This window comes from Somniosus microcephalus, chromosome 26 (genome assembly GCF_052327205.1).
Source record: "Somniosus microcephalus isolate GS21.2 chromosome 26, FLI_Smic_1.0, whole genome shotgun sequence".
Lineage (NCBI taxonomy): Eukaryota > Metazoa > Chordata > Chondrichthyes > Squaliformes > Somniosidae > Somniosus > Somniosus microcephalus.
The window spans coordinates 41,914,706-42,016,835 of NC_141012.1; the positions used below are offsets into that span (position 1 = coordinate 41,914,706).

Genomic DNA, 102,130 nt, shown 5'->3' on the forward strand with positions numbered 1-102,130 from the left:
AGGAGTGAGTGTAGAGAATCCATAGCATAGATGCTTAGAAGGAGACAAAGATGGAGTGAGGTGGCAAGACCAAGGGCCCTCCTTGGTTGTTTTCATAGCATCACAGTGATAGGGAGTGCAAGGGCTGCATAGTCGAATAGTTAGGTGAATGTGACCATAGAGAGAGAGGGAATGGGTAAGGGTGCATGGATGTCAGTGTCAAGTGGGATGTGGAGGAAGAGGTTGCTAAAGCTGAGTGCTGGTGAGGAGAGGCAATGGGGATCAGATTGAGGGTGATGGGAAAGTCATACTCACTTTTCCAGTGCGCAGAAGGTCATGAAACCTCTTCCTGCACTGAAGCCAGGTTCTGCAGGTTATCAACAAAGAGTTGACCTCCTGGGCCACCTGGATCCACACAGCCTTGGTCTGCTGGGGAGGCTTCTTCCTCCCTGAAGAAGGGAAGAGCACCTCTTTATTGGCGCTTGCTCCCTCCACTAAAGCTTGCAGGGCAACGTCATCAAACCTGGGAGCAGACCTCGGTCTCTCGCTGGTCGTTCTGCCTCCAGGTCCCTCTAACATGAAAGGCCATAAGGTTGGCAGTCTGCAGAAAAAGCAAAGCTTGTTGCAAACCTTAAATGCAGCAGCAATGATGACATCATCGGAGGCGAGTTTCAGACTGAAAAAACTAATTGGGCCATGGGTTCCCACACGCTGGAACTCAATTGCCCACTTAAGTTAAAATTGCATCATTCTCCCACTTTGATTTAGAATCGGGTGGCTAACACGAAAAGCGGATTACACGACCCCAGCCCGCCTCAGTAACAAAATCCAGCCCAAAGTATTTGTTTAATTTCTCTGCCATTTCCTTGTTCCCCATTATAAATTCTCCTGTCTCCGCCTGTAAGGGGCTCACATTTACTTTCACTAGTCTTTTCCTTTTTACATACCTATAGAAGATTTTATAGTCTGTTTTTATGTCTCTCGCTAATTTACTCTCATATTCTATTTTCCCTTTCTTTATCAATTTCTTGACCCTCTTTTGCTGAATTCTAAAATTCTCCCAATCCTCAGGCTTACTGCTCTTCCACCTCTGTAACATCGCCCGCCTCCATCCAATGTTTCCGTTAAGCTCTCGGTCGCAAAGCTCTCTGAAGGTCCCGCGCAGCCGGCTTTTAAATAGAAAACTGCCCATGCGTGGTATTCTGAATGGGCCCCACAGCCCCTTAAAGGGACCGTGAAGCCCCCCAAAAAAATTACAGGGAAAATTGCCTCCATCCCTGCATCAGTTCATCTGCTGTGAAACCTTCATCCATGCCTTTGTTACCTCTAGACTTGACTATTCCAACGCACCCCTGGCTGACCTCCTACCTTGCACCCTCCGTAAACTTGAACTCAATCAAAACTCTGCTGCCCATTCCACGTCCCCTTCACCCATCACCCCTGTGCTCGCTGACCTACACTGGCTCCAGGTCCGGCAACACCTCGATTTTAAAATTCTCATCCTTGTTTTAAAATCGCTCCATGGCCTCGCCCCTCCCTATCTCTGTAACCTCCTCCAGCCCCACAACCCCCCAGAGATATCTGCGCTCCTCCAATTCTGGCCTCTTGAGCATCGCTGATATTCACTGCTCCACCACTGGTGGTCGTGCGTTCAGCTGTGTAGACCCTAAGCTCTGGAATTCCCTCCCTAAATCTCCCCACTTCTCTACCTCTCTCCTCCTTTAAGGCACTCCTTAAAACCTACCTGTTCTATGTCCTAATATATCTCCCTATGTGGCTCGGTGTCAAATCTTGTTTTGATAACGCTGCTGTGAGGTGTCTTGGTATGGTTTACTAAGTTAAAGGCACTATATAAATGCAAGTTGTTGTTGTGCTAAGTCAGCTGATTTCAACCAGGTCAATAATTGGGGCACTGCAAGGACCTTAGAACCTCTGGGGTAGGGAAGGGCTGGCTGGTCAGGATTGCAGTCTTGACCACTATCCAGTGACCTCTGTGGGATATTGGGAGGCGAGAGGGATGGGATTGGTCTTGAAGCCCCTCCCTCCTCCCAATATCTTGCTGATGCCGTCAGGGTCACAGATGGACGGAAGGTCACTTGGGTGAGGTGGTGAAGGGTTGCCCAACGCCCCTCAAACTGTAGCCCATCATGGAGCAGCACCCTCGGGAGAGGAGGAGGAGGAGGAGGTGAGAGTGAGTAATTGTTGAGAAAGGGGTACGGTTTGGTGGGGGAGCTCTCCCTCCTGCTCTTAGCTGGAGAGGAGATGATCTCACCTTGTTGAGTGCGCAGTCTCTCCGCAGCCCTGTCCTCGGAGCGATCGCCTCTCACATCCCCGGCGCGATGGCAGCTCCGCTGGTCACCCTGGACGAGGAATGGCAGGATTTTTACGAGTTGAAGCCTGACCGAGCCGGGGGACGGGGGCAGCTGGAGCAGGAGGAGGAGGAGGAGGAAGAGGAGAACCTGAACGAGCTGGGGTCGGTGAGGACCCTGGGGCTCTCCCACCTGGAAGACATGACCGAACTGGACAATTTCGGCACCGAGATGATGAGCTTCAAGTCCATGGAGGACCTGGTGAACGATTTCGACGAGAAACTCAACGTTTGTTTCCGAAATTACAACGAGAAGACGGAGAATTTGGCTCCGGTGAGAAAACAGGCGGCGGAAGAGGAGGAAGAATTGATTCGAGATGACGAGTAAGTGCTTTGTAATAATCTGACAGAAATACTCATTTCAAAATGACCGATTGAGGCTTTACTTCGAACCATTCCAAGAGGCGTGTCCTGAATTAATATTTATGCTGCTTTGAAGAATTTATTTATAAACATTCCACACAAAAAACCGTATTTATTCGATTCTTAATTCACCCTGGGAGTTGAATTAAGTCAACGGGCTTTTTGGTGCATGTTAGAATGTAACTGGCAGCTTCCCATTGCAAGGCTGGACACTCCGCGCTCCGCATTCCTTATTCCCCCTTTTGTCATTTAGAAGGTGTGTTTCAGCAGCGATCCGGTGCATCACCGGCAGGATACCGAAGGAAGAAGCAAATTCATAAAAAGGGCTTTCCATCATGCACAAACTGGCATTGCAAAGCCCTTGTGTCACGCAGTCCTGCCCCTGACGGGGCTTTCAACACAGAATGAGATTTCAGATATTTTTCATTAAAATGTTGGGCTGTATACATGCGATGTGTTTTAAAAAAAAATATTCTGCAGATTCCAAAATGTATTTTATCTATGTTTATAAATAAATAATTTGATCAAAACTGGAGGAATGTGGTGCTGCATCTAACCCTGCAGTGAGGCACAAAGCTGTATGTATATGTGTAGATATATGTAGAGAGAGAGAGAGATTTTACAGATAATTACTGCACCAGAGTGTTATAAAGGCAGACCACAGGCCCCAGGGTATTCACATGTGATGCATTACATCCTACCATTTCCAAAGGCTGATGCCAGTACTGCCCACTTGAGGCCACTTTGTTACCCTGAGGTACATCAGTCCACACTATTGCCCAAAGACTCTGCTTGGGTTTTCTTTATTTAGCCCCAGTGTTTCTCTAATAAGGGCAGAAGATAAGGACAGCGACTTAAAGGAGAGACCGATTCTGAACATCTAGACTCAGCAGTGGGGAAGCATTCCTCAATAAAAGCGCTATGATGATATCACACAGCTAACCCTCAATGGCTGTGCCCCACATTCACCTACTCTGGGAAATCCGAGCCGCCAGTTTGAAGCCTGTCCTTTGTCATTGTCGTGTCCCCAATTACTGTGAACTAGTCAGAACTGTAGCTCCCTTGATGGCTCTGTGGGTATGGGCTTTAGCCGGTGTGGTACTGAGCCCTAACCCCCAGGAGGGTGCCAGACTCCATCCCCAGTGTATGTTGAGTTGGCTGGTTTCACCTGCCACTGCACGAAAAAAAAGACTTGCATTTATATAGCGCCTTTCACAACCTCAGGATGCCCCAAAGCAGTTTACAGCCAATGAAGTACTTTTTGGAGTTTAGTCACTGTAGTAATGTAGGAAACACGGCAGCCAATTTGCGCACAGCAAGCTCCCACAAACTGTAACGTCATAATGACCAGATAATCTGTTTTAGTGATGTTGATTGAGGGATAAATATTGGCCAGGACACCGGGGATAACTCCCCATCTCTTCTTCGAAATGGTGCCATGGGATCTTTTACATCCACCTGAGAGAGCAGACAGGGCCTTGGTTTAATGTCTCATCCAAAAGACGGCACCTCCGACAGTGCAGCACTCCCTCAGCACTGCACTGGAGGGTCAGCCTAGATTTATTGTGCTCAAGGGTGCTACAGTTGGCCTCCGTAATTTGGGTAAAGAAGGCTCAAAATAAACTCTTCCTCTGATCACTATCTAGCAACCTGGAAGGTATGTGCATGCGTGCATGTGACTGTGTGTGTGCGGGAGTGTGAGTGTGTCTGCCATGCGCTCATACAGTAAATAAGGATAAGGTGTGATGTTGCCCACAGTCAAAGTGCCTGCTAGTACTCATTGCCCAGTTACATGTGAAATATGGTCACTTGGGAGGGCTGCAAGTGGACCATAGATTTGTAACAGAGTGCACACTCTGAGGAGAGGAAAAAATTGTGAAATGATAAATGGTCCGAGGATCAAACTAGTTCCATTTGTGCATTGGTGATGGTGCCGCAGTTCAAAGCAGTCTCGTAGTCAGTAACATTAAGGCATGATTACTTTAGGATATTTTGGAATGTGATCTGGAACCTTCATCAGCTACAATCAAATTCAAAATGGCAGATCAGTGAAGAACCTTTACACGAGATCAATACCATGGTTATATGGAAGTTCCTGCCAGCGCTATAAGTGGTCTGAAGCTTCCTGAACTAATCAAGCATTAATATCACTTCAGACAAAAATCTATCCAATGATCTACCTACTATCTAGCTGTGAACCAGCTTGGCCCAGTTGGGAGCACTCTTCTTTAAGTCAGAAGGGTATGGGCTTGATCTCCACATCAGGTTTTAACACATTGGCCCAGAAATTCGGGTCGGGGGCTTCCCGCGGGTGCAAGCCCCCGACCTGCACTTACCTTGCGCGCCAGCCGTTGAGCTGTGGGCCCCCGTGGAATTGCGATCCGGGGCCTGGTCCAGCTGCCGGCGCGCAGTGCTTGCGTATCCCAGGGGCGCAGTTAGTTCGATGCATCCCCTGGGATCACGTGGGCCATGGGAAGCCAATCGGAGCAGGGAATGCTCCATTCATAAGTCTGACAGGAAGTGCTGTCCAGACTTATAAATACTATGGTCCCAAAATAGCACTAAATCTTCAAATACATTTTTAAAATCTCATTTTTTAAATAAACTATAAATTACATGAAATAACTATTTTAAACAATAATTAAAATTTTTGAAAAAAGTAATTTTATTTTCTAACGGGGTTAAAAATAAACTTACCTTGCTTTAAAGTATTTAAAAATAATAAACCTGTGGAAAAAATGTTTTAATTTTAATTAATTCACCACTTACCTTGTAAAAAGCAGGTCTTACGCCTGCTTTTTGCATTTCTAAATTCTGCAGGTTTACGTTCCCGGGAAAACCTGTACTTTAAAAAAACAAAAAAAAACGGAAGTTCGATGTGCACGTGCAGCCTCTCCTGCGCACGCGTTTGACCTCTGAACCCCTTTCAGGGGAACGGAAGTGCCGGTTTCCCACGCATGCGCAAGTGCATGCAGGAAACCGGCACTTCCATTGGGCCTACGGGTGAGTACCCAGCGCGTACTCACCCGTGGAGACCCGAATTTCTGGGCCATTGTCTAGGCTGACCTTCCAACACTGACCAGCACTATTGAGGGAGTGCTGCATGGTCAGAGATGCTGCCCTCCAGATGAGGCATAAAACAGACACCACCTGCCTCTTCCAGTAGTTCAGTAAAGATCCTGTAACTATTTAAAGAAGAGCAGTGCATTAGCTGGTGTCCTGGCCAACAGTGCTCTCCCAATGCAGAAAGCCTGCTGCATTTGACTGCATAACAACAGTCGCTACACTCTAAAAGTAACTCATGATGGTAAAAGTGTTTTGAGACACCTCAGTGTGAAAAGTAATATGTCAATGGAGGTAATATTGCCCGGGCTTTTCTGCTTCTGTGTTCGTCAGTCCTTGTTTTCTTGCCCATTTACTTTATATAGCGGGCCGGTGATAGCATACGTGGAAAACCTTGGCCAGTGTCTATTATCATTCAGCCATCCACCTATACATGGGGGTTCTTCTCTCAATGGGGCCAATTTTAGTCTAACCCGCCCATCAGGAGACTGACGGGATGGGGTGCAATGCTGGTTTTGCACAGCACTCAATTTTACCCTCCATTGAAGTCACTGTTGCGTGGGTGTAAGCTGCAGCCGATCCATGGGTTTCCCACATGGCAGGTTAGGTTAAAATGACCCCCAATGGTTCAGTTGGTAACTGAGTGATGTGGAGCGACCAAGATTAGGGATGTCTCGGATTTGTTCGATATTCTGTGCTGTTAGATGACCTCAGCCAATGAAGCAGCATTCGTGATCCCACAGCAAGGTGGCAGAATCAACTGACGTTAAACCCAGGTCCCGTCTGCTCTCTCAGGTGGATGAAAAAGATCCCATGACACTATTTCGAAGAAGAGCATGGGGAGTTCTCCCTGGTGTCCAACACCTAAAAACAGATGATCTGGTCATTATCACATTGCTGGTTGTGGGAGCTTGCTGTGCGCAAATTGGCTGCTGCGTCTCCTACATTGCAACAGTGATTACACTCCAAAAGTACTTCATTGGCTGCAAAGTGCTTTGGGACAACATGAGGTTGTGAAAGGCGCTATATAAATGCAAGTCTTTCTTTCGTTTTCTTGCTCTGAAGAACAGATGGAACTGTCTCCATGAAAGCTGCCTGCATATATTATTTGGAATAACACAGGTTGGAGTGTGTTCAACGGAGGTTACACATCTTGGTATTTGCATGACGTTGACTAAACAGTTAAGCTTTGCCCCTTATGGTCTGTGATGTTATTTCAACTCTCTGTGCCCACATTCTGTCTGTGCCTTATCTTGTGTCTAACACATTGCAGTGTGTGTTTAATTCTCTATAGTGGTGATATAAGGATTTATTCAGTGATCCTGAGCCTCACTCGAAGGGAATGAAGGTTGGTTAATGGCACGATGGAGTGGTCCTCCTATCTCCCCCGTGCTGCCTGACTTAAGAAAACTACTAGGCACTTGGTCTAAGCATTAAACAAAGCTTTAATCAACTGTTTTACAACATGGAGGTCTAGTTGTGTCCTTCACTAGTTCCTGTTAAGAATGTCCTGTGCAAGCTGGGCCCCTGCCCAAGTATTTATACTCTCCCTGGACAGCACCACCCGCAAGCTGCTCAGTATTATTTCATAAGTCTTTCTTTTATGAATATATGAATAACTGATTCATGTCACTGCCGTCTATCAACGTTCCATGCTGGGAGTGCGGAATCGCTGAATTTACCCAGTAAACAAAACAATAACTGGAGGCAGAAATGTTGAAGTGCAGCACAGCCCACCCTCCCTTCAGGAATCACTTTGAACCCCAATGGAACAAAGTTTTGCCGAAAGTGACGCAGACTTTGATAATAAGCTGAGTCTTTGCCTACTCATTTGTGTCTGTAGCACCAGCAAATTTTGAGCCTGTCACGGCCACAACAACAAGTGCCTTTAACATAGTAAAATGTCCCAAGGTGTTATCAGACAAAATTTGACACTGAGCCACATAAGGAGAGGTGACCAAAAGCTTGGTGAAAGAGGTAGGTTTTAAGGAGTATCTTAAAGGAAGAGAGAGAGGAGAGGTTTAAGGGAGGGCATGGCAGAGCTTAGAGCCCAGGCAGCTGAAGGCACGGCCACCAATGGTGGGGTGAAGGAAATCGGGGATGGACAAGAGACCAGAGTTAGAGGAACACAGAGTTCTCCAAGGGTTGTAGGCTGGAGGAGGTTACAGAGATAGGGAGGGGCGAGGCCATGGAGGGATTTGAATCTATTCCATTTGCAGGTAAAGTGATTTCAGTATCGGGCACAAGAATAATGGGAGAACCCAAATCAAAAGCAATGTTATGTTTTTCAAGTACACTCAAAGGATGTATTCCATATTTATAGTCAGAAATGATCAATGACTGGGTAAATTGGAGTGTGAATAGGGTGGCAGAATGCCAGTAAATGAGTCCTTTTCACTGGTGCCAGGATGAGGGATTACAGACAAGGGGTAGCTATCCTGAGATTTTTATAAGTCATGCTTTTTAGTCCTGGCCAATATTTATCCCTCAACCAACATCACTAAAACAGATGAACTAGTCTTTATCACAAATTACTTTTTGTGGGAGCTTGCTGTGCATAAATTGGCTGCCGTGTTTCCTGCATTATAACAGTGACTACACTTCAAAAGTACTTCATTGACTGTAAAGCGCTTTTGGACATCCTGAGGTCATTAAAGGCGCTATATAAATGCAAGTATTTAGTATTTTTGCGACTCAACAAAGCAAGATGTGAGTGCTGGCGAATTGACTACTTTCTTTCTGCTAGCAGAGCCCGACCCTTCCTCACCCAACAGTCACACAGGGAAAGAAACAGGAGCTGGAACCTTGGCCGATGTTCCCTCCCCTACCCTGAGGACACTGAAATGATTTGTAACGCTTCTTCTGCCACCCTAGCTGAGATTAGCTCATTCTGCTTTATGATTTGGGCCTTTTGCCAGTGCTATTTTCAGAGCAAAAAAGTTTCTGTCAGAAGAATTAATTTGCCCTTGTATGTGTGCTATGAGTGGGATAGTGTGCTGTAGACTAATAATTAGCCTTTCATTCTGGGGTGGTGCTCTAGAGACTACGTGGGATACTCACTTTTCTACTCCATTGTCTAGCTCAGTGAGATTGCCCTTATTTGGTTCAGCTATTGCCTATCCAACCGGAGCCAGAGCTTCTCTTCCTGCCCCCACACCGTTATCTCTGGAGTCCTCTCCTCTCCCTCATCTACATGCTACCAATTGGTGACATCATCTGAAGATGTTGATTCAGCGCGCTGACGATACCCAGCGCACAGTAAATACCACACTGTCGGACAGTTAGGCGTAGGCTAAAACAATCGATTTATTTACAAGAAAGTTAATTACATAGAAGCAGAAAACTGTAGCAAGAAGCGCGCCATACAAGACTTGACTTACACAATACATAAACTGTTTCAAAACAGTGAAAGAGTCCAGGGTGTTAGTGGTTCTTAGCTTTTGCCTGAGGTGCTGATGAAGCATTAAATGGGCAATGACACCATGGAGTAGACCTTAGCCACCTTGCATGGAATAGACAGAGAGAAGTAGGGGGCTGAGGACCCCACAGCTGCTATTCCGTTGCTGTTTCACTTTGACGTTGAAGCAGTCCCCTTTAACTATTGAATGATTCTTCGCAATGATCAGGCAATTAAGATGTTGACCATTTCGAACATTTAAGTAGATAAAGCGGGAACACCAGTCTCCACAATGATGGTTTGTTTGCTTTTGTCGCCTGAAGGAACAGACTCTCTTCTTGGAGGGGGGGAGGGAGGATATTCCTCCTCAATCCCATCTGAAATTGAGAGAACGGGGTAGTGAAGCTTTCTGCTGCCTCTCTTCTCCAACTGGGATTACCTTCCTCCTTTCCCACACTGGAACCGCCGCAACCCACTTTTTCCCTGTCCATTGCATGCAAAGGTCAGCGGGGATGTAGGGTCTGATTCCCCGGCAGATTTTCCTACTTTCCGTCCCGCTTACCGCCGCTTCTTGGAGCTGCCATGGGCAAGGTTACGGCAGGTCCCAGGCAGTGGTGGTAACAGCCCTGAGGTGCCACCGCGGAGGGAGAGACCCAAGTAGCAGCCTCGTCTCTCTCTCTCTCTCTCTCTCTCTCTCTCTCTCTCTCTCTCCTTAGGTAGTCCCTCGGAACCGAGGATGACTTGCTTCCACATTAAAAATGAGTTCGCAGGTGACTGATGAGTCTCTGTCACAGGCGGGGCAGACGGTGGTTGAAGGGACAGGTGGGTGGGGTGCTTGAGTTGACGTGTGCTCCTTGCGCTGCCTGCGCTTGGCTTCCGCTTGCTCCTGGCGAAGAGACTCGAGGTGTTCGCCTTCCCGGATGCTTCTCCTCCACTTTGTGCGGTCTTGGGCCTGGTGTCGGTGGGGATGTTGCACTTTTTCAAGGAGGCTTTGAGGGTGTCCTTGAAGCATTTCCTCTGCCCACCTGGGGCTCGCTTGCTGTGTCGGAGTTCCGAGTAGAGCGCTTGTTTTGGGAGTCACGTATCGGGCATGCGGACAATGTGACCCGTCCATCGGAGCTGATCGAGCGTGGTCAAAGCTTCGATGCTGGGGATGTTGGCCTGAGCGAGAACACTGACGTCGGTGCGCCTATCCTGCCAATGGATTTGCAGGATCTTGCGGAGGCAGCGTTGGTGGTACCACTCCAGTGCTTTGAGGTGCCTGCTGTACATGGTCCATGTCTCTAAGGCATACAGCAGGCTCCAGCATACAGCATTTCTCCAGTCAGCACCAGACACTCACCCGTTGAATGCCCCAGTCTCAACCGCGGCCTGCACTGGCACAACAAGCCTGGTCTTCTGGGCACTTCTGCCCCTTAAAGGTACCTCACTAGATCTCACGGTATTGCAGCAACATTCTCGGGCGTTAATCGGATCAGCCGCTCATTGTACAGCTCTCCCCATTTTAATTTCCATTGAAGTCAGTGGGAAGAGATGTGTAACTGAACCGATATTGCCCATTTTACACTATCGCCCAAAGTCATAGTTACCTCCATTGTCCTCCCAGGGACCACCGTCATCCCCTAGAATGAAGCTACTTTATCCTGACTGATGGACGTACGAAGGAGCCAGCCTGCCCTCTCATAGACAGCTTGACTCTCTTAGAAAGATATTCTCTGGACAGTTTCTACCCAGTCACAACGAATCTGTTAAAGATGCAGCTCCCCTGAAGACAATTTTGAAAAGACAATTAGAAAGAAAGAACTTGCATTTCTGTAGCGATGAACTCAGGGCTCAGAACTCAAAGCGAACCAGCCAATTAAGTACTTTTGAAGTATAGTCACTGGTGTACAGTAATGTAGGGAAACGCAATTTGCGCTCAGCAAGGTCTCAGAGACAACAATGAGATAAATGACCCAATTATCGCCAGGAATTACCCTGGAGATTCTCCCAATCAGCCACATAACTTCAGCAGATGATCAGCATAATCCCTGTTTACACTGTCTTTAACTAAAGTCATATACAAACAAAATGAAATTTCCCTACTTGAGGCATGGTAACACTCGACTTCTGTTCAGCTTGATCAGACTTGATTCAGCACAGATCAGGAACTCAATCTGGGACTTCTCCTGTTCTATGTGAATTAGGTGCAAAACAAATCATTTTCTACTTGTTCGGATCCCTGTTCTGTGCTGAGTTAGTTGATCTGATCCAGGGCAGGTGGAGTGCACGGTTGACCTTAGTGCACCTGAACTCGTACAAGGAAATTATATTTAGCCAGGGTTCTCCCACTCCTGATTGCTATGCAGTGACCCCTGCTGCTGACACTGTGGTCACAGATGAAGAGATCTCCTGGCTCTGCGAGCAGTAGCAAATGTAAAATCAGGTCATGAGTGCCGAGGACAGCAGAAACAGCTTTCTTCATTTGTCCCTCCTCTGGAGAGATGGCTGAAGGTCAAAGGGTATGACTGTGTGGTCCAATTGTTAAGTGCGGTATCCACAGCGATCTAGGAATATGGGAATATGCACAACTGGGAGAGAAGACTGGGGTTCACTTGGCTGGTTTCAATGTTGGAAAATACAGTTATGTTAAATTATTGAGTTCAGTGTCGCTGATCACGCCCGTAAACAGGCTAAGTTTCCTCCCAGGTCCCTTTTGAATTTCCTGACACCATTTCTCCAGGCAGCCTGTTCTTCATATTCACTACCCAATGGCTGAAGTAGTTAGCCTGGATTTTCCGATGCCGGCTGCTCGTTGTCGCCGTGTGAATTGGGTGGCTGCTATTGGAGAATGGGCAGAGGTCACGCCTCACCCGCCAAACTCCGCCCTCTTTTCACACTGACACATTTTACAGTAGGCGGGACAAACTGCAGTGAAAATTCCTGCACAGATCAGACAGGTTCTTCATTTCAGTGTGAATCTGGGGCATGTCTTGCCTGTACGCCATTTCCCACCATTCGGGCATCCAACACAAACCATACCCATTTGAATTGAGCATCCAGGGTTGCTAAAATCAAGATCCATTTAACCCATCGTTTAATCATTTTTCCTTTTTATTTTTGTCTGCCAGTATTTATGCTCTTTGTTAGCCTTTGTGCCAGTTGTTCTAAATCATTTACTTTGTGTTCCCAGCACCATTATGCACCAATGGGTTTCCTAATGGGGGTCCCCTATCTGACATATTTGGAAGAGAAAGAGAAAGAATTGCATTTATATAGCGCCTTTCACGACCATAGATGACCCAAAGCGCTTTACTGACAATGAAGTAAGTACCTTTGAAGTGTAGTCACTGTTGTACTGTATAAAAGGCGGTGGCCAATTGGCACCCAGCAAGCTCCCACAAACCGCAATGAAATAAATGACCAGATAATCTGTTTTAGTGATGCTAGTGATGATAAATATTGGCCAGGACACTGGGGATAACTTCCCTGCTCTTCTTCGAACAGTGTCATGGGATCTTTTACATCCACCTGGGAGAGCAGACGGGGCTTCAGTTTAATGTCCCATCCGAAAGACGGCACCTCCGACAGTGTCAGCCTAGATTATGTGCTCATGTCCCTAGAGTGGGACTTTAACCCATGACCTTCTGACTCCGAGGTGAAAGTGCCACCCACTGAATCAAGGTTGACATGAGGAGGCACAGGAGATGTACTGGGCTCACCTGCCAGTACTGACACAACTGTGTATGCAGACAGCGGTGAACGTCCCTTACTTTAGTAAACAATCAGGTGGAGACTCTGATTCATAACGGAAGCTGCAACAGCAGAACCTAGTACATGAATGTCTGACTGGCTGCACTTCTGAATACTTCCTTAGAAGTACCCTGATCATAGTATGCCGTGCTTTCAATGGAACTGCAGGAAAGAAGGCATTCGTGATCAACACCCAGTTTATCCTAATTAGCCACGCCCGCCAAAATGCCACCAACCATTTCTGCCGATGCTGGGGCATTGACCGGGCAGTGGGAAACTGTTTTCTCTGGGTGGGAGTGGCAGGTGCCAATTTGTACCATCAGCTGCAGTGACCATGCGTCACAGAGCTGGTACATCCAGTGACCGCGGCGGTCAGCTGCAGCCTCGTCCCTGCCCCCAGCCGGCACAGGGCAACACCCGAGAACGGGGATTGGGCTGTGGAGTGGAACCATCGTTGCAACCACCTCGTGCTGCACCACCTGCTCTTCAAGGCAGCCTTCCAACAGCGGGATCGGCTGTGGGACTGCATCAGCATCTACCTGCAGACCCATACTTGCAACTTGAGTTTCCTTTCCCTTCACGTTTGCCCGTCATGTTTCAGTGCCCTGCCCCTTCAGCCTTGGCAAAGGATGCTGATGGGTTGAGATGAGCTATTGAGGCTTTCCAAAGTCTTTCAGAATTTTTGTCACCCCATCATAACACTCCCCTTTAGTTGTCCCCGTCCCTTTCATTTTCATTTTTACGCAATTTTCCGCTCCCACCAATTGGGGGTAATTTTGGGTAGAAATTATCCAGATAATACCCGCACTTTCTATGAGAGACAACCTGCCTGAGAGAGCAGGCTGGTTCCTTCGTATATCCATCAGTCAGGATGTAGTAGCTTCATTCTAGGGGGTGATTTAATTGGTGGTCCCAGGGAGGACAGTGGAGGTAATTATGACTTTTGAGCGATAGTGTAAAGTGGGCAATTTCGGATCAACCCCCCGGTGGTAGAGGCAGAGACCCTCATCACATTTAAAAAGTACAGGAAACTCTCATTTAAACGGCAAAATTCATACTCCAAAAACACCTCAATAACTGGAATTGTTGCCAAGTCCGAGTCCGAGTCCGAGTCCGAGTCTCCCACGGTGGCCGAGTTAGTCAGTGGGGGTAGTTCTCTAAACTGCCACTACTCGGCTTCTTGGTGCTGTCAGAAGTCAGAACACCTCAATAACAGGAGTCTGACTCTTTGTTTGTTAAAAATAGCCCCGGTAGATAACCCTCTCCGTCATCCGGAATTTTTAATCAACCGGCACCATCCCGGTCCCATCAGTGCCGGATACCAGAGAGTTTCCTGTACTTGGATATGTACTTGAAGTGCAGTAACCTACAAGGCTACGGACCAAGTGCTGGAAAGTGGGATTAGGGTGGATAGCTTTCTCGGCTGGCACGGGCAAGATGGGCCAAATGACTTCCTTCTGTACATTTCTATGATTCTATACGCCTCTCCCGACTTTCAACCATCACAAGAGATGTATAACGAGCAGCTGATTTGCTAATGCCTGTTTTACACTAGCGCCCAAAGTCAAAATGACCCCCTATTCCAATTCTGCACCTGAAGCCATGCTAATGAATGGAGAATGACAGTAGCTCTACCTGATTGAGACTGCTGTACCTCATCAACCCAGGAGCACCACTTCCACAATGGGCCCCATGCGTTGTAAATGACTGGTTCGGTGATGCCCAGTTACAGAGCAGAGAGAAAGCACATGTCCTGCCTATTTTATTTCTTACCTTATATCACAGATATTAACAGCAAACTCTGAGCACATCCCCAATACATTCCTCTGATGCTTCAACACAGGCCTCAAGCCATTGATTTTAAATGGGTTGAAATCGTGGGCAGAGAAAACGTTAAAACCTTTGCCCGTTAATACCTCCAACAATAATATCTAGACTCATGTAATGCCCCAAGTTAAAATAACTACAACATGTTACTGGGATAGTAATGAGGCTGGCAAGGCACACTGGGGCTGATATCCCCGCTGTCGTGTGCGGGCGTATCGGACCACTGGGGTGGAGCACATAGAGGAAAGTCCAGCCTGTGGGTCACGTCCATCACGGAGCCCCTTCAATTTTCCTCCATCTGCTGTGCCCAGGCAATCCAATAAAAGGGAAATCTCATCCACCCTTCTCTCGGTCATATTCCTGTAGGAATCAACTTATTTTCCTTGCATTTGTACCTCCCCCTGTAAATTAAGGAATCCCTGTTGATAAGGGAGTACTTTGTCACGGCTAGGAGTACAATCATTTTTTAACGGATCTAATGGATGTAAGGCCTTGAAATTGTGCTGTGCAAAGATTAGTGACAAACACTTAATGCATGAAGTTTCTTTGGCCATTATTTTAATGGATTGGTTAAATGAGTCAACATCTCCATTAAAATAGCAGACCGAGGAACTGCATATAAATGCAATAAGTGCTAACCTTCGCAAAGCATCAGTTCAAAGCCTTAACATCTGCTGACGCGCTGTTTCCACAGCCTCCCGATAACTGTTCCAAATTACCATCTTTCATCATCCAAGTATCGGCAAGCTATTCAACATTGGCAGACGGGTCGAGAACCAAAGGGCATAGATTTAAGATGATTGGCAAAAGAACCAAAAGCGACATGGGGAAAATCTTTTTTACGCAGCGAGTGGTTAGGATCTGGAATTCACTGCCTGAAAGGGCGGTGGAGGCAGACTCAATCGTGGCTTTCAAAAGGGAATTGGATAAGTACCTGAAGGAAAAATTTTTGCAGGGCTACGGGGAAAGGGCGGGGGAGTAGGACTAGCTGAGGTGCTCTCGCAGAGAGCCGGCACGGGCTCGATGGGCCGAATGGTTACAGCACAGTAGGAGACCATTCTATGATTCTTGTATTTCCTAGAGTATAGACAATGGAGGGGTGATCTGACCAGGTGTTTAAAATATTTAAAAGATTCTATAGGGTAGATACAAATAAACTATTTCCTCTGGTGGTGGAAAATCAAGAATGAGGAGACATAACCTTAAAATTAGAGCCAGGCCGTTTAGGAAGAAAATCAGGAAGCACTTTTTCACACAAATTTCCCACATTACAACAGTGACTACACTTCAAAAAGTACTTCATTGGCTGTAAAGTGCTTTGGGACGTCCGGTGGTGGTGAAAAAAAAACAGACTTGCATTTATATAGCGCCTTTCACGACCACCGGACATCTCAAAGCACTTTGCAGCCAATGAAGTACTTTTGAAGTGCAGTCACTGTTGTAATGTGGGAAACGCGGCAACCAATTTGCGCACAGCAAGGTCCCACAAACAGCCATGTGATAATGACCAGATGATCTGGCTTTTTTTGATATGTTGGTTGAGGGATAAATATTGGCCAGGACACCGGGGCTCCCCTGCTCTTCTTCAAAATAGTGCCGTGGGATCTTTTACGTCCACCTGAGAGAGCAGACGGGGCCTCAGTTTAACGTCTCATCCGAAAGACGACACCTCCGACAGTGCAGCACTCCCTCGCACTGCACTGGAGTGTCAGCCTAGATTTATGTGCTTTAGTCCCTGGCGTGGGACTTGAACCACACAACCATTCTGACTCACAGGCGAGTGTGATACCCACTGAGCCACAGCTGACACTAGGTGACTATATAAATGCAAGTCTGTCTTTCTTTCTTTCAAAGGGTTGTAGAAATCTGGAATTCTCTGCCCCCCAAAAGGCTGTGGATGTGGGGACAATTGAAGCTTTCTATACTGAGATAGATTTTTGTCAGGTGAGGGAAAGAAGGGTACGGAGCTAAGGCAGATAAATGGAGTTGAGGTACAGATGGGCCATGATCTAATTGAACGGTGGAGCAAGCTCGAGGGGCTGAATGGCCTTCTCCTGTTCCTATATTTCTATCTTCCTAACTGTGCCCAAGACCCAGCCTGTCCTGACTCAACAACCATATGAGGGCACTTTCTAGCGGGGGTTTTGTGACAGAAATCCTGGCAGATTTCTCCCTGTCACACAGAGGCACCAAGGCCAGTTATCGCACCCGAACTGCTGCCCCAGCTCAGATCATTCAGGTCACACCAGGATCAAACGTAGGACCTTCTGTACGGATCAGTTCACTTTGCTTTTACTATCTGAACAACTGGGGGAGCTGATGTGTCAGCCAAATACCTAAATGCACTTCTGAGTAAGAGCAAATGGTGGCCCAGTTTTTAGATGATTCAACCTTGACTCCAGCTTTAAATGCAGTGAAATTAAGCAGGGGAAAGACCTTGCTGAGCCTGACTTCCGAGTGCTCTTCTCTACTGCAGTGGATTGTAACAAACCTCAGCTGGAACAAACCTACTTCCTGGCCCAGCTGAGTGTCCGGTCGGATGGTATAGTGATGGAAACAGCAGGAAAATTGCTGGGTTCCTTTCATGACCTTTATCTTTCTCCACCGTCCCCACCCTTGCCGGGAAGACCCCCGGCTACCCCTTCACCGCATATACCCTGGCCACTCATCCGATTTCCCTCCCTTGCGCTGTTGTTCCCCCTGACTCCAGGGACCGTCAAGAGAGGGGTGGCGCTAGTCCTAGGGGCAGTTGTGGAAGGCTAGTGTATGATCTACTTACCATTTTTAGGCTGGCTCCCAAGCTTATGCCTAACAACAAGTTAATGGTCTGCACTTGAGGGTTGGTCCACCACTGTAAATGGCCTCCTCCTCTTCTGTGGCAGCAGCAACACCGCCACATTTTCCGTCCCAGGCACCCCTCTGCAGCACTGGGGACCCTGCAACAAGCCCACCCTGCATCGGTAACAGGAAGGAAGGTGGGTGGAGATCCCACCTCACCCCTCCCCTGCCAGGAGCAGAGAAATCCAGCCTGTGGTCTGTAGAAGTTGAAGTCCTGGTGAGGTGGACCCTCCACTGCCCTCCACCGCCCCACCCGCCACTTTCCCTGCCTCGGCACTTGCTTAAAATCTGTTACATCTCTTAACTTTTTTCAGTTCTGACAAAAGGTCATTGGTCTGAAACAACGGGGGCAATTTTAACCCCCAAAAATGGGTGGGTTTGATGGGGAGTTAAAAATCTGAAACAGGAACCCAACCCGCCCACTTCCGGTTTCGGCGGAGGCGGGACACCAAACCACTCTCAGGAGGCGGGTCGATCGGTGAAACCTTTTAAGGAGGCTGCGTGCCTTCATTTTAATAGGGTTTCTATTTTTAACCCATGTTGACCAGGTTACCCGGGCCTCGGGAAACCCGTCGGGTAAAATCCACCAGGTAAGTGCATTTACAGCACTGTTTGTGGCCCAGGAGGAGCAGGAGTGTTTCCCTTAGCCCAACAAGCTAACCTGTAAATACCCCCACCTCCAAGATCTCCCCCCAACAACACCCCCGTCACCAACCTTGTAAATTCCACGCCTCAATAATACACGGACTTCGGGAGAACAGTTTAACAGGTACTTTACTGAACAAGAGGCAGCTTGAAACTGAAACTACAGAAGCCTGCTAGGGCCTTTTATACAGGGGTGGTCACTGCCGGTACTGCAGTCTAAGACCAGTTATTCCCTTCAAGGTACATACACAACAAACCTCCCCTACAATCACTGATGCACCCCCATGATCACCGACCCCCCTATCACCTATCGCCGTCGATCTCCGACTCGCCCCCTGCCACCCCATCTCTCCCCTCCCCCTCCGATCTCTCCCTGACCGACCACCCCGGGATCACCCCAACCCTCCCAACCATGCACTAATCCCCACACTCGCCTCCCCCGACAAGATCTCAACCCCTAACATCCACGAAACCTACCTGCTCCTGGGCTGCGGCACGATTTCCCTGCCCCAGGCAGCCAAGCCAGTCAATCAGGCTGGCTTCCGGGTGGGGAACCTGTTGAAATAAAAACATGCACGCCACGAATACTCCACGGCGATCGGGGAATCCACCATCACCCCCCATTCTGAAACCCCGCCCCAGTAAATAGCGGGGCCGCTAACTCTCTTTCTCTCTCTCTACAGATGCTGTCTTAGCTGCTGAGTATTTGCAGAATTTTCTCTTTTTATTTCTTTTGAGGTATTTTGTTGGTTGCCATGAGCTTGACTACAATTGGAAATGCACCATGAATTTTATCTCTACAAGCAACACAGGGGAACGAGTGGGCCTGCTGATGCACACAAGCAGTTGAACTATGCTGACGAATGCTGATAAGGAATAGTAGTTACCTGTGGGACTCGGAGAGCTCAAACAAGACACCCCAGGGCCTGAATCAGCATACTTATTGGATGAATCTCTAATCAGCACTCGGGGATCTATTACTGTGCTTTCCAGCAAGATAATTAATGTAGAAACCAGGTCAACGAGTTGGAAGACTGCAACACTCACGGATGATTTAGTTTGTAATCTACAAGTAAAGGTTGAGCCAGTCGATGATATAAAAAGAAGCAGAAATAAAAACTTAGAGAAGCAAGGAGGAGGAGAAGCCATTGTTAATATTAATGTGACCTCTTTGCAGGACTTGCCAACAGAGGGTTGTTCCCTACATTAAATTCAAATAGTTGCACCAGCTAGACCCTAAATGAGTCAATCATTGTGCTTCATCTCACAAAGTAATGATTTGTTTTCAAAGGGACAGACTTGTGACGTTGCCTACCTTGATGAGGAGCCACGCAGAGAAACATAATGATTGTTCTTGTTGCTGAGTTGGAGATGCCCAAGGACTTTTTCAAGAGGCTTTGCATCTTGTAGCTGGAGTCTGTGCATCGCACCGAGGTCAGGCCCTCAGATGTAATAAACAAGGACTTGGCTAGCAATTTGATGATATAAAATTCCCAGTAGCAAGAGATTTTTTTCTAAACTTTGGTCAATGCTGAAGACACAAACGGGGCCTGAGGCAGATGGTTAATTGGTAATGTGTCCATGTTTAATTTACCAATTTTCTAAGTATTCTTAGTGGATTGGAAAGAGAACCAAGGGATGTCAGCTGTAACAAAACAGAAAATGCTGGAAATACTCAGCAGGTCAGGCAGCATCTGTGGAGAGAGAAACAGAGTTCACATTTCAGATCGTCTGGCAAAAGGTCATCGACCTGAAACTCTGTTTCTCTCTCCACAGATACTGGCTGACCTGCTGAGCATTTCCAGCATTTTCTGTTTTTATTTTAGATGTCCAGCATCTGCAGTATTTTGCTTTTGTATAGAAACATAGAAGATAGGAGCAGGAGTCGGCCATTCGGCCCTTCGAGCCTGTTCCACCATTCAACGAGATCATGGCTGATCATCCAAATTCAGTACCCGGTCCCTGCTTTCTCCCCATATCCCTTGATCCCTTTAGCCTTAAGAAATATATCCAACTCCTTCTTGAACATATTTAATGAATTGGCCTCCACTGCCTTCTGTGGTAGAGAATTCCACAGGTTCACCACTCTCTGGGTGAAGAAATTCCTCCTCATCTCTGTCCTAAATGGCTTACCCCTTATCCTTAGACTTTGACCCCTGGTTCTGGACTCCCCGACCGTCGGGAACATCCTTCCTGCATCTAGTCTGTCTAGTCCTGTTAGAATTTTATAAGTTTCAATGAGATCCCCTCTCATTCTTCTAAACTCAGCGAGTATAAGCCCAATCGACCCAATCTCTGCTCATACATCATTCCTGCCATCCCAGGTATCAGTCTGGTGAATCTTCGCTGAACATCCTTCCTCAGATAAGGCGACCAAAACTGCACACAATACTTAAGGTGTGGTCTCACCAAGGCCCTGTACAACTGCAGGATTGTCTACAGCAGTCTTTGTAGAATACCCTGCAAGGTTTGACTAGAAATGGGCAGGAGTCCACTAGCCATGTCTGTGCAGTTGTCAAGAGGTTTGCGAATATGTGACAACTACAGCAGCATCTTCAGTCTTTCTAGGCACTGGTGTCTCTGCAGCTACATCCTCTTGGCCATTGTGTCAGCTGTGGGTCTGTTATATTGAGGGTCAACAGACCAGGGACATAGTTGTGATAAAACATCACCAGCAAGGTGCCAGCTAAAAATCACTAGCTATACACACCTTAGAAACATTAGATATTGAGCTTGAGGAGGTAACATTGGGTGAATCACCATGTACAAAGGGTGGTGGCAGAGGAGAAGCAGGTAATTGCATCCTGGGGATAGCATGGTCCCTTCCACGGTTGTGCTATCTATTGATTCGGACCTCACAGAGCCTACGTATAAAATGGGATTGCTGCCTCAGCAGGATTGTCTACAGCAGTCTTTGTAGAATACCCTGCAAGGTCTGACTAGGAATGGGCAGGAGTCCACTAGCCATGCCTGTGCAGTTGTCAAGAGGTTTGCGAATACGTGACAACTACAGCAGCATCTTCAGTCTTTCTAGGCACTGGTGTCTCTGCAGCTACATCCTCTTGGCCATTGTGTCTGGCTTCTGACCTTGATTATAGGTTGTTCTCCTCCATCTCCATGGTTTGTACTCTATCTACAGCAAAACAGTGGAGTGTGCAGCAGATGACAATGATATTGGAGTCACTGGGAAAGGGAGCAGGCTTTACTGTAAGGTGGCCCCAATCTGACAGGATAAGTAGGCACTGCTTGATGTAAGAAAACTACTGAGCACTTGGTTTGAGTATAAAACAAGGCTTTAATCAACTGTTTCACAACCATGAGATTCTAGTTACATCACTAGTTCCTGGTTACAGAAACATCCTGAGCAAGCTGGGCCCACGCCTGAGTATTTATACTTTCCTTGGACGGCGCCACCAGCTGGCCGCCCAGTGTTATCTCATGAGTCATTTCTACGTGAATGGTAAGATTCATGACACTGCTTCCGATGCCAATATTGATCCTGGTAGCTGTGGTGGCCTTGTTGTATCTGCACTCTGCACCTGTCTGTGGCTGCAATAAAAGTTCCATGTATCAGGGTTGAAGAGGGTAGCCTTGTTCTCTGAGGAACCATTCTCTGCACCTTCCAAAAAGCTAGATACAGATGATTGTTTTAAAATGAAAACTTCATGGCTTCTGGCTGGGAAGTGGGCATTGACCTGCATGATACAGTGTTGGTGGTCTTTGATCAATGGCATATTGATGAAGGAGCGCTCCTTTTTGTACATGTAGACCATTATATTGTACCTACAAGTCTGCATAGCCACATGGGTGCCATCAATAACCCCGGTTACTTTGACAAATCCAGAATTGTAGTGAAATTATAATGAGTTGGAGAGGTATAGAGCATAGCTGACAGAGTTGGAGAGGTAGAGTGGAGTTGGGAGAGTTGGAGAGGTATAGAGGGTAGTTGGGAGAGTTGGAGAGGTATAGAGCATAGCTGACAGAGTTGGAGAGGTAGAGTGGAGTTGGAGAGGTATAGAGGGGAGTTGGGAGAGTTGGAGAGGTATAGAGGGTAGTTGGGAGAGTTGGAGAGGTATAGAGCAGACTTGGGAGAGATGGAGAGGAAGAGCGGGTAGTTGGGAGAGTTGGAGAGGAAGAGCGGGTAGTTGGGAGAGTTATAGAGTGGAGTTGAGAGAGATGGAGAGGTAAAGCTGGATAAATGGCTATGTTGTCTGTGAGCTGTTTACACCTAATCTTTCCTCATGTTTGTACCCAAGACCCTTGTGTCCCATAACACCTTTGGATTGACACTGGACAGGCACGGACATGTTTCTGTCAGTCAAGGGATTCATCAGATAAAGGTGCTGATTGTTGGCTGTGGAAACTTGTTCCCCCAGATGCTGCTCCAGTGTGCAGTCACAAAGGGCACTTGTACTCCAAGCATGAGGCTGGGCCGTAGGGAGGGGCTGCGTGCAGCTGACAGCTAACAATGACTTTTCTCATTCCAGAATCTGGGATGCTCTGACTGACAACTACATAACGAGCGCGGCTGAGGACTGGAGGACAGCGCGGCTGCAGGAGCTCAACATGAATCTCTCCAACATAGAGGTAACGTTGAAGCCATGGCTGAGGCAACACTTACACTATCGTCAACGCTTGGGGCGGGAAGCATTTTCAGAACAAAAAGGAATTCAATACATGCTAATTAAATCTTTCTGGCTAGCCTAGAACTGGGCTTATTTTATGTTCCATATCCTTTCCTAGCTGCTCTTCCATCAAAGAGATCCTTTGATGAAGGATAGACAATACATGCACAATGATAGCCCCTGGATCGGTTTGTTCGTGCAGTGATCAGGAGCTGTCATCATTTAAAGGAGTAATCTTAGCTCAGTGGTAGACTCTCGCTTCTGAGTCAGAAAGTCATGGGTTCAAGCCCCAATTCAGAGACCTTCAGTGCACTCTCGGAGGCACCGTCCTTCAGATGAGATGATAAGCTGAGGCCCCGTCTGCCCTCTCGGGTGGATGTGAAAGATCCCACAATACTATTTGAAGAAGAGCAGTGGTGTTTCCCCCCCCTCCAGTGTCCTGGCCAATGTTTAACTCCCAACCAACACCAAAGAAAAAACAGATGACCTGGCCATTTATTTCATTGCTGTTTGTGGGAGCTTGCTGTGCACAAATTGGCTGCCGTGTTTCCTACATTACAACAGTGGCTACATTTCAAAAGTACTTCATTGGCTGGAAAGTGCTTTGTGGCGACCTGCGCTCGTGAAGAGCTCGATATAAATGCAGGTTCTTCCTTTATGTTCTTTATAATCAACAATGGATCCTCAAAGTTCTAATTAGAGAAAGCTCTATGCTCACTGGTGCCTCTCAGACTTGTATTTTAAGCTTTGACCTGTTGCTCAAGTTCCCCTGATAGCCTGTTGGGAAAAGGCATTATGTAATGAGGCACTAAGCCCTACAGTTCAGAAGGTCCCAGGTTTAGTTTCAGGTCTGTAGTTAATTAGCTGGTCTCAGCCCAGTGTGAATGAAAGGGCGCTACAACAGGTTTTAACGCCTCCAGGACGGGGCTCGTTAGCTTTGCAGGGCAGGATCCTCGCCTCCGAGTGAATCCGCTGCCGCTGGACCAAGAAGGCGAGGCTGTCCTGCAGTGCAGCACCTACTACAGCACCAGAAGAGATGGGGCGAGCCTTCAAGGGGGCAGAATGCCCTCCCCCCCCCCCCCCCCCCCCCCCCAGTGACTACAGCAACTTCAGCACTGAAGGTCTCAGTCTGAACCGAGGCCTTCAGCAGCTACGCATTTGGGGCCATTATGGAGGGAGAGGAGGCTGCTCTTAGGCCATTCTCCCTCCACCCAGCAGCCTCGAGGGACTACCTCCAATAGCCAAGGGCCTAGCACCACTCTTCCCCTGGCGGCTCCTGGGTTCAGTGGAAACAGCAGTGCCAACAAGGGAAAATGGGGTGGGGGAGGGGGGTAAAGCGACCACCAGCGGCCTTCCCAGCAGGCAAAGGATGAGGAAAGTTAAAGTGCGGGTGGGGAAGTGACAGTAGGCCTCACTGTCCCATTTTCCCACTGTTTCCATCACTATCCCGGCTGATCTGGGGAGAGAACAAAAGAGAAGTGAAGAGACATTAAGAGGTATTCAAAACGAGATGAGATGGTGATAGGACAAGTGGAGTTTTTTTCTCTCCCACATGGCAGCTGTCTCCCATTCTGCCAGTGCATTTCACACCTAATCTAGAGCTGTCTTTTGTCTCCACTTGTCCCATCACCACCTCGTCTCGTTTTGAATACCACTTAATGTCTCTTCACTTCTCTTTTGTTCTCTCCCAGCCTGGCCTCTTAATCTATTTCATTTCCTGTGCTTTTTCAGCCTTGACAAAGGGTTTGACCCGAAACGTTGACTCTATTTTCTCTCCACGGATGTTGCCTGGCCTGCTGAGTTTTTCCAGCATTTTCTGTTATCTTGCATTTATGTAGCGCCTTCCACGACCTCGGGACATCCCAAAGTGCTTTACAGCCAATTAAGTACTTTTGAAGGGCAATCACTGTTGTAATGTAGGAAAACGCGGCAGCCAATTTGCACACAGCGAGCTCCCACAAATAGCTGATAATCTGTTTGTACAGCCCCTGTTGCTTCCTCAGCTCAGATCAAGTAAAAAACAGCCCAGACTGGCAATCAAACCTGGCACCTTGCTAGACTCACCTGAGGGCTGCTTCAGACTCACCTGAGGGCTGCTTCAGACTCACCTGAGGGCTGCTTCAGACTCACCTGAGGGTCGCTTCAGACTCACCTGAGGGTCGCTTCAGACTCACCGAGGGTCGCTTCAGACTCACCGAGGGTCGCTTCAGACTCACCGAGGGTCGCTTCAGGCTCACCGAGGGTCGCTTCAGGCTCACCGAGGGCCGCTTCAGACTCACCGAGGGCCGCTTCAGACTCACCGAGGGCCGCTTCAGACTCACCGAGGGCCGCTTCAGACTCACCGAGGGCCGCTTCAGACTCACCGAGGGCCGCTTCAGACTCACCGAGGGTCGCTTCAGGCTCACCGAGGGTCGCTTCAGTTTTCAGTGCTGAGGTAAAACGGGCAATATCAGATCAGCCGCCATTATACACCCCGCCTGATTTACCCTTCCGTTGCCGATTCCGCTGGCATTCACCGGCAGAAGTTAAACTTCCCCCCCAGTAGTTGCGGGCAGTGAAGTTCCAACTTAGCCAGTGGGGAAGTGGTGTTGCTCTGTGTTGTAGTAACTGGCCGTTCAACCATTATCTGCCCCACCTATGACAGAGACTGTAGGTCCCGCATTGGACTCATCAGTCACCTGAGAACTCATTTTTAATGCGGAAGCAAGTCATCCTCGGTTGCGAGGGACTGCCTAAGAAGAAGAAGAGTAACTGGCCATGGAACTTGATTTAATTTCGAACTCCCCCAACCAAATCATTGCAGGATTATAAATGAACATTTATCTGTACCAATCTGCTGCTTCCTGCTAAGCCCCAGCATCGGTGAGAGACCTCGCACTTCAGCTGATCCAAGTGGCTGGTCTATATTTAAAGTGTCAAGAAATCAAGAAGGTAGAGATTCCGGCTAGAGCTGAGAAATGTTAAAATCGACTGTTCCTCAGCACCTGAATAAATTATGCGAATGAGACCAAATAACAAAAATGTATTAAATGGTCTGTACCAGCCGACAGGAGGGGTATAATTATGGTCCATATTCCACACGTGAGAGGTATAACCATAGTCCGTAATCCCTATATGAGTGTTGTAACCATGGCTTATAACCTCCACACAATGGATATAAACAGTTTGTAAATCCCACACAAGGTGTATAAATACATTCGGTAACTCTCACTTATAAAATTCTAACAGGACTAGACAGACTAGATGTAGGAAGGATGTTCCCGATGGCCGGGGAGTCCAGAACCAGGGGTCACAGTCTAAGGATAAGGGGTAAGCCATTTAGGACAGAGATGAGGAGGAATTTCTTCACCCAGAGAGTGGTGAACCTGTGGAATTCTCTACCACAGAAGGCAGTTGAGGCCAATTCATTAAATATATTCAAGAAGGAGTTAGATATATTTCTTAAGGCTAAGGGGATCAAGGGATATGGGGAGAAGGCAGGGACCGGGTACTGAATTTGGATGATCAGCCTTGATCGCATTGAATGGCGGAGCAGGCTCGAGGGGCCGAATGGCCGACTCCTGCTCATATCGTCTATGTTTCTATGAGCAATTTGCACAGTCTGTAACCTCCGCACTATATTTACAGGCCGATGAGCAATGTTCCTGCTAAGCCGCGCGGGCACGCAGCTGGTCTGGAGGTCCCGCGCAGGCCACTCACCGGCTTTTACATTGAAGAAACCGCGCATGCCCGAAAATTTGAATGGGCTGCGCAGCCAATTAATGGGACCACGCACGAAAAGGAAATAGAGCGATTTTGCTTTTGTAGCTGGGAGAGGGCACTTCGTTTGCCCCCCGACGGTTTTGCGAGCGCGATCTCTCAGATCCAGGGGATTGTACACCTCCGAGATGTTGCTGGGATTGACTGGGTCTTGCACACCCTGCGGTGAGACTCTCAGTTTCCACAACCCAGAGGTTCTCTCCTCTCGTGCTAGTTAGCACTCTGCTCAGTGCTGAAGAGGAAGCACCGGACATTGAATCGAAACACTCTCCACAGCACCAGAGAGATGACTCCACAATGAAGTGATATACGATCTGAGGTTGATGCCTTTTCTCACTGGTGCACGTTACTGTATTGCCCGCCCGCCCGCAGTAACTGATCCTAAAAACAGCAGACTGCTTCACATTCTTACACTTCCAGTTTCCATGTGTCTTTCAGATCCCCAAAACAGCAATCTCTGCCTCACATTAGCTGATCGGCAATGTATTCTCTGATAGATTTACCAGAGAAGCCTCCTCTTTATATTGAGTGTCGAACAAACACCAACATTTTACATACTTTTGTAGCAAAATATTTAAATAAGGCAATGTTTTATATTATAATAATCTCTGCTGGCATTACTCAGTATAACGTTTATATCAAGTAAGTAACTGAGTGCTATATTCAGTGATATGCAGTGCCTTATATCTGTAAAATAATTATAATCCACGGTGTATTGTGGGTATAGCCCTCCTATAGATATATAATAATTCGCTATATGTTACTAGAAATGATCCTCCCACATGCATTGTGTGTTATTGGATGTAAACTATCATACAGTAAGGCACTGTTGGGGTGAAATTACACGGCGCGCAACATTCACTGTTAACGTGTAATGTGTTTGAACTTCGGTTGCCTGCCTAAATCTGGAATATAAAGCTAGTATTATTAATGGTGAGCATGAAACTACCGGATTGTCGTAAAAACCCATCTGGTTCACTAATGTCCTTTAGGGAAGGAAATCTGCCATCCTTACCCGGTCTGGCCTATATGTGACTGCAGACCCACAGCAATGTGGTTGACTCTTAACTGCCCTCTGAAATGGCCTAGCAAGCCACTCAGTTGTAACCTAACCGCTACAAGAAACAATAATAAGAATAAAACCGGACGGACCACCCGGCATCGACTTCGGCACCGGCTTCGGACACGACAACGACACACCCAGCCCAGTCAACCCTGCAACGTCCTCCTCACCAACATCTGGGGACTTGTGCCAAAATTGGGAGAGCTGTCCCACAGACTAGTCAAGCAACAGCCTGACATAGTCATACTCACAGAATCATACCTTTCAGCCAATGTCCGAGACTCCTCCAACCGGCAGGACAGACCCACCAGAGGTGGCGGCACAGTTGGAGGGAGTGACCCTGGGAGTCCTCAACATTGACTCTGGACCACATGAAGTCTCATGGCATTAGGTCAAGCATGGACAAGGAAACCTCCTGCTGATTACCACCTACTGCCCTCCCTCAGCTGATGAATCAATACTCTTCCATGTTGAACACCACTTGCAAGAAGCACTGGGAGTAGCAAGGGCACAGAATGTACTCTGGGTGGGGGAATTCAATGTCCATCACCAAGAGTGGCTCGGTAGCACCACTACTGACCGAGCTGGCCAAGTCCTGAAGGACATAGCTGCCAGACTGGAGTAACGTGGAGTGTGTATCTCAGTACAGCGCTGCTGATGAGGCCCAAGGGAACACATCAGGCTGTTGTGGGGAGGGGTGAATTTGTTATGTGATTGTAAAATGAGATGGATACGTTTCTGGATAAGCTTATGATTTATTTTTCTTAAAGGTTCATATTTTTTATGCGTTATCGGTTTATTCTCGGGAATATGTCGTGGGACGGACGAGTAAGTGTCACGGCAGTTATACGCCAACAAAATGTTTTTTGCTGTGAAGTGATAGGAGGATAACAAATACAGAAAAGAACCAATTAAAAAGCAGTAAAACAGACTAGACACAATTAACCAACGAGGAAGCACGTTTATAATAGATATAAGAAATGTTTTATATGTTAGAGGTAAATATGAATAGAATTATAAATGTAGCTGGATATATTGTGTGTAATGTGCACACAATATTACTCATGGTACAGTTCTGCCTGAGTTCCTATAGTAGAGCCTTTACAACAGTGAAATATCAATATAAATTATGAATCTAAATTTTGCATCGGAAAGTGACAAAGTCTATCCCTGGAAATGAATCGGTGTCACTCGCTCATAAGCAAGTCAATATTTCTCTGTAAAAGGAGATGCATTTTATATTGAATTACGCTTGATGGGAGCTGACCCTAAGGACACTCGTACTTTAACATTTTCAAGTAATTGAAAATTTCGAACTGTCCTTCTCGACAATATATTGGCAGAACCATCCTGAAACCAATCAACACAGCCCCTCCGATCGCAGGTCAATGCGATGCAGATTTAAGAATGGGACAAGCCACAGCAATGTTGCGTTCAAACCTCGCGCATTGTTTTATCAGCAGCATTTTTGTTTTAATGCGGCAAAATTAAAGTCCATCTGTTCCTGGTCTTAAAAAAACAGAAATTGTAATTCAGGAGAATTTACCCCAAAACAGGTTAGAAGGCGGAACTCGCTACCACAAGGAGTGTTTGAGGCAAATATCGTAGATGCATTTAAGGGGAGGCTAGATAAACACGTGAGGGAGAAAGGAATAGAAGGTTATGCTGTTAGGGTGAGATGAAGAGGGGTGGGAGGAGGCTCGTGTGGAGCATAAACACCGGCACAGGCCAGTTGGGTCGAATGGCCTGTTTCTGTGCTGTAAATTCTTTGTAATATGTCATTTAAAAATGTATGCAGTATTCATCTGACACATTGTAAATCTACTCTCATTCATGGGCACCCAATCACCAACCCCAAGGTAAAGAACTTCTTGAATTCCTCGCAGAGATTTAACAGAGGGTCCTATGTTCTGGTGTTTATCTGGTGTCAGCTGTGGCTCAGTTGATAGCACGCTCGCCTCTGAGTCAGAAGGTTGTGGGTTCACAGTCCCACTCCAGGGACTCGAGCACATAAAGCTAGGCTGACACTCCAGTGCTGCACTGTCAGAGGTGCCATCTTTCGGATGAGATGTTAAACCGAGGCCTCGTCTGCTTTCTCATGTGGATGTAAAAGATCCCATGGCACTATTTCGAAGAAGAGCAGGGGAGTTATCCCTGGTATCCTGGTCAATATTTATCTCTCAACCAAAAAAAACAGATTATCTGGTTATTATCACATTGCTATTTGAGGAATCTTGCTGTGTGCAAATTGGCTGCCGCGTTTCCCACATTACAACAGTGACTACACTTCAAATAGTACTTCATTGGTTGTAAAGCACTTTGAGACGTCTGGTGGTCGTGAAAGGCGCTATAGAAATGCAAGTCTTTCTTTTCTGGCGACCAGCTTCATGTAACAAGTGAAATTCTTTCCTTCTCAGCTGTCTCTGTCTCTTGAGACCACAGCAAGTGCCAGTTCCATTGCATGTTACCACATCCGGAGTTATCAGCTCCGGAGCCAGTGTCTGGAGATTGTGCACAAAATGAAATGAAAGTTGTAGATTTCCGAGAATTGAATGGGGAGATTTAAATGGATGGAGCGTGGTGGAGTTTTGGAGAGCACGGTGGCATAGTGGTTAGCACTGTTGCCTCACAGCGCCAGGGACCCGGGTTCGAATCTGGCCTCGGGCAACTGTCTGTGTGGAGTTTGCACATTCTCCCCGTGTTTGCGTGGGTTTCCTCCGGGTGCTCCGGTTTCCTCCCACAGTCCAAAGATGTGCGGGTTAGGTTGATTGGCTATGATAAAAAAAAAATTGACCCTTAGTGTTAGGGGGATTAAATACGTGGGGTTACGGGGATCGGGTGGGATATGTGTCGGTGTAGGCTCGATGGGCCGAAATGGCCTCTATCTGCACTGTGGGGTTTCTGTGATTCTGTGTGATTTTCGGAATGAGTCACTCTAGGGCCAGCCCAATCTATTGTAAACAAAGCTACAACCATCTAATTGGCTTTTCAGAAGATGTGGGAAAGAGAAGATGACAAGAAATTATTACAGAGTCACTGGTTCCCAGTGAGGAGAAAGACGGCCTTTCAGACAAGTATTAAACATAGCGGAATGTCTGATTATCTCATGTCTGTGGGGTTCCCCACTCTCCAATTCGCCTGGAGTCTCCAGGAATTGAAGACTAATCTCCAGGTCACTGCTGCGAGCAACCCGGGAGAAAAATCGTAGGGGCTTTAAAAAAATATGTGCATTTTTTTCATCTTTTGAACACTTCTGTTTTTTTAGTTATAAAAGGATTCGAGATGGGAAAAAAGTTGTTTGGATGATTCTTGACTGCAAATCAATCAGCTACCGATGAGTGTTCGCTTTCCAATTCCATGGGACAGCGGAGTCCTGCGAGGTTGGACGTGTTGGGTGGCCAATGGCGCGAGTGTGGGGGGCGAGGTGGTTGGAGGCAGGAGGTCACGTGACAATACCTCCAGGGATGCATCCAACCAGAGTTGGCAACTCTACAGGGCTGCCCTCATCAATTCCCTGCCTCCTGCTTGGGGCATTACCACTGAATTTACGGCGCAGGGGCGCAAACTACTTCGGGGCGCTAAAAGTAGTGCCCCAGGGGGCACCACCAAATGTTTCCCCCTTGGAGTTTAGAGGGACATCACTGTCTCTGGGACTTTACTTTGGGAAGTGCATACATTTGCTCACTTGACCTTGTTGGTGTGTCAGGGTCAGATGGAGTTCCACTATACTGGCACTCGAGGTGGTTTCAGCTGTTAAAGATAGAGGATGTGTTCAGTAATGGCTGAAGTGAGGCCTGAAAGCTGGTGTAGCCAGTTACTTCACAATCGGTATTGGCCCAGCTAACTTCAGCTACTGCAACAATGACCTTCCCTCCATCATAAGGTCAGAAGTGGGGCTGTTCACTAATGATTGCACAGTGCTCAGTTCCACTCTCAACTCCTCGGATAATGAAGCAGTGCTTGCCCGCATGTAGCAAGACCTGGACAGCATTCAGGCTTGGGCTGATAAGTGGCAAGTAACATTCGTGCCACACAAGTGCCAGGCAATGACCCTCTTCAACAAAAGTGGAGACAAAATTACACAAGATTGGGGTAATGTATTAGCATAGATTAAGGATTGGTTAACAGAGAGTAGGAATAAACGGGTCATTTTCGGGTTGGCAGGCTGTAACTAGTGGGGTACCGCAAGGATCAGTGCTTGGGCCCCAGCTATTCACAATCTATATCAATGACTTAGATGAGGGGACCGAGTGTAATGTATCCAAGTTTGCTGATGATACAAATATAGGAAAATAAGCTGTGAGGAGGATGCAAAGGGATATAGACAGGTTAAGTGATTGGGCAAGAACATGGCAGATGGAGTATAATGTGGAGAAATGTGACGTTATCCACTTTGGTAGGAAAAATAAAAAAGAATATTTTTTCAAAAGGTGCGAGACGAGGAAATGTTGGTGTTCAGAGGGACCTGGGTGTCCTTGTACACGAATCACTGAAAGTTAATGTGCCGGTACAGCAAGCAATTAGGAAAGCAAATGGTATGTTAGCTTTAGTGGTGAATCTTTGGAATTCTCTACCCCAGAGGGCTGTGGAGGCTCAGTCGTTGAGTATATTCAAGACAGAGATCGATAGATTTTTGAATATTAAGGGAATCAAGGGATATGGGGATAGTGCAGAAAAGTGGCGTTGAGGTAGAAGATCAGCCATGATCTTATTGAATGGCAGAGCAGGCTCGAATGGCCGACTCCTGCTCCTATTTCTTATGTTCTTACTTAGGCCTTGAAATGGATTCTCAGTTTGCAAATGTCCATCTGCGATTCCTTCATCTGCTACTGTAGAATTAACGGGTTAAAGCCGCCATAAAAATAACAGAACAAATTTTCATCGGAACACGTCAAGCATTTGTCCGCTAGTCTCCCGCGACGTAATTCCAAGGCCTCGGTGTTCACCAATCCGTTCTGTGTAAAAACTCTAATGGATTTTTTGTGTAATATCGGAACTTCTCACTGCAGGTAGAAAAAGACACAAGTACTGCCACAGATCAGGGGATAGAACTGGGACAAGTACTTTTGGTAAACAAACACTTGCCATTTTGAAATACCAAAACATTGAGTGAAAAACTTCACACCTTGTGGTAGCTATTGCCATTTTAAGTATTGATTTTCTTCCCTCATGGGAACCTATTTTTAAAAATTAATTCTTGGGATGTGGCATTGCTGGCAAGGACAACATGATTTGCCCTGAACCGAGTGGCTTGCTGGGCCATTTCAGAGGATAGTTTAGAGTCAACCACGTTGGTGAGAGACTAGAGTCAAAAACCAACCAGACTGGGTGAGGACAGCAGGTTTCCTTCATATTCGTGAACCGGTTGGATGGTCACTTTTACTGGTACCAGCTTTTTATTTCCAGAATTTATAAGCTGAATTCAAATTCATAGGCCTAGAAATTCAGTTGGCTGCGCCAGCCGTTAGCGCCTTAGGAGGAGCAGATCTCGAGCGCTAGGCGCTTAGCGCCCGGGCGCAGCGCGATCTGCGCCTCGCCCCAACTTCAGTAGACATTTAGCGCCAGCGCAAAGTCTTTGCGTGCGCTCATCTGCGCGCGCAGATCATGACGTCATTTCGTCGTGCAACGCCCTTTGTGCGCCCGGAACCGGAACTTCACTCGCGCCGCCCCATTGTGCGCCGGGCGGCCCTAATGACTGTTGAGTGGAACGGTACACAGCTGAGGTGGGCCGCGGGGAGCGCAAATTAAAGGGCACTTACCCTGCACTATAAAGGGCAGCCATTTTGCAGCATTCACTCTTGTGCAACGGATTTTTGGAGAGAGACCAAGGAAGAGAGCTTACTGCTTTGGCCCAACACTAGGACAGGTATTTTTGGCTTCAGGCCAGAGCTTTGCAATTATCTTTGCCTTCAGTGTTTGCCAGCATATTATGGGGGCTGCATTGGGTGCCAACGCTGAGTTTCAGCATTATGTTGGAAGGGCTTACAGACGCCGTGAGAGAGTGGCAGCCCTGGCTAGATGCAGAGGGGGCAACAGGCGTCGCCAAGGGAGGCCTTACCCACCCAGGGTATACCGCCAGCAGTTCTCCTATCTCAACATGTCTGCCGCGCAGTGTGTTAGGAGGCTGCGATTCAGAAGGGAGGTGGTTGCAGACATCTGCCAGCTGCTTCAGAGATCTGCGTCCACAGCTGATGCGCAGGACGTCTCTGTCGGTGGCAGTGAAGGTGACGGTGGCTCTCAACTTCTATGCCACCGGCTCCTTCCAATCCGCTGCTGGGGACATCGCTAACATCTCCCAGTTCGCCGTGCATTGCTGCATCCGCCAGGTGACCAATGCCCTTTTCAGAAGGAGACGTCAATTCATCTCCTTCCCCATGACCCTGGACAAGCAGCAGCAGCGTGCAGTGGGATTTGCAAGAATAGCGGGCTTCCCCATGGTGCAGGGCGCCATTGACTGCACGCATGTGGCTTTGCGGGCACCTCTGGAGCATGCCGAGGATTACCGCAACCGGAAGGGCTACCATTCCCTCAACGTACAGCTGGTGTGTGACCACAGGCAGCGCATCCTAGTTGTCAATGCCCGCTTTCCAGGCAGCAGCCACGATGCCTTTATCCTGCGACAGACAACTGTGGCTGACATGTTCCAGGCACAGCCTCACCCAAGAGGATGGCTTATCGGGGACAAAGGCTATCCTTTGTGTACCTGGCTCATGACCCCGCTCCGCGCGCCCACGACCCCTGCTGAAGAGGCATACAACGAGAGCCATCAAGCGACCAGGAACCTCATCGAACAAACAATCGGCGTCCTGAAGCAACGGTTCCGCTGTCTGGATCGCTCCGGGGGAGCCCTCCAGTATTCGCAGGAGCGAGTCTCCCAATTCGGCGTCGTTTGCTGCATGCTGCACAACCTGGCTATCTGCAGGACTCAGGCACTGCCACCTCACGTTGGACCACCACCTCAGGAGGAGGAGCATGAGGAGGAGGAGGAGTACCAGCCCAGGAGGGAGGCAGAAGGTCCAAGGGCCGCCCGTCGGCGGCTTATTGAACGTCACTTCTAGGCCCCCTGTCAGGGAATGGCTTGTGCCAATGAAAGAACATGATTGCAGCCGCTCCGCAAGCCCTCAGCCGGTTAAGGCAACAAACACTTCAAAGATCAAACATGGACAATGTGAATAAATAAAATGGTTTATTGTACAAACTCAGGGCCCTTCCCACATGAAAACCAAAAACACACGAAATCCCCCAAAAAAACACACACACATGACTCACTCCCACAACCTGGGGAGGATTAGCAAAAGATGTAAACAAAAATGGCCTTCATCCTCGGCCTTCACAAAACACCCTTTCCAAAAAACAAAACATTTGGACACGCCCTCTACTTTGTGGCCTGCGAGGGCGATGCCTTCTGCAAAGTTTGGCGGCCCCTGCACGCCCTGCTGCTCCTCCTCAAAGTGAGGCCAGTGGCTGCTGCAAGGCTGGGGGAAGGCTCCTGAGGGGCACATGTCGTGACGGCAGATGCCCTTGGGGGTCGGCCTAGACGAGGTCTGGCCCTCGAGGGGCCGGCTGGTGAATGCTGCAGCTGTGGCTGGGCAGCATCAGTCGCTGCAGCAGCTCGTGGCAGCTCCACTGGGGGAGTGGCAGTGGCGGCTGGAGGAATGGGGGCAAGCTGGCGGATGGCAGGCGCTCGCTGGTCGCCTGAGACACTGGCACTCGCCCGGGCCAGCACTGCAGCATGCGCAGCAATCTGCCGAGGGACAGACCGCTGTGCTGCTGCAGCGCGGCGGGTGCCCTGGCGATGCCTGGCTGACACAGCGAGTGTGGCAGCAGTGAGTGCCCGTGTTGCCCTGTTCTGTGACCGCATCAGAGTAGCCAGTGACTGTACGGCACCACTGATCACCTGGCCAGTCGCTGCCTGAGCTGCCCCGAATTCCGCCCGACTCGCTGCCTGATCTGCCCCGAATTCCGCCAAACTGGTGGCCTGTGAGGCCCCGAATTCGGTCACACTCCGAGACAGGGACTCGATGGCCTCAGGCATCCATGCCACTACCCCCATGAGCTCCGTGTGCCGGCGCTCCGAGTCCGCGGACATGTCCTCGAGGAGGCGCATCTCCTCGGCGTTGACCGTCTCCGGACTGGAGGCCGGACTCTCCCTCTGGGGAGAAGGCCGCCGAGCTGGCCGACCCTTCCTGCGTTGCTGGACGCCGCTGGGCCCAGCAATTGGACTCCCCTCCGACCCTTCCCCCCCTCTGGGGAGAAGGCCGCTGAGCTTCCACCCCCCTCCCGCGTTTCTGCAGGCCGCTGGTCCCAGGAGCTACACTCCCCTCCGACACTTCCCCCAGGCTCCCCTCCAGGGAAGACGTGTCCCCTACATTGGCATGGCTTGCCGCGGCTGAGGGTTCCCCTGATGGGCCGCCTTCCTCTTGCTCCTCCTCCTCCTCCTCTTCTGAGGGGCTGTCACTGGCAACTTCAGGGACCTCCTCCTCACCATCTGAAAGCAGGAAGGCACAAGAGTAGCTTTAGAGTGAGGAGAGGGCGTCAGCGAGGGATGCATGAGTGGTGGCATTCAGCGCATTGGTCGGACAGTGGCAAAGGATGTAGATCTGATGCGCAAGTGGGACGAGAGAGGTCCAAAAGGTGATGTCCTTACCATTGGTGCCCAGAACAGGGTCGGCATCTCCAGATGCAACAGGGCCAATCACCCGGGCACCCATGATGCGCTCCACGTGCTGTTGCAGCTCGGTGAGCTGCTGGATCTGGGGTCCGCCTCCCCTGGTCTCAGTCCGGCTCCTCTTCTTATTGGCCAGCTTGGCCTGCAAGAGAAAGGACGGCCTCTAAGTACAGTGTGTAGCCCTGATCTTGTGTGCACTGCCTCCCATGGTGGAATAGCCTGGCCAGTGTGTAGCCCTGATCTTGTGTGCACTGCCTCCCATGGTGGAATAGCCTGGCCAGTGTGTTAAGTGCACAATGTGCAATTGATGTTCATGACTGTCCCATAGCTGCTGCATGAGGGCTGGCCATTAGGGCTTTCAGGTCCCTTTGCCCATAATGTGAGGTGCACATGCAAGGATAAGGAGGACACTGGAAAGGGTACTCACCCTGACAATCCTGGTGAGGTCATTTAGCTTTTTGCGGCATTGTACAGAGCTCCTGGGGACCTCACTGTTGGATGTCACCCTGGTGGCGACATGCCTCCAGGCTTTCCGGTAGACGCGGGCCGCCGGCTTCTTCCCATTGTCCGGAAACAAAATATGGCGTCTCTTCTCCACAGCGCCAACCAGCACCCTCAGATCATGCTCTGAGAAGCGCTGCGCTCGTTCACGGGCCTTCTCCATCCTTTCAGGCGCTATTTGGGTCCAACAGCAGTGTTCAGGCCTAGCTGGAGGGCTGCAGTGTCCAGGGCGCGGCAGCAGACTAACTCGACCCTTCCCCCTTAAGAGCTGGCCGGCGCCAGGGTGTCTGCTGTCAATCAAGAAATGGCCGCACCTGCGCTGCGCCCGGCCTCGGCGGTATCGCTCAGCAACGCCGGCTTAGCGCCTAAAGAGAGCCGTGCATCGCCAGCTTTAGCGCTCGAGCAAACTCTTAGGGCGAAGCTAATGAATATCGGTGAAGTGGCCTCGAATTTGCGCCGGGCGCAAACTTTAGCGGCCGCCCGACTTTACCGCCCCAAAAGTGGCTATAATGAATTTCTAGGCCATAGAGTTTTACAGCACAGAAACAGGCCATTCGGCCCAACAGAGCCATGTTGGTGTTTATGCTCCACACGAGCCTCCTCCCACCCTACTTCATCTCCTCTCATCAACATATCATTCTACTCCTTTCTCCCTCATATAGTTATCTAGCTTTCCTTAAGGGGGAGGAAGATCGAGTTTGGCCACCAGAGGATTGTGGCCGGCCTGAGGACCAGCGGAGGGCGGGGGGAGGGAGGGAACATCACATCGGGGCTTACCACCATAGGATCGTGGCCGGCCTCAAGATCATCGGCGGGGAAGCGGGGGGAAGAACATTGCGGGGCCTCAGGATTATCAATGGGGGGTGGGGGGGGGGAGATTCCGGGAAGGTGATCACAGGTCTCGTGAGGGGGCCTCCGATCGCAGAGGGTGGGTTAGGCAGGGATCCTGGATCCAGGAGGTAGGTATAAAGCCACTTACCTCCTCGATCCAGCAGTCCCCGCCTTGCTGTAACTGCCGGGTTTTACGAATTGTGTGAAACCCGTTCACATGCAGTTAAAAAACAAAACTGAGGTTAAAAAAGAGGCTTCCAGCCTCATTATAATATTTAAATTGACATCCCGCCCCCTGGGAGCAGGTTGGCTGCCCGCCACCCCCCATCCCGCCTCCGTCAAAACCGGAAGTGGGCGAGTTGGAGGCAGGTTCAGGTCGGAAATCTTATTTTTAACAATTTAACTGCCCCCACGCTCCAAACTCACCTGTTTTTTTTAGATTAAAATTCCCCCCATACAGTCATCCAGCACAGAAGGAGGCCATTTGGCCCATCGTGCCTGTGCCGGCTCTTTGAAAGAGCTCTCCAATTAATCCCGCTCCCCTGCTCTTTCCCCACAGCCCTGCAAACTTTTCCTTTTCAAGTACAGATCCAATTCCCCATTGAAGTTACTATTGAATCTGCTTCCACCTCCCCTTCAGGCAGTGCACTCCAGATCATCATACCTCGCTGTGTCAAAATAATTCTCCTCATCTCCCCGCTGGTTCTTTGGCCGATTATCTTAAATCTGTGTCCTCTGGCTATTGAAGCTCACTTGGGCTTTAATTGCTCTTCACTCGGTCTCTCACTGGAAGTTTAGCCTAAGGAGCTCAAGTGGAGCACTGGATTAACACACGACTTCTTCCTCTTTTGTTCTGCCAGATTTCTCCCTTCCCTTCTCCTCTGCTGAAGATGTTGACACCTTGCTTGATTAAAGCTGAGCAGGTGTTAGCCCCCCCCCCCCACAGTACTTGGCCAAATTGCCTTTCTTTATGTGAGAGCTATTCAACTGCAAAGGGCATCACAGCCCAATCCTGTCCTCACCTGACATCCGTTTAAACCGCTGTAATTATATATATTCTATATATATCTATAAATATATATAATTACATATGTAATTATGTATTAAAAGTAAACCCCATGCACGTTATTTATCAGCAGCCATAGCATCTTCTGCACCTCAAATACGAGCATAGACTGCATTACAGCACTAAGACGCTGCGTCGCTCCCGCCTGTGCTGCAATGGAAGCTGTCAGATCATCCATCACACGCGCCACAGGTCTGGGTCGCCACGGTCTCTCTGGGAGTCCACCATCCTTTGCAGACTGGAAATGATGGGCTCCAAGGTGTGCGCAGAGCCTTGTGCAATGTTGGAGGCGGACTCCTCCACGCTCCTTACCATTGCCGAGAGGCTCTCGGGCACCCTTGCCATTGCACCTATCATCTCCGTGTGCATGCCCATCACCCTTCTTCTAAAGGCCTCCCCATCGATGTCCTCATCTGAGTCCTGAGCAGCAGAACTCGCGTGCGAACTCGCCCTCCGGGGAGCTGGCCCCCGAGCTACCTTTTCCCCCCTGGCCTTGCTGAAGCCCACTCGTCCCCGGTGCCTCACCCTGTGCAGATCCCACTACTATACTAGCCTCTAAAGAACGCGTAGCGCCAGTGTCTGAGCTGGTGCCTGTGGGTGAGAGATGCAGTGACGCGGTGTGTTATTCCTCCTCCTCTTCTCTCGCCTCGCTCTCTATGGTGCCCTCGGGGACAGGCTGCTCCAGTGCTTGCTCATTATCTGAAAGTATAAAGGCACAAGAATCGGGTTAAGGTGAGCAGAGGGCGGGCAGGAAGGGAGAAATGCATGTATACATCATGATTAGCTGGAAAGTGCGAAACACTTGTGGGATGAGGGGGAAGTGGGATGTGAAAAGAAGGAGTAGGGATGAACATACTGTTGTTGTCCCCAACGGGGCCAACCCTGCGCGCCCACCACCTGGTGCCCAATAATCTGCAGCACTCGAGTCTCCAGCGCAGACAATGGTTGGGTGTCAGCTTGTCCCCCGCCTGTGCGCTCCTGCTCCCTCCTGTTGTGAGCCACCTTGGCCTGCAAGAGAAAGGAAAGTGTGTGAGTGAGTGTGGAGCAATGTGTTTGGGTGATGTGCCTGCCATAGTTGAATATCTGTCACTGTGTGCAAGGTGTGAGATGCGGGTGTGAGTGTTGGTAGGTGGAGATTGTTGGTGGGTGAGTGCTGGGGGGTGTGGTGCTTTGGGCAGTGTGTGAAGACTGTGGTTCAAATGGCGGTATGTAGCATTTGTTGAAGCATTCACTCACCCTGACCACCCGAGTGAGGTCGTTAAGTTTCTTCCTGCACTGTGTGTGGGTCCTGTGGACCACAGTGCTGCCCGAGATGTGCTGCGCTACCTCACATGGTGCGGAAGGCTTGCGGTGGGGGCCTCCTGCCACTTGCCGGGTACAGCACCGCCTTCCATCTCTCCACAGCGAACGCCAATGCCTCCAATGCGTGATCGCAGAATCTGCAAGCTCTCTCCCCGGGGATCTGCCATGGGTACAGCTGCTTCAGTCCGCCGGCTCCTTCGCCTTGACCTGCTCCTGCTTGCTGAGGCAGCTACACAGCCAGCAGTGCTGAGAATTAGGTTCTGCAGCATCAATGAACCTCCCCTTTAAGAACTGGAAATAGCCTGTAGCAGTGATTACTTGCGATTAGACGGCACGCAATTTTGGTCCACCCTTTGAGTGTAACGCCAATGAGCTTGGGCTTTAAGGCTCGAATTAGCACTCCAAGCATTTCTTTGAGCAGTGAGAATGAATTTTGCGTGCAGTCTAAAGCATTAGCGCCTGGCGCTAATTCTCCAACTTTTCGAATGATACTTCCCATTCCTGGGCTATAATGAATTTCTAGCCCTAGGAACTTTAGACTAAGACGAAAGAAGTGAACACAGCTAGAATAATTTACACCAAGGGTAATAGAGATGTGAAATGAGTTATCAGGGACGGCCAATGAAGGGGAGAGCGTAAATGAGCTCGAGTCAATTCAGAGGGAATTCAGACAGAACTATTTCACACAAAGATTAATGAACACATGAAGGCTGATTTTCAACTTGCTACCCGTTATAGAAACAGCTCAAATCAGATTACAATTCAGCTTTAGTTCTTTTGATGCTGCCATTGATGGTATTCACTGGTTATCATCTCGTCCATCGGATCGGGTCAGTGAGGCTTTAACCAACCACACAACAAACATGTGCATTTCACAGGGCAAGGGGTGGGGTGGGTTTGAATTTCCACAGGGGATTCTCCCGCTCATCCGCCTAACTTTGGGGGACGTTCCACACGAGACCCCGGAGAGAACAAAGTCCTGGTGGACAGGCAGGAGAAGCCCTGATAATCCAAGGCTGCGAATTTCCTCGGAGCTGCTCCCTCTCTGCTGCTGTAACTTTGGGGAAAGAGCGGCGGCCACGCCACCTACACGCGTTCACTGGGGTTTCCGTCACACTTCCCGCAAAGTTACGGCAGTGGACCGGGAGCAGCTCCAAGGAAGTTCCCAACCAAGGCTGAGTCCAAGGAGTCAAACTCAATATGGAGTTGTTGGGGGGGGGGGGGGACACAGTGATGCCTTTAACTTATTTCGTAAATATTAATATTTAGTAGATGTGCCAGTGACAGAACTGCAGTTTTCCCTTTTATTATAATGACACGTTTGATCTTTCAATAGAATCTATTTCAACTACTAGTTATGCATTTGATACTTGAACACTTGGTTTGCTCTGTTGTTGACGCCAAGTCTTTGAGATCTGGAGCTGGACTCATCACCTTGCTGACAATTTTCAAAAAAAGGGCATTTCTATTTCTGCTTTCCTCATTTCACAAATCATTGAAGGTGGCAGGACAAATTGCGGTGGCTGTTAAAAAGGCACACGGAATCCTTGGCTTTATTAATAGAGGCCTAGTGTACAAAAGTTATGCTAAACCGTTATTAATCACTGGTTGGGCCCTGGCTGGAGTATTGTGGCCAATTCTGGGCACCACACTTTATGAACGATCGCTACGCCTTCAGAGAGGACGCAGAGGAGATTTACCAGAATGGTACCAGGAATGAGGGACTTCAGTTATGTAGAGAGACTGGAGACATTCAGGTTGTTCTCCTTGGAGCAGAGAAGGTTAAGAGGAGATTTGATAGAGGTGTTCAAAATCATGAAGGGTTTTGATAGAGTAAATAAGGAGAAACTGTTTCCAGTGGCAGAAGGGTCGGTAACCAGAGGACACAGGTTTGAGGTAATTGGCAAAAAAAAGGGGGATATGAGGAAAAAATATATTTACGCAGAGATTTGTTATGATCTGGATTGCCCTGTTTGAAAGAGTGGTGGAAGCAGATTCAACAGTAACTTTCGAAAGGGAATTGGATAAATACTGGAAAAGGAAAAATTTGCAGGGCTACGGGGAACGAGCAGGGGGAGTGGGACTAATTGGAGAGCTCTTTCAAAGAGCCGGCACAGGCACGACGGGCCAAATGGCCGCCTCCTGTGCTGTGTCATCTGATAGATGGCATCTCTGACAATGGAATGCTCTCTCAATACTACACTGAGTGTCAGCTTAGATTGTCAGCGCAAGGCCTAGGCTGCGATTTCGCCTACCGAGGCAGGCTCAGTATGGCCGAGGTAGGTGGCGGGTTGCGACCTCGCTCCTGGCTCCAGCCCGCTCTGTGAGAAGAATTTTCTGTTGATTGGGCTTGTTAAGCCCACCCTGCAAGGTTCCTGGCCAATTACAAGGAAGCGGGTCTGATTACGTCATTTGATGATGCATCATCAGCCGGTTTCCTTAAAGGGGCCATGTCCACAATCTTTTCGACATTTGTGCTGAGTGTTCTACAGCATTGAGGTGCTGCAAACACTGACGAGCACTGCACAGAAGTGCACGGCTGTACCCAGGCTCTCCCATGACTCCCACCATGTGCTTATGGAGGGAGTCACAGCACGCAGGGAGGTTCTCTTCCCTTCCAATGGGCAGGAGAGACCTCCCCAGGACACCAACGCAGCCTGGTTGCTCATTCCAGAGGAGGTCACAAGCAGGGATGGCATCAGGAAGACCAGGCTGCAGTGGTGTAAACCTTTTGATGATCTCAGTAGATCATAAAACGTTACTGCCATGCCACACTCAACCTCATCCTGCTGTGCCACTCATCACATCCCCATCACTCTGCCTTCCCTACCCTACTCCTGCACATCCTTACTCACACCAACTTACCTTGCACCTCCACCCATCCCTCTCTATCTACATTATCACTTCCCCATCTCACTAGCCACCCTCACACTCACCCTCATCCTACTGCAAGCAGACCAACTAACTATACACAAGGGTAGGCACTTGAGAGGTTTAGCCAGTGTCCATGTGAAGTTTCTGGTACTGTGCTGTCAAATATTGAAATTTTTATTTTCAGCACTGCATTTTTGGACAGATTTGTATGCACCTTTTTAAGTGGCTTAGTGAGTTGCAGTGAATGGTGATGGTACCCCTCGCAATGACGATAAGTGTGAAAGGAATGGCTTGGACATTGTAGGGATGCTTTATGGTGTTGGTGTGGGGTGGTGTCAACCTGGCGCATCATGTGGCAGCCAGGGTGTACAGCATCAAGTAAAGTAAATTTGGCCATGGTGAGGCCATCCCTGGTGTCCCGGGCAACAATGTGGTCGGGTTCTGATGCCCTGTGTCCTGTGCAGCAGCAGTTGATTGCGGAGAAAGTTGGTGTTGTTGGTGCTGCTGGTGTGCCTGGTGATGTAGGTGTTGGGGCTAATCGTGGCGGGATTCTGAGGACCAAGGTGAGATAGTTTCAAGTGCACTGATGCTGATCATTTTGCCTGAGTACTTTGTATGAGGAAGAAAGGATTAGACGGTTATGTTGCTAGGGTGAGGTGGGAGGAGGCTCGAATGGAGCATAAACACGGGCATGGACCTGGTTCTGTGCTGTAAAACTCTGTACTAATATAGACCCACTAGAGTGTTAAATATCTGAGATGCAGAGCAACTTATTTTTAGATTTTTTTTATTATTGCAAATTAAATCAGATTGTCACTTTCCAAATGACGGCAGTGGGATTGTATTTGAAAGGACACATTGTCCTGTGAGGAAATGCAGAGCGCGGGGCTGAAGGCAGATGATTCCCAACCTCACTGAGGCCAGCTGTGCTGCCCCTGCACATGGTACGAGGGCCACGCCAATTAGCATAGAATTTAATTAACACAAAATTAGCATAAAGCCTACCAGAAGGTGGCCTTCCAGAGACTCTCCAGCACCAGTTGTCACCGGAGTGCACTTGGGAACAGACAGAGACGCCTCTATATTCTGACTGGAATCTGAGCGACAGAGAAGCGCCTAAAGAGCTGCACTTTGGGATCCCCGGTTTAAGGCAAGTCTGAACATTGGTGGTTTAATATAAACTTGTCACCGATGCGCTAACAATGAACTTGGACCAGGGCCAATCTGTACATCTGTGTAGATCCCAGTTTAGATTCAGCCTCAGTCTCAGTCACTGGGTTTAACACAGTCTTGCGATCTGATGCAGTGCTGCCGTGTTTACGCTGTTGACTGTTAGTCGGCACCTTTTGAAGCCAGCAATCTGTAGATGTGCAAATTGTCTGGCTGAATGTGCTCACTGAATGATGCGTCTACCTGCGTTTCACTGCAATTCGCAGGTCCTATGTGATTCTCTGGGAGGTGATCGTTTTCCTCACATACCTCATTTCTTCACATTGCACTAGCTCCAGAACAGATCAGCCTGCAGTGTGCTTCACATTTGGAGTGTTACAGAACACTGACTTTATTCTGATGATCAAAGGTCGGAGTAAGACAACTGTAAAGTCCGTCTGTGCTCACTGACTGACTGATAAATGGGGGATCAGTCTCTCTTTCTTTCTCGCGGTGATGCCCCTGTAGCTCTGTGAACTACTTTTAATTTTAATTGTGAACATGTATATGCCGGATTCAAATAGTCTACCTTTCTCACACAAGCTGGTTGACAACATGGGCGCAGTCCTGTTCATTCAGTTTCCACCAGTATTGCGAAAGCACCGTAACAAAATATCCCCTCAACAGTTACCGAAAGACTTGCATTTATGTAGCGCCTTTGACGATCTCGGGACATCTCAAAGCGTTTTACAGTACTGTACTTTTGAAGTGTAGTCACTGTTGTAATGTAGGAAACGCGGCAGCTAATTTGTGCAGAGCAAGATCCCATAAATAGCCATGTGATAATGACCAGATTTTTTTTTTTTGAGTTGTTGATTGAGGGATAAATATTGGCCAGTTCACCGGTGAGAACGCCCCTGCTCTTCTGCCAAATAGTGGCACGGGATCTTTTCTGTCCACCTGAGAGGGCAGACAAGGCCTCGGTTTAACGTCTCATCCGAAAGACGGCACCTCGGACAGTGCAGCACTCCCTCAGCACTGCACTGGAGTGTCGGCCTAGATTTTGTGCACCACTCTCTGGAGTGGGACTTGAACCCACGACCTTCTGACTCCGAGGCGAGAGCGCTGCCACTGACTCACGGCTACATAAGTTGCTACAGAAGGGCACCAGTGATGCTAACACATTTTCCTTTAGCGTTATTACATTAGGTTAGAGATCAGTGCTCTAGAAACAGCACACCATAGGTTGGATGTGTAACAGAATTTGCAGTAGTTACACTGATTGCAAACATTGGGATATCGTTCGTCCTGGGCCGTAGTTTAATGGAAAAGAAAATCGAGCTGAGGGCAAAATAGGCGGCCAATTGGCTACCACCCGTTTTGTGTTACTGCCCAAGATTAAAATATACCCCATTCAGCTTTTAGTGAATTCAAGTGGAAAGATTGAATGTGAAAAACAAAAGATCACTGTAAACGCCCAGCAGATTAGTGAACTCCGAATGGTTTCAAATTGGTTTAGCTCACACTAACACCTGTCACGAAGGCCCCATTTATATCCCAGTGGGAGTGGCCCAGTGATGTAAATGGGCTGCGGTTGTTCTGAATTCTCCCCGTGTGCGCTGCAGGGCAGGATTGGAGCTCCGTCAGCGACCCTGGAACTGCAGCTCATGAGCCAGGTGTGGACTCGAGCCCCCTCTCTCTCTCTCTCTGTAAAGTCACTTTTGCAACTTGGTGAATTTTTGCTGTGGATTTTTCCTCGGGGAAGTTAGAAAGAATTTCTTTACACAGAGGGTGGTTAGAATGTGGAATTCTGTCACAAATAAATCAGCTAGTTGCTTCAGAAACATTAAAGGTTATGGGGAGTGAACGAGGGAGTGGGATTAAATTGGGTAGCCTGGATTTCCCAACGGTTTAGATCCGAATGCTTATTGTTGGGTTTTATTACGCTGTTTACATCCAATTTTCTGCTCATTTGCATAGCTTCCGGTACAGGGATGAATGGGTGCAGAGAGCACACCACTGCTGGGAGTGGAATATTGCATTAAAATGAAATTTAACAGCAAAGGACAATTAAAGGAGAGTGTCAGATTAGGAGTACAACAATTCTGAAAGTCTCACAAGACATCTCATCCCCTTAGCAGCCATTGCCAAGGCTGAAGCAGACAGAGACTAAGAAGTGACTACGGCAGAAAGAAACCCAAGATCCAGCCGTGACCTGGCAGCAAGTGACGGAGCAGTGAAGGACCTAACCTTCAGATGGCCACTAAAGAAGGTGGTGTTGCATGAGGCAGTTGCAAGGAGGGCAGTGTTATGGCCCCATCCCCACAGGCTAGCTTTGCTGGATACCAGCAAGAAGTTGCATCTGACCGTTGCAGTCACTGGCTGGACCAGCTCTATGATACAGGGTAGCTTCGGGCGTCCTTGCTGCAGATGGCACAGGTCTGTATCTGATAACAGCCCCCCACGGGCATTACCAGGTAGGTGTCGCAGGCTCTGCAGATATGGTTGGTAGCATCTTTGGTGGTTGCAGGCAATCAGGGTATGGCAGCTGTCGATTATCGGGGTATGGCGGCTGTCCATCATTGGGGTATGGTGGCTGTCCATCGGCGGGGTATGGCGGCTGTTGATTATCGTGGTATGGCGGCTGTCCATCGTCGGGGTATGGCGGCTGTCCATCGTCGGGGTATGGCGGCTGTCCATCATCGGGCTATGGCGGCTGTCAATTATTGGGGTATGGCGGCTGTCCATCATTGGGGTATGGCGGCTGTCGATTATCGGGGTATGGCGGCTGTCGATTATCGGGGTATGGCGGCTGTCGATTATCGGGGTATGGCGGCTGTCGATTATCGGGGTATGGCGGCTGTCGATTATCGGGGTATGGCGGCTGTCGATTATCGGGGTATGGCGGCTGTCGATTATCGGGGTATGGCGGCTGTCCATCATCGGGCTATGGCGGTTGTCCATCATAGGGGTATGGCGGCTGTCCATCATCGGGTTATGGTGGCTGTCCATCATCCTGACATGCCGCCTTTTATGTAGTGACACTGAAAGCAGGACATACTGCAGTCAGGGTCATTCCGATGAAGTTTCAAACATTACAGTTTGTTAGCACTCACATATCCAAGTGGTGCCATCAAGTCTGCTGTCCATGCTACCTTTGGGAAGAGGGGTCAAAGCAAGGTCTTGGCAATTCTGTGTGCAGATATGGTGTGAAAAGAAATAAAGCCTTTCACAACCCCAGGATGTCCCAAAGCGCTTTACAGCCAATGAAGTAATTTATGAAGGGTAATCACTGTTGTAATGTAGGAAACACGCCAGTAAATTTTGCGCACAAGGTCCCACAAACAACAATATGATAATCAGCAGATCATCTGTTTTAGTGATGTTGGTTGAGGGATAAATATTGGTTGAGGGATTATTGGCTGGGACACCAGGAGGAACTCTCCTGCTCTTCTTCAAAATAGTGTAATGGGATCTTTTACGTGAGAGGGTTTAACATCTCATCCAAAAGACGGCACCTCCAGCAATGCAGCACTCTCGCAGTACTGCACTGGATTGTCAGCCAAGATGTTATGCTCAAGCCTGTAGAGTAGGACTTTAACCCACAACCTTCTGACTCTGAGGCAAGGGTGCTACCACTGTATATCCCAGCGGGTGAGCGCAGAGCCCCGCTCAAGCATCCTGACCTTGCTGGCATGGCTCCATAAGTCCTCATAGTCTTCTCCCAAACTTATTGTTACAGCTGATCCCCAGAAACCACGGGCTAGATTTTCCGGGCGGCCAGTGGGCGCGATCGGTGGTGGGTTGGGTGGGAAAGTGTTTTTGTTCCCCAGCGGGTCGGGAGCCCGCTGAGAACCCGCCGCCACACACCTTTCCCCAATGTCTGGTCTGTCAGTGTTGAGCAGACCCGACACGCAGCAACGGGTTCACAGCGGGGGACCCAATTCAGGTAATTAGTGGCTTGTTTAGAGCCATTTAAGAATGAATTTGAGCTCACCTTCTGCATTTGACAGCTCGCCCACGGGGTCCACGCTGGTCGTGTACCATGTCTGTCAAGCTGAGCCGGGAGTTCAGTGGTCATTGAATCAGCTGTTGAGTTGACAGCTTCAAATGTACAGTAAAAGCTCCCACCTTACAGAGGTATCTTCCCTCAGCCACAAGCTCTTCCTCACTGCATTTCCACAACAGATTCACCATGCTGCAAGTCTTTACACAAGTCTCCATCCAGTCTGACCTGATTACCTCTCTCACCATTGACAGATCGCTTCTGTCCTCTCTACTTCACCTGCCATCTATTCCATCAGCATGGGTGCCTTTTATACTCTCTCACCTTGGTCCTCAGAATCCACCACGATCAGCCCCAATACCAGCAGCACCAACAACAACACCAACCTTCTCCACAATCACCTGATGCTGCACATGATACAGGGCATCAGCACCCGACCACATTGCTGCCCGGGAGGCCAGGGATGGACTCATCATAGCCAGATTTACTTCACTTGATGCTGTACACCCTGGCTGCCACATGATGAGCCAGGTTGGCACCACCCCACACCAACACCATGAAGCATCCCTACAATGCCCAAGCCATTCCTTCCACACTCATCACCATTGTAGAGGGTACCGTTATGTCTCACCGTTCACTGCAACTCAGTAAGCCACTTCCAAAGGTTCACATAAATCTGTCCAAGAACACAAAGGTAATTTGTTGTCAGTAAGGATGTGCAGGAGTAGGGTAGAGAAGGCAGAGTGATGGGGATGTGATGAGTGGCACAGCAGGATGAGGTTGAGTGTGGCTTTGTACTAACGTTTCGTGATCTACTGAGATCATTGAAAGGTTTGCACCACTGCACCTCCTCCTGACCACATCCCTGCTTGTGCCTCCTGTGCAATGTACAACCAGGCTGGGTTGGTCTCCTGGGGAGGTCTCATCCGCCCATGACTTAACAAGCCCCATCAAGGGAAATTCATTTCAAAAAGTGGGATGGAGCCAACAGCGGGGCCGGGACCCGCCAAGGTCAGAAGAATTGCGGCCAATGTTTACTAATGGCTGTCTTTTAGTTTGAATGTCCTCCATGTCCCAGAATTGGGAAATTGCATGCAGAATGCCCCTGTTCCATATGCATATGTTAATGAAGTGTTGCTGGTCATTCCCACCCTCCTGTCGTAAACTTTACAACAACAGCTTGCATTTATATAGCACCTTTATCATAGTAAACTGTACCAAGGTGCTTCACAGGAGCTTAATCAGTTAAAAGGAGATATTAGGAAGGGGTGACCATAGAAACATAGAACATAGAAAAATAGGAGCAGGAGTCGGCCATTCGGCCCTTCGAGCCTGCTCCGCCATTCAATATGATCATGGCTGATCCTCTATCTCAATACCATATTCCCGCATTCTCCCCATACCCCTTGATGCCTTTTGTGTCTAGAAATCTATCTATCTCCTTCTTAAATATATTCAGTGACTTGGCCTCCACAGCCTTCTGTGGTGGAGAATTCCACAGGTTCACCACCCTCTGAGTGAAGAAATTTCTCCTCATCTCAGTCCTAAATGTCCTACCCCGTATCCTGAGACTGTGACCCCTGGTTCTAGACCCCCCAGCCAGGGGAAACATCCTCCCTGCATCCAGTCTGTCTAGCCCTGTCAGAATTTTATACGTTTCAATGAGATCCCCTCTCATTCTTCTGGACCCTAGTGAAGCTTGATTAACGAGATAGGTTTTAAGGAGTGTTTTAAGAAGTTTTTTTTTGCCTTAAAATACTCCTGTGCAGCGCCTTGGGACATTTTGCTACGTTAAAGACGCTAGGTGTTGTTGTTGTCAAGAGGGAGAGGTGGAGGCAGAGAGGTTTAGGGAGGGAATTCCAGAGCTTAGGGCCTAGACGGCTGAAGGCAAGGCCGCCAATGATGGGGCGAAGGAAGTCGGGGATCCACAAGAGCAATGTGGGTAGGGTTCCTGTGAGAAAGGATGGTCAGCTACTGACCGATTGATTAATGCCATGACCACAGACAGCTAGTAGCGGAAAATCCAAGCTCATGTAGAAAAAAGCCCCGGTGACGGGCCAAATGACCTATTTCAATGCTGTGTCACACTTTAATTCTGCGATAGGGGGTGGGGGACAAAGCCATCACACAAGGCGGTACACACGCTCCCTTGTTTACATTACAGCGCCAGCTCCGAAGGCAGGACTATAATATCAATGGGCTCCTAGTTCAGAATCAGTGCAGGGCCGGGTAGAGAAACCATTGCTGGAAATGTTCTGGCTACAATTGGATAGGTAAGAGTGGATCCAAGTGAGGGCAGTCCCATTGAACTGAATGGAGAAGAGGCGTTGGAGGAGGATGGTGTGTGGTCAACCATATCAAAGGCTGTAGAGACGTCGAGGAGGGATAGTGCGCCACAGTGACAATCACAGGCGATGTCATTTGTGACTTTGATTAGGTTCCCCAGCTTGGATTTTCCACTACCAGCTGCCTGCAGTAGTGGCATTAATCGACTCACTAACAGCTGAAAATGGGCAAGAGTCCTGTCCCAGAGAGAAGCTCCACCCACTTAACATTGCAACACTTCATTAACGTACGGAAGGCAGTTGATCAAGGATATGGAGCTGCTGTTGCCTGGAAAGCCAAATACACTGGGAGAGGGACTAGATCAAAGAACTCGTGATTCATATAGTGAAGAAGATTTATGTTGAACGGCTGCGACTAAACGGCTCTATTTTTACCTCTTTTCCCATGTGTTGTTCAGGCCACTGACAGGGACAATATCACCGAGGATGGAGAGTTAATCGAGAAGTTGGACATCATCGTATCCTGCACGAGCGAGGAGCCTCTCTTCACAGCAGAGCAGGTGAATCTTCAAAGCCAACACCGAACACAAACACGCACACATCCGCAGAAGCAAAATGAAAAGCAACTGAAGTGAACCATTGTTGGCATCATCTTCAAGGGAGACCATCAGCCTGGCTGGAAGAGCAAGTCTAGCATTTCAATGCAGCCAGGCATCTGGGACAGAATGTGCTGAGTCATCTGCTGCCCATCAACTCCTATCACTCAGCACAGTCTGTCCCCAGGGCCAGGGACACTGAAAATGGAGCGAGTCACATTGAGGCCCAGCTGACAATGCCCCTGAGCTTCATTCTTCAAAGTATTGGCTGAAATGTTTGAGTTCAGCTCAAGGCTGGTGAACTATCACTTCCTGTAAAAGCTGGAAATGTGACCGAAGTATATTGGCTGGTTAGTCACCCACCACTACTCATGTCGATATTGTTCTGAGATGGCGGGTTAGGGGCTGCAGCAGTACTTGAAATCCCATCTACAGTCATTAGCTTTTTTTAAATTCGTTTATGGGATGTGGGCATTGCTGGCAAGGCCAGCATTTATTGCCCATTCCTAATTGCCCTTGAGAAGGTGGCGGTGAGCCGCTTTGTTGAACTGTGAGGTGAAGGTAATCCCACAGTGCAGTTAGGTAGGGAGTTCCAGGATTTTGACCCAGCGACGATGAAGGGAAAGGGACTGGATCAAAGAACTCATGATATATTTCCACGTCAGGATGGTGTGTGACTTGAAGGGGAACTTGGAGGTGGTGGTGTTCCCATGCGCCTGCTGCCCTTGTCCTTCTAGCTGGAAGAAATCGTGTGTTTGGGCGGTGCTGCCGAAGAAGCCTTGGCGAGTTGCTGCAGGGACCTGAGAAGAGGAAACCATTTTCAATGTCAGCTAGCCTGAGGGCCAGGAATGGAAGTTAGGTGGTTAGAAGTTTAGTGGGAATGGGGTTGAGAGAGCAGAAGGTGGGTCACATGGTCACAATGAGCCCAGAGTGGCTATGAGGGGAGATACAGAAGAAACTGGAGAAAGACATGGGTTCAGCTTGAGCAGCGGGGAGCCTGTTTGGGATTGGGGGGGGGGGAATGGTGGTAGGATGGCTTGGTGGGCAAGAGGAAGGGAGAGTAGCAATAGAGGCAGCTGAACAAATGGTATTCTCAGTGACCAAAGGAGTCCGTGAGTTCCTTGCACTTGTTGGAGGTGAGGGTGGAAAGGACAGCAGAGAGGGGTATCAGGAAATGGTTGGTAGTGGAGAAAAGAAGCCACAGGTTATCTTTGCTCTCCAGGATGATCCTGGAGTAGTATGAGGTTCTGGCAGAGGAGAGTGAAACTTGATAGAGCTTGATGTGGTGCTAGTCAGATCTGGTGAAGGATGGCTAAACCAGTTACACTCAAGTCTGTGTTTGAGCCATATCGGGGTTGGGGGTGGTGGGTGGGGTGGAAACACCTAGCATGGGGAAGAGTAACGTTTTTACTGGGGGCAACAGCATCAAAGGTGAAGGAGAAGGAGTGGTTGAGCAACTGTAGAACTCTGGGTGAATGGAGAGCCAAAGGTAAGGCAGTTGGCAGCTTGAAAGTTAAATTGTAAGTGACTTTTTTCCAATAGTAGCACACCTACTACCACCGCACTAACTCCACATAGGATGGTGACTGACGCTGAAATGTACATGGTCTCCATGGGTCAGTATCACACCAGGCAGTGCATCTACCCACTGACCAGTCAGGCAACTGCAAAATGTTAACAGAGCGCTTTGAGAAAAAGAATGACAGCTGACAAGGGTTGAAGTTAATGGAGTGTCTGGGATTTAAGCATCTGATAATCTACCTACAGGTCATTGAGGAGATTGAGGAGATGATGCAGAATTCCCCCGACCCTGACGTCGCGGAGACTCCATCACAGCCCGACCAGCTCTCTGTCCTCTCGCAGGAGGTACAGGTGTTGAAACCGTCCAGCAGCAACAACAACATCCCGACAGAAGGTGAGGTGTCAGTGATTTGATGTTCCGTGGACCCCTGTAGGAGGTGGGGTGGGGGCAGGGGAACGTTTACATCAGTGGTTTGGAGAAAATTGCCCTGACTGATCGGTTAAAAATAGATCAGCTCTTCACACCTCACTGTCCCAGGCTCCTTTTTTAAATTACAGTTGAAAGCAGATTTCCTGTGGTCATGTCCACAATGAGTTGGAGGATAGGAACGCGGGAACAGGAGGAGACCATTCAACCCCTCCAGCCTGTTCCGCATTCAGTTAGATCGTGGCTGATCTGCACCTCAACTTCACTTACCCGCCTTTACCCCATATCCCTTAATATCCTCAACTAACAAAAACACACTGGCCTCGATTTCCAGTGTGCCGTGGAGTTGGGATTGGAGGCGTGCGGGGGAGCTAAAATCCCGAATTCGGGGGTCCCGACACCATCCGCCCAAAACCCGCCTCCACGTGAGTTTCAAAGGAGGCGGGTACCTGCCCCGCACTGGGACCCGCCGACCTGAGGCGGGAAGGGATTAGTGCCAAATAACTGCCTGTTAACAGGTAGTTAACAGGCAGTTTTTAGCCTAATCCCTATTTTGAGGGGTGTCGTGTGGGATTCCCGACGGCTCCAAACCACGCCAGGTTAGAGCAGGCGGGCCGTCGGGTTGAAGGACTTGGGGGGGTCGAGATGTCAGTGTTCAGGTGAGTGATGGGTGCATGAGTGCAAAGGTAAGTGTGTTTGGTGTGTCTAAAGTGTGTAAAGAAGTTTAAATTACCTGTACTTACCTTTACAGCCTTCCTTCCTCTAGGCTTCGGGAGTCCATCATTCAGCCGGCACAGAAAGCAGAATGGCTGCGAGCTGTCAAAAGTGACAGCCTTCAGCTTTCATTGCCGGTGTGAGTTCTAACTGAGTCTGTGTAGAAGGACTCAGGTTAGAAGTCAGACTGTCAGTGTTTGACAGCTTCAAACAGCTGTGAAACACTGATATTTCATCTGTCAAGACATCTTGACAGATGAAATTTCAGTCTGTGACGTCACCTGTTGCCGGGTGGCCCTTAATTGGCCTGCTGAGCCCGCTGGGTGGGCTCAACAAGGTCAATCAAGGGAAAATCGCGTGGATTGGCCGGATATCGATGTAGGCGGGACTAAAACCCAAAAGTTGTAGTCCCACCTCCTTCCCGACTGCTGAATGAAAATCCAGCCCACTGTGTTATGATGGCTGGAGCACTATCTCAATCCTCTAGCCAATTTTAGGCCACTTTTCCCACATCTGTGTGCATGAACTGCATAACCCAGAATGTATTATTCTGTTACTAAGGCAACCCTGTGTCCCTGTAAAGACCACAACATTTAATTATTTTTCAAGTAACAACATTTTCAGGCCTATCAGAGTTTAATTGTTGTTTCATGAGGGATCTGTGTAGATTGAAAAATGCTCGAGAGTTTCAGGCTCCAGATCAGAGGCATATCAATAAATATGGGCAGATAGATAGTGACACAAGTGTTACTGTGAAATTCAAATCAATCAGTGTGCTTTGCACGGCTGATGTGCATCAGGTGGAAAACTTTTAACACAGACTAAAATCTAATCAAGGGGTTTGTATGGTTTATATAGAGAATAATAGATACCTGGGTATGAGTTACAGGCAGGAGTCCAACTGAGGGAGTCCATTGATTTATAACAACACCCTGCTGAGCCAAAGAAAGAGATAATAATAGGGTGTTGCTCAAAGGGACCGGTTTAAAGGACAGTTTTAAAAGAGTAGAGAAGGGGTTTAGAGAAGGAATTGCAAATCGTGGGGCCTAGACAACTGATGGCACGGCCACCAATGGTGGAGCGATGGGAATGGGGGATGCACACGAGACCAGAGTCGGAGGAACAGGGAGTTCTGGGGAGGTTGATTCAACCACAGTAGGAATAAGAAGGAGGAATGGTCTCAGAGATGTTAGAATGAGGGAGAGGGGTACACACAAAGACAGCTAGACTGAAGAACCAGATAGGGAGGAATTAGGTAGATTCCGATTGAAAGGTTTAAAACACGCTCGTGTGTTTTGGTCGTGCAGACGTGAAACAGATGACCGAGGCTGAAGTGGGTGAGCTGTTGGTGCAGATTGAATTGGCCATTAAAGATTACTCGGAGGAGCTGATACAGCAGCTGGCGCTGCGTGACGAGCTGGAGTTTGAGAAGGAGGTGAAGAACAGCTTCATCTCCATACTCATCGAGGTGCAGAATAAACAGAAGGAGCACCGGGAAACAATGAAGAAGAAAAAGAAGGAGAAAGGCGGGATTCCGCCGAGCATCCGGCAGGAGAGGGGGAGCCACATGCCTGTGAAGGTGAGACCCTGGTCATTGTGCGGTGAAAGCAGCAGCGATGTTCTTCTTTACCGGCCGAGCGTTGGTGAACGGGATAGAGTCCTTGCGTGTTTTACTGATGAATGATCTGGTGGGAGGAGAGGGCAAGGCTGCCATTTTCCGAACCCTGCTGGATATTTCTCCTCCGGGGAAGGTAAGAAGTGAAGGGCTTAACTGCCCCCCACCACCCCTACATTGGGAGAGAAAGTGGTGGGTGACTTGCCCCTTTCTGTTTTCACATGTTCCATACAGCTCAGCTTAAGGGAGGAGTGGAAAGGAACTGAAATATACAGCGCTATATCATATCTTACAGAAACATCCCAAAGCTCTTCTCATGCAATGAATGACTTTGACATGTTAGAACTGTTCTCTACGTGTACACACCGGCCATTTTGAGCACAGCAAGACCTTGCCAACAACAATGAGATGAATTACCAATAATCTGCTTTTTGTTGGTATCGATTGGGGAATGTCGGCTAGGACATCAGGCTCTTCTTTGAATAATGTCATGAGATCTTTGCCATCCACCAGAACAGTCAGACGGGTCCTCGGTTTAACGTCTCATCTGAAACACGGGCACCTCTGACAGCGCAGCGCTCCCTCAGTACTGCACTGATAAGTGTCAGCCTGGATCGTGCGCTCAAGTCCCAGAGTGGGGATTGAACCCATGACCGCATAACTCAATCTGCGGAACATTGACACCCATTGTCACCCTCTTGGCTCAAGGCGGTGTGCAACTCATTGGTGGTGGGGAGGGGGGGCGCCTGAAGAGTTGGCAGAAATAAACTGGGCAAGACGAGGGCCAGGTTCCGCAATCCCAGAAAATTAATTGGCCTCTGTTCAACTTTCATTATCAGCCCTCCATCACTGGAAGTTATGTCTTAGGAAACTGTTAAAAGTATGAAGAAGAAAGCACAGATTATATAATTAAATCATTTTATTGATGAAATAAGCCATGTTCGCCCATAGACTTTGCTGACAATTTGTAACAATATTATAACAGTCTGTGGAGCACAGTCACTGCAGATGAACACAAACCTGATGTAAGCATAGTGTCTCTCGTAGCAGACTCTATCCCATTCACTCCCATTGTACAGAAACCTAATGATCAAATCTTCCCATTGACTGCTATCAGTATATCGACTCCTATCAATATATCACTCTATTGACCCCAATAAGACCAACCCTTCAGTCACTCTCATTTACAGGACTTCGATAGACTAAAGTTTCCATTCACTGCCAAAACCCTTCAAACATCATAGCTACAGACAACTTCCTGATCCAGGCATAAAGCCATTGATTACCCAACTGTGGGGAGTAACGAGGTAACTATCACCTAGAAGAAGCCTGTAAACATTGCTGATCACATCAATAATTTTAAGAGTTGGATGGAGTATTCTGTTTTTAAGCTCTGAGGCCAACACACTTTTTTTCTGTTCCTATATGTTCCTGTGTTCCTAAAGTAGACTGAGTGCTGCCCTGTAAATTTTGCTGAATTTACTGCATCTTCTGGTAGTGCCCCCATCAGACACTGGGAATGGGCATTCAGTTACATTCAACCTCCCTTCCCCTAATTTCAGCGCTTACGACCCTTGGATAAGGACCTCCACGTATTCAACTAATAACATCAGGTTGTCAGCAGTCCACGAGGGAACTGTTGGCTCCTGCACTTATTAAGGACACGGGCTGTGAGGCGAAAACTTTCACTTCAAGTGTAGGGGCTTGACAAAGGGACAGTATCAATTTAAATTATAGGGTGAGTCATTGTTTATTTGAACAACTCGGGGAATCTCCCCATGCAGAGCCATTCAGATTCCTGATCACATATTAACCTGAGTGTTGTACTGTGTTGAGTAATATTGACTCAATATTGTTGGGGTTTTTGGTTTGGGGTTTGTGTCTGGCCAGTCAGTCGTGTCTGAGCTGCTCCAGCCCCGTGCGGTTCGAATCGCTTCCCCTTTGGTTCTGACCACCGGACTTATTTACAAGTAGCGATATAGACAAACGAGACCAGTGGTTCGGTGCAAAGAAAACCAATGTTTATTAAAATAGAGAAACAATTACTATACAGAGAAAATCACTGGATGCAACACAATTACACTTAACGGGGGAGGAGAAACGGACACATCGAGGGAAAATGACTAAAATGACACTTTAGCAATTCCCCTTAACTCCCACCCTTTTACACCTATCTAGATTGTCTTGTAATGGGCCAGAAAGTTGATGCTCACCAGTCTAGGATGTTGAAACGCCTGTTCCGTGCCCTGTTGCTTGTCGATGTTTTTAGGTTTTCACCGGCCCAGAGCAGAGATACCCCAGTAATTCAAACGTAACTGTGGTGTCCTACTTCCCTGGACGGGCTCTTCGTCGACGATCCTCTCGCTGGGTTGATGATACGGCAGGGCACTGGAGGCGAGGCAAGAGAGAGAGAGAAAGAGAGAGATGGCCTCCCGAGGGACTAGTTATACCCCTCCCAGTAGCCCTTATCTCCCGCCAGATCAGCTCATTTCTTTTGTCTGACCTGGACGTGTTGAAGCTCATACAAAGGGTACCGATCTGGGCCCATCAACCTGAATGGCCGGTTAATCGGTTTTAAACGTCTCATCAGTGTTCCCCTTTGTCCAACTGGTTTCATGATGGGGCCATTCCAGTTTGAATGCCCCGTTGATCGTTTGCAAACAGTGTTGATGTTCTCTAACGAAGGTCTGAATGCAGCTATTACATATTGAATAGGCCTTGCCTGCTCTTGATTGTCTGTGCAAACAACCTGATATGCCTATCAATTAGTCCAATAAAAGGCGACGAGTTAAGAACGTAACTGAAGGTTTTTATTGGCTAAATAACAGAGCCCACCCTCGTGGGTGATCCGATCCAACAGGGAGGAATACTAGCCAGTCAGCTACCTTTTTATACCTGGGCAGGTAATGGGCGGAGTCGGAGGTGGTCAGCCCAGGTATAACAGTGCGACAAGAGGCGACCTCGTGTAGTGATGTGACAGTGAGAACAGTGAGAACAATATACAGTGATAACTATAACAGTGGTTTACCACATTCACCCCTTGTTTAGATTAGAGTCCGGCGGGGTGAAGTGTATTACCAGCTCTGGTATGTCAGTCTGTCCGGAGGCTTCGTTAGCCTCTCCGATCGTCGCAGCGGCGGTGTTACATTATCCGGTGTTAAAGCTGGTGTCTGCGTAGTCGGCAAAGGCTCGTGGGGTTCCGGCATGCCGTCTACCTCGGCTGGACTCGGGGGGTTGGGAGGGGGGGGTGAGGGTGCGAGGTCTCGTAAGGAGACAGTGTCCTCCCGTCCGTCTGGGTAAGCCACATAGGCGTACTGGGGGTTGGCGTGCAGGAGGTTCACCTTCTCGACCAGGGGGTCCGTTTTATGGGCCCTCACGTGCTTTCGCAGCAAGACGGGTCCCGGAGAGGTCAGCCAGGTTGGTAGGGTGGTTCCCGTAGTCGACTTCCTGGGGAAGTTGGATCCTGTTGGATCGGATCACCCACGAGGGTGGGCTCTGTTATTTAGCCAATAAAATTGATATGCCTATCAATTAGTCCAATAAAAGGCGACGAGTTAAGAACGTAACTGAAGGTTTTTATTGGCTAAATAACAGAGCCCACCCTCGTGGGTGATCCGATCCAACAGGGAGGAATACTAGCCAGTCAGCTACCTTTATACCTGGGCAGGTAATGGGCGGAGTCGGAGGTGGTCAGCCCAGGTATAACAGTGCGACAAGAGGCGACCTCGTGTAGTGATGTGACAGTGAGAACAGTGAGAACAATATACAGTGATAACTATAACAGTGGTTTACCACACAACCTTGATGGGTTTTAATCAGAGGCCCGAATGCCACTGGGTTTGCTTCTCATGCATAAATGCAGAAGGTCTGTCTGCATTCTAAATTCTGGAAAGTTCCTTCCCACAGTCATCGGAATACAAGTTTGTCAGTCCAAACTGAAACTTACAGGCCTTGGCCATGAGGCTGACCGCAGCCATCTTGTTGAGCCCTGGATTCCAAACTCAGTCCAACCAGGGTTTCTGTGCTAAACCAAAAGTAAACCTTCGGGGGAGACATGAAATTTGCGAATCCTTTCAGTATACAAGCTGAATCCAGTCTGATTAAATAATTATGTACACAGGGCATGCTCGGAACTCCAGCCCCTTTAGTCAACCAGCCAGTTTGGATTTGATATTCAGACAAGTGGCATTCTGCAGTGTTTGGGGATTAAACTTCCATCCTCTCTAAAGATTGAGGGGGAGAAATTCAATATCGCCCCATTTGGGGCGCAATTATCAGCCAGGCACAAAGATTAGCGCCTGGAGCTAATTATCGCCTCCAACTGTAAACTTGGCTTTTATTGCCCCTGAAGGTGATTGGAGTGCTAAATCAGGCGCTTCACACCTGTCTTAAGGCGCAAAGGCCGAGGAGCGAGGCGCTACCTCAGAGCGCTGGCGAAGCTCATGTGATGTCAGTCAGCAATGGAACACAGACACACTGGCGCCGGCCAGTTCTTAAAGGGGAGGGCCGATCTTGCTCTCCATCCACACCCTGCTCATTGCAGCCTTGAATCTCGGCCTGGAGAGACCTGTACATCAAATCTGCTGGAAAGAACAATGGAGAGAACCAGGGAAAGAGCTCAGAGTGCAGCCCCCACAGTCTCTTCTAAATCGATACAAGGAAGGGCAAATAAAAATGAACCTGCAAAGTGCTGCTCAGTACCCAAAACTCCTTCACACAGCGTTGAATCTCTCCAGAAGTCTCTCTCTCTCTCCGAATGCGTGGTGCAAAAATGTCACCAACAAAAAAAAGGCAGGAAGCGGTTGCCTTTAAATAGCGCTCCCCCAGTCCCTTCCTGACTGCAAAATGCTCCCCTCAACCTATCGTCGCTAGCGGCAGGCGGTAAGGCAGGGGGCGCCACTCAATATTCGGTCCGGGGCGTTGCACACTCGACTGACGTCACGATCTGTCGGTGCAGGAGATCGTGGCGGTAGTGTTTAGTGCCGCCACAAAATGTCTAGTTAATTTCGTGAGCGGCGCAAACATCACCGCGCCCGTGCGCTAGTTGCTTTGCGCTCCATTAGCGCCCTCTTAAGGCGCTAACGGGAGGCGCAAACCAACTGAATTTTCCCCCTGAGTATCTGTAAAACGGAAGACTATCTTTTTCTTCCTCCCCTCCCATCCTCTTCTGAAGACATTAACTTCCTCAATAGGTAAAAGGTGTCAGCGGTGGCTCAGTGGGTAGCGCTCTTGCCTTTATGTCAGAAGGTTGTGGGTTCAAGTCCCACTCCAGAGACTTGAGCACAAAATCTAGGTTGACACTCCAGTGCAGTACTGAGGGAGTGCAGCACTGTCAGTAGGTGCTGTCTTTCGGATGAGATGGTAAACCAAGACCCTGTCTGCCCTCTCAGGAGGACATAAAAGATCCCATGGCACTATTTGAAGAGTTGTCCTGGTGTCCTGCCCAATGTTTATCACTCAACCAAAATCACTAAAGCAGATTATCTGGTCATTATCACATTGCTGTTTGTGGGAGCTTGCTGTGTGCAAATTGGCTGCTGCGTTTCCTGCATTACTACACTTCAAAAGTTCTTGGTTGGCTGTAAGGCACTTTGGGATGTCCTGAGGTTGTGAAAGGCGATATATAAATGCAAGCTCTTTCTTTATGGGCTATGGTCTTGACCAAGTGCCCATTTTTCACGTCAGCTTTGGTAGCTAATGGCAGCAGATTATTTGACTATGGTGGGCAATAGTGGAGTCCAACCCTGTCCTCACTCTGATGTCAGCACACCCACACTTCTAGTAAGTGGTCGCTCTGTAGTGATCAGGAGCAGGAACCTCGGCTGATTTTCCTTTCTCTTACTCAGGGACATTCAATCCAATTTTTACATCCCTACTACTATTATGGCTGAGGTCAGATAACTCGGCAACAAACCCGTGATGTCTGGTCTGTATGGCTCAGAGACAGAAAACCTTTACCTTTGAGCCATTAGCACAGAATGTTGTCGGTAGATTATAATGATGTTCAAATGAAAGACATTTTCCGCGATTTCCCACTCAGTAAGTTCCTGCCCTCAGTCAGGCTGCCTGGAAAAGGTGGTGCGTGAGGTAAGGATCAAGCCCACAGGGAAAGATGCAACATCAGGAAATATGAGGCAATCCATGCTGCTCTCTTGTGCCTCCTAATGGCTAGCTTAAGAACAGCGCAGGCCCGAGGCCTGGGAAACAATTGAACCTCCACTCCGTCAGCTGGGGAATATTATGGGCTGAGATTTTCTGGGGTGTCAGCGGACAGGTTCGGTGGCGGGTCGGGTCGGGTGGGAAAATGTTTTATTTTGACAGCGGGTCAGGAACCCTCAGTCAACCCACCGCAATGCGCCTTTCCCAATGCCGGGTCTGTCAGCACTGAGCAGACCCGACAGGCAGCAGCAGGCGACCCAATTAAACTCATTAGCATCTAGTTGACAGATGGTTAACAGGATTTTTTAACTTACCTTTTGACTTAAACGTCATGGCCACGGGAACCACGCTGTTCGGGGACCACGGCTATCAACCTGAGGCAGGAGCTCAGTGGCCATTGCTCCAGCTGATTCCTTGACAGCTTCAAATGTACAGTAAAAGCTCCCACCTGTCAGATCATCACTTTCCTCAGGCAGAAGCTGTTTCTCAGTCCATTTCCAGCTCAGATTCTGCAGGTTTTGCACTTTCCACTCTCCATCCACTCTCACCTCATTGGAAGAACTCTCTCACCATTGACAGAATGCTTCTGTCATCCCTACTTCACCTGCCATCTATTCCATCAACATGGGTGCCCTTTATACTGTCTCACCTTGGTCCTCAGAACCCAATCACGATCAACCCCAACACCAGCAGCACCAGGCACACCAGCAGCAACAACAATAACACCAACTTTCTCCGCAATCACCTGATGCTGCACAGGACAGAGGGCATCAGCACCCGACCACATTGCTGCCCAGGAGGCCAGGGATGGCCTCACCATGGCCAGATTTACTTCACTTGATGCTGTACACCGTGGCTGCCACATGCTGTACACCGTGGCTGCCACATGATGCACCAGGTTGGCACCACCCCACACCAGCACCATAAAGCATCGCTGCAACATCGAAGCCATTCCTTTCACACTCATCACCATTGCAGGGGGTACAGTTATGTCTCACCATTCATGGGAACTCACTAAGCCACCTCCAAAGGTGCACACAAATCTGTCCCAAGAACACAAAAGTGTTGAAAATAAAGGTTTCAATGTTTGACAGCACATTAACAGAAACTTTACATGAACATTGGATAAAACACTCAACTGGCTACAGTTGTGTGTTGTTAATTGGTATGATTGCACTAGGATGAGGGTGAATGTGAGGGGTGGCTAGTGAAATGGGGATGTGATAATGTAGATAGAGAGAGAGGGATGGGTGGAGGTGCAAGGTAAGTTGGTGTAATTAAGGATGTGCAGGAGTAGGGTAGGGAAGGCAGAGTGATGGGGATGTGATGAGAGGCACAGCAGGATGAGGTTGAGTATGGCTTTGTACTAACATTTCGTAATCTAATGAGGTTATTGAAATGTTTGCGGCACTGCACCCAGGTCCTCCTGACCACATCCCTGCTTGTGCCCTCCTCTGCAATGTGCAACCAGTCTGTGTTGGTCTCCTGGGGAGGTCTCTTCTGCCCATCGGCAGGGAAGCGGACCTCCCTGCGTGCAGTGACTCCCTCCATAATGGAGGGAGTCATTGGAGAACCTGGGTGCAGCCCTGCACCTCCGTGCAGTGACTGTCAGTATTTGCAGCACCTCAATGCTGTAGAACACTGACAGCAGAAATGTCAAAAGAAAGTTGGCCATGGTCCCATGAATGACGTCACCAGACCCGCTTCCTCTAATTGGCCCGGGAATCGCGCTGGGCGGGCTTAACAAGCCCTGTCAACGGTAACTCATTTTCCACAGCGGGATGGAGCCAACAGCAGGGCTGCAACCCGCCACCGACCCCGGCCGCACCGGACCTGACGAGATAAGGAAAATCTCGGCCTTGGTGTTTGAGGTGAGGGTAGAAAATAACCTTAAATAAAGAAAGACTTGCATTTATATAGCACCTTTCACAATCTCAGGACGTCCCAAAGTGCTTTACAGCCAATTAAGTATTTTTGAAGCGTAGTCACTCTTTGTAACATTGGAAACGTGGCATCCAATATGTGCACAGCAAGCTCCCACAAACAGCAATGAACTAAATGACCACGTCATCTGTTTCTTAGGTGTTGGTTGAGGGATAAATATTGGTCAAGACTCTGGGAAAATTCCCCTGCTCCTCTTCTTTTCAGAAGGCATTCGATAAGATGCCACACAAGAGGTTGTTGAACAAAATTAGGGCTCATGGGATTGGGGGTAATATACTAGCATGGATTGAGAATTGGTTGACAGACAGAAAAACGAGAGTGGGAATAAGCGGGTCATTTTCGGGTTGGCAGGCTGTAACTAGTGGGGTACCGCAAGGATCAGTGCTTGGGCCTCAGCTATTCACAATCTACATCAATGATTTGGATGAGGGGACCACATGTAATATATTCAAGTTTGCTGACGATACAAAGCTGGGTGGGAATGTAAGTTGTGAGGAGAATGCAAGGAGGCTTCAAGGGGATATAGACAGGCTAAGTGAGTGGGCAAGAACATGGCAAATGGAATATAATGTAGATCAATGAGAAGTTATCCACTTTGGTAGGAAAAATAAAAAAGCAGAGTATTTTTTAAATGGTGAGAGATTGGGAAATGTTGGTGTTCAGAGGGACCTGGGTGTCCTTGTACACGAATCACTGAAAGTTAACATGCAGGTACAGCAAGCAATTAGGAAAGCAAATGGTATGTTGGCCTTTATTACAAGAGGATTTGAGTATAAGAGTAAAGACGTCTTACTGCAATTATATAGGGCCCTGGTGAGACCACACCTGGAGTATTGTGTACAGTTTTGGTCTCCTTACCTAAGGAAGGATATACTTGCCATAGAGGGAGTGCAACGAAGGTTCACCAGACTGGTTCCTGGGATGGGGGGATTGTCCTATGAGGAGAGATTGAGTAGACTAGGCCTATATTCTCTAGAGTTTAGAAGAATGAGAGGTGATCTCATTGGAACATACAAAATTCTGACGGGGCTTGACAGGGTAGATGCAGGGAGGATGTTTCCCCTAGCTGGGGAGTCTAGAACCAGGGGTCACAGTCTCAGAATAAGGGGTCGGCCATTTAGGACTGAGATGAGGAGAAATTTCTTCACTCAAGGTGGTGAATCTTTGGAATTCTCTACCCCAGAGGGCTGTGGAGGCTCAGTCATTGAGTATACTCAAGACAGAGATCGATAGATATTTGAATATTAAGGGAATCAAGGGATATGGGGCTAGTGCAGGAAAATGGAGATGAGGTAGAAGATCAGCCATGATTTTATTGAATGGCGGAGCAGGCTCTAGGGGGCCAAATCTCCTACTCCGGGGTGAGTTCCAAACTCGGGTGGGGAGTCCGATCCTCGAGGAGGGGGGAGGGGGACCCGACCCCCGACCCTGGGGTGAGTTCCGATCTTGGGTGGGGAGTCCGATCCCCGACCCCGGGGTGAGTTCCGATCTCGGGTGGGGAGTTCGATCCCCGACCCCGGGGTTAATTCGATCCCCGGGGGGGTCACATCCTAGGAGGGTTTGATCCCAGACCCCGGGGTGGTGTTTGTATGGTGGGTGAGTTTGGGGGGGGCCTGGAGGAAGCACTCCTGCTCCTCCTGGCCCACATGGATTGCTCCCCAAGGCTGAGCTCGCCTCGCTGCAGCTATCGGGAATCCTGAGGCCCGGGATCCCCGGCCAGCTACAGTAAAACCTGCACAACAGGTTAAAGCAGAGGCTTCAGGCCTCGTTAGCACATTTAAAATGCCAGCCCGCCTCCTGGCAGCGGATTAGCTGCTCGCTTCTTGTCCCGCCTGAGTAGAAGGTGAAAGTGGGTGGGTTGGGGTTGCGATTTAGATTTTTAAAACTTTAACTTCCCCCACCCACCCCCCAGTCGCCTCCAACCCACCCATTTTTTCAGGTGAAAATTCCCCCCTTAGACTCAAGTCAAGGATTAGATGAAGAGGAATGGAAGGAGGCTCGTGTGGAGCATAAACACCGGCACGGAGCTGTTGGGCCGAATGGCCTGTTTCTATGCTGGAAATTCTATGTAAGTTTCTGGCTTAATGGGGAGCCAAAAAAGAAATCTAATAATTTCAGGGTGTTGGGGTGATTGTGACACAATATGGGTTTGTGACCATTTCCGCATTGTGATTGGATAACGGTTAATTCATGTAAATTTATTGCTGCATATTAGCTATCAGTCACGTGACTCACTCGCTTATATTGACATCATATGGTATAATATGCAACAATCAGATGTGTCCTGGGAAGTCAATCAGTGCCTCAGTTCCAGGGTCATTGCTTCGGTTTCTGGTCTCTTGAGCATCGCTGATTTTTTTTTTGTTTTTTTTTTTGCTCCACCTTTGGCGGCCGTGCCTTCAGCTGCCTGGGCCCTAAGCTCTGGAATTCCCTCCCTAAACCTCTCTGCCTCTCTATCTCTCTCCTCCTTTAAGACGCTCCTTAAAACCTACCTCTGTGACCAAGCTTTTGGCCACCTGTTGTGATATCTCCTTCTGTGTCTCGGTGTCCAATTTTGTCTGATTATGCTGCCGTGAAGTGACTTGGGACGTTTTACTACGTTAAAGGCGCTATATAAATGCAAGCTCTTGCTTCTGCTTGTCACCTTGCTGTACTGACAACCTCCTTTCCTTCTATTAAACATGGTCCTCAGCGTTTCAGCATGGAAGGAATCTCCAGTGTTATCCAGAGTGGCATTCGACAGACCTTCGGAAACTCAGGCAATGAAAAACAGGTAGCTGCTCTTTGTGTCATTCCCCTGTTATATTGTATGGGGTTCATGAGCCTGGTCTCCAATCGTCTTGGATCCCCTTGCCATTGGACCAAGACCTTGCTCTGTCAAGCCCGTGTGGTAGCTGGTGTGTAACGGCCACCCCACGTTAAAAGAATTCACGCACAGGCATCTTCCACCCTTTAAAATGAAGTTCGGGACCTGGAACGTAAGGACCCTCATGGACAACCCCAACAGTGACAGAGACTGTAGGTCCCGCATTGGACTCATCAGTCACCCGAGAACTCATTTTTAGTGTGGAAGCAAGTCATCCTCGGTTCCGAGGGACTGCCTAAGAAGAAGAAGAGGGGCCGCGAACCCTCAAGCATTGCCCTGGAGTCGCCAGGAATTAGCGATTAATCTCCTGGGCATTGCTGCGAGCCTCCCAGGAGAACAATCATTGGGTGGGGCATTGATTAAAATGCCGTGTTTTTGGTTTCATTTTCTTTGAACACTTTTGTTATAAAATTATTGGAGATTCGGTGAGAAAGGCTGTTAGAGTGGGCGGGGTGGCTGGGGGTCATGTGGCGAAACCTCTAGGAATACATCCAATCACAGTTGGCAGCCCTGTGATGAGCCAGCATTGGATGATGAAGGAAAACAACTGGATTTATCATGGCTGAAATCGGCAGCAGTCGGCAGCTCACTGCCAGCTTTCAAACTCCACCTTGCCAGGCCACCTAACTGTTTCTAACTGGTTGATCAATTGCAACATTGCTAAAGCACTCAGCGGTATTAAGGGAATACCTGTTAATTCTTATACTCAAATTGATATAGCCAAACCCTGCTGAAAGCCACTCTTTCTACAACAGAATGTGGAGCAAGTGATGACTCATAATCATTCTGTTATTCTGTTTGTTTGTATATAGAATCTGAACATATTACTAATATATCACTACTGGGTTTCAAAGGGACATGGTCTGAATACAAAGCATATGCAAATCTTAATCTATTGACAGACACACACAACTTGATTAGTACAGAGAGTGAGAAGATTGAGTGTGTTTGAAAGAAATTGGAAGTGTGTATATATTTGAACTTTTCACTTTATAGGCACTGTGGCAGTAACTGGTCTGAGATCCCCCCTCTCCCCACACACTTCTATCACTTTCATGTGGTCCAGAATGAGGGGTTCATGGTAAACAGCATCTCAGCACCAGTAGTGTGGTGGAGGGAAAGTAGTAAAAATTCTCCCACTGAACTAGCTAACTGTGTGTGTTTTTTTGTATCTAGTACCTAACCACAGTAATTCCTTATGAGAAGAAGGGCACGCCTCCGACAGTTGAAGATCTTCAAATACTGACCACAAGTGAGTCATAAAAAAAACAAACCATGAGCTCCAGTTTTCCCTGAACGGTTTCTTTGGTGAGATTGTGTTTTCTGGGGCCGCGTGTTATGATCTTGCAAAGGTTAGATTGCAGAGTAAAGCCCTGCATTAACTATCTGCCTTAATCCAGTCGGAAGTGAACCACTGCATCACCAGTGTGATATCTCCATTAAAAATAGCCATCCTTTTGATCTCGCTGAGTGAAATTACAGGTGGTTTTATGCTCAGTGGCAACTTGGTTCCGATTGGCCAACATTTCAATCCCCCATCCCTGGAACCATAGACTTGCATTTATATTGCGCTTTTCACGGCCACCAGATGTCCCAAAGCGCTTTATAGCCAATGAAGTACTTTTTTGAAGTGTAGTCACTGTTGTAGTATAGGAAACACGGCAACCAATTTGCACACAGCAAGTTCCCACAAACAGCAATGTAATAATGATCAGATAATCTGTTTTAGTGATGTTGATTGAGGGATAAATATTGGCCAGGACACTGGGGATCACTCCCCTGCTCTTCTTCAAAATAGCACTGTGGGATCTTTCATATCCACTGAGAGAGCAGACTGCCTCGGTATAACATCTCATCCGAACGACGGCACCTCCCTCAGTAATGCACTGGCGTCAGCCTAGATTTCTGAGTTCAGGTCTCTGGAGGGGGATTTGAACCCACAAGCTTCTGACTCAAAGGTAAGGGTGCTACCCACTGAGCCACAGCTGACACTTAGATCAGGGTTTCATCCTACGCTTTGCCTTTACTCCAAAGCTCTGAGCATCAGTGCTGCAATGCTGAGCTTCACTATGTCACCCCTTCCTCCTCTTGTTTTGCGATGTGAACAGTAAGTTCCATAACCCCTTACTGAGTGATTAATGAGGCTGACCTTCAACAGGCCATAGCACCATCCATCTTGGCTCTAGACAATGGACTAGTCACAGTAACAGGCAGCCTGTATACATTCAATGAAATACACCAGGATATGCAGAGTAAGCCTTATACACATAGCTGGAATAATGGTGGATTGCTGAATGTGCCACTTGGCCAATGGTCAATGCTCCTTCTGACCTTGCATCACTTGATGGCTTATTTCTCACAATTGGTTTCTCCCCAATGTACATCCCATATGTATTTATATACTGAGAATGCATTAGCAACGCACCCAAAAGACTAATGCTCTCCTTTTACAATCAAAAGCTTTCTTGTTTGATGATTTTGAAGATGTTTAACAATCAATTTTCCTAAGATACTGAGGATGAATTACACAGCACTGTGCAGCAACAGCATAAAGACTTTCAAAGGAACATCTTTATGATTTCGCTAGAAATATCGACCAAAATCTTCATAAACACATCTGCAGTGACCAGAGTAATCCTCCTCAAACTGTTGGCTAGAAGCTGATTTCATTCAGATCAATATAAAAAGCCTCTAAGTGATATCAACCATTCAAGTGGTTTTCAAAAGCATTTCTTTCAGGTTTCTTAATCCTGACTGCAAGTATTGGCACCTTACCTCCAGACCTCCGTTTGCAATCTCATTGGGTTAATTCACGATACAGCTTAAGTCTTTGTCTAATGACAGCCTTATGCTCAGTCAGCATGAGAGAGAAAATGCCATTGGCTGGCAGGGAACAGCACACTGACTTTGTTTAGTGATGAGGCTCCTCCTACTCTCTGCTCCCGGCCAAATGCCCTTGTTAATTGCCCACTTTAAAGATTAGGGTACAAATGACTAGCAATTACCTTTTATCTTTTTTGTTTTACATTATGAATTTTCTTTCTTGTGGCATGATTAAGAGTTGTATTTTATTGAGACTGGATGGTGCTTTGAGTCAGACATTGATCTTTCGACTCTAGGGACTGGATGTGAATCCAGCACGGGCCAAGTGGTTTGAGGTTGACCGTGCAAAACTGGTGAAAGATTGCTGAGGTCAGTCAGAGAGGCCACAAGAATGACTACTGTGGAACACCAAATTCGCATACGAGTGCAGTAGTGATGCTCTTCTGAGATTGGCACTGAGACAGGTTGTTGGGACGGAGTAGAGGGAGCTGTGCTCTGCACCTAACTATGTCAAACCTGACCTGGGAATAGTTGATGCTGACAAAGGGCAAAAAGTGGGACTATATAAAAGAAAAGATTTGCATTTACAGGCCTTGGAGAGGGTGTGGAAGAGATTAGAATGGTACCAGGGATGAGGGACTTCACTTATGTGGAGAGACTGGAGAAGCTGGGGTTGTTCTCCTTAGAGCAGAGAAGGTTAAGAGGAAATTTGCCAGAGGTGTTCAAAATCATGAAGGGTTTTGATAGAGTAAATAATGAGAAACTGTTTCCAGTGGCAGAAGGGTCGGTAACCAGAGGGCACAGATTGAAGGAAATTGGCAAAAGAACCAGAGGTGACATGAGGAAACACAATGGGGTCGATTTTCCCGAACCTGTCGGGAAGAAGGCAGGACTTCAACTTTCGGGTTTTAGTCCCGCCTCCATTGACGTCCGGCCAATCGACGCGATCTTCCCTTGATTGACCTTGTTGAGCCCACCCAGCGGGCTCAGCAGGCCAATTAAGGGCCACCCGGCAACAGGTGACGTCACAGACTGCAATTTCATCTGTCAAGATTTCTTGACAGATGAAATATCAGTGTTTCACAGCTATTTGAAGCTGTGAAACACTGACAGTCTGAGTTCTACCATGAGTCATCTTGCACAGACTCAGTTAGAACTCTCAGCAGCACTCAAAGCTGAAGGCTGTCACTTTTCACAGATCGCAGCCGTTCAGCTTTAAGTGCCGGCTGAGTGATGGGCTCCCGATGGCTACAGGAAGAAAGGCTGTTAAGGTAAGTACAGGTAAGTATAAGTTCTTTACACACATTAGACACACCAAACACACTTACCTTTGCACTCATGCACCCATCACTCACCTGAGCACCGACATCGCGACCCCTCCAACTCCTTCAACCCGACAGCCCGCCTGCTCTAACCTGGCGTGGTTTGGAGCCGTCGGGAATCCCACATGACACCCCTCAAAATAGGGATTAGGCTAAAAACTGCCTGTTAACTACCTGTTAACAGGCAGTTAATTGGCACTAATCCCTTCCCGCCTGGTTTCGGTGAGTCCCAGTGCGGGGCAGGTACCCGCCGCCCCTGAAAGTTGCGTGGGGCGGGGTTTTGGGCAGGATGGTGTCGGGACCCCCAAATTCGGGATTTTCCCCTGCCCACACGCCTGAAACCCCGCCTGACGGCTCGGGGAAAATCGGGGCCAATGTGTTGTTGTGATCTGGAATGCGCTGCCTGAGAATGTGGTGGAAGCATATTCAGTAGTAACATTCAAAAGAGAATTGGATAAATACTTGAAGGGAAAAAATTTGCAGGGCTATGGGAAAAGAGCAGGGGAATGGGATTAATTGGATAGCTCTACCAAAGAGCCGGCACAGGCACGATGGGCTGAATGGCCTTTCTGTGATCCTGTAATATAGCTCCTTTCACAACCTCAGGATGTCCCAAAGTGCTTTACAGCCAATTAAGTACTTTTGAACTTTAGTCACTGTTGTAATATAGGATATGCGGCAGCCAATCTACACACAGCAAGCTCCCACAAACAGCGACGACCAGATCACCTTTTTCAGTGATGTTGGTTGAGGGATAAATATTGGCCATGATACCAGGGAGAACTACCCTGTGCTTCTTCGAATAATGCCATGGGATCTTCTACACCTAGCTGAGAGGGCAGACAGGGCCTCGGTTTAAGGTCTCATCCGAAAGACGGCACCTCCGACAGTGCAGCACTCCCTCAGTACTGCACTGCAGTGTCAACCTAGTGCTCAAGTCCCTGGAGTGGGACTTGAACCCACAACCTTCTGACTCGGAGGCAACAGTGCTACCCACTGAGCCACAGCTGACACCTAAATATAGATTCCAAAGTTATGATCTGAGAATCTACTTATCATTCTGATCAACCTCTCACTTTAATTTTCAAATCCTGACAGATACTGGCTCTCTCATTAAATTCCCGCATTCTGTGCTGAGTTAGTTGACTTCAGCCCGAGCAGCAGTGGGGGCCCTACAATTGAATCTGAGGGGGACCCTTGCCCCTGGTTACCATCCAATAACTCCTGTTGGCAAAATTGCACGTGGCTGTCAGGAGAGGGTGGGATCTTGCTTGCTCGTATTTCCCCCTCCCACCACAGGCCACCATCACTCGCTGTCCGCAGTCATCGGAAGAATGGCCGGTTGGGTGGGGCGCTGAAGGATTGAGGTTCTCACGGCTCGAGAAAGCAACATCAGGTGTGGGGGAGAGTAGAGAATTTAAAAAAGGGAACGCAAAGTAACAAGGGTACAGAGCAAAGATGGTAGACATGTACCAGAAAGTTCAGTGTTTCAAGCCACTAATCAAACGATTATCTTCCCTTAGTTCTTCTGGCGATGAAGGAGGACAGTGAGAAGGTTCCAGTTTTACTGACTGACTACATTTTAAAAGGTAAAAAAGTTTTTAAAAATATATTAATATATGAACATACTTCCTTTGACCTCTCTTGCTTCGTCCCCACACCCAGCACGATTCCCAATCAGGCAGCCTGATGGCCTTCTCCACCAATGTTATTCTGAGCCTGGCCGCAACAAAGTGAAATCATGAATGACTTTTTCTGATTTCTGTCCCTTTGGGAAGATGCTCAGCCGTGGTCCTGGGCTTTGTGGATGGGAAACTCAGTGCATGAAGGATCATTGGTGTTCTTCTTAGGCAGTCCCTCGGAACCGAGGATGACTTGCTTCCACATTAAAAATGAGTTCTCAGGTGACTGATGAGTCCAATGCGGGACCTACAGTCTCTGTCACAGGTGGGGCAGACGGTGGTTGAAGGGGCGGGTGGGTGGGCTGCTTGGGTTGACAGGCGCTCCTTGCGCTGCCTGCGCTTGGCTTCCGCTTGCTCCCGGCGAAGAGACTCGAGGTGCAGGCGCACCAACATCAGTGTTCTCGCTCAGACCAACATCCCCAGCATCGAAGCTTTGACCACACTCGATCAGCCCCGATGGACGGGTCACATTGTCTGCATGCCCGATACGAGACTCCCAAAACAAGCGCTCTACTCGGAGCTCCGACGCGGCAAGAGAGCCCCAGGTGGGCAGAGGAAATGCTTCAAGGACACCCTCATTGGTGTTGACCAATGCCTGGCCAGTTTGTTGTGCAGTGCACAGGGTTACCGATACATCGCCATGAGATATGTGGTTAAAACTACAGGAGTTGATGTAGCCGTGTGGACTGTACAGTTTGGCATTGATGTTTCCCTGTTTCCCTATTGACCTTCAGTGAGGTCAGGAGAGGTGAGGGTCCCTCTCTGATCCTCAATCATGCGATGGATGGTAGTTAAGAATTGATTTTTCTGCAATTTGTTGAGCAGTTACTCAGAGCATGAGCTGCACTGGAGTCTGGAAAGTATAAAAGCAGTACATTGAGACTGAGAGAGCAAAAATAAGCTTTCTAAATATCATTCTTATGAAATATGGTTGCTTGAGTATCCTGCAATACTCCAGTGCTACTCACTAACTTTTTCTTAAGGGCCACAAACCTAGCCATAGTCTTGGTTGAAGGCCACTGTCAGGATGCTGTAATACTACAGAGTGATGGGCGTGATTCCCCACACAGTTGCTTCCTGATTTCAATCCTGATCCTGTGGGCAGCTGCCAAGTGGAGACCAGGCATTTCCCCACAGGAAAAGAAAGAAAAAAATCACTGCCCCATTAACTGGTGCTACTTTTAAAGTGGCCCTTTCACTTGCTGTGTGGAAGGTGGGTTAACCCTACCTCCTAATAACATTCTCTTAGAGCTGAAGAGCAAAAAAAAGAAAGAACTTATATAGCACCTCAGGACATCCCAATGTGCTTTACAACCAATGAAGTACTTCTGAAGTGCAGTCACTGTTGTAATGTAGGGAAACACAGCAGCCAACTTGCGCACAGCAAGGTCCCCCAATAGCAAGGACACAAATGACCACATCATTTGTTTTAGTGGTGTTAGTTGAGGGATAAATGTTGGTCAGGACACGTCCCCTGCTCATCTTCAAATAGCACTACAGAATCTTTTATAAGTGAGCAGTTGGGGCTTCAGTTTATTTTTTCATCTGAAAGGCAACACCTCTGACAGTGCAGCACTCCCTCACTCCTGCACTGGGAGTGTCAGCCTGGATTATGTGCTCAAGTCTCGAGTGGGGCTTGAACCCACAATCTTCTGACTCTAGAGGTGAGAGTGCTACCAGTGAGCCAAGGCTGATAAAAGCACTGAATCTCAATTCAGCCAAGAGCCCACAAGAGGACAGACTATAAATGGAGGCCCAGGGGTACACGGAGCAGCAATTCTGCCAGGGTTGACAGTGAGGTAGGCCACAAACTCCCCCTAGGCTGAATAGTGAATACAACAGGAATAGCTGGAAGTTGATATTAATGTTTAATGAACAGCTGGGATCTTGTATCCTTCTGGGATAGTGCTAGGAAGATGCTGTATGCAGTTTGACAGGGTTGGGTTGACGTGTTAGCTTCATGTTGATAAGTCATGTGCCTCCTGCCCTTCACAGCTCCATTATGTATTGACTTGTGTCTTTTCATTTCCAGTTTTGTGCCCAACTTAAGTCCAGGTGTTGTCCCCGTGGAAAGCCAGGCTTGGCTGGGCTGCCAGATTCCCGCTTGCTGACTGCATCTCAAGGCCAAAATAATGTCCGACATGCTAACCACGTGAAACTGTCTCCATCAACTAGAAGAATGGGCATGACCAAATGAAAGGAATGTGGTTTCTTAAGCTTCGGGAAAGGTTTTGTAAATAATATATTTTTAAGGGTCAACCGACATTGGGGTCGACGTCAATAATCCAATATCAGAAAGTATCCACAAAGAGAATGGAAACTAACAGGAACAATCTAGCTGTACTTAATCTGTCACGTCTTCATCATTGGGCATGCTCTGTGCTGGGATTAGGGGAATTCAGGCCTGTATAATAATCCAACGGTCCCTAATCCACTCCTGGTTTGGGGGATTTCCGGTAAGAATCGCTGCAGTTCCATCCATTCTGAGTTAACTCCACGTCCGTGATGGATCACACAGATCCTCTGTTGTTGGCCGCAAGGTCAAAAGATGTGGCGGTCTCGCCAGAGTTGCAGGGCAGCCATGTTATTATGGTTATTGCAATGCGCCACAGTCCTGACGTAGTAAATAGCGAACTTGAAGTTGAGTGTGTACCAGATCGGAACATTAGCAGGCATGCTCCAGAGACGGAGGGGATCAGCAGGGCAAGTAACAATATTACCAGGAGCTGACCTGATAACTTCTAGTAATTGCCACCCAGTGGGAAGTCATATTCCATGTTTTCTCATTCTGGGTACGCCACACGTTTGGTAAGATAGCTGAAAATCTTCACTTGAAGTGCAATCTATATTGTTGCACAGATCTCTGAAAATGGTTCATGGTGAAGTCACCATGAATCAATGTCTCTCACCGTGCCAGCTGATTTCTGTTGTGGTGTCGGCTCCATATTTCATATCTGGTGAGAAACACCTTCAAATCTTTAACAACGATTTATGAAATCAGTTACAACTTCAGGACAGCGATCTCCAATAGCAGGGGCACGGGCCACGTTAAGGTGGTAGGCACTGCGAAGTCATCCTGACGAACGTGCGTTATCCAGCACTAGCTATACGGTCTTCATGGTTGGTGTATTTTAAACCAAACCCATGCTCGTAGACAGACATGAGTGGAATAGCCAGCCAATCAGCACTGCTCCCAGAAGCAAAGAGAAACCCAACTGCGACACCATTTGATGAAGAATCCAGTCCAGGCTTCTCCCTCGTTAACAAAGTCCTCAACAACTTCCCCATTACACGATCAAAGCACAGTCAGACATCCTGCTGCAGCCAGCCCCCATTCCTGTGCCATGCCGTGCCAACACAAAGCCTGACTGTTTAACATGTCACTTTTGCTCTCCTATCTTATAAGGGTCTCTGTCAGCTCTTTTCTCTGTTAAATGCTTGGTAATAAAGTGTCATCTTTATAAGGTGACCGTTCTATATAAAATGCCATGTCTATAAAGTGTCCTTTCTAGCATGCTTTCTCTTTTGTGTGGTGGTCCCTTTGTGAGGCACCCTCCTATAGGTTGCCCTCTCTGTAATGTGCCCTTACTTTCACATGCCCCTTCTCTGTAGACAGCTTCTCTGAGATGGCCTATCTGTGAGGCAGCCTCTCTCCGTGAGGCAGCCTCTCTGTGTGAGGTGGCCTCTCTCTAGGAGATGGCCTTTCTTTGAGCAGTGTTCTCTGTGCAGTGGCCACTCTGTTTTTCCTCTCTGTTTCAGTCCCAAGTTCTTCTCCTTTCAAGTAACATATGTGATTTCAAATGAGGGCAGTGCCAAATGGAGGCGGGACCATTGAACTCGTTCAGCCCTGGAACTGGCATTGAATCTATTCATTCCACTAAAACAGAATGAGCCTGTCCAGAATTTCAGCCCTAGTGGAAACCTTGGAGAAACAGCGTTTCCCCCAGAATAACAGTGGATGACCGGGAGAATCCCTGCAGAAATTCAGCCCCCTTAATTTCAGCTTCCTCATGTATCCCGGTTCCATCTCTCTTTAAACTGCCTGGAGTTTGAATCTGCTGCTTTGATTTCAATGGAGTGCTTCCCTCTGTGATGCAGGATGTGTGCATTTTTGGCCATGGCTTTTCTGTTTATTTTGCATAAACCATGCACGTAACCAAGTCAACGTTGCCTATAGCAACAGCAAAGCTGCAGGATTGTTGGCTGACGGGGGAGGTGGGGGGGAAAGTACCAGGTTACAGTTCTTGCTTCCAAGTTCATTCAAAACATCAAGCCTCTCACGAGGCGAGTTCCCACTGCACAACTTGTGACATTTACACCATGGGAGGAGTCAGGCATTAGCAGATGCTGGGGTTGGAGGTGCAGCAGTCAACCCAAATAAATTCACTTCAATTCTCATTCAGGAAAAAAATCTCCCATAGAGGAACAAATTGCTTTCTGATTGCTAATCCCTGCTCCTCAGCATTTCACATCCCTACTCCTATTGGTTGCTGTGTTGCCTTAGAAACCAGAATTCTTTCAGCAGACATGTCCCTGTCACGTCGCATCGTTCACATCCTGAATGGTAAAGATAGATTGCTCAACACATTGCAGATTGTGTAAATATTGTTCGAGTTTAGTGCTTCGGAAGGGAGACTCGTGCCCAATAAGCTTGAAGATCAGTCATCGTTCAGTATTACCTCAGTGGTGCTCTGATTATTTATTTATTTCCAAGATGAATGCGGTTTATATAAAGAGGAAAACGCAGCCTCTCGGACAGTAGACTTACAGAATATGAGCCTTTGAAAAATCTAACCTTACCAACCTACATTATTCATCCTTGGTCGGTCGCCTTCCTTAATGTGATATTTCCACAGACTCAGCATCTCAGAAACCTTTAAAAATTAATAGCGTTACAATTCTTAAACTGTGTTGCAAATCTTGCTGGTGATGGTAGTGGAAATCTGGAACACTCTCCCCCAAAAAGCTGGGGGGGGTCAATTGAAGATTTCAAAACTGAGATTGACAGATTTTTATTAGGCACAAGGGTATTGAGGGATTACAGAACCAAGGCGGGTAGATGGAGTTAAGCTACATGATGGAACAGGATCGAGTGACTGAATGGCCTCCTCCTGTTCCTATGTTTTCGTCTCCTGACGTCAATAACGGCGGATTGACTGCTTTTTCGCTGAAGCAAGCATTCAGTTCCTGTACGTGTACGGAGCGATGGGGGAAGCCCCTCTTGTGTTAGGGAGTCTCCATCAGTTTCAGCTCTGGCCCTGAGGTAGATGTGCAATTTGAAACATGTGCAAGAAGTTCAATCAGCATAAGGATCCAAACCAGAACACTCCTGCAAAGTGAAGTTCAAACTTTAAACCGTGTGTTTGGTGGCAGCCATCATCGCAGATTCATATCCTGCCGCAGCAAGGAAATGGATGGCACCATGAGTTACGCACACTGGGGGTCATTTTGACCCTTGCCCCCACTTCAGCGAGAGCTTCTTGTACCTGTCCGTCAGAAACATGTGTCTGGCATGAAATTGCGGCTTGTGGGGTCGCCACCCACTTTTCCGGCCCGTGAACTGGTGTACACACAGGGTGTAACAGACATAAAAATTGACCCTAACTGAAATGAGTTTTTGTAGAGTCAAGCCAGTGCCCAGTGTTGTGAATCCACAAGGCAAAGCTGCCCACAATTTGTCACTGATTGGCAGTCTCCCTCAGAGAGGTTGCAAGGCTTGCTGATAAGGAATTGGAAATGTTATGCTGGGGTGAGGGAGGGGAAGCTTTTGCTGAGATAGAGATTAAGGCGCATTGTTTGTGAGGAGTAGCAGAAACGTTACTCTGCATTTTACCAATGTTATAGCTGATCTGGGCGGGTTCGATGGGGCAGTGTAAAAAGCGCCTTACTCTGCTTGTAACTCATGCTGTCCCAGATTTGAGTGTGCCCAACCGGGCCAGGGGTACCAAAGTAAAAACAAGTGTTCCTCCAACATTGACGTTCGTAACTTGTGACAAAATAAGTGTTAAAAATCCTGGTGCCAATACTCCAACTTACAACCAACAGCTGTAACTCATGATCTATCTTATTTTAAGCAGTGGTTGTGGTCTGCACATTTGAACAGGTGTGCAACTGGACTCCACACGGGATGAGTGTTTGTAAATTGGAGGGAATAAGGAGACTCTAAACTTACAGGTCCCAAGGGTCTCCAGTGGTTGGAATCCAAGTACTGTGATTCACAACTGCAAACACTAGAAATCTAAAATCAAAACAAGGAAATGCCAGAAATACAGCAAGTTCACGAGCCTCTGGAGAGAGAAGAGGGCTCAACAATTTGGATGGAGACCGTTCATTAGAAGAACTTGTGTCCAGATAAAGGGTCTCCATCGAAACATTAGCCCGTCTTAACAGATGCTGGTGGACCTGCTGTGTAATTGCAGTATTTTCTGGTTTCTTTTTTCAAAGGCTGATGGATGTTGTCATGAAGGAGAGAGTCAACAATTGAACCTTGTGTCAATAAGGCGAGAGGCAACGTATCTGGATTGAGTGTGGTGTCACTCGGGCCGATAAGTGGATGTGTTTCGTTGATACTGGAGCACAAACATTAATATTGATCATGCTGATTTTTTTTTAATACAGTGAGAGAATGGAACCAGAGATTCTGCCAAACAAACGTCTCACTGTCTTCCTGTAATGATGTGTACACAACTTCTAATGTTCCACCTTTAAAGAGACAATACCCATTTAACCTCTTTTTTGCTCTTGTGCTCTGATCATTCTGGACTTCCTCTCCTCTCCCACATTCATCTTATTACATTATTTGACAAGGTAGGATGGTCCAATGTCCAGGCTCCTTCCAGTGCTGCTGCTGCTTCTTCATAGGCAGTCCCTCGGAACCGAAGATGATTTGCTTCCACATTAAAAATGAGCTCGCAGGTGACTGATTAGACCAATGTGGGACCTACAGTCTCTGTCACAGGTGGGGCAGACGGTGGTTGAAGGGGCGAGCGGGTGGGGTGCTTGGGCTGACGTGCGCTCCTTGCGCTGCCTGCGCTTGGCTTCCACTTGCTACTTTCTGGTTGACACATGCGTGCATTTTGCTCCAGCGGTTTCACTCGGGTGTGCAAGTTCAGAGTCCGACAGTCCAGTGCACTAGTTATTGGCCTACCTCCTGCTTGCCATAGTCAATGGGGCTTAGTATTGACCACTTAGTATCCACCCCCCCCCGGCAACATCACTAGTGTTTTATGATTGGTCAGCATGAGGGGTGTTGGAGAAGAGCAAACTCTAGCTTTTTCCCTCCTTCCCTCCTCCACCAATGGAGCATGATGCAAATTAGCCCAGCCAATGATTGACAGTACTCACCACCCACAGTAGCAGGCAGAATGGAGTGGGAGACAGTCCACGGCCTCGAATAGACCACCATTAAGCTATGAGGTGGGCCTCCTTATCTCCTGCCCTTGTATTGGGGGCCACCTAGTTTAATTTTCTTTTTTTTTTAAAGACACATTTTTTTGTACCACATTTCTCTCCCCCACATCAAAGCCACACGAACCCTCACCCAAAGCAGGAGTTCCACTTACTATGGGGTGAATGGAGTTGTTCCAAGATGGGATGATCCAGTTCAGGAATGAATCCCTCTGCCTTAGGGTAGGAAATTCTGAGACTGACCATAGAGGGAGCTGGTGGATTTGAGCATCGCCAATTGGTGGGAGTCAGCCAGAGCAACAAAATTGAAGCACTCTGCTACTAGCGAAAACCACTACAGACAGATTTAAACACAGCCTTGCAGTTCGACTAAAAAAAAGCGATATTGTCTCTTTAAAATATACTTCTGTAACCAATATATGTCAAATTATTGCAATATATGATAAAGTTGTAACTTGAAAATGCTAACATGATTGACAATAAAGGTTTGCAATGTTTTATATACATGGAATTTTACAGTTATTCATAAACCAGCTCTTTACAAGTTAAAATCCTGCCACGTCACAAGTCAGTTGTTGGCACTCTTCGTGGGTTCAAGCCCCAAATCAAAACATCAGTGCATGACCTAGGCTGGCACCAAGGGCAGTGCTGAGAGAGTGCTGCAGTGGCAGTGGCACTGGGGACCGTTTTCATGTCAGTAGCGCCCTGTGCATTAGTGAACAGGACATTACCAACATATTGCTGGCTGTGCACCTCATTGGCACATTTCCCATGGCCTGGGAGCGGGCACAGGAATAATTGTAGCATTGGCCTGCAGGCCGGGTATAGACCCCGCTGTTCAATGTCCGCTTCAGTATCAGTGGATGTGCGACTCAATAGGATGGAGACTCCGCCAACCCTAAACTGGGGTCAGGCCTCCTACTCCCCCATGACATGCTTCCTCCTCAGAGTCCCTTTCCCTATATTTGGAGAAGCTGCAGGCTTGCTATTCCTTCATCAGCTCTCAGCTTCTGCTGCATTGAGCAGTGGACATAGGTTGTACATCAAAACCCATGTGTCAGGCTGACATATTGAAGGATTAGAGTTGCAGGAATAAACACAAATCAACTAAAGGATTGGAGGTAGAACAATATCAACACACGGAAGGATTGGAAATGGTGAGAAATCAGCACTAATGTATTTCCCATATTTGTTGAAAAAGTAATTAATTTTAAAGAGAAGACCGCAGGCGTTAAAAGCCCAATAGTGAAATAGCATTTTTATCATTTACTGTTTGGTAATGACTCAGTTTGGAACTGATGCGCTATCAATTACTCATAAAAGACTGAGAGTTAAGAGAGTAACTAAAGGCTTTTATTAACAAAAGAATGAAGGTCTGCCTCGAGTGGTCGACCGGTCCAGAAATACAAAGGGCTGGGGAGCAGTCACCTTTATACTAGAACTTGTGGGAGGAGTCAGCCGAGGCATGTCCAGGCATGTACACAGTGGAATACAAACAGTGGTTTACCACATTCACCCCTTGTTTAAAATTGAGTCCGGCGGGGTGAAGTGTATTAAAAGTTAGTGTATTGGAGTCTCTCCGGAGGTCTTGTCTGCCGCTGTGATCGGCGTGGCGACGGCAGGGGTAGTGGAGCTTCCGGCGTCGAGTCCTGCGTAGGCTGTGGCACAGGCGTGTCGTCTTCGTAGATGTCGAGCGGGTCGCCGGGCCCAGGCCTGCCGTCTGCTGGGGCTGGATATCGGATCGTGGGGGGGGGGGGGTGGTAGTGAGTAGTGGGTTACTGCGACCCCCGAGGGTGCAAGGTCTCTTATGGAGACTGTGTCCTCCCGCCCGTCCGGGTATGCAATGTAAGCATACTGGGGGTTGGCGTGGAGGAGGTCGACCCTCTCGACCAGGGGGTCCGTTTTATGGGTCCTCACGTGTCTTCTCAGTAGGACCGGCCCTGGGGACGTCAGCCATGGCGGTAGCGATGTCCCCGATGTGGACTTCCTTGGGAAGACAAACATTTTCTCATGAGGGGTGGCGTTAGTGGCAGTGCAGAGCAGTGACCAAATAGAGTGGAGCGCATCGGGGAGCACATCCTGCCAGCGGGAGGTCGGAAGGCCCCTAGACTTTAAGGCTAGCAGGGCGGCCTTCCAAACTGTCGCATTTTCTCTTTCCACCTGTCCGTTCCCCCGGGGGTTGTAACTGGTGGTCCTGCTTGTGGCAATACGCCTAGTTAGCAGGTACTGACAGAGTTCGTCGCTCATAAACGATGAGCCCCGGTCGCTATGGATATAGCTGGGGAAACCGAACAGGGTGAAGAGGTCGTTCAGACATTTAATGACCGTGGCACTGGTCATGTCCGGGCAGGGGATGGCGAACGGGAAACGGGAGTACTCATCAATAATATTGAGGAAGTACACATTGCGGTCGGAGGAGGGGAGAGGCCCTTTAAAATCAACGCTCAGGCGCTCGAAGGGGTGAGTGGCTTTTATCAGGTGGGCCCTATCTGGTCTATAAAAGTGCGGTTTGCACTCAGCGCAGACTTGGCAGTTCCTGGTCATGGTCCTGACCTCCTCAATAGAGTAAGGCAGGTTGCGGGCCTTGATGAAGTGGAAGAACCTGGTGACCCCCGGGTGGCAGAGGTCATTGTGGAGGGCCCGCAGTCTATCGATCTGCGCGCTGGCGCAGGTGCCACGCGATAGCGCATCCGGGGGTTCATTGAGCTTCCCGGGCCGGTACAAGATCTCATAATTGTAGGTGGAAAGTTCGATTCTCCACCTCAAGATCTTGTCATTTTTGATTTTGCCCCTCTGCTTGTTGTTAAACATAAAAGCAACTGAACGCTGGTCAGTGAGCAGGGTAAATCGTTTTCCGGCCAGGTAGTGCCTCCAATGACGCACAGCCTCCACAATCGCCTGGGCCTCCTTCTCAACAGCGGAGTGTCTGGTCTCCGGGCCTTGGAGGGTTCGTGAAAAGAAGGCCACGGGTCTCCCCGCCTGATTGAGGGTAGCGGCCAGGGCAAAGTCGGACGCGTCGCTTTCCACCTGGAAGGGGATGGATTCGTCCACTGCGTGCATGGTGGCTTTGGCAATGTCCTCCTTGATATGGTGGAAGGCTAAGAGGGCCTCTGCCGTCAAGGGAAAAGAGGTGGACTTGATCAGCGGACGGGCCTTGTCCGCATAGTAGGGGACCCACTGGGCGTAATAGGAGAAAAACCCTAGGCACCTCTTCAGGGCCTTGAGGCAGTGGGGCAGTGGGAGTTCCATAAGGGGACGCATCCGGTCGGGGTCGGGGCCGATGACTCCGTGTTCCACAACACAGCCAAGGATGGCGAGGCGGTTTGTGCGGAATATGCACTTCTCCTTGTTATATGTCAGGTTCAGGAGTTGGGCGGTGCGGAGGAATTTTTCGAGGTTTGCGTCATGGTCCTGCAAGTCACGGCCGCAGATGGTCACATTGTCCAGATATGGGAAAGTGGCCTGCAACGCATTTTGATCTACCATCCGGTCCATCTCCCTTTGGAAGACGGAGACCCCGTTGGTGACGCCAAAGGGAACCCTAAGGAAGTGATAGAGGCGGCCGTTTGCCTCAAAGGCAGTATACTGGCGGTCCTCAGAGCGGATAGGGAGCTGGTGGTACGCTGATTTCAGGTCAATGGTCGAGAAGACGCGGTACTGCGCGATCTGGTTGACCATATCAGCTATGCGGGGGAGTGGGTAGGCGTCCAGCAGGGTGTAGCGATTTATTGTCTGGCTGTAGTCGATGACCAGGCGCTGCTTCTCGCCGGTCTTAACGACCACAACCTGGGCTCGCCAGGGGCTGGTGCTGCCCTCAATAATCCCTTCCTTCAGGAGCCGCTCCACTTCGGTTTTAATGAAAACCCTGTCCCCGGCACTGTATCGCCTGCTCTTTGTGGCGATGGGCTTACAGTCGGGGGTGAGGTTAGCAAACAGTGGGGGGGGGGGGTGACTCTGAGTGTGGAGAGGTTGCACCTGGTGCGCGGCGGGCAATTTGGAAGCTGCTGGCTGCGGACTGTGAGTGGGGGTAGGGGTCCACCGTACGCCATCGTAACACTTTTAAGGTGGCACTGAAAATCTAACCCCAGCAGGACGGCAGCGCAGAGGTCGGGCAGGACCAGAAGTTTAAAATGATCGTACACAGTCCCGTCTACTACGAGTGTCACCACGCAGTAGCCGCCGATGTCCGCCGACTGGGACTCGGAGGCCATAGAAATCCGCTGGTGCGCAGGCAGGACTGGGAGAGAGCAACGCCGCACCGTGTCGGGGTGGATGAAGCTCTCCGTGCTCCCAGAGTCAAAAAGGCAGATTGTTTCGTGACCATTTACCTTAATGTCCATTGTGGAACTGGCCAGCTGGTGCGGTCTCGCTTGGTCCAGTGTAACGGATGCCAGCGTAGGGGTCGGTGTGTCGCTGCGGGTATCAGATGAGGTGGTGTTGGGGGCCTGCTGCGTTCCGGCTGTCGTCCAAGATGGCGGCGTCCATGATCCCCATGTGGCTGGAGGCGTCCAAAATGGCTGCTGTACCGGTGGTTCGCACATGGCCGGGGAGGCCCAAGATGGCGGCTCGCATGGCCCACACGCGGCGCTGCTGGGGTTCGGGGTGGCTTTGGCCCTGCAGACGCTAGCATAGTGTCCCTTCTTCCCGCAGCCCGAGCAGATCGCGTTTTTCGCCGGGCAGCGCGCTCTGGGGTGTTTTGCCTGGCCACAGAAGTAGCATTTCTGGCCTTGGGGCACTGCTGTCTGGCCTTGGGACACTGCTGCGGTAGTTGGGCCGTTGCTGGGGTGTGGCTGGGGTGGCACGGCGCTATGAGGCGGTCCTACCGTGTCCCAGGCTGTCATTCCCCGCGGCGTCCACGGTGCAGAGGAGTAGGCATCCATGCCCCGGTAGGCTGCATCCAATGACAGTGCGAGTTCAGAGGCCTTGTTGAGGTCGAGGTCACTCTGCTCCAACAGCCGCTGTCGGGTGTAATTGGATCTGTGGCCCGCTACAAAAGCGTCCCGGATAAGTTCCTCTGTGTACACGGCGGCCTTTACATCCTTACAACCACAGGCCCGGCCAAGCACAGACAGTGCCTGAAGGTATTCCACGGTCGATTCCCCAGGTTGTTGTTTACGACTCCCCAGAAGGTGCCTGGCGTACACTTCGTTCACTGGGCGTGTGTACTGGTCCTTGAGGAGCTTGATAGCGTCCGCGTACGAGGTCGCGTCTTGGATGACCGAGTACACTCGGTGGTTCACTTTGGAGGTCAGGACATCCAGTTTGTCCTCGTCCGATTTGATTGCTGCGGAGGCGGTCAGGAATTTTTCGAAACACTTAAGCCAGTGAGTAAACTTGGTGGATGAGTCCGCCTCCCGATGATCTAAGTCCAGGCATGCTGGTGTGAGGATCTTCTCCATTATAAAAATTTTGTTAATAAAATTGATGCGCTATCAATTACTCATAAAAGACTGAGAGTTAAGAGAGTAACTAAAGGCTTTTATTAACAAAAGAATGAAGGTCTGCCTTGAGTGGTCGACCGGTCCAGAAATACAAAGGGCTGGGGAGCAGTCACCTTTATACTAGGACTTGTGGGAGGAGTCAGCCGAGGCATGTCCAGGCATGTACACAGTGGAATACAAACAGTGGTTTACCACAGGAACTTTGTGCGTGTCAAATTGTCAAGAATTCTGTCCCAATGACAATCATTATGGAAACAAACCTCAAAACTTCCCCATACAACCGCGTCCTCCACATACAACGTAAAGATTAACCCCATACAGTGAGGCCGCCTGTCCACCTTTTTCCAGAAAGGAAATAGTAGAGAGAAAGACTTGCCCTTATACAACGGTCTCAGGACAGCCCAAAGTGCTTTACAGCCAAATTAAGTACTTTTTTGTAGTCACTGTTGTGGAAACGCAGCAGCTAATTTGCGCACAGCAAGCTCCCACAAACAGCAATGTGATGAGGACCAGATAATCTGTTTTAGTGATGTTGTTTAAGGGATAAATATTGGCCAGGGCACCGGGGAGAACTCCCCTGCTCTTCTTCAAAATAGTGCCATGGGATCTTTTACATCCACCTGAGAGAGGGCAGACGGGGCCTCGGTTTAACGTCTCATCCAAAAGACGGCAGCTGCACTGGCACGTCAACCTAGATTTTGGGTGCTGTCGTCTCTGGAGTGGGACTTGATTCCACAGCCTTCTGACTCAGAGGCAAGAGTGCTACCCCCTGAGCTACAGCTGATATTTTAGAAATGAGGAAGGTCCCTGATCCTGGGTTACTGTCACTATTGCAGCCGCCAGAAGTTCAAAGTTCAAACCTGACCAGACTGGTTATGACTGGTGATGTTAAACTACACTGTTACATCAACTTGCAACCCATCACATTTGTACCTAACATCACAAAGCCCAAAAAGTCTGGTGATCGATAAAGCAGCCATATACACAAGTATTTTAAGCAACTGACAGATAGGGGGTCAAATCAATATTATGATTTATTCAATACATTATTATTGACTTTGGTATTGGTTGACATAATAGCTGGGGACAAAGAAAAAGAACTAAAGACATTTTGCAATGAGGAGGCCTCTGAAGAATCTTTCTTCAATAAGCCAGGAGGTAAGATGGTAGAACCATGGAATAAACATGCACAACTGAGTCCAGAGGAAAGACTTATAGAGGCAACTGAGGAAGAACTTGAGGTCCCCCAAAATGGAGAGGACTTTAACAGCTGTGCACGCGGTGGATCGCTAAACATTGCAAAGTGCTGCGATGTATCAAGACGGGTCAAGGAGCACCCAGAGGCTGCAAATAGAGAGCAGGTGGGCAGCCTGCAGATAAGGCGAGGGGAGGAGGTGACTGCAAAGCACAAGGATATGAAGGGGAATAAAAAGAGGAAAGAAGGTCCAGAGGCAGGTAGTTATAAGGAGGTGAAGATGGAGTTAACCAACGGGAAGTCTGAAGACTTTACAATTATGAAAGACATTGCCAAGGTACAGACGCAAATTTGCGTGACAGATGCAAACACCGAGGGGATCGCCGAACCGATCATTCTAATTTGTCAAATACCAGCAGATTTCAGTGGCTCGGTCAGTTCAGAGAGTGACGGCGATTCCCTATCAATAAGCAGCGACGGTCCGATCTTCTCTAATGACCAGGACCTGTCCCTCTGGTCCACATTGTGGGACCCGCCGTCAGAATCAGAGCCTCTGAAACAATTGATTGTTGACCCAGAATCTTTACATCAGATGTCCAACGAAACAGCAAACTCTCAGTTAAAACTGATCAACAGATTAGAGAGCTGGAGCACAGGGGTCAAGAAGAAGTTCAGAAGTCAATTCCACCAGCTGACACAGAGAGTGAAACTTAAGATAAGATCGCCTGAACAAAGTAAGGGGGAGGAAGATGATGATCTGCTGGAAGAGCACAAACTGGAAGATGGATTTAGTGACATTCCACTTGTATAATTACTTCCACTTAGCTCTTTATAATATATAGTGTATATAAACAATACATTTCTTCAGAAAATGTTATTAAATGTTATCTATCAGGCACGATCTCACCTGCTGTTATAGACTTTGAAATCAATAATATCCCAGCACAAAGGTGCCTTAGACTTTGCATGCCCCTGTAGTGCATAATGGCACTTAAATCCTGCAAAGCAAAGTCAGTTAATTTAAATGTCATTTTAACCGCACGATGTGCCGGGACCACATAGGGGTCAGGGGGTGAAATGTCTGCTGGCAGCAGCTCTTAAAGGCCTGCTGGTCATTCTTAAAGGGGCACTGGCTCTCGAAAAAAATAATGTTTTAAACGGCAGGAGGAAGAAGCTGAGACTGAACAGTGCCATTCTGAGGTGCTGCTTTGGAGGCACTTGGTTCTGCAGAAGGCTGGATCTTTTCGGAGTGGTACAGCAGCCTCCAGCCAACAGGATCACATGAGTAGCCTGCATGGAGGCTGCAGAGAGAACGAATGCCGTCTCAACCATGCCGCAAACCTGAGAGAGCAGGTGAGGAAGAAATCTGCTGGCGAGTGCTGTCAAGGTAAGCGTGCTCACATTTTGTGTGATTTTGCAATGTTGGCTTGCAAGGCATCCTAATAGCATTTCAATGTAAGTTTGGTGCAGCGTCAGGTCAGGGAGGGTCAAAGCACAGCTCCTATAGCAACTGTCCACCCAATCTTCAGTGACATGTCAATGTTTTATTAAGGCATTCGCAATATGTTTCCAATTTGGCCCGTTAAATGTGGCAAGGAACAAAAACCAAGCACACTGCCCACACAAGGTATCTGCACGCTATGCGATCGCACACTCACATAAGGCAATAGTTGGCCTGGGCACTTGAGTCATGTGTGTATTGATGTGCCTTCAATAACTCAAAGACAAGGGGCTAGATTTTCAGTTGCTTGCGCCAGCAGTTAGCGCCTTAAGAGAAGTGATTTTCGGGCGCTATGCGTGTAGCGCCCGGGCGCAGCGCAGTTTGCGCCCCGCCCCAAATTAAGTTGCCCGTTAGCGCTGGCGCAAAGTTTAGCGGCCGCCCGGATGCGCGCGCAGAAAATGATGTCACATCCTCGTGCAACGCCCTTTGGCCGCCCCGATTCCAAACTTCAGTCGGACCGCCCCATTGTACGGCTGGCGTCCAGACCGTTTGTAAAATGGAACGCAACACACCCTGGGGAGCGCAAATTAAAGGGCACTCCTCCTGCACTATAAAAGGCAGTCTGCATGTGTTGTGTGGAAGGATCCAGTGTGTTGTTGTGAATGGTGTATTTATGTTTCCGGCCGCCGCCGCCACCACCACCACCGCCGCCTCCTCCTCCTCCTCCTCCTCCTCCTCCTCCTCCTCCTCCTCCTCCTCCTCCTCCTCCTCCTCCTCCTCCTCCTCCTCCTGCTACACATGCACCCTTCCCCTTTAAGAGCTCACTGGCACCAGAGTGTCTGCCGTGCGCTGCGCCCGAGCTCGGGTGTTGCGCTCTGCAACGCCGGCTTAGCGCCTAAAGATAGTAGTGGAACGCCTCTTTTAGCGCTCCACCAACCTCTTAGGGCGAAGCCACTGAATTTCCGGCAATGGGGCGGGCGCTAACTTCGGGCGGGCGCTAAGGTTAGCGCCCCAAAACCGTCTATACTGAAAATCTAGCCCAAGGAGTTTAAGGATTCAACTAAAGGCTTTTAATCACTAAGAACATTGCAGCATTACAGGTCTTCCCACATCGGGTTCGTCTGGTAGGAATGACTCATACAGCTTTTGAGACCTTTATATGGCAAAAGACAGGGGCGTAGCCAATACACACAATAGGAACAAAAGGGGGCGGTTCACACAATACAAGCAGGTAAAACACATGGGCTGATGAAGGCATATATTTCATCACATTCACCCCTTCTACAGATTTAGTCTGTCCGAGGGTGTGATAGTCCTTCCTGAACGTCGCAACAGTACCTCGGGTTCTGACCGGGAGTCCGTGCTGCCCTCCTGGGCATACCCATGTTCTGGGGGTGTTGCAGGTACTTCTGGGGGTGGTAAGGATACCTCTGGGGATGGTGGAGGTTCTTCTGGGGGTGGTGGTGATGGGTCGTCGTCGTCGCTTCCTGCCGAGGCGAGGTCCTTTATGGACACGGTGTCTTCACGCCCGTCGGCATGCTTGACGTACGCGTACTGTGGGTTTGCGTGGAGTAGGTGTACTGCCTCCACGAGGGGATCCATTTTGTGGCCCCTCACATGCTTCTGTAACAGGACTGTCCCTGGGGTGGAGAGCCACGAGGGTAGGGATACTCCTGAGGTTGATTTGTGGGGAAAAACAAACATCTTCTCGTGAGGAGTGGCGTTAGTAGCAGTACACAGTAGCGACCTTATCGAGTGGAGTACGTCTGGGAGGACCTCCTGCCAGCGGGAGGTGGGGAGGCCTTTAGACCTTAGTGCTAAGGTGACCGCCTTCCACACTGTCGCGTTCTCCCTCTCCACTTGCCCATTACCCCGGGGGTTATAACTAGTGGTCCGACTCATGGCTATTCCCTTTGACAGCAGGTATTGGCGCAGTTCATCGCTCATGAACGACGCCCCCCTGTCAGTGTGGATGTAGTTGGGCATGCCGAACGTGCAAAACAGGTTGCCGAGGCACTTGATGACTGTGGCACTGGTCATATCAGGGCAGGGGTAGGCGAATGGGAAGCGGGAGTACTCGTCCACAATGTTGAGAAAGTACACATTGCGGTCGGTGGAGGGGAGTGGTCCCTTGAAATCTAAGCTCAGGCACTCGAATGGCCGTGTAGCTTTGATCAGGTGGGCTCGGTCGGGCCTGAAAAAACGGGGCTTGCATTCCGCACAAGTGCGGCAGTCCCTGGTCATAGACCGGACCTCCTCGATGGAATAGGGCAGGTTACGGGATTTTATAAAGTCTATTAATAGCCGGGTGACCCCCGGGTGGCAGAGGCCATTGTGGAGGCCCTGTAGCCTGTCCCCCTGGATGCTGGCACACATCCCTCGTGATAGGGCGTCGGGGGATTCGTTGAGGGCCCCCGGCCTATATATTATGTCGTACTCAAACGTGGAGAGTTCGATCCGCCACCTGAGAATTTTGTCGTTCTTGATCTTCCCCCTCTGTTTGTTGTTAAAGATGAAGGCTACCGACCGCTGGTCGGTAAGCAGGGTGAAGCGTTTGCCGGCTAGGTAGTGCCTCCAGTGCCGCACTGCCTCCACTATGGCCTGGGCCTCCTTCTCTACCGAGGAGTGCCTGATCTCGGGCCCTTGGAGGGTTCTTGAGAAAAAGGCTACGGGCCGCCCATCCTGGTTGAGGGTGGCTGCTAAAGCGAAGTCGGACGCATCGCTTTCGACCTGGAAAGGGATGTTTTCGTCCACTGCCCGCAGCGCGGCCTTCTCAATGTCGTGTTTAATGCTGTTGAAGGCGGCGTGGGCCTCGGCCGTGAGCGGGAAGGACGTTGATTTCAGGAGGGGACGGGCCTTGTCGGAATAATTGGGGACCCATTGGGCGTAATAGGAGAAAAACCCCAGGCACCTTTTCAGGGCCTTGGGAGTGTTTGGTAGGGGTAGCTCCCGTAGGGGGCGCAATCGGTCGGGGTCCGGACCGATTTCCCCGTTTTCCACCACGCAGCCCAGGATACAGAGGCGCGTGGTGCTAAAGACACTCTTATCCTCGTTGTAGGTGAGATTGAGTCTGAGGGCGGTTTTCAGAAATCTCGCGAGGTTCGAGTCGTGGTCTTGCTGGTCATGGCCGCAGTTGGTGACGTTGTCTAGGTATGGGTAGGTGGCTGTTTACTGGTTCTCATCGACCATGCGGTCCATCTCCCGCTGGAAGACCGAGACCCCGTTCGTTACCCCAAAGGGGACTCTGAGGAAGTGGTAGAGACGTCCGTTCGCCTCGAAGGCGGTGTATGGATGGTCCTCCGGCCTAATGGGGAGCTGGTGGTATGCCGATTTTAGGTCGATGGTGGAAAACACCCGGTATTGTGCGATTTGGTTAACCATATCCGCTATGCGGGGCAGAGGGTAGGCGTCTAGCTGGGTGTATAGATTAACCGTCTGGCTATAATCTATCACCATCCGCTTCTTTTCGCTACCCTTAACTACTACTACCTGGGCGCGCCACGGGCTGGTACTGCATTCGATGATACCCTCCCGCTTGAGTCTTTCTACTTCCGACGCAATGAACCGTCTGTCCTCCCAGCTGTACCGCCTACTCTTGGTCGCTATGGGTCGACAGTTGGGTGCGAGGTTGGTGAACAGAGAGGGCGGCTTGACCTTCAGGGTAGCCAGACCGCACACTGTGAGGGGCGGCTGGGACCCACCGTAGGTAAGCGTGATACTTTGGTGGTGGCACTGGAAGTCCAGACCCAAGATCACGCTCACACAGAGATCTGGCATTATCAATAGTTTAAAATCTCTGTAGTCATTGCCTTTTACCGACAACATAACCGCGCAGAAACCTGTAATTTTTGAGGTATGAGTCTTATCGGCCATGGCGATTTTGCCCTGTGTGGGGACTATCGTTAGTGAAAGTCGTTTTACCAGGCTAGGATGAATAAAGCTTTCGGTGCTCCCGCAGTCAATCAAGCATTTAACCTTGTTCCCATTTACCTCTATGTCCATCATCGATTTAGCCAACGGATGCGGCCTGGATTGATCCACTGTGATCGAGGCCACCAGTGGGTCCTGGAGGTCCGTGTAGTCGGGGCAAGATGGTGGACTCCATGAGGGTGGACAAGATGGCTTCCAAGATGGCCGCTCCCATGGCGCGCACGCGGCAGTGGTGGAGTTGGAGGCGGGGTTCCCTCGGCAGACTTTGCTGAAGTGTCCTTTCTTCCCGCTGCGTGCGAGTAGTCAGAAGATGCCTGGCGTACACCTCGTTTATTGGCCGCACGTAGTGGGCCTTCAGAATGGTGCAGGCATCCCCGTAGCTGGTGGCATCTTGGATGAGAGGGGAGACCCGATGGCTCACCCAGTTTCGCAGGATTCCCAGTCTCATGTCTCTGGTAGCGGTTGCGGCTGCTATGGTGGTGGATGAGTTTGCAATGAAAAATTCGAAGCATTGGAACCAGTGTCCGAACTGTGTGGCTGCGTCTGAGGCATGGGGGTCCAGATCCAAGCGCTCTGGTTTCAGGAGTCGATCCATCCTGGTGTTTTAGTGATTAAAATTGATGTGCCTTCAATAACTCAAAGACAAGGAGTTTAAGGATTCAACTAAAGGCTTTTAATCACTAAGAACATTGCAGCATTACAGGTCTTCCCACATCGGGTTCGTCTGGTAGGAATGACTCATACAGCTTTTGAGACCTTTATATGGCAAAAGACAGGGGCGTAGCCAATACACACAATAGGAACAAAAGGGGGCGGTTCACACAATACAAGCAGGTAAAACACATGGGCTGATGAAGGCATATATTTCATCACATGTACCTTCTCTTATATTCGTTACTCCAACACATCTCCCTTTCCTATCTACAGGAGAAGGCCACACATAACCAGCATCAGGAGGGAGGGGGAGGGGGCATCTAAGCTGCAACCCTTGACTCTTTAAAAGGGTAGGCCACTGGAGATTCTGGACATGGAGGCAACAGAGGTATTGGGGCAGGGTGAGGTTGGAAGTTAGACAAAGCCAATGGGTAGTATCATTCTTTGTTTTTCATTCTTATGTTTCTTACTCGCTCGTGCATTCACTCCCTCATGCACAGGTGTACAGTGCACCATTGCAGTGTCACTAGCTGCCTAGATGTCTATTGAAATATCCTAGTGTGAAGTGAACCAAGTATTTACTGGTGTATCCCTAGTGGGTCAAGTTTCCTGCTAGCAGTGCAAAGTTGGAGAATTACCACCAAGATGAAACACCTTGGGGCAGTGGAGCACCCCCTTCACTGTGGGCTGAAGAATCTGTTACGATCCACACTTCACAGACAGCGTTGACCATGGCATTCATATTGCACTCAAATTTCCAATACACAAATCAGATGGGCGAGGCATTCTACTGGCAGGATAAAGTCAGAAAATTACCCCTCTAGTGCCTACAGTGAAACCAAGCTAAACTCAAATAACACCTTCTTATTTTCATAAGAACAGGAGTAGCCCCTCAAGCCTGTTCCGCCATTCAGTTTAGATCATGGCCAATCTGTACCTCAACACCGTTTACCCACCTTTGATCCATATCTCTTGATACACTTACCTAATAAAATCTATCGGTCTCAGTCTTGAAAATTTCATTTGACCCAGCAGCCACAGCTTTTTGAGGGAGTGAGTTCCAGATTTGCACTACCCTTTGTGTGAATGGCCTAGCTCTCATTTTAAGATTATGCCCTTATTCTTGATTCCCCCCTCAGAGGAAATTTTTTTCTCTGTATCTATGTTATCAAATCCTTTAATCATTTTAATTACCTCAATCAGATCACATCTCAGCCTTCTAAACTCAAGGAAATACAAGCCACGTTTATGCAACCAGGCTTCCTGATTTAACCCTTTAAGCCCTGATATAATTCTGGAGAATCTGCGTGCACCCCTTCCGAGATGGGACATTTTTCTCTTAAAGGTGAAAGCATTGTCGGAGTGGCCAGGAGCCACGCAGCCTCGTGGACGGCCTGGAGGACTGGAGCTAGTCACTCCAGGCCTGGGAACCGGGTTGTGTTTTTCTCCTGGGGGTCGGAGCACTCTCAGGGTAGTCAGAAACCCAGACCCACACAGGCAGCCTAGAGAGAAGAAAGTAATCACCCCAGGCCTCGAAACCAGGTTTAAAAAAAAAAATTATTCATTCAAGGAAGTGCGCGTCGCTGGCAAAGCCAACATTTATTGCCCATCCCTAATTGCCACCTTTTTGAACAGCTGCAGTCCGTGTGGTGAAGGTACTCCCACAGTGCTGTTAGGGAGGGAGTTCCAGGATTTTGACCCAGCGACGATGAAGGAACGGCGATATAGTTCCAAGTCAGGATGGTGTGTAACTTAGAGGGGAACTTAGATGGTGTTCCCATGTGCCTGCTGCCCTTGTCCTTCTAGGTTGTAGAGGTCACGGGTTTGGGAGGCACTGTTGAATAAGCCTTGGCGAGTTGCTGCAGTGCATCTTGTAGATGGATCTTGCAGCCACGGTGCGCCAGTGGTGGAGGGAGTGAATGTTTAAGGTGGTGGGTGGGGTGCCAATCAAGCGGGCTGCTTTGTCCTGGATGGTGTCGAGCTTCTTGAGTGTTGTTGGAATGGACTCATCCAGGCCAGTGGAGAGTATTCCATCACACTCCTTACTTGTGCCTTGTAGATGGTGGAAAGGCTTTGGGGAGTCAGGAGGATACACTCACCGCAGAATATCCAACCTCTGACCAGCTCTTGTCGCCACAGTATTTATGTGGCTGGTCCAGTTAAGTTTCTGGTCAATGGTGACCCTCCCAGGATGTTGATGGTGGGGGATTCAGCGATGGTAATGCCATTGAAGGTCAAGGGGCGGTGGTTAGACTCTCGCTTGTTGGAGATAGTCATTGCCTGGCACTTGTGTGGTGCGAATGTTACTTGCCACTTATCAGTCCAAGCCTGAATGTTATCCAGATCTTACTGCATGCGGGCATGGACTGCTTCATTATCTGAGGAGTTGTGAATGGCGCTGAACACTGTGCAGTCACCATTTCTGACCTTATGTTGGGGGGAAGGTCATTGATGAAGCAGCTAAAGATGGTTGGGCCTAGGACACTGCCCTGAAGAACTCCTGCAGCGATGTCCTGGGGCTGTGATGATTGACCTTCAACCACCATAACCATCTTCCTTTGCACTAGGTATGACTCCAGCCACTGGGGAGCTTTCCCCTGATTCCTATTGACTTCAGTTTTACACTCTGTCAAATGCTGCCCCGATGTCAAAGGCAGTCACTCTCACCTCACCTCTGGAATTCAGCTCTTTTGTCCATGTTTGGACCAAGGTTGTAATGAGGTCGGGAGCCGAGTGGTCCTGGCGGAACCCAAACTGGGCATCAGTGAGCAGGTTAATGATGAGTAAGTGTCGCTGGATAGCACTGTCGACGACACCTTCCCTCACTTTGTATTATTTGCACGTCATCTTGTCAGTTAATATAATGCTGTAGAACAGTTGACTAATACTGTTAATAGTCAATGTAAATAAAGCTTGTTGGTTAAGGAGTGAGGGGTATGGAGCATCACTCCTGCAACTTAATCTGCCTGGCATCCCTTTGTAGATTTTTCTCTTCTTCCAATCACATCGGATAGGAGGATTCCCATTGGGCAGCCCATGGGAGGGTGTGGGGGCGGTGGGGCTGGGGGGTGGGTGGCGGAGCGGTGGGGCTGGGGGGGGTGAGGTGGCGGAGCGGTGGGGGGGGTGCAGTGGGGGGGGTGATATTCATGCAAGTCTAAGTGCCAGCAGAATTAGAGGAGTGCAGATATCTCAGATAGTTGTGGGGCTGGAGGTCATTACAGAGATAGGGAGGGGCAAGGTCATGGAGGGGTTTGAAAACAAGGATGAGAATTTTAAAATCGAGGCATTGCTTAACCAGGAGCCAGTGTAGGTCAGTGAGCACAGGGGTGGTGGGTGAACGGGACTTGGTGCGAGTTAGGACATGGGCAGCCGAGTTTTGGATGACCTCAAGTTTATGTAGGGCTGAATGTGGGAGGCCAATCAGGAGTGCATTGGAATAGTCAAGTCTAGAGGTAACAAAGGCATGGATGAGGGTTTCAGCAGCGGATGAGCTGAGGCAAGGGCGCAGTTGGGTGATGTTACAGAGGTGGAAATAGGCGGAGTGGTGGAATTAAGGTTCCCTACTTACCAGTCCCTGAGTGTGGCCATCTCAGGGAGAAACCAAGGCACAGTACTTCCTTAAAGAGAAGGGAAAATTAAAAACACAAGCTCCAAATGCTCATGCACAATAGTTGCTGAAAACTAACACCAATTTTCAGCTTCTTTGACTGTGCAAACTAAACACTGATGAACAGCATGTGAGGTTGTGCATGTGTAGTCGGTCACATGCCCTCTGCTGGTCAGGCACAAGCAATCAATACATGCAAACATGCTATTAAGGCATCATAATCGAACAGGCAAATACCATCTCTATTTGCTGATATCATTACATCTCCTTTTCTTAAAACAAAAGTATTTTACTTTTAACTAACAACATGTTTTCTTTGTATTAATCTGCATTTTAACTGTAACACTTAATGAACTTACATTATCATGATCAAGGTTTTTTAACCTTGCTTTGTGTGTTCACATGAAATATGTCAATACACTAGAACTTGAAGAAAGAATAAGATAACATTACTTCCTTCTATAACAATAGTCCTTAAATTTGCTCAATGAGTCTCTCAGGAGGCTTCACGTGTCTTGAGGATTTTCTGATTGATTGTCCTTGAATCTGAGTTGTTGCCTCAGATGATTGGTTCTCAGCTGTGTGATCAGGTTGTTCAACAGTATCAGTCTCTTGACCTGCTGTGGCTGGTCCCATGAGAAGATCTCGACGATTTCTTCTCAGAACAGCACCCTCATCTGTCTGAATGGTGTATGATCTTGGTTGAACTTCACTCAGGACAGTTCCCTTCTGAGTCCATGTGTTTGTTTTGTCTTTCAACCTTACTTGGTCACCAGTGTGGAGTTCAGGTAGGTTTTGTGTTCCTCTGTCATAGTAATACTTTTGCTTTTCTTTCTGTTGCTCTTGAACCTCCTCACTTTCTCCCCCTCTTTTGTTTTCAGGAGGTTCTCCGGGATGGGTAGGTTTGACCTTAGCCGACGTCCCATAAGGAGTTGGGCTGGTGACATACCACACTCGAGCAGCATTGTGCGGTATACAAGCATGCTTTGGTAGAAGTCAGTTCCACTGTCTTTTGCCTTGTACTTCAGTCTTTTCACTGTGTTTGCGGGCTCTCCTGGGTTAACAGCTCTGGACAACGTGTCTGCTGTATACCTCAGCTTACCCGGTGTGTACGCAACATTCAGTTCATCATAGACTGTCTCTCCTTCGCTTTCCACAACGAGGACTCTCTTTACCAGGTTCAGTCTCTCACAGGCTTTTAAACCTGGTATGGCTTGCACCTCCTTTGGCACCACGATTAATGCTAACGTGTGCTCTCTGTCCTTGTGTGTCACTTTGACAATGCATCTTCCTTTCACTGGTATATCAGTACCTGAGTATCCTGTCACTTTCACTTTGATTCCATGTATCTTTGGTCTGGGTCTAATTTTCTTAAAATCAGTCTCTGATATCACATTAACTTGTGCTCCAGTATCCAATTTAAATGGAATGTGTATGTTATTCACTTTTAGTGTCAACATCCAGTCTCTTTCTTCTGTTTTGTTTTCAGACACAACATCTACATTGAACTCCTCTATCTCGCTTTCATCTACTGTGTGGACCTTGCTTTGTTGCGCTTGGTTCTTGCAGCAACGGGCATAATGGTTGTTTTTGTTGCAACTATTGCATTTTTTACCATATGCTGGACACTTTTTTGGTGGATGTTGTGTACCGCATCGACTACATGTCTTTCGATTGTCCCTTTCATTTTTGTTCGCTGGCCACACCTCTTTTTTCACATTGGCGCTCTTTTTGTTAAACGGTTTGTATCCGTTCTTTCTCACTGCATCCACGTTGCAGCTATTGTCACTGAACAGCTCCTTTGCCTGCAACTTCACAGTCTCTGTAGCCCTACACAGTGCTATGGCTTTTCCCAGGTCTAGATCTTGCTCTCTTAGCAGTCTTTCCCTTAGACCATTATCTGGAATACCACACACCAGTCTGTCTTTTATCAGCGAGTCTGTCAGTCCCCTTAATTCACACGATTTGCTTCTGTTTCTCAGTTCAGTCACATACTGATCATTAGTCTCACCCGTTTTCTGAACACATGTGAAAAATCTGTGCCTCTCAAACGTCACGTTACGTTTAGGTATGCAGTAGGCCTCAAACTGTTCCATTATTTTATCTAGCTTCATTTTGTCTCCATTAGCAGCGAATGTGAAGTTATTATACACCTCCAGCACTTCATCACCCACGACATGTAAGAACACTGACAATTTCTTATTATCACTTTTCTCATCAGCTCCGATTGCCGCTAAATACAACTCTAAACGTTGTTTGAATTTCCTCCAATTTTCAGCCACATTACCTGTCAACTGAAGCGTCGCCGGTGGGAGTAAACCTTCCATTTTTCACTTCGTTAGCTATTCTCTAATGGTAAGTAAAGATGTTCTCTTTTGGCTTGCTAATCTGTGGAGAGCTGATTTAACTTCAGATTTTTCCTCTTCATCTCTTTCAATCACTTCTGACACCATGTATTGATTTCTTTGTGGGTTCAATGACGAGACATTTATGAAAGAGAATGACTTTTAATCTAAAGCTTGTTCAACTCTTTTATACAGCTTTTACAGGAGACACGATGCTTGTGATGCATCTAGAACAAAACTGAAACCAAACTAACTGCCTTGCTTCTCTCGGTCACATGCCCTCTGCTGGTCAGGCACAAGCAATCAATACATGCAAACATGCTATTAAGGCATCATAATCGAACAGGCAAATACTATCTCTATTTGCTGATATCATTACAACACGCAAGAGATTATTTCTCAAGTGAGTTATGAAGATCTTCCTCCTAAAGGAGTAATTTTAGGAGATTGAGCACCCAGTGTGGAGCATCACCTTCATCGTCACTGGGTGAAAATCCTGGAACTCCCTCCCTAACAGCACCGTGGGAGTACCTTCACCACACGGACTGCAGTGGTTCAAGAAGGCGGCTCACCACCACCTTCTCAAGGGCAATTAGGGATGGGCAATAAATGCCAGCGACACCCACATCCCATGAACAAATTTTTTTTTAAGTCACCTGCTGGGGATGCACATCACAAACTTGGGAGCGTGCTCAAAGTTTCCTGTCAATTGGTAATTAGTGGGCAGAAGATCATGGAGATTCCCAATTTCCAACAAGTGCTCCTGGCAGACAAGAAAGCACATCCCTGCCAGGGGCAATGAGCTGCTCCACACTGGACATTTCCACTTACATCACAGCTTTCAATAAATAGGAGCAAGTTTGAGTTTAAATTACCTTACAGTTAATATTAGAGGAGCTATGCAAACATGCAGGACGTTTAATGCCGCCTACATGCAAGTGAAAAGGATTTTATCTCTATTTAACAGGATCCAACACTACTCCAAGAACCTCCTGTTAAGGTTTTCAGACGTTAAAAGCTCGGGCTTTAAAACTAAATATCGTAAAATCCTCAAAACTACTGTTAGAGATATTAGAGGACAAAAGCTTGCTACATTCGTATAACATTCCTCTGCCCATTATTATAATGCAGGCGTTAATCTATTTAAAATGGGTGAGGCTTTAGAATGTGTCTACGTAGTCCCTTTGCACTATTTCCCCTTCATGAGTAGAGAGAAAGATGGCGTCATGATAAGGAAGGATCCACAAGGTATGTGGGTCAAATTGGTGACAACTGATACCCGTACTCTTGAGCGTAGGGGAAGCCACTCCTTACTCTATCGGAGCAGTTATTGCACTCTATGGCAGTGAGGTCTGGGGACCACTAACACAACAAGATTTTGCAAAATGGGACAAACACCCAATTGAGATCCTACATGCGGAATTCTGTAAAAGTATCCTCCGGACTCAAAGGAAAACAGTAAACAACGCATGCAGGGCGGAACTAGGCCAATACCCATTAATAATCACTATCCAAAAAAGAGCCACCAAATTTTGGAATCACCTACAAATGAGCAACCCCCAATGCTATCACTACGACGCCCTGAAATGCCAAGAGCTGACCATAAAGAAGAATACCCTCAGTCAACTAGTCCTGGGACTCAATAAAGTAACTAATAACAATACTAACAATAACCAGTCCCAGGACAGTGACAGGGTAACACAAAGAATTCGACCCAACACAATCGTCGCTAAGCAAAAGGAAAAATATCTGTCATATTGGGCAGAAACAACAAAAACCCAAAGCAAACTCAATTGCTACTTGGCCCTAAACAGACAATACAACATAGCTGATTACCTGACCATGGTAAAGGATAACAAACTGAGAAGAACCTTGACAAGGTACAGACTTAGCGAACATAGCCTAGCGATCGAAAAAGGCAGACACAGGCAGACCAGGCTGCCAAGAGAAGACAGGATATGCTCTCACTGCAGTCAGGGAGTAGTTGAGACAGAGATGCACTTCCTCACAGCCTGTGGAAAATATCAGGGCATCAGAGAGAATTTCTACCAAAAATTCTCACAAATATGCCCTGAATTCAGAAATCTGACTGACAACCAAAAACTCCCATTCCTACTGGGGGAGGAGAGAAGCTGTGTAACACTGGCGGCACACTATGTTACAGCTTGCCATGAACAGAGGGACAACCAGTAAACTAAGACAAGAGTATATATAAACAAGGCGAATGTATATTTATAAACTCAGGGATATACCTGTTTATACACTGTATGAATGGAACCGCGTTTATGTGTTCAACCATAAATGTATTTTGATGCTTTGGCAACATAAGATGTACCTTATCATGCCAATAAAGCGATTTGTATTGTATTGTATTGTACAGTGCACGAAGGGAAGTTGCTCTGGTGGTGTACGCAGCTACGGTGAGGTAATTTATCCTGGCTCTCTGAGGTCACTCTCAGTCTGCAATTGAGCTTTATTCATGGCCCCGTGTTTCTAGTGTCAGCACGATGACATCAGATCTCTGTGCACGTTTGAGGATATTTCATCGCAGGACCCGAACTCTTAAAGGTTACAATCGCACCAGGAAAAGGAATGTGATGCTCGGGGCTTCACTTTCAGATGCTAAGTAGGCCAAGGATCCACATCACTTTGTCGTGAGGCTGAAGTTGTAATTATAAATGCACACAAACATCAGTTGCATTTTCTCATAATGGTGTCAGCCTCACCTCTGAGTCAGAAGGTTGTGGGTTTGAGTCCCACTCCAGGGACCTGAGCACAAAAATCTAGGCTGACACTCCAGAGCAGTGCTGAGGGAGAGCTGCACTGTCGGAGGGTCAGTACTGAGGGAGTGCTGCACTGTCGGAGGGTCAGTACTGAGGGAGCGCTGCACTGTCAGAGGGTCAGTACTGAGGGAGCGCTGCACTGTCAGAGGGTCAGTACTGAGGGAGCGCTGCACTGTCGGAGGGTCAGTACTGAGGGAGTGCTGCACTGTCGGAAGGTCAGTACTGAGGGAGCGCTGGACTGTCGGAGGGTCAGTACTGAGGGAGTGCTGCACTGTCGGAGAGTCAGTACTGAGGGAGTGCTGCACTGTCTGAGGGTCAGTACTGAGGGAGTGCTGCACTGTCAGAGGCTCAGTACTGAGAGAGTGCTGCACTGTCGGAGGGTCAGTACTGAGGGAGTGCTGCACTGTCAGAGGGTCAGTACTGAGGGAGCGCTGCACTGTCGGAGGGTCAGTACTGAGGGAGTGCTGCACTGTCGGAAGGTCAGTACTGAGGGAGCGCTGGACTGTCGGAGGGTCAGTACTGAGGGAGTGCTGCACTGTCGGAGAGTCAGTACTGAGGGAGTGCTGCACTGTCTGAGGGTCAGTACTGAGGGAGTGCTGCACTGTCAGAGGCTCAGTACTGAGAGAGTGCTGCACTGTCGGAGGGTCAGTACTGAGGGAGTGCTGCACTGTCAGAGGGTCAGTACTGAGGGAGTGCTGCACTGTCGGAGGGTCAGTACTGAGGGAGCGCCGCACTGTCGGAGGGTCAGTACTGAGGGAGTGCTGCACTGTCGGATGGTCAGTACTGAGGGAGTGCTGCACTGTCAGAGGGTCAGTACTGAGGGAGTGCTGCACTGTTGGAGGGTCAGTACTGAGGGAGTGCTGCACTGTCGGAGGGTCAGTACTGAGGGAGCGCTGCACTATCGGATGGTCAGTACTGAGGGAGTGCTACACTGTCGGAGGGTCAGTACTGAGGGAGTGCTGCACTGTCAGAGGTGCCGTCTTTTGAATGAGACGTTAAACCGAGGCCTCGTCTGCTTTCTCAGGTGGACGTAAAAGATCCCCGGTGTCCTGGGACCAATATTTATCCCTCAACCATCATCACTAAAAAACCTTATCTGGTCATTTATCACATTGTTGTTTGTGGGAGCTTGCTGTGCCGTGTTTCCCACAACAGTGGCTACACTTCAAAAAGTACTTCATTGGCTGTAAAGTGCTTTGGGGCATCTGGTGATCGTGAAAGGCGCTATAGAAATGCAAGTCTTGGGTAAATAGGATCATGGGTAAAATCCAAATTGCTGCCCTTTTGACTTTTGCACTGCACCTACAGAGCTCACAT

At 48.6% G+C, this 102,130-nt stretch overlaps 1 protein-coding gene across 1 annotated transcript; it reads left to right on the forward strand.

Annotated features, from left to right (window-relative positions):
* Positions 1-2,025: 2,025 nt before the first annotated feature.
* On the forward strand, positions 2,026-79,921 carry fez1 (fasciculation and elongation protein zeta 1 (zygin I)). Its single transcript, XM_085968099.1, has 9 exons — positions 2,026-2,671; positions 22,700-22,799; positions 50,800-50,901; positions 52,705-52,852; positions 54,907-55,178; positions 66,010-66,090; positions 67,360-67,435; positions 71,852-71,917; positions 74,043-79,921. The coding sequence occupies exons 1-9, from the start codon at positions 2,319-2,321 to the stop codon at positions 74,057-74,059; spliced, it is 1,215 nt and encodes a 404-aa protein (XP_085824225.1). The 5' UTR covers positions 2,026-2,318; the 3' UTR covers positions 74,060-79,921.
* Positions 79,922-102,130: the final 22,209 nt, after the last annotated feature.

Excerpts from the sequence above, each read along its gene's own strand:
- fez1 (XM_085968099.1), top strand. The coding sequence starts at position 2,319 with ATGGCAGCTCCGCTGGTCACCCTGGACGAGGAATGGCAGGATTTTTAC. Across the intron at positions 52,853-54,906 it reads CAACAACATCCCGACAGAAG|ACGTGAAACAGATGACCGAG; the intron begins GTGAGGTGTCAG and ends TTGGTCGTGCAG. Across the intron at positions 67,436-71,851 it reads TCTTCAAATACTGACCACAA|TTCTTCTGGCGATGAAGGAG; the intron begins GTGAGTCATAAA and ends ATCTTCCCTTAG.